The sequence below is a fragment of the Maylandia zebra genome, linkage group LG3, assembly GCF_041146795.1.
Source record: "Maylandia zebra isolate NMK-2024a linkage group LG3, Mzebra_GT3a, whole genome shotgun sequence".
NCBI lineage: Eukaryota > Metazoa > Chordata > Actinopteri > Cichliformes > Cichlidae > Maylandia > Maylandia zebra.
The window spans coordinates 13068435-13190330 of NC_135169.1; the positions used below are offsets into that span (position 1 = coordinate 13068435).

Consider the following 121896-nt stretch of genomic DNA (forward strand, 5'->3'; position numbering starts at 1 on the left):
GAAGATATCTACCTATTCGGAACCATGGTAACAGGCGTTCTGGCTGATCAGAGCTGGCTTGGCCCTGACTTATCGAAGATTTAAGAAACCCCCACAAGGCTGCCCGCTGGGATTGAAACGATGGGAGAGGCGTGAGTTTCTCAAAATGGGCTCATTGAGTGCAGCATGGATAAGATCTTGGAAAAGCTACGGCTGCTGCGAATATTCATAATAAGATCTCTGAGTGCAGACTGGATTACACCTTGGGGAGGCTCACTGTGGTCGTGAGTTCTCAGAATCGGCTCTTTGAGCACAAGAATGACAACATCACAGAACTCAAGTATGGCGAAGCTCACGGCTCTCCAACGGGAGATTGAGAGACCAGTGTTGGACTGTAGAACTGCTTTAAAATTCATATGAGTTGTTCGCACTAAAGTAAAAAGCACCATCACTTCATGCAGATACCCTTTCGGTGCCAGCTGCGGTTGCAAGGCTGGAGCCGAACAAAAAACACCCTGATAACGACTGTGTTTAGACTGTTCCTTCCCATTCCATGCAAGGCCACCTGGGTTGGCTGGCAGACTGTTTACTTAGCCTAGCAGGGCGAAGGACAGTGTCTCAGCTGAACTCTGGACACGCGCACACATACATATACACTGATATGCACACACTCATCCCCCCTCCCTTTCCAAGCGCCTTCGATGCTTGTTCCTTCCTGGGAACACGGCGGGTCTGAGCCCGCGGTGGAATGGTAGCGCTGGGCAGGATGGCTGCTGTGTTTGGGTCGGATTACTCTTCACCCCCCACCCGACCCTGTGGCTTGTCACGTGTTCCATACTGTTGTGCTCTGGACATTTATGTGCTTTTTTGTGCAGAGGAGTTTTTTTGTTTCCTGTTCTCATGCTATCCTCCCAGGAGCCCAACAAGAGTAGAGGTCTCTTTTTTTCCTCTTGTACTTTCCCATTGTAGTGTATATTTCAGCGTTTGTTTTCTGTAACGCTACCGATCTCCGACCTGTATCCCCATGTGATGTCTGTGTTGTGTGTGTAAGGTCCAGGGGGGTGTGTGTCCTATTTCACTGCAGGAAGGTTGGAGATTGGCCTATAATTAGCTAAGACTGCTGGGTCTAGAGATGGCTTTTTGAGTAAAGGTTTAACTACAGCCACCTTGAAGGCCTGTGGTACATAGCCGATTATTAGAGATAGGTTGATCATATTTAAGATCGAAGAATTAATTAATGGCAGGACTTCTTTTAGCAGTTTTGTAGGAATGGGGTCTAAAAGACACGTTGATGGCTTGGAGGAAGTAATTATTGAAGTTAACTCAGAAAGATCAATTGGAGAAAAAGAGTCTAACTTAACATCAATGGTACTAAGAGTAGCTGTCACGGACCCGGCTCTGGAGGACTCGGGGGTCCTTGAGCAGTTTTGAATGTTGTTGTTGTTATTATTATTATTATTAGTAGAGATGGACCGATCCGATATTACGTATCGGTATCGGTCCGATACTGACCTAAATTACTGGATCGGATATCGGAGAAAAATAAAAAATGTAATCCGATCCATTAAATATCACGAAAGCACCTCACAAAACTTGCAACACGCCGTAACTCACCTCAGAACGTTAGCAGTCGGAGCAGTATGCATCACGTGATAGAGCGGCTGTGGCATGCGGGACCTGTTGGTGGTCTGGATAGCATTTGGAGCTTCGCTAGCAACCTGGCATTTCATCTACGACAAAGTTATCCCCGAGAGAAGTAAAGCAAGTGTGTAAGTCCATCTCTGAATGTTCATATATGCCCGCCGAAGGTTAGTGTTGACGGCTCCTTCTATGGTTTCCCTGCAGGAGGAAGAGTGGTCCAGAAAGGCAGCACGCACGGGGTGTGCAGAAACACAACAGCGGGGAGCACGAGCACAGACGTCGGGGGGAAGCACGCACACAGGGTTCAAGGGAGCAACGGGGAGTTATTGTGTTTACAGCTTTTCACTGTAAATAAAGAGCACTGTTTGCATCGCAGAGTCTGCGTTTTGGGTCCTCCTTTCCCCACATCCCCACGGTCCACCAGCCAGACCATGACAGTAGCTGTAGACAATATTACATCTGTGGGATGATTGTTGGTATTATTTTCTCTAATGATAAAAATTTTAGTTGTGAAAAAGTTCATGAAGTCATTACTAGTTAACGTTAAAGGGATTGTTGGCTCAAAAGAGCTCTGACTTTTTGTCAGCCTGGCTACAGTGCTGAAGAGAAACCTGGGGTTGTTCTTTTTTTTTTTTTCAATCAGTGACGAATAGTAAGATGTTCTGGCTTTGTGGAGGGCTTTCTTATAAAGCAGCAAACTATTTCTCCAGGCTAAATGATGATCCTCTAGATTTGTGACACGCCATTTCCTCTCCAGCTTACGAGTCATCTGCTTTAGGCTATGTGTTTGAGAATTATACCACGGAGTCAGGTACTTCTGATTAGAGACCTTAGTTTTCACAGGAGCTACAGTATCCAGAGTCGTACGTAGTGGTAAATGGCCTGTATTTATATAGCGCTTTACTATTCCCTAAGGACCCCAAAGCGCTTTACATATCCAGTCATCCACCCATTCACACACTGGTGATGGCAAGCTACATTGTAGCCACAGCCACCCTGGGGCGCACTGACAGAGGCGAGGCTGCTGGACACTGGCGCCACCGGGCCCTCTGACCACCACCAGTAGGCAACGGGTGAAGTGTCTTGCCCAAGGACACAACAACTGAGACTATCCAAGCCGGGGCTCGGATACCTTCCGATTACAAGGCGAACGCCCAACTCTTGAGCCACGATCGCCAGTGAGGAGGTAAAATTATTAACAAGATAATTGACCTCTGTTGGGGTAGCGTTCAGATAGCTGCTCTGCTCTATGTTGGTACAGGGCATTGAAGATGATAACAGTGGGTGGATTATATTCTTAAACTTAGTTACAGCACTTTCAGAAAGACATCTACTGTGATAAAGTCTACTCTCCACTGCTGTGTAATCAATTATTGTAAATGTTATCAGGAAATGATCAGACAGGAGAGGGTTTTCAGGAAACACTGTTAGATGTTCAGTTTCTATGCCATATGTTAAAACAAGATCTAGAGTGTGATTAAAGTGGTGGGTGGGTTCTTTTACATTTCGAGAGAAACCAATTGAGTCGAATAACAGATTAAATGCCATGTTGAGGCTGTCACTTTTAGCATCTACATGGATGTTAAAATCACCCACAATAATTATTTTATCTGAGCTGAGAACTAAATCAGATAAAAAGTCTGAGAAATCAGGCAGAAACTCTGTGTAAGGCCCAGGTGGACAATAGATGATAACAAAAAAAAAAGTTGTGTCGCGCTGTTGGGGAGATTTGCGTAATTTTCTAAGTTGTGGCAGGATGCTAGATCATGGCTTTCAATGTCGTTTTGAGCACTAAAGGCTCTTCGTAGGGCAGCTGCTACTTTCACTTCACTGTCTGCCTTTAACTGATAGTGTTTAGTTTTCTCCTCCTCCAACCTTGCTTTTGTTTCCAATTCCTTTAATTTCCACTCAATTTCCATTTGTCTGATCTTGGTTTCTTGTGCCAGTATTTCTTCTGTGGCTTTTGGCTGCAAGTTCAGCTTCTGCTTCCACCTCATGACTGCCAGTAGAATCTGCCTTTGAGTATGCAACCGAACCATCTGGGAATGATGTTTCAGTTTCGGTATTACCAAACACAGAACCATATTCCCCTTTGTTTAACATCACTTGTACTCTTTCCCTTTCAATATTTTCCTGTCGTTTAGCAATGACTTCACAAATGTTAGTTGTAAGCACTTCACAAGCATCTGTTCGTTTAACAATGTCTGGAATCATGGATTGGCTGCTAGAATGGGTTCATAATGCCGTTGTACTACAGCGTGCTTATGTCTTATGTCATGACTGCCATTATTTAGCTCTTCAGGTGAGCCAAAATTTTTAACTTTGTTCTGATTTCTTTAGCTGCCTTCTTCCAAGTGTCATAAGTCATAATAATGCCTTCTCATTTTTCCCAGGAAAAGTACAGTTTAAAACATGTACCTTAATTTTGTCTTGTATCACGCTGCTTCACGCTTCATTGAGAGCTGCATTGTGGCACATGTGAGCCACAAAATTGGGTCTGAGCTGGAAGTGCAGCTTGTGGCTAACTACGTGACAGGTCCCTCTGCTGGACACTACCCATAGCTATGCAGGCTTATATCAAGAAACAAAAACTGACCTTTACAAAAATTATGTTGCTGTTTAAATTCTCCTAAATATTACAAAAATACTTTGTTATAAATAAATAATACATAAGCTATAAATTATTAATTCAAAACATCATTTACAACTTTTTAAAATGTTTATTTATTTATTTTTTGTGTAGATGCCTCACTCTGCAAACCTGATCTTCCTCTCGCATTATAGTTTTTTTTAGCACAAGTTTTAAAGTATCCATGAACACAGACTGACAGGCATTTTCAAAAGACCGGAAAATATAAAACAGCAGTGTTATCGCATATTCACTCCTGCAGCTTAAAGCCTAACAGTTGCAAACACACTTGCGGAATGAACTGGTTTCCTGTTCCAGACCCTGCTCAGACTCACCTGCAGAGACCAGCAAGACGCAGGCAGACAGCAAACCGCAGCAGAGTGACGCAGATGTACCAGCAGACATCTCTCCTCCTTCAGCCTTGAAAAACTTTTAACTTCCTTGATGACAGACGATTTAACCTTCGAGGGGGCGTGTCCACTGATAGAATCTAGAAACAGTGCATGAGGAGGAACAGATGTTTTACATTGATCGGTTGTTTAATTTCTTTAAGATGTTCAAACTTTGTGCCCTTCACTGTTTCTCTGCGTGATTAAAAACCTCTGATATCTGTCACCCTCTATGTTGCTGTCTTGAGCCATATGTCATCTCTATATATTTTGCCTCCAAGCAGCCAGACTCTATTGTGATGTTTTAAAGTGGCCTTGAGGAATAGTTCTTCAATCATTCTTCCTCACCATTTTCAGCTGTTGTTGCTTGTTAAGCCACTTAAGACTGACCCTTCACTAGCACGCTGTCGCCAAAACACATTTTTTTTCGCAGCTGCTTAAAACAGATGCCATGATGTTTGCTTAATTGTCTAAGTACTGATGATAATGCAAGATTTTCTTGATTGGTGCTTGCGTTTCAGTAAAACCATGAAAAAAAACAACAACCTGAAATCAGCATGAAAACACTATTTAAAAAATAGCTTTGTCATTTCTGATTATTACAAAAAATAGTTTTGTTGTCCTGTTTTATTCATTTGGGCTGTTTGCACTTTCTTAGCAAACACTGCAGCTGGTGCAGAGGAACCTGCATTCAGGTTTGATGTGCAGCAGTAGAGTGAAGTGCAGGCCTGCAGGTAACATGTAAAAACATATTTGCAGTGTAGTGTAATGCTGCGGTGTCACCAGACTTCTGTAGAAATAAAAAGTGGAATGTGTACATGTTATCAGTGGACTCATTGTTCTGCTCCTTGAGATCAAGTCGTGTCTGAACTTGAGCTGCATTTTTCCACTATGGTTTTAAAGTGACTTTTCACACAAAGTCACTTTAAAAGGAAGCTGGCCCAGGCTCATAAAGGACCAGTGGAAGCACGGTTGGCTCCATCCTGTTGGCTAGTTGATCCCCAAAGCCCAGCAGTAAAGCTCAGTCTGGTGTTCTGAGGGGACCATACAAAAGTATAGCCACCAGGACTCCAACAGGAGCAGAAGAGACAGCTGCCAGTTGGCTGTGGGTTACAAGTGGTGGTGATTGGGTAAAGCTGCTGGGACAGGGCTGGATCATCTAGGTAAGGACGTGTAATGTTGAGAGGCCCGAAACACCCATAGAACCCAGGAAACATCACTTATGATGTGTACCAGTATGACCACTAGATGCGCCTTTCAACAGATCAAAGCTCACTGGTGTCAAGTTTGTCAGTGTGGCAGGCAAGGGTAGGACCCGAACACATAGGAGGAAGTAAAGAACTTAAGCAACAGCTCTATTTGCTGTGAAACGGAACTAAAAAATAAAGTACAAAGAAACACTAAAAGAAGCAAACAAAAGATAAACTAGAAACAAGGACTCTTGTAAGCAAGGAACTCATGACTTGGCATAAACAAGAGAACATGAAAAATGCCTCAACAAGCAGAGGGAGACTGAGGACTTAAATATACACACAATAACGACAGGATGGGAAAAGTGGAAACACAAATGTGGAGACACAAATCAGACATAACGACAAAGGGGAAGCGAACCTGAACAAAGTGCATACAGGACAAGAGACAATCAAAATAAGACTGGAAACACACTGACAGAGACTCTGACACACAAGCTGGACAAAGAAACCGGGGAGACAAGAGTAAACACGGGGACAAGACTGACTAAATATAGGAGAAGATTAGACAACTAAGGTCACTAAGAACAGAAGGCTAACAGAAACACACTTTAAACGTGGCAAATGAATAACCAGGAACCTAAGAATTATAATAATTTTTTAAAACGAACAGCACAATGTCCAGAACTAGAAAATACTGAGAAAATACAATATGTGTGGACAGATGTGAAATCTTTTTTCTTTTCTTTACTGAACATAATGTTTTTTGTTTTTCCTCCCACATGTGATTAATATCAGTTATGACATGAAAATAAACTATAAGCTATTTTTTATCGCTTATTTTCATGTGAATGTTTAGGTTTGATTTTTAAAGTTGTCAACATCAGAAAACCATTCATTTGTTTTTTATTTGGTAGAGAGCAAACAGCACTAAATATGACCTCTTTCTATTCTCCCAAATAGTATCATAATAACTTTAAATGGAGGCTCTGAGGTGCAAAACAGAACCTCTTTTTTAAAATTGGACCTCCTGCAGCATCTGAACCGCTCCAGTGAATCCAGCCTGCAGCTTTAATGTTGGTTTAAACAGTCACTGCTGTGAGTGCGAATCAGAGGCTGACTGAACTGACTGTGGATGAAAAGGTTGGATAAATACAGCCAGCAGGGGGCAGCACTCTGACTTTGTTTACGTTTATCCTTGGCAAACATAAATAGAAGAATAATCTATTTAATCTATTCATGCTGACTGTATAACACATTTCTTCTATGTGTGTTGCATCTGTACTTCTTGCACTTGTTATATGCATGCTGTGTCTTCCTGCACATTCTGGACACACACACTGCAGCTCTTCTTCATGTTGCTGCTGGATCTAGAACACACTTCTCCTGATCCGGATGAATTTTTCGGTGGAATCTGTGATTAAGAGTTTAATGTCCTGCATATGTTGCCTGCACATGAGTAACCATCATTTGTGTTGGCCCTGCATGCAAAACATTGGCAGTCATGCAGGGTGGATCATTCCTTGAAAACCATCCAGTTTCACCATTTGATTTTTTTTGTTCTTTCCTCGATGGGCTTGAAATCTAAACAGGGACTATCACTTTTCTTTAATATTTGTTTAAGTGATGTCTTGAAGCACAGAACATTATATGCACATTTATATACCCAAATATTATCAGTTCTTTGATCTAAGTGTTCTTTCAGAGCGCTGCTTAATTATTGAAAGTGTCAAAAACAAAACAGAGTAAAAAAGTTTAGCATCATTTCTTCACTCACAGCAGGCAACAGCTGACCCCAGGCCTGCGTCTGAGTGCAATGAGTGAAAGAGGTGTTCCTAATAAACTGGCTCCTCCCTCACAGCTGTTTGCAGACTAAAAGTGAGCTCTGGGTGTTTTGTAAATACAGTCTAAGCCCGATTTACTCAGTCCTCCTCTATCGTGCAGACACTGATCACAACCTCAGCAGCAGCTCAGCACTGAAATGTGGATCGTCTCCTGCGTCCTCATTGGCTCTCTGGCCTTTTCTTTGCCAGGTGAGTTCCATGTGTGTTCATACTGCCCGCTTCATCATTTTAAAACTTGAAACATGATATGTATTTTTTTATTTTGAAAATGAAGTGTTTATTTAACCTACTGACAGAATTTAAAATAAAAAAAATCTATATTAATTTGCACATTTTAATTTTTATTATATTTGCTAACGTCTGACATTTTTTAATTGTCATTGTTCAGGACACTCAGCAATTATTTTATCAATAAATATCTTTAATAATATTAAGTAAAGAACAAATTCAGGAGACAGAGTCTCCAATAAAACAAGTTAGGAAGCCAGGAGCTCCTTTGCATTGTTTTCTAACCAGGTTTAGGATTTAAGCCATAAGATTTTAAAAATGCTGGAATAAAGTTGTTTCTTGCTCGATTTCTTGCTTCCTTGCCCAACAATGTACAATGAAGACCATTTGTGTCCATGTGGTCTGTGGAATCTTACAGATCTGGTTTCTGAAGTACTGATTGATCAGTGAGGGTTTGGACCTATTTATCACTGACAAGAAGATTAGGTCTGCAGCATTTGTTGTCATGGTGAAAGTAGTTTAAAATGCTGAAAAACACTCAAAAAAAGAAGATTTTCTGCTTCAAACAGAAAAAAAAATTTAATCGAAGACTGAGACCAACTGAAAACCACATAATTCTGTAAAGGTCGATAACAATGAAAGAAAAGACACCCTGGCTTCATGCTTCACTACTTTAACATGTGGACTGCTTTGTGGATGTGACTCATATTCAGTGCTTCCTGTAGCCTCCATAAAGCCGCAGCGGTTTCTGGTGATGGATCTTTTTTTTTTATCTATGCCTTTATTTTACATTTAATTTCTTTATTACTTGTAAGTGTTGCTCATTCAGAAAGAATTTTTTTTTTTTTGATGTTCTGTTTGAACTTTTTAGTAAACATGAGGAGGAAACTGTGTCAGGTTTATCTCACAGGATGTCTGTTTCTGGTTTGGTGGATGGATGCACATGAGCGATTTTCTCAGACCCTGTAATTTCTCCAGGAACACGAGATGCTGCAGCATTTTGTGAAAGTCGCATGACTTTGATAGAAGTGTCATATGTAATCGATCTAGTCTACTTTTCAAGTAGGTATATGCACTGTCACCTCAGTTCTTTTCCCCTTTCCTCATTTTTCTTAGTTATTTGCAAATTTGTCACACTTGAATGTTTCATTTTATCAAACAATTTTAATTTTAGTCAAAGATAACAAATACAAAATGCTTGTGGAGGAATTTTGGTCCACTCGTGTTTGCAGAATTGCTTGAATTCAGACACATTGGAGTGGTTTTGAGAATGAAGAGCCTGTTTGAGGTCGTGCCACAGCATCTCATTTGGATTTGAATCCAGTCCTTTAGTGACTGTGTTTGCTTTATTTTAGACAATCACACCACCACACCTCCACCTACATCTGCCTCCATCACTCCTTCTCCATCACTCATTCCTGTGTTGTCATCTATGGGATCAGTGTGTGCTGTGGTTTTGCTTATGTTAGTGGTTCTGGTGGTGAAACGATGGGTATGTGGAAAACCCAAAGGTAAGATTATTACATTTTTTAAAATAATAATTTTCAAACATTTTATAGATTTATTTTGAAACTTGTAATAACAAACATGTCCAACACTTTTATGTCCAAGCAGTAAAATACATTGCTGTTCATTTTCTTCATTTCAGAGGATGCAGAAGAAGTTAGAGAAAATGTCATCACAGATGGCGTCATATACAGTGAAATCATAACCTCAAATTATCAACAGCAGCCAGCCAGACAGAGCCCAGGTAGTGTTTTATATGCTGAGGGTCCATGTTGCTATCTTTATGGAGTCCAGTGTCACTTTAAATAAGTTACAGGGAAAGTTAAAGAAAAGAGGAAAGGGAAAACTTGATTTAAACATTAAAAAAATTCTCCCCAGAACTCCAGAGAAACTCAGATTCTCACCAAAACTCTCTGAACATTATAACCAAACCCCATCAAACAGCCAGTTCATTATTTCAGATCATATATTTTCTACATTCTTGTGTGTCTTCCTGCAATGTTTGAAAGCTCATTTCAGCTCTCGCCTGTTCTAGCTGCAGTGATGTCCACTGTGTGTATTTATTGTGCAGAGAGCGATCCAGCTGCAGTCTACTCCACAGTGAGGAGGGACGACGTCACTTATGGACGAATCATCATCAAAGACAAGAAAAAACAGTCAAAGAGGAGAGGTGAGGTACAACCACTCTGCTTTGTCACTGCAGACCCCCACAGCTCACAGTGGGGCTTTATCGTGAATCCAGCCTTAGACGCTCTTGGTCTTAAGCTAAAGATTGTTTATTTTAAGCTGAATCTCTTTAAGTTTCTAACTTGCTGTTCTACATTGAAATTCTGCTGCTGTATTTTAAATGGTATCAGGGCAGCTAGAGTCATGTTCACCACATGACCAAAATGACCTGATCTGCACATTTCTTCTCTAACAGCATCAGAGCTATACAAAGTTGCCGATATAGAATCACCACACTGCTGATACTCTTCTCTTCTTTGACAAGTCTTTGTTTTTGGATGGAATTAGACCGATTACTATCGGGTTAAGGCCACACCAAATGAGAAATATCATAAAAATGGTATATTACCCAACATTTTTATTGATCTTCTTCAAACTTCACAACATTATACTGGGCCCTGGGTCACATGAGTCATGATTTCAATACAACGTCACAATGAAGCAGTAAAGTTTCCTAAAATCCCAGTCTGCATGAACACATGTTAAAATCCTCAAGTTTATACAGCTTATAGATTTCTGCTAGTTGTGCTCCAATCATATGGGTAAAGATAATAAAATACACAGTTTTCGTATATAATTCTTCAAGATCTTAGGTCAAAGGTTAGGGTCAGATGAATTAGGAAAAAGCTTTAGTTTCCATTCGGTTATCAGTTTTGTTCTCTGTTATGTTACATTTCATTGTAAGAATTGAACAAAAAGGCTGCCAGTATGACCTGTAAAAACCTGCAGCCTTTTTTAAAAATTGCTTCATTGTGCAGAGAGTGATCCAGCTATAATCTACTCAGAAGTGTGAACTAGTTATGAACAAATTGGCTTCAGAGCAAACAGACCTGCAGGTACAGTTATTCTTCACTATAAGATGATTAGGATTTTTTTTTCTAAAAGGTTGAAATGATCCTTTAAAGTGACCAGGAAGTGTATCTGTAGCATAAACACAGAGCAGGTCCTGATCTGCGGTTTCTGGGTGAGTAACTATAAGATAAAGTTTGGGTGACAGAAACACAGTCAGCACTCTGCTGAGGCTCATTGTTTCTTTTCCATGAACTACTAAACCTAAGCATTTCCTGCTGGCTTTCTTTCAAATTAAAAGCTAATTTATGACAGAAAGGCTGAAAAACTTTTAATGTGAAAATGCTGGAGGAAGTACTGAGCTTCATTCATGGTGTTTTGACATTGATAAGGACAATGAGTTTTCGAAAGATGAACACTCTGCCCTAAAAATAACATTTATATTATTTAAACTGTCTGAGCTTTGATCAATAATGTTTCATTTTGATGACACTCAACAGTTCTTTTGTTGTTTTGTTGCGATTTAACTGCATATAGGTTTGGTTTTGTACAGAGCTGTGGGTTGAGCTGTGCATGTTTGTGTGCTCAGATTTCCTGGAGCCAGAGGTCATTTACTCCAATCTCCAAAGTAGTCGACCAGTCCAGCCAGTGGAGTCCAGCTGCTCTTCTCGTGTTGTCCTGTGGGTTTCATGAAGATGACTGATGGAAAATTTGAATGGACTGATAAAACATCTGTCTTCAGTTCAGATAGGAAACAAACAAATTAACTGCAACCACAGACTATAAACAGCATGAGCATTGCTGCATTGTGTGAGTTACAAGCAGCAATTCATATGACAGTTTTCAGAAACCCAATGAACTGTTTCATTATTAAATTAAAAGCATTCTGTGCTTTCAAACTCAAAATCGTGAAATTTGGTTTGATGAAAAAGAAAACATTTCATCATGTTTAGTCAGTTTAATTGAATTAATTGTTTGATTGAAATAATTCAACTCAGTCAATTCAGTTCCATTTGTATGGCAAATAAAAAGATCACAGCAACAGTCGCCCCGAGGTGCTCAAAGTGGACAGCTCCCCTGATCCAGTCCAAAAAATTATAGAACCACAGTTAATCATGCTTCCATCAGATAGCATGTATTTTAAATGTGAAACATAGAGACAACGAACACAAAGAAGAACATAGACATGACGTTAGTTTTGTGGTTTATAAAGGCCTTCAGAGTCTGCTGCCATCTACTGCTAATACTGGGTATTAGCAAATGAAAAACTACTTAATGTCTATATGTTGTGATATGTTTATAGTTAGTTATTCAGAGTGAAAATGTTTTCATTGTTGATGAAGGATTACCAGACTGAAAATACATCATATAAACACACATTTTTCTGTATCTCTCCCACATGTGATGAATACCTGTTACTGCAGCGGTCCCCAACCTTTTTTGCGCCACGGACCGGTTTATGCACGACAATATTTTCACGGACCGGCCTTTAAGGTGTCGCGGATAAATACAACAAAATAAAACTAGTACCGGTACCGAAAAAAAGAAGATTTATTCATAACACACGTGAAAAGACCCAGGAAAACCGAGTTAACGATCAAAACAGTAACAAAATAATGCTGAAAACCGATACCTGGTACCAAACGACTCATGGACCGGGACCAGTCCGAGGCCCGGGAGTTGGGGACCGCTGTGTTACTGGATGAATCTGAACATTCTTTGTTTAAATGTGACTCTTTGTTGGGGCAAAATAAACAAAAGGAACTGAACTGTTATCAAATGTTGTTCCACATTTTGCTTTAAGATAAGTTTCTGGATGACGTCCTACTGCCTGCTGAGGGTAAGTATAGGTGGGTTGGACATTCTTTCTTTTATTCCCAGTTCTAGGAATGTTTGAAATCTGGGAATGAAAACTAAAATAACTGGAACAGCAGCAGGAGACTGAGCTGGAGGCTGCTGTGAATCCTAAATCTGTTGTTTTTTATGTTTTATTTTTGTTTGACGAACAGCAAGGAGGCCACTATCAATCCAGCAGATCCCTTTAACTCCCCTCCAATATTAACCTGTTTTAATAGGCAGTGTTGGGGATTAACGGAATACATGTACCAGTGTTATGTATTTAAAACACAAAATATGAGTAACTGTATTCCGTTCCATTACCATTTAAATAGGTGATATTCAGAATACAGTTACTTTGTTGAACTAAATAGAATACACGGTGGTCACTTCCTGTTCCATATGTTAGGCTATCCCCTCTCTATGCCTTCTCCAATTTTGGTTTTTTGTTTGTTTTTTTTGTTTTTTTCCCCTTCCCGTTTGGAAAGATGCCCAACGGATTTACTTTACTTTAACCCAGGAGATGTTACCCTTTCCCCTGAGGTGGAGACAAGCAGATCGCCCCCGGCTCAGTAGTAGCAGAGAGGCTCGCATCCCAGAACCCAACCGGACGGCCAACACCTCCGCCTAGCCCTGATGGCTAACAGAGAACGGGGGGGTGTGAAGACCCCAAACCTCCCTCCACCTGCTCGTATGTAGTGTTGCTGCGTGCTGTTCTAAATTTAAAACACGGGAGAGCAGCAGGTGTCAGCACAGCCCCTCCTGGAAACCCTCAATGTCTACATGGATTTAAAATTGAGAAATGGGCACCAGCGCCAGAGGTGATTTTCAATACACAGACTGTCCTCTGTGCCCACCCAAAAGGCCCTATATGTATGTGTTATGAGAGTGTGAGTAATGTGGATGTCTAAGTTGTGGAATAAAATTGAGGCACAGGCGGCCAGAAGGGGACAGAGGGAGGATGCCTCCCCTGCACCCTGGTGACACACCTGCACCCCAAGGCCCTGCATGTGTGGGTGGGTGTGGTGGCGCGGGAAGAGGGAGTCAGTTCTCCCTTCTCCAATTTTGGCGATTAAATGCAGTTTAATGCAGGCACAGGTTTAGCTCAGTTGGCTGAGCATGTATGTAGTCATATATCGCAGGGCTGAGAGCGGCCAGCCCATGTTCAAGTACAACCCAGGACTCTTTCTTTTTTTTAAAAAGAAATTATTTTTAAACTCAATTTCAGTTTGGGATTAATACAGTTTCTCTGATTCTGATTACTGTAAATCCAAACAAAACGAGCAATAAAGGCTGTAATGTAAGTGTCCTGTTAATGTTGGTGGCATCAGTCACACAATGGACCCAGAGCCAGCAGTGCACAGGCAGGAATCTATTTCCGACACCATTTCAGAAGAAGAATGGGATGGGCGAAACTTCAGTATCTTCGATGTATTATTGTTGTGTGATTTTTATTACTATTAATGATGAATGCTCATCACCGAGCTAACATTGTTAGCTGGGTTTGGTGAGGTTAGTTCATAGACTGCAGACTGTTAGGCTGTTTCTCAATACTCATGTACAAGAGTCCGTACTCACCTTTTCACTATTCCAGACTTCGTAAGTTGACACAGGAGTCCCGACTTCCCAAGAATGCAGAGCAACTCTTCTACAATTGGAACGGGAGTGTACTTACTGACATCACAGCTAATTTTAGTTATTTAGTTTAGTTTTTTTTATTTCACTGCTTTGGAAGTGAAGACCTTAAATGTTTCAAATGAAATGAAATCAACAACAATCAAAATAAGACAACACAAAGTTATTGCTGAGATTCAGTAATACAGAAAATGTTTTCTGTCAACTCTGTGTGACCTTTAAGCAGGAAGCTTCTACCAGGCTGATGAAGATGAAATTAGGCCCAACATTTAAACAATGATCCCAAACACACAACCAAGGGAAGTGTCAACTGGGAAGTGTTCAGCTGGATTTCAGTGAGATTACAGCTGTAACAACATGTATAGTAAACATTTAAAGGGTTCACAGAAAGTCTGTTAGCTAACAAAAGTGATCAAACTGCAGCTCACTTCTGCCAAATACAAAAAGCCACAAACACCCCAAGTTTCAGTTATTTATTTGTAAAAAAAAATGTTTGGAATCATGTATGATTTTCGTTCCACTTCTCACGTGTGCACCACTTTGTGTTGGTCTTTCACGTGGAATTCCAATAAAATTGATTCGTGGCTGTAATGTGACAAAATGTGAAAAAGTTCAAGGGGGGCGAATACTTTTGCAAGCCACTGTACAAACTGTTTGGAGTTCTGAGCAGGAACATGCAGTGTAGTCATAGAAGTTATATATATAGAAGTATTCATGTTATGTTAAAGTTATGTTCATGTAAACCAGTGTTTCCCAACCTGTTGGAGCCACGGCACATAAGTCACAAAAAACTGCGTGATGGAGTTCAATGTTGTGCATCCACACAGTTTCTGACCACATGTTAGTGGTTGAAACAGAGAGAAGTCGACAGGAACAAAACCACCTCCAGCTCACTTCCTGCTGTCAACTACAAGAAGACAAAACTTGTTTCTTTAAATCTGTAACACAATTGATAAACTCAGTCCTTTCAGTAACATAGTCATAGTCATTTATTTTACTCTGTCAAAAAGAGCACATGCCTGAGGTTTGGACAGACAGTGAAGTCATTACACAGGTGCTGATGTTTGCTTTTGTGCATTTCTAGAGGAAACCACAACACTGACAGCCAGTCTACATACAAGAATGTGAAAAAGGACGGTTTTGCTTGATGTGACTGTGAGCTGATCTCAGTGTTGGTCTGATATAATTGAGCAGCAGGATGGAGGAAACGTCTCTGCTGTGTCTGCTCTGTAAGCTCACTCTGTGTTTTTCATGCCTCTGCTGTCTTGTTGAATGTGAAACTCTGAACTAACCTGAGTTTAATTTCTCTTTATGAATGGAAAGCATGTCTCAGTAGCAGCACTCCACTTACTCTGATTTGGAACAAAAATCATACATGATTTTTCACTTCACTGTTGGTGGGCTGGTTCAGGTCTGTGAGCCTCATATTTCACACCACTGGTTTACACTGTAATTGCAGATGTTGTTTGGGTTTTCAGCCACACATTTCTTCGCAGACATGTTCATTTTCTCAGGATAGAGCCAATCAAATGTGGGCCACTGTCAGTATGATGGAAGGTTTCTCCTACATCAAGGTCATAGTCAGAGGAGAGCCACCTAAATCTGAGCTTGACTCCTGTTTATTCTATTAAACAGCTTCTATGGTGATCTTAATGTGACTGATGGTAGATTAGTAATCAGTTTTGTTGTTGATCAGCTCTGAATCCAAACCTTTAATTCAGTGAAATGAGCCCCTTTGTGTTTATGACGTGTTATGTCCCCACCCTCAGTCTGTTTTCTTCCTCAAAAGACAAGCAGCCCTGTCACTGAACACAAACGCATCTGTTTTCACCCTAAATAACGTTCAGCTTTAATGAAAAACTCCTCTTTAAACTCGCCGTCAGGATTAAATTTGGATGTTCTGTTCTCGGTAGATCTCAGTATCCTCTGGATATATAGCAAACTTTGAAGAGTCGGATCATCAGGCGGAAATAGCTGCTGGAGCGTCTCAGCTGGACTCACCGTCTGTGTCTGCAGGTGAGTTTGAACTAACATAAGAGGTTTGTTCGTATTTGTTAGATTTGTAAACTTGTTAGATTTGTAAACTTGCGTGTAAGTAAACCACGTGACCTGTCCGCGCTCTCTGTAGATTAACAGTTTAGGAAACCATCATTTCTGCTCAGATTCTGGAGCGCGTTAACAAAACATTTTATTTTTATTTGCTGGCTCCAGAAACCAAAACATTCAGTCAGAGACGGTGTGAGGAGCGGACGTTAAAAACCTTCCGCGCAGACTTTGTGGTTCTCTCTGTGCGCGCTCACATAAAAGCAGGCGTTTTGTTTTTGTGTTGTGCGCGTGAACGACCGTTTGACCGCCGCACACGTCACTGAGAGACAGGATCACAGAGAGCTACAAATTAAAGCCTTTAAATATACGAGGAAACTGTTGCACTGGTGGTGCAAATAAGATGTGTGAGCAGTGCTGGGCATTAACGAGCAGCCTAATAAGGCTATTTATTCTAACTGCGCACACACTGGAAGCGAGAAAGCGATGTCCGTCACTTTGAACTGTAGCGTGTGAGTAAGGCTACGTTCACACTGCAGGTCTTAATGCTCAATTCAGATTTTTTGATCAAATCCGATTTTTTTGTCTGCTCGTTCACACTACAAATAAAATGCGACAGCAAACGCTCTCTAGTGTGAACGCTCAAAGCGGCCCGCATGCGCAAAAGAAGACGTCACACACAACGCGCTCTGTTTAGACCCAGAGCAAACAGTATTGTTTGACTGATGGCCGTTAATATAAAGACTTCGGTCTTCACGTTTCCCAATTTTTGCTTTAAGTTATTTTGTTATTTACATAATAATGTAAATAACCTAATAATGATCCTTATTGCTGTTTAAGAGAGGAGCGGTGCTTCAAATGATAGCTGCAGATTTCTGTCAGAATCTGCAGATTATACAGAACAAATAAAATGTTTACGTTGTCTTCCCAACAGTTTCACTGACATCTACACTGGATGGCCAGGAAGCGTTCGCGATGTCTTCTCGGGCGCTGATAATTGGCTTCAGTCTTGTGTCGGTGACGTAAAAGGCGGATTTAATGCGACTTGACCGTTCAAACAGCAGTCGCTTTCTAAAACATCGGATATGTATCGGATTCAGTACCACATACGAAAGTGACCCAGATCGGATTTGAAAATATCGGATTTGCGCCGTTCACACTGTCATACCATGATCGGATATGAGTCGCATAGGGTCAAAAAAATCGGATTTGATGCGCTTTCGCCTGCAGTGTGAACGTAGCCTAAGACACGGCGCAGCAGGCTTTAAGCTGCAGAGCGATATATGACGGATTGCACTCATCGAACAGATGGAAGATCAAAAGGGCACTTATGTTCAGCTGCTGAGATGAATAAAAGTCAAGCTTTCTCAAGCTGTCAACAAGCTCCAGACTGCGCACCCGGAAGGATTCGTTATTGTGGCCCGGCGACTTCAACCAAGCAATTCTCACGACAGTCACTCCAAATTCCAAATCCGCCTGAATTAAGTTTACAGCAGCTGTACGCCTGCTAATCGGCTCATCTGATCACGCCACTGTGATGCTGCTGCCCGCGAATACATAACTGCTGAAACGCACAAGGTCTGCCAAAAAACTATCAGAGTCTGGCCGAGTGGGACTGTCTCAGCGCTTGGACAATTTTTACCTTCAAGAAATCTCATGCTTACAAGCTGCTAGACTGGTCACTTTAAACCACTCTAAACTGTAAATTGTAGTTTCTCTTGATCATTTAGACTTAAGCGTAGGGGAGACCGGGGATAGTTGTAACATTTTTGACATTTCTGTCTGTAAAGTGAAGCTCTTTTAAGGTAGTGGATTCAAAATGTAATCCAAAGTATTTACATGTCTCTGCTATTAAATAGTGCAGCTATTTTCTCTGCAGCACAATTACCCATTGCATGGTATGGCCTCAAACACGAAGAGTGAAATGTTACAATTAACCCCATAGTCTGGGTTAGTTGTAACATATCCTGGGGTGAAATGTAACACAATGAAATAAGGGTACTAACAAAACATTAACATGTAATCTTTGTTTATTCAACACATGAATGCACTTAGAGCCATTTATGTAGCTGTGTGTGTGTGTGTGTGACAGAATGCAGAAATCTATCTTTTGAACATATTCCAACCCCCCAAAAAGACAAATTATGGAATTTTCTGCAACTGAATATTTCATTAATTTTGGTTGGTCTTCCTTGAGTTTGGCCTCATTGGCTCAGTGGACATTATAACCTACAATTCTTGCACCAATTTTGAACATAACAATGAAGCTGAAAAAATGTAGTTGTTCACCAGCATCGCAATTCCATTACTTTTTATCATGGCTTACCTTGGTGTGGTTTGCAAAGTGCTTCAGAAAGATGAGGAAATCTGTTTCTTGCACCCATCCTGACTTATTTCCACTACCAGTACTTCCTACTGGTCCATCTCTGACACAGTGGGCTGCATAATGTATGTGTGGGAACACAAACAGTGGAGGAATTGTGTCGTTAATGGCATTAACCGCATATACAAATGTGACCAGTGAACCTCTCTCTGCTGATGTCGTTGCCCCAACTTGTTTAATATAAGTTAAAGTAATAGTGTGGTAAGTTGTAACATCTGCATTATTGTTACAACTAACCCAGACTGTTGCTGTTACAACTGACCCAGACTCCTATAGCCATGAACTAGCTAACATTACAACCAACGGCTAAAACATTAGCACTAAAGACCTACACAGAATATATCCCCATAGACATACAAATAACATAATTTAGGTTTGATGAGTTTAACTGCAAAGCAGATAATGCTATTAGAAATTGAAATAAAGTAGAAAAACTTACTTTTTGGCATACAAATTACTTTTTTCCATGTTAAATTATCTGTGTTTGACAAAATGTGCTGATTTTTCACATGTGATAGCAGAACTGAATTGGGCATGCACAGGATGAGTCACATCATTTGAAACTTAGCCCTGATTGGAGAAATTGGAAGTGTTACAACTGACCCACGTTACAACTATCCCTGGTCTCCCTATATTTATTTTCTTACTCCTCTTATATATATTTATTTGGTTTTCTTGCACTGATGTAACCAGAGCCTTGTCGTCTTGTCTCTCTGCTGCACTGGGTATAGCAGAGATGACAATAAAGTTTATTTGACTTTGACTATAAAGTTCTATGAGTCGCCACTTCTGTGGCTTTTCTTCGCTTTCTTGATTAAATGTGATCTACATTTTTTTGTGTATAAACTTCTTAAGTAAGTAATTCTATGAGCCAACCAACATCCATTTACCTGTTTGATCTCAGATCTTATATTTACATTTTCATTTCTATAGATGTTCTGTTATTTATACTTTGAATAGGGACACCCTTCAGATCAGACAGGATTACTGCCTCCTCAAGGACAACAAACAGATCAATGATATCTTCTTCTTTTACCATCACAGTGCCAACTTTCATCCCCTTGATCAATGTGTCTTCACGGGATATAGATGAGTTCAAAAATAAAATGCATTTATCATCATTTAAGGTGTAAACTTTCAACAAAAAGATTTTAATTCAAAATATTCTTAGTTGTGATTTTTTTAAATGGTCTCCTGCTTTTAGTTTTAGGTTTTTACCCTCATCTAAAAAGGCTGATTGGGTATTTTTTCCACACTGTCAGGCAGATTGGGGGGGGGGGAAGTAGGGCTGGGTATCGTCACTGATTTCTATAATCAATTCACAGGATCCCGATTTAATTCAATCCATGATTCAATTCGATTCAATTTGAATAAAAATATTATAATTCTGATCACTTATCAGTACATATCCATATTTATATATCCATAAAAAGAAAGCTGACACTTGTGAGACTTTATCAAAGGTGTAAATATCACATCAGTTGCCTTTGTAGCAAATTAGATAAAATACAGAAAAATATGAAGGAGATTTTTCTGGCCTGGCTTTTTATAGGAGATAACCTTAAACATATTCTGCAATAGAACAAAAATGGAAGGAAGAAAACAATGAATCAACATATGAGCATTACCTGATGCTGCTGAAGTAAAGAAGAGTAATGTTACAGAGGTTTAATTAGAGACACAGCTAAGTGTTTGGTAATTCACAAAACATAATTTAAAAAGTTTTAACTTCTTCAGTATTTAACAGCAGACGTGAGAGTTTCTTTTCAGAAGCAATTTGAATACAAAAAAAAAAAAAAAAACAGTGGCCGCCAGCGCTGAACACAAAGGCAGACTGGTAAACAGCGGTTAAAATATCAACACTACAGTCTAAATATCAGGAGAGAAAATCAATAAGCGTTCAGATGTGTGGCTACATGTTGGTGGAAAACAGAGATTTGAGTAGGGCTGGGACAACGCGTCGACGTAAAAAAATCTGCGTCGATGCGTCATCACTTTAAAAAAAAAAGACATGGCGGCAGCGAGTAGCGGAATCATGAGTGAGGCAGTTGCAGTGAACTTAAATCACTCCACCCGGACACGCAGTTCTACAGTATGGGGATATTTTAACAGAAAAGGAAGTGATTCAGTCGTTTGCCGGCTTTGTGAGGTGGAAATGGCCTATCATAAAAGCACGACCTATGCACCAGCACCTCAAACGACGCCATCCAGGAGCAGCTTCTGCAAAGGACAAACCACCGTAAGTTTTCAACTTTTTTACTAACGCTAGTTTTTACCTGTTAATTCATCCAGACCCCCCCACGTAGACGTACACTCACTCATAGACACAGATAAACACCCAACCTCCGTAAATGCAAAACTCATTTAAGCTGCTTAGCAGTAACATATAGCAGCTGCTGTTTAGTTGTTGTTGTTGTTTTGTTTGTGGCCTATGCTGGCAAAATGAGTCGGAATGCGCGCAGGCTGATTATCAGAATCGGCGAAAGACAAAAAATGTGAGACAGCGAATTGGCCGCAGGAGAAATGTTAACAAGGATAATGCACCACCTGCTAAACGTAGCCGTCGTGGACACTATTACAACATTGTTAAAGTGCTTGCAAAAGCAAAATGACAATGAACTCTTGATTTGTCAAATTTAATGTGTTTCATCCTATTTGAACGCTGTTTTTATACATAATGCTTCTCCAGCTTGATCTTATAGGTCAAAGTTATGCCATCTAATGACTAGAAAGCAGTGCACCAGTAAAAGTGCCATCAGCTATGGCTGTTTAAACGTTATCTTTTCCAGCCATCATGATTACTGCATATCATATGTTCAACATTGGGGATTATTATTAACCTCTTACTGTTATGCTATGAAAGCACATGGCATAACAGTATGTGTGTGTCTATCTATCTATCTATCTATCTATCTCAACCAGATCCTTATCAAATTATTTTGATATTATGCTTTCCATATAATTATTTTGTAATTATTCGAATTCATCTGTGTGCTGTGTGTGATTTATGATTTCAGGAATAAACAGAAAAGTCTGGAGGACTACTGTCAGAGAAGAAGTACACCATGCACCCCCCAGGAGGTGGCTGTACTTACTGAGAGCGTCTTATCTATGATTTTAAAAGACAAGAGACCACTTGCTGTGGGTGAGGGATTCAAAGAAATGCTGACCACTTTCCAACCAGGTTACACTCTGCCGTCTAAGCGTCATTTTACAAGCATGATGGAGAGAAAGTATGAAACTTCAGTGGAGAAACTAAGGAAAGAACTAAAAAAGGCCACATCCAAAATCTCCCTTACCACTGATGCTTGGACAAGTCTGGTCACAGAGTCCTACTTAGGGGTAACTTGTCATTTCATTATTTGTTCAAAGACGCCATTGCTGCTGTTTGTATATTATTAATTTTTTGCTATGATTTCCTTTGTTATATTTGTTTTGCAAAACATTTAATTTTTTGTTAAAAACAGAAGATTGTAGTACAATGTTATTGTGGATTTTGTTTTGTGAATGAAGAGCACTTTTTGGCAGAAAGCAAAGTGAATGTTACATTTTGTTTGTTTAAAGACACCATTGTTGCTATTTATTTGAAATGTTTTGTTAACTTTTCCTTAATTTTATATATGTTTGCACATTTCATTTCTTGTTAAATGCTATCTCTATTGTATTGATTGTACGACCTCTACAACTTTATTTTGCAATTTTTTTTTTATTAAAAGGTCTTCAAATGAATAAATTTGTGTTTTTCATTTATATACATGAATTAGTAAATGTGAAATTGCTATACAAGTCAAATAATGGGGAAAAAAATCGTTAATCGAATCAAATCAAAATTGAATCGGATCGAAAAATGAATCGTTAGATTAATCGATGCATCGGAAAATTAATCTCTACATTCATCGATTAGGAAAATAATCGTTTTGCCCAGCCTTAGATTTGAGAAACTGTTCGTGAAGTACATACAGAGAGAGAGATGTGCATGAAGTGTTATTTTATCGTGATATCAGTGATGAGGCCAACTACTGCAGAGTCTTCAGAGAACTTATGCAAAAATACATTGTAAGCTATAAAAACGTAGTTTCTGTCTGAGTTTCTTGCTGCTGTATTATGAAGTGCTGGCTCTCCACAAGGCTGTGTACTGAGTCCCCTACTGTACACTCTGTACACACATGACTGTGTTAGTTCCCACCCAGACAACACAGTCATCAAGTTTGCAGATGATACCACCGTGGTGGGGCTCATCTCAGGGGGAGATGAGACAGTGTACAGAGCTGAAGTTCAGAGGCTGTCAGATTGGTGTGCAGATAACAACCTGGACCTCAATACCACCAAAACAAAAGAACTGGTAGTTGACTTCAGAAGGAGGAAGTCCGAGCTGCAGCCTGTCAGCATCAACGGGGAGTGCGTGGAAAGGGTCTCCAGTTTCAAGTTTCTGGGTGTGCACATAGACACAGACCTCCAATGGAGCTCTAACACCTCTGCGGTCTTAAAGAAGGCCCAACAGCGTCTCCACTTTCTGAGAATCCTCAGAAAAATGGACCTGAAGAAGGAGCTGCTGACCGTCTTCTACCGCTGCTCCATTGAAAGTGTGCTGACATATTGCATCGGTGTGTGGTTCTCCAGCTGCACCACAGCACACAGAGAGGCACTCCAGAGGGTCATCAACATGGCCCAAAAAATCATTGGACATCCTCTTCCCTCTCTGAAGGACCTGTACAGCACTCGCTGTCTCAAGAGGGCACGCAGCATCCTACGGGACTGCACACACCCAGGACACCGGGTGTTTAAGCTGCTGCCGTCTGGCAGGAGGTTCAGGCTGCTGAGGTCCCGAACAAATAGACTCAAGGACAGCTTTTACAACAGGGCAATAGCCCTGATCAATGCAAACAGCTGACCTGACTGGATACCTCCCTGGACTTTTTAGGGGGGAGGTAACAATGTTTAAAACAATAACAATAATATTTATATTTATAACAAGGTGCAATAACAATTAATGTGCAATAATAACAGTGTGCAATACACATACACTTATTCTTCTTTTTTATACCAAGTTAATATACTGTGTTGTGTTGTTTGTTGCGTTGTGATGTGTCATATCGTGTCGTGTCGTGTTATTTGTAGTGCCGACGTAGGACAGTTTTTCCAATTTCATTGTACTACTGTACTTTGTATGACTGTGCAATAACAATAAAGAGTTATCTTATCTTATCTTATCTTTGAAGACAGCAGTTACTATTCTCTTCATTTATTCTTAAAACAGAACACGACGAGGTTGAAAGCACCTAAATGCAGCTTGCAGTTTATCTCAGTTATGTCTCGCTTTGATCAAGCAGCATGTGCTAAATCTATCAGCTGACCTATTTTCATGCAAGCTCTTGCTTAGATAAGATGCGTTGTTACCGCATCTGACATGACTGGTACTCGTTTAGTGCTATTTTTCACCATGTACGACACTCTAACAGAGATCAATAGCAGCCCGTCAGTGTCTGAAATCAACACCAGAGATACAGACTAAATGTTGCTTGTGGTAACCCAGGAGATGTCAGAAAAGATTCTACCAAATATGAGGAGTTTGCCTTTTAAAGTGTGTTTAACATGGTAAACTGTGTTTTTTAACCATAACTGTGATTTTTCAGCTGGACAAGCTAAACAGGCCTAATAAGATGGGGAGTTTTTTAGGGTTTCTGAGGAAATATCATCTGTCCTATCACTGTAATTCCCACTGGTATTGATAGATAGGGGATTTTACTATGCAACGATGAGTTGATGTGAGAGTGATTCATGATAATATGTGGGATTTTCACAGTTATGGTGATCAAAATAATTAAAAAATCTTACTCTAAGATGATAAAACATGTTTTTTCTTAAATTATCATATCAACATTAGTAGTTGTGTTCATGTCTAAAATGTGATCCCTGTGTCTAAACGTGATAAGAGAATACCTAAAAATGAAAAATATCTCACAGAAGAATAAAAAGCATTTTCTCAAAGGTTTAAACGGTAAATGCTGCTGTCAGTTCAGCTCAGGATATCACTGACTGTGTGTGAAATGAAAATCATTGACATCAGTCTGACATCAGTCACTGTCTTTTGTGCAACTGTCTTTTGAACTCAGTGATCAGCTGATAAGATGCTTGAACACAGACAAAAGCTGAGGTTAAGCCTGGCAGGCAGCTAGCAGGCCCAGGATTTTCAAACTGATAGCATAGGTGCATCACCTGAAAGTCTCTTAAAAATGTCAGATAAGGTTGAATGACAGTAAGCTTGAGGTCAGAGGTCATGTTTCACGTGACATTTGCGACACTGTGGAATTGTCTATAACTATTCATCTCTTTGTTAAGACTTGGAAAGAAAAGCGTCTGGACTTCTCTAAGTTGCTTGAAGACGTTTCACCTCTCATCTGAGAAGCTTCTTCAGTTCTGGAGTCAAACAGCGGAGAGTCCCAGATTTAAACCCAGTGGGAGTTTCCCCCCAAAGAGGGACAAAAGACCCCCTGATGATCCTTGTTACGACCCCCTCTGCTAGGCGTAAGGGAAGGAGTAAGGCCTCCAAGGCCTCTGGCCGTAACAATCCTCTACCTAATCACATGAGCCAAGGTGTGAAAACAGGTGTGGGTCACAATCAGCCAGGGTTTCAGGTGAGATGAATGCAGCTCTCAAATGAGAGCTGCTCCATCCAAAGTGGGACGGATGCCATCTCTCCTAACAAGACCAGGTTTCCTCCAGAAGGTTTGCCAATTATCTATGAAGCCCACATCGTTTCTGGGACACCACTCAGACAGGGACAAAAGGACCCCCTGATGATCCTCTAATCACCTGAGCCAAGGTGTGAAATTGGGTGTGGGGCCCAATCAGCCAGAGTTTCGGGTGGGTTCATTGTGAAACCTGGCCCCACCTTATCATGCAAATTCCTGAGGTCAGATGGCCCAGGATGTGAGTGGGCGTTAAGGCGTCTGGGAAGGGATCTCAAAACTGGATTATAGATGGCAGAGAGTTGGTGTCGTAAACCCCCGCCTCTGTTCAAAGATGGTCGCTCACAGTGGACATAGATGGCTTCTTTCACTCCTCTTTCAAACCATCTGTCCTCTCTGTCCAAAATGTGAACATTGCCATCCTCGAAAGAGTGTCCTTTATCCTTAAGATGCACATGGACAGCTGAGTCTTGTCCTGTGGAGGTGGCTCTTCTATGTTGTGCAATACGCTTGTGAAGTGGCTGTTTGGTCTCTCCAATGTAGAGGTCTGGGCATTCCTCGCTACACTGTACAGCATACACCACATTGTTAAGTCTGTGTTTTGGCGTTTTGTCTTTCGGGTGAACCAGTTTTTGTCTGAGCATGTTGCTGGGTCTGAAATGCACCGGGATGTCATGCTTGGAGAAAACTCTCCTGAGTTTTTCTGATACAACAGATACATAGGGGATGACAGTGTTGTTGCGTCTGTCTGTCCTATCCTGGTGTCAGATCTTTTTTTCTGTGCCTTATTGCTGACTTTATAAACACCCAATTAGGATAACTTATTTGCTGTTGTCTGTCTGTCCACCTACAGGTACAAAGAAAACATATTCACTCTAAATAGGCTATTTATGCATTTAATCATTCAGTTATTCATTACCATCTTTACTTGTATGAGACAGGTGGAGTGAGACAAGATGAAAATATAAAACAAATATTTTGTGTCTCCGTCTTAGGAAGCAGCCTTACTATGATGTGGATAGCTAACAAATAGAAAGCATCTAGTTCTGCCTTTGGGCCTCATGGAAAAAATATAATTGTTACTTATATAAAAAATATGTGTTCAGATTACCCAATGCAATAGTCCTGTTGTTCTAAGACTGTTCTAATTAAAATATGAGCTCGAATTTGTTGAAGGTGATCCAGCTGAAAAACTTTTCCTGAAAACATTTAAAAGCAGGGATACAGTGGCAAGATGTATTTAAAATCTAATGAAATACAGGATTCGGTTGTTGAACACAAGATTTGAGTAACTAATCTCATATATTTAATTGAAAAAAGAGACTAGTTATTGTTTTTGACTATGAAGATGAAGAATGCTTTTTTAAAATTTGCGAACTCTATTCAGAGCAGACTTGCAAACTTGCACAACACCACAGCTGTTTTACTTTGAAAGAATGTGGGAAACAACACAAACAACTGTGTTGAAACATGAAGAATATTAGTCTATAAAATTGGTTTTAGTAAATTGTGTCATTCAAGGTCCCAGTTGGTTATTTCTTTGTAATGTTTGTCAAGAAAGTCTATAAAAAAAACTGTATTTGTTTTGAATCAAATTCATTATTAAAAAGTTGGTTTCAGGAGAAGCAACCAAAACACTACAGATATACATAACACTTTGTCAAAGGCCTGTAAATTAGATTTTGGTCTAAAATTGTTTTAAAATGATGCCAAGGATAATTCAATAATCTTAATTCAGCTCAGCACTGAAAGATGATGATGATGGAAACTATTTCAGACGTGTTATCAATAACAATCTGAGTTTCTCAGACAGCTACAACAAAACGAAAATATGAAACCCGCATGGACTGTTCTTGTACTTTGGCATGTAACAGCAAGACTAAGGTTTGATAAAGAACTTGAAAAGAAGCCATATGAATACTGTAATCAAGAGAGATTTGCTTAGCTTCAGTAGGTTCCAGCATATTTGGTATTAACTCCTCCAGATATTGAATCTAGGAGGTGGCAGCGAGTTTATAACTAGCTGCCTGAATACAACAAGCGCACTGTAGTATACCAAAATAAATACTGACGACTGCCAGTAACTTCCAGTTTTGAGTAGGTGGGGTTAAGAGGGAAATTCTAGTATGGCTTCAATCAACAGGACACCGTGAAAAATCACTAAAGTTTCTAAAAAAAAAGAAAAAGAGAACTATAATGTGAATTGTGTGACTTGAACACACATTCACATGTTAGCAGGTAGCTCACCTGTGTGTTAACGTCTGGGCGGTGCTTCTCTGCTATATAACAGATGGTTTTGTCTTTCTTTTTCATTCACTCCTTTGTCTGAAGCAACAAGCTTTCAGAGCATTTTAAGCTGGTTTTCAATCGAGATTTCAAAAAAACTAAAAGGTAAGCTGCTTGTCTTGTTCTGCTCATACACAGTGATGACTTTATTACATTTGTTGGTACTTTTGTGGGTGGTTTGATTGGCTGTTTTCAGCTCATATCAGACAGCACATGTGCCCTGCTTCAAGCTGCAGTTGTGATAAAGCATTGCTTTATTTTTTAGGTAGGCTGCCTCTGACTGTGCTTCACTGAGTTTGTCATATTTGGTGAAAACAAAATTCCAGGTTTGTACCTGCCTTGGACTTTTGTGCTACACCCATTCAAGCAGAGGCGCGTCTAAAGTGTGGGCTGAGAATCCTGTATTTCCTTAAAGTGAATTCAAAAACTGACAATAAAAGACAAAACCTGAAATGCAAAGGAAGAAACACTTTTACAGTCACAGTTTTAAACTGTGATGATTTGACCCATAGATTTCTAAAGCTAAGTCTGCAACATCTCACTTTATGACACTTATTGTCTGTAGTGTGTACGTGTTTCTATGTGTCGCTATTCACTACTCTAACAATTTTCACAAGATCCCCAATTCTACTAGCTAACATGTGATCCAAGATTATGACAGGGTTATTCCTATTTCACTCACTTCAACGTAGAAATGTTAAGTTTTCTACAATTTTTATTTATTTCACAAGTGGGCTTATTAAAGTATTAGGAACAATATCTTGGTCCAGCTCAGGATATTATGCTATTACAACTTGTCCAAGTCTCCATTTCTTCAATTTTAATTTTGAAAAAAATGAATCAATACAAACAACAGCGTGGACAGGACGTAACAGGGGTGACAACACAACAGGGAAAGTTTGCTCCTTCAACCACACATTCATCTCCCAATTGTTAGTAAAATACTAGCAAACTTTAGACAGACGTGTAATGAAATGGCACATTATGAAAATAAAGAAAATCATGAGCAGGAATAGTTCCAGATAAATATAACATGGGCAATCGTGGCTCAAGAGTTGGGAGTTCGCCTTGAAATCGGAAGGTTGCCGGTTCAAGCCCCTGCTTGGACAGTCTTGGTCGTTGTGTCCTTGGGCAAGACACTTCACCCGTTACCTACTGGTGGTGGTCCCCATAAGGAGAATCATGTGCTATCGGCTGTTTAAATGACTCGGGTAAAGTTTGTAGCATGCATGCTTGTTGTTTTTGTCTGCTTCCACTTGTCTTTGCACTAGGATGATGTCGGCGTAAATGTGCAGTCATATTCGTTGTGTTCCCACCAGTGCTGTCAGCTTTAAACTCGTTAAAATGACATTAACGCCATAACGCGGCAAATCTCTGTTAACGAGTTACCGCGGATCGCCCCGTGCGTGGGGCTGGACGGCGTTAACAAGCTAACTGCGCTAACGCACTAGTTCCCACAAATTGAGCATTGCGTGGCACATCCGACATACTGTTTTACTTTTGTCCATGACGTGCTTACCATCAGGGTCATACTCCACATGAAAACCAAGATAGTTCCAAACGCCAGATCTGAATTAGGGTGGGGGAGGTTCAATTTCAGGTAGCGTTGAGGCAGTTGCCATGTTGCAATGAGCTTAGCTTCTGTCTTGCTAGCTTGTGCTGCGTTCAGTGGATCTGCGCTCAACAGTGCAGCCTAGGCGGAGTAGTCGAATGCAGATCCACTGAGCTCTCAACACAGACAGCATCATCAGAAGAAAAGTTGATAAAATAAATAAAACATTTTGTATTGTTCGATACATATGCGTACCGAACCGAAAGCACTGTATCGAACGGTTCAATACCGATACGAGTATCGTTGCACCCCTAATATGTGTATATATATATATATATATATATATATATATATATATATATATATATACATATGTATATTTGGTTTGGGGTATTTTTGATGTAATGTTGTTATTCTTAACAGGGTATAATTATCCCATTACTTTATAATTCTTTGGCTGAGTGCATTAATAGAGTAACTTCTGTATGATTTGCATAGATTATGTATACCTTTCTCCAAAATAGCTTTCATCAGTGTATAACTTCTCTTTCTTCTGCATTATTTATGCAAAGTAGGAAACCTCGAGATAAGCTTTGTATCAGAAAGCAGCAGTGATGGACATGAGCATGAGACACACTTTGCTGGGGTTATTTTGTAAGTATTTTCTACGAATGGCAATAATTAAAAGAAATGTTTTTCTACTGTGAGAGATGAAGTGCAGAAGTGCTGTTTAAGTGCTGTGTGTGTGTGTGTGTGTGTGTGTGTGTGTGTGAGAGAGAGAGAGAGAGAGAGAGAGAGAGAGAGAGAGAGAGAGAATGCGGATTATGATTTTCAGTTTCATAATGTCTCAATTTAATCTTTGCTCTAGTGCTCGCATCACTTTTCTCTGGCAATGCTCAAGGTAAGAAACTGCTTTCTTTTATTTCAGTCTGAGTAACACTCAAATTAACATTTTCTTTGTATTTATATTTTACACATAAAACTATTAATTCTATGTTTCTGTACTATATTTTAAGTTCACATGTTGTTGGTCACATGAGAAAATATTGCACTCAGCCATGAGGTTTGGTGCAGAGGTTTTAGGTTATCCAGCAGAAACCACTGGTGGAGAAACAAGTGCAACCACAGACACATACTATATTCCTAATTGTAGTGATTATCTCACAAATTTAGATTAGGCCTACTGGTATTTCTACAGGGTTCATTTTTGAATAAGAAATACTTCTAACACTGGCTAAAGTGTGCTATTATGACAATGAGACCATACAGTAAGCCTCAGGAAAGATTTCTTCCTGACAGGTAAAGGCTAATACTTGGGCAAAGTAAATATGACATGAAATAAAAAGAAAATAAGAACTATCACAAAATAAAGACTATAAATTTAAGTTGCTTTCATAATAGTTTGTGAATGTGTTGTTGTGTTACAGTTTGTCCTTGACCCAACTAGCCTTCTTACATTTACTTTATTCATACGTTATAAAGATCAGATTTTTTTTTTTATCTCCTAAATGGATGTTTTAATGTGAACAGTTCATATTGAGTTTATTGTTGTCTTTGAGCCTGGCTAGGCTCAGAAACGATGAGGTGAAACGTCCAATGAACACAGGATATTCAGTGTTCATCTGATGTTGCATTGGTTGGATTGCATAATTTTTAAAATGTTTATTCAAGTTATTAGTTTCAGCTCAATGAGTTGAACATTGTGTTTTGTGCTGCTCAGTGTTACTAGCTATTTTTGTTCAAAAACAAAATATCTGAAACAGCTTTTAAAGTACAATAACACATCCCAAACATATCAGATTAACTTCCTATTAGTATTAAACTCAAAATGCGGCATGCTGTACATGTGTAGTATTATTGTAAGAAACATTATGATACACGTTTGTCATGTATTTTTTTTCTCCTAATCTATGAGCACATGTGCATGGTTAATTAGTGTGGCAATGCATTTTCTGTAGTTTAATTGTCTTAGTATTTATATTATATTTTCTATATTATTTATATTTTATTATATTTTTTATAGTGTTTAAAAAGAGGTTTCAGATTTGTGAAATTGTTTTCATCAGTAAATAAAACTCACTCAGAAACAAAAAATAATGCGTTATATTATATATTACAATAATATAATATTATAATAATACCACGTTAATGTTCTCTCTCTCTCTCTCTCTCTCTCTCTCTCTCTCTCTCTCTCTCTCTCTTGCCCTTTTCTCTAAATACTACTGGAAAAGTGAAGTACCTTTTTGAAACACCCACTGCCATACTGAGACCAACAAGGTATCAGTTACCAATAGGGGGCAGCGTGACACTGAGCTGCTCTGTGGAGGGCTCTGGCAACTGGACGATTTTGTGGTACAGTGCTGCTTCATTTGGTTCTAAAGAAGAGCCTATGACAGAATATGAAGGGAAGAAAGCTATTATTGTATCACAAAGAGGTCTCTACTCCTGCAGAGGAAGAAGTGATTCAGGTCGCCACACATACAACAGTGATAAGGCCATCATTAAAGACACTCGTGAGTTTAGCTATTTATATCGTTGTTATGAAAGTTAAATTCTCTGTCCTTCTTTTTGTCTTTCTGTCAGTAATATTACATTAGTGAAGTATGACATGGAAATAACAATGATGACTTGTGCTTGACTTTGCTATTTAAATTTTTCACTTGTTTCACAGAGTTTGTTTGTAAATTGAAAGATAGAAATTTAAGTACTGTACTGTATGTTCCTGATACATCGGGCTTTCAAGCAGAAGAAATTAAACCACAGCTAACAGATCATCTGCAGAGGAATGGCTTATTTGAAGAGTTTCAGTCAGGTTTCAGAGCTCAGCACAGCACAGAAACAGCTTTAGTGAAGGTTACAAATGATCTTCTTATGGCCTCTGACAGTGGACTCATCTCTGTGCTTGTCCTGCTAGACCTTAGTGCAGCGTTTGATACTGTCAAACATAATATCCTAATAGAGCGATTAGAACATGCTGTAGGTATTACAGGTATTGCGCTGAAGTGGTTTGTATCATATCTATCTAATAGACTCCAATTCCCATGATGCATTGAGTTTTTCCTTTCAAGTCAACTTTCTCACTCAGTATGTATTAATAGACCTCTCTGCATTGAATCATATCTGTTATCAACCTCTGTCTCTCTTCCACAGCATGTCTTTTAGCCTGTCTTCCTTCTCTCACCCCAACCGGTCACAGCAGATGGCCGCCCCTCCCTGAGCCTGGTTCTGCTGAAGGTTTCTTCCTGTTAAAAGGGAGTTTTTCCTTCCCACTGTCGCCAAAGTGCTGCTCATAGGGGGTCATATGATTGTTGGGTTTTTTTCTGTATCTATTATTGTTGGTCTACCTTATAATATAAAGCACCTTGAGGCGACTTTTGTTGTGATTTGGCACTTTGGCGATTCTTTAGTGCCTCCTTTATTGCCTACTTCAGTGGAGTTAAGATGCTGACACGCATTTAGACTAGCATGACACTTCACCTGAAACTCAAAGATCAGGCTGGTTATTTATCCCCACAGGAGAGGATGTTCACTTTTGGATGTATTAGTGAGTCTAGGACTTTTTTTGAAGTGAAGAGATTTGGGTTTCATATATCACCTCATAATATAAAGTGCGTTGAGGAAATTGCTGTCATGATTTGGCATCAAGTAAATTAAATTTATTGAATGATGCTTCTGTCTCTTAATTTAATATTTTCTGTGAACAGTTCCTATTACGGCCATTTTGACTATACAGCCCAACTGGACTAGGATATACATGAGTGAAGCATTCACTGTCAGATGTGAGATCCCAGGAGGAGAAGGGACTTACTGGAGCTATGACTGGAGACCAGAAAGGTTCACCACATATTACACAACCAATGAAAGAACATTCTACAATGTTGGTTGGGAAGACAATGGAAATTATCAATGCAGGGGCAACATGGGGCTTTCCTTGACAGAATGGAGTAATGTCATTCCAGTCACTATATCATGTAAGTTGGACAGACATGTCTTACCCATATAAACTGTTTCATCCAAATGATCCTGTCCTGTTTTTACAGTCTGTTGTCCTGTGAGCATGTTGAGTTCTTCTTCACTCGTCTCATTAGTCTGATCTTGTTCACTTGTGTTCTCCAGTGTGTTCATTTTCCCTGCTTAGCTCATGTGTGCCACACACAGGGTACTGTGACATGCTGTGGTTCAAATAACATCAATAAATTTAGTCTTATGTATAACAATGGCAGTTTCTAATTTTGTAGCAATTTACTTCCATCCATCCATCCATCTTCATCCGCTTTATCCGAGGCCGGGTCGCGGGGGCAGCAGCCTAAGCAAAGAGGTCCAGACCTCCCTCTCCCCAGCCACCTCCTCCAGCTTGTCCGGGGGAATACCAAGGCGTTCCCAGGCCAGCCGAGAGATATAATCTCTCCAGCGTGTCCTGGGTCTGCCCCGGGGCCTCCTCCCGGTGGGACATGCTTGGAACACCTCACCCAGGAGGCGCCCAGGGGGCATCCTTGCCAGATGCCCGAACCACCTCAGCTGGCTCCTTTCGATGTGGAGCAGCAGCTGCTCTACTCTAAGCCCCTCCCGGATGGCCGAACTTCTCACCCTATCTCTAAGGGAGAGGCCAGCCACCCTTCGGAGGAAGCTCATTTCCGCCGCTTGTATCCGCGATCTCGTTCTTTCGGTCACTACCCACAGCTCGTGGCCATAGGTGAGGGTAGGGACGTAGATCGACCGGTAAATTGAGAGCTTCGCTTTCACACTCAGCTCCCTCTTCACCACGACGGACCGGTGCAGCATCCGCATTACTGCAGCTGCAGCCCCAATCCGTCTGTCGATCTCCGGCTCCCTTCTCCCATCACTCGCGAACAAGACCCCGAGATACTTGAACTCCTCCACTTGGGGCAGGAACTCATCCCCGACCCGGAGTGGGCACTCCACCCTTTTCCGGCTGAGAACCATGGCCTCAGATTTGGAGGTGCTGATCCTCATTCCTGCTGCTTCACACTCGGCTGCGAACCGTTCCAGTGCGAGCTGGAGGCCCTCACCCGATGAAGCCAACAGAACCACATCATCCGCAAAAATCAAAGATGAGATTCTGAGGCCACCAAAGCGAAAGCCCTCCGCCACTTGGCTGCGCCTAGAAATCCTGTCCATAAAAATTATGAACAGAACCGGAGACAAAGGGCAGCCCTGGGGTCCTTAGGGACTAGTAAAAGTGCTATACAAATACAGGCCATTTACCATTTATGTTCAAAAGTGAACACAGGCCAAACCAGAGTGATGATAAGCTGGCTGTTCACCTGATTTGTGAACCCATCACTTAGCAATGTTATTATAAAAAATAAAAAAATAAAAATAAAAACCTGATTTAAAAAAACCTCCTTCAACAGTTAAACTGCAACCTGTCCTCACCGTGTCCCCTTCATGGCTGAGTCCCGGAGCCTCAGTAACTCTGAGCTGTGAGATTGAATATCCTTCGGAGGGATGGAGCTTTTACTGGTATAAAGCTATTCCTGATTTGGACATAAAAGAAGAGGCCTACAAGTACGAGCTGCTACCAGATGGCAGCGAGACTGCTCAGACTTTGTACATCATTACTGGACAAACACACACAGCAGCATATGTGTGCAGAGCGCAAAGAGGAAGGAACTACTACTACACCTATTACAGTAAACCAAAGTTTGTCTGGTCTGCAGGTCAGTTTGTTTCTGTCTCTTTTTGATAAGCTGTATTTAATGTCATTAATTATTTATATAACCATAAGATCAATTTGCATTTGTGCTCCCTGCATACAAGGACTAAATGTAACATTTTCCCTTCTCTCTATGATCAAGTAAGAATTTCCTTCTTTGGTTCTTTTAACAGATCCATGTGCTTTTACTTGCATTTAAGCTCATGTCAATGCTTGATACTTAGTTTTTATGTGTTGTGCCTGTGCTTTCACTCTTCTATCCGTGTTGTTTTTCAGATCTTTATTCAGCAGCATCTCTCACAGTCGGCCCTGTAGAGCAAAGATTAAGCTTTGACTTTGTCAGACTGACCTGCAAGGGAAACTCTACTTGGTGGAGAGTGAGGAAGTTCCCTGAGAATAGCGTGCCGTATTGCAGTAATGTTTGGAATCTAGGAGAATCCGTATGCACACTCTACACAAAAGCTTCATATTCAGATGATGGAGTTTACTGGTGCGAGTCTATGTCAAAACAGTTCAGCAATGCAGTCAACATCACTTTACAGGGTATGTAGAATATTTTTTGTATCTTATAATGTTTCTTAAATATTTCTCTCAATATTCTGTATTTTAAACATTTTTTTGTGAAAAAACAGGCAAAAATGTAAAGGTTATGTTATCTGTGACACCAAAGTAATATTCCTGAAGATTATCATGTAAAAGCTGCAAAAAGGACCATCTGCAGTAAAAGTATTCACAGCACTTGCTCCACATTTCGTTATGTTACTCTTATAAACTTTCCAAAAGAACAACCAAGCAAAAATGTCGGGCCCGATGTCGAGCATTGTGTCTGGAAGAAACCAGGCACCACTCATCACCTGACTATTACCATCCTTACAGTGAAGCATGGTGGTGGCAGCATCTGTGGTGAGGATGTTTTCACCACCAAGAACTGAGAGACTAGTCAGTGTTGAGGGAAAAATGAATGCAGCCACGTACAGAGACACCCTTGATGATAATCTCCTCCACAGTGCCACATCTTCCAACAGGCCGACGATCCTAAGCACACAGAGTTGGATTCAGGACAACTCTGTGAATGTCCTTGACCTCGACAGTTCAAAGGGCTCTGTGAGCTAAAAGAAAGCATGATTAGTTATGCCTCACTTACTGTTTTGTCCAATTTAGAGCAATGCTGGTGTTATTTTATTAGACATATTCAATAACATCTGTATCATTATTTTCTCTTGACGTTTTAGTACTGAGTATGGCTACTAATATATTTTTTTATGTTTTTCATATTTTACTCTGGGCTTGTAATTAGGAAAAGAATGTTTTGGAATTTAAAACAGTGTTGTTTCCAAAAAGGCAGCTGGTTACAGGCTGAATCAGGCGAAATGTAAAAAAAAATTCCCTGGAGCTTAGAGGTTCGGTTTTTATATCATTAGACACAATTGGCCAGAGGGGCCGATGGCGCGATATGGCAGCCTCGCTTCTGTCAGTCTGCCCCAGGGCAGCTGTGGCTACAACTGTAGCTGCCTTCACCAGTGTATGAATGTGAGAGTGAATTAATAGTGGTATTGTAAAGCGCTTTGAGGGGTCCCGAAAAGCGCTGTATAAATGCAATCCATTATTATTTCATTATTATTATTATTTAAAAGCTCTATATAGTTCATAAACCTGCTGTTTATTTGGAAATTATTATTTTTATAGAATAGTTATTAAATAAGCCAGGTCACATATCACATCTTCATGCTACAAGACATTTATGAAATCTATTATTATTATTGCAAATAAGCGTTTTTTGTTTTTGTTTTTTTTTCTGAAAGCCGGCACCAGCTGATCCAGTTGAAACAATATATTCTGACTGTTTTTCAGATTTTTATTCAGGTCCTCTCATGGTGATCCCTGATGATCCTGTGAAAAAGGGAACTTTCGTTAGTCTTAGCTGCAACTTGAGAATAAAAAAAAACTTCCCCAGTGTGGCTTTTTACCACAATAACAAACTTATCCAAAATGATTCCCGAGAGGAGCTGAACTTCTTGGCAGTGTCAAAATCTGATGAAGGTTCCTACAAGTGTCAGTACTCAGGAAAAGAGTCGCCATCACGTTACATGTCGGTTAAGTGTGAGTAGCATTGCAACGTTATTTAAACATGACTTTTTTAAAAACCATCTTAATGTTTGAGAAGGAACTCAGTCCTCATGTATTGCGTTAGCAAATATGTATAGCAGATAGAAATGTGTGCCTGTTTAAGTAAAGTAAACTTACTCTGTTTTATAGTTTATTAAATTATATTTTGTAAAAATGTCTCATATAACATCTTTCAATTCTGTTTGTTATCACACTAGCTGCTGTCGGACCTGAAAGCTCTTCATTTCCTGTCAGAATGAAAGTCATGAATGCAGTCGCCTTCATCCTGGTCAGTACTGAAACCAGTTATTATTACCATTTTAATGTGAACTGAGATGGAGTTAAAAGCCAAAAGTAAAAGTACAGAGAATGTCAGGAGTCCTTGTGGATCTAAATAAAGCATTTGAGAGGGTGCCAAAAGAGGAACTGCGGTACTGCATTTTCTTTGCATGAGGAGGTCAAGACTGATAGAGTGGTATGTGAGAGTGGTGGAGGACTTGTATGAAGACAATGAGCGAGGTGAGCAGTAGTAACAAATGGGTTTAACAATGAGGTGGAATTACATCAGGGATCAGTTCTATTGTTTGAAGTGGTGATGGACAGGCTGACTGATGAGGTCAGGCTGGACTCTCTGTAAACTATGTGTGGAGTGAATAAGGCACCACGGCACCACTGATTGTAATTATGAGCCATTTATTTGCATTGGCTGACAATCCCAAACTGCCAGCCGCACATCACACCACAACACACAACAACCCCTTGTGTAGGTCGGTGGGCGTAATTGCCGCGCAGGTGCGTGGGCCCTCCCTGCACGGCACCCCAGACCACGCCCTACCATATACCCCCTTCGCCCGATTGGGCTGGAGAGCCATCTGGCTGAACCTACTCCCCCTGTGACACCGTGATCTGCAGTGAGAGTTGGGAGCAGTTGGAATAGAGGAGAGGTAGAGGTATGGTTTGGAGAGAAAAGGAGTGAATGTCACTAGAAGCAAGACATAGTAACTGTGTCAAACAGCCAACTGACAAATAGATCAAAGTTAAACAAAATTGTAAAGACTTTAAATAATCCAAATGTTAGTGTTTCACTTCATATCAACAGCATGCAGACTCACAGTACGAAAATATTGCATAATTCTGGTTTTAGTTATATAGTTTCCAAATACTTGGTCTTTGCAGTGTATGACAATGTGATATTTATTGAGTCCAATAACATTAAATTAATTGTTGCTGGATGTTTCTTTTATGTAGGTAATGATGCTGTCTATGAATCAGTAACACAAATGGAAGAAACTGGAGAAGGTACTGTATATTTTTTCGAATATTAAAGAGCAATACAAGATGTGAAAGCTTTTTGATTGAAGGATATCAGATTTTGGAGGATTTGGCTCATCATGACAACTTTAAACTTTCTGTCTTTATGTGGATGTTTTACAGGTCAGTGAGGAGAGCTGTAGCCACAAAGCAAAAAAAGAAGCATTTTATGAATCACTGTTGCTCCTCTGCTACACAAATATCAGACACATATCAAACACATGCATATTTTCTACAGTTCGTTTGTTTGAAGATAATACAACTAAATACAGACTTCATAGTTTGTTTCAGCACAAATAACACCATAAATACATTATTCAGGCTCTATAATCATTTGTTTTTTACAATTAAAAAGTATAAATATAATCATTTGTAGTAAGAAAAATCTGAAATATGTGATCTTCAGTGACTGATAATGCATCTGAATAATCTCTGTATAGATTGTGTATAGAGGGTAGTAGCATGCAGTATGAAAAATCTCCTGTGTCTGTCCTTATGACAGCAGAGGTGAAAGTGTACAGTAAGTGGTACTGAGGCCAATCAGGATTATCCATGATGATTACAGTTTTTTTTACTAATGGTCCATATTTGATTTTCTACATTTCTGTACCAAATAAATGTTTAAAGAAATTCAGTGGGCACATTCATTTGTTTGTTTATTAATATTGTCTTAAATTTCGCATAGATTAACATGGATTTTAGATTTTAGATTAAAGCCAGTTAAAACTGCCAACAACAACAAACGGAGAGGGAAGAGAGTAAACATTCAAAACAAATTTGCAACCACATTATGAGGAAAGTTTAAACAGAAAGCGTCGTGTAATAAGCAGAGCTGTATTTCAATTTCAGTGATGAAATTGCCATAGCAACTGTTAAGGAGGAGGAGGCTCAGAGGAAGTTGGAGCTTGTTACCATTATGGGCTCATCTGGTCAGAATGTGAATGAAGAGTTATCAATTACTTACAGGCTTCTCGTTTTATTCGAATAAACAGTATTAAAGGACACACATGGACTGCCAACTCTGAAAAGAAACAAAATGTGATTTAAGTCACTCATTAACTTAAAATAATGCGTGAACTCAGGAGACCCAAACAAAAACTCACCTCAGTTGCCGCCCCATGTGGGAGTGAAGAAGCAGTGAGCTCTAGGTGGGTGCAGTCCTTTTATAACATGTGACAGGTGAGTGCAATTAAGGACAAGCACCACACCCGGTCAAAGGTGAGAAAAGGAAACAAGGCAAACCTCCTTCTCCTACTACAGATTAAGGAGCAAACAAAGACCACTGAGCTGTATCATATGATATATATCATCTTGTATTCATTCATTCATTTGTTATCGTGTGTTGCATTTAAATCTCAATCCTGTTCATAGGATTTACTCTCTCTTCAAAGCACATGGTAACCATGTAGGTATCACAGTTGTTATAATGTATTTAATAATAGAAAACAAAGACAAAGATATTGTGAGCAAAGTGGTAACAACTTGATTACAATAGTCTTAGAAGTATATAAATATAGCACTGCATATGTCATATGTGTTTATAAAACAAACTTTTGTGTTTGGAGTATAGACTGCTAAATTTATGAAGTGAACCTAAAGGCACCAAGAATTGCGTCCACATATTGAAGCACAAATCAGGGAATTTAGTATTTTGCACTTTGCCCTCTTTCTGAAGCTGGTACAGTGTCAGAATATGTGAAGAAATAAAAGAGGTCGAACATGTCGATATGTTGAATATGAACTCAACCCAGAATGCAAATCTGCTAATCAGGCTCCACAAAAAGTATATTGGCGTGTGTTTATTGAATGAGCTGTACCTGCCTGATTTCTCCTTAACCTTAAACACATGCATGCAAAATCAGCGTGAAAAGCATCATTATTGCGGTGCTGTTATTATGTGCATTTCACTTACTGAACAAACAGGTAAAAATCAGCAAAGTCCAGCAGAGCAGCACAGGTACAGACAGCAGTTATCTCTCTTCCTCCAAGTCTGCTAATCACAAACTTTGATTGTTACAAAGTCCTTTGATTCTAGTTTGCAAGAAGCTGGGCTGAGCACAGATCAAGATCCAAAGTGAAATAATTCTTGGAAACAGAAATCACCTGTTTTAGAGAAAACAGGTGATTTTCTCCCTGTAGAGTGTGACTGTTAGATAAGTCGTTTTAAGAAGTGGGTTTGAGTGGGTTAAAGGAAAAGTGGAGGATAGAGAATAAACAATGCTGCCACCTACAGACCAGTTCAAATAAAAACCAGCAATCAAACACTGATTCAGTTTGTGTTGTTGTAGCTTCTGTACAAAAAGTTATTTAATACATTTGCTCTATGATTGGTTATGACTGGAATCAAGAAAATATCAAAGCTGACTCTGTATTTCACTCGGCTCCTGCTGCTCTAGAAAACAGTGATGGAGCCCTGAATACATGTAAGAAACAGATGTGAATGTTTCCTCTCTCAAAAGTCAGCCTGAGCTTTAGACACTCATCCAAGTACATTCGATCAGACTGATTTATAAATAAAGACAAATAAAGTTTCTCAGAGTTTCAGCCTTTAAAGGGAATTGCAGTAGTCTAGCCGTGAAGTAATAAAAGCATGGACCACTCTTTCTAGATCGTTCCTGCATATGTATGTTTATGCACTAATTGAAACAACGTACCAAAAATTGGTTTTGATGGTTTCATGTATGAGATTTGCATCCAATTCTTGTCCTCCTGTTTGGACAAAGTATACCATATTTCATGGACAGGACTTGTCTTTGTTCGCTCCCTTTGGCTTCACACACACACAGATCATTTGTTCCAATGATCTATAACTCTACATACTTAAGGTGGTGGTTTGTCTTCAGTCTGGGTTGTTGAACTACAACAGTTAATGAAGCCTGGCTCACCTGCTGATGTTGCCCTGCTTGTTCCTGAGAAAGCTATGTTGTTGTTTTCCCCCCTGCAAAACAAAGGCATGCTGAGAGAGACTTCTTGCAAATGCTTCTCTTTACCTGTTACCTTGTGATTAAAACTATTGTTCCACTTGTCTGGAAGCAGCTGCAGAGTAAAGCAGACAGGCTTGCAACTAACACGTAAACAAATATTTCAAGTAGAATGAAAAGCTGCTGTGTCACATGACTTCTGTTCAAACAAAAGGTGGAATGTATACATGTTACCTATGAATTCAGCTTTCTAATGGCTCCTTTAGATACAGTCATGTCTGAACTCGAGCTGAATTTTTCCACAATGATATAGACACACAATATGTTTGGTGTTTTGAATAAAAGTGATAAACTTTTTTGTGGGCTGATTAAAAGCTGCTGTGTGGACAAAATTCTACATGACAAGAATCTAACCCATATGGAAAAGTTAGATTACCGTTACTTTCCCGTAGGAACGCTGCGTTAGTTACTGCGTTACTAAAACCGTGATTTTTTTTGCGAGAATGTCTCACGACAGTGACGTAAGCGAGTGAGCCATTAGTGACAACAGCTGTGTGCAGATCAACAATGGATCACATATCGATTGTGGGAGAGGGTATGAGCGTGCAGCGTTTAAAGCGTGGAAGTACTGACCTTACTTTGAGTTTGATTCCATAAAAAGTGACAAAAACATTAGCGTCCATCAGTAATTAGTTACTGATTACTTTTTTCAAGTAACTTGACCAACACTGCTCATGAAAGTGGCCACTTTCTCATTACTTTCATATATTGTTTTAGTAAGTATCCAAAACATACAAGTTTCATTATATAATTTTTGTAGGGATCTTATATCTGTTTTCACTCTTGTATGCTTTTCATACAAGTTTCACACAAGACAGATACAAACTTTATAAGATTTTTATATTTATATTTATATATATATATATATATATATATATATATCTTTTCCATATGGGAATTCAAAGGAAACGTGTATAAGCTTTATTTTTTTTAGATTCTCATTTACATTTATTGTAGCACTGTTGCCTTGTAGCAAGAAGGTCTTGAGTTCAATTCCACCATCAGGCCCAGGTCTTTCTATGAGGAGTTTGCATGGTCTCCCCGGGTACTCTTCCTCCCACAGTCCAAAGACATGCAGTTAGTGGGGATAGGTTAATTGGAAACAATAAATTGCCAATAGGTGTGAATGCGAGAGTTAATGTGAGTGCGATTGGCTGTCTCCTGTCTATGTGTTAGCCATGTGACAGACTGGCAATCTGTCCAGGATGTACCCCGCATCTCGCCCTAAGGCAGCTGGGATAGGCTCCAGTGCCCCCCACGACCCTGAAAAGGATAAGCGGAAGAGGATGGATTTTTGTAACACAGTGAATGAATAAGAATAAGGATCTGTAATGCCTGGATTATTGGTCTTGACTGTATTAAAAAATGCTTAGAAAATGCTTTGAGCTACTTGATTTACACATGTGTCCATATCCTTTCAGTCTGATCCACAAACAGTCAGTCAGTACAGATGTGTTTATTTATTTGTTAAGCTGTGTTATAATATTACTTTTATAATTAAACGGAATGTTAGAAAATGTAAAAACAATTAAATAATGTAGTGGAGGACACACACACACTTTTGTGGTATCTTTCTCTTACCACAGTGTAATTCTGTAACTGCTTAGCATATTGTTTTGTTTTGGCAAAAACATGCCCAACAAGAGACAAGGAGGGCAGGTTACCACCATGATATAGCAGATGAATTGGCAGTAAGTAGAGGACTGAGCTGGCGTAAGTATCACCTCAGTGATTGCCTCCAATGGATTGCAGCTGGGGAAAACAAACGAGGGCCTTTGGCTCCACCCACAGGGGCGGGCACAGGAAAGCACAGGTGCTAGGCGGAAAAACACCAGACACTTACCCAGGTCATGAAAAAAGCTGAATTTAACACCATTGCTGGAGCGAGTTCAAATGTACAACATGTTTTAACATATCACAGCATTCTTCTGTGTTTAAATATAGACTCAAACTGGTTACCATTTGTAATGGAGCTGTAAACCATACTTGCCAACCTTGAGACCTCGGAATTAGGGAGACATTCAAAAGGGCTGTTCGTTATATGGGTCGTTATATACATATACACACAAAAAAAACTTGAATTTGACAGTGTTTATTTATCAGACAAAATAATTTAAATTATATAGCTGTCCAGTACCTGTGCAACAGATGGTAGTCATGGTTCAATATTTGGAGGCAGCATTTCCCTTCGAGATGTCCTGGACGAAATCAAATTCTTTTCCCCAATCATTTCAGAACTTGCACACATATTTCCTTCTCTTATTGGTCATTGCAATTTCTCTTCTGCTTCCTCTTCCTTTGTTCTGATTCCCGCGCTTGACTTTGAGGTCTTACCGTTATTATTGTCCAGCCGGAAACAGGAGCCCAGTTAATGATATTTTTGTTCCCAAATTTGGACATCCAGCCACTAAAATTACTTTTTCTGTTCGTGAATGCAAGTTAACAACTGTAATTTGGCATCAAGGATTAGTTTGCTTTGTTGTAAAAATAAAATGATTTTAAGGCATCTGTGACATAAACCTTACACAGGGTGTTAGCCTGCTAAATTTGTGTGTATAAGAAAGGTCGCCATTAACACTCAGCCACGCAGGCGGGCGGTGTGGACACCCAACACTGTGAACACGATAACTTGAGAATGTGGTGATGTAGGATTTTCAAACTGATAGCATAGGTGCATCACCTGAAAGTCTCCTAAAAATGTCAGATACGTTTGAATGACAGTGACCTCGAGGTCAGAGGTCATGTTTTCTGAAAATTTTGGGGGTTTTTTGTGACGCTGTTCTCTATAACTATTTATCTCCCTGTTAAGTTTGATTATGCCTATCTGTTGTCTGTCTGACCAAATCTACCACTCTGAACCTGAATTAATCCCCCAAACACATATTCACTCTATATAGGCTATTTATGCATTTGATCACTCAATTATTAATTACTATCTTTACCCGTATGATATAGGTGGAGTGAGACAAGATGAAAATATAAAACAAATGTTAGGAAGCAGCCTCGCTATGACACATGTTACAGCTGATGAATAGAAAGTATCTAGTTCTGCCTTTGGGGCTGATGGAAATAATATAATTGTTTATTTAATTTGTATTAAAAAAAACTTTTCAGCTCATCCAGTGCAACATATTGCCCTCAATCACCTAATTAGTCAAAAGTCCTGTTCTAAAAATATTCTGATTAAAATGTGACACTGAATGTGTGGAAGGTGATTCAGCTGAAAATCTTTTCCTGTAATGTTTAACAACTGGATTCAATGGGGATACTGTAGCAATACATATTTAAAATCTAATGAAATACAGGATTCAGTTGATGAACACAAGATTTAGTCGAAAAAAAAAGAAACTAGTTATTGTTTGCGACTATGAAGAGTTAGATGCTTTTTTTAAATGTGTGCAAGGTGTGCAAGTCTGCTCAAAGTAGACTTGCACACCTGCACAACACCAAAGCTGTTTTACTTTGAAGCAAACAACTGTGCTGAAACGTGAAGAATAAAAATGTATAAAATTGATTTGGGTAATTTGTGTCATTCAAAGACGCAGTTGATTATTTCTTTGTAATATTTTGTTACTTCCCTCTGCAGCCCCTAATCTCTTCAGTGGGTTCAGCTGTTGCTAATTGACCTAATCAGGTGTGGATAAAAGGTGACCTGAGGCAGGCTTTCAGGGAAGCTCACTAGTCTTTGCCTTGGAGGGAGCCATTTTAGCCAACCTGCTATGCCTTTTTAAGATAAAACCTCTTCTCACTAACATTCTGGTATTCATCTCCTTTTTTATGTGGTGGCTTTTGAGCCGGGTCGTAATATATTTGTCAAGCAAGTCTATAAAAAACTATTTTGTTTTTAATCAATTTGAATATTAAAAAGTTAGTTTCAGTAGAAGCAACCAAAACACTACAGACATAAAGCAGATACATAACACTTTGCCAGAGGTCTGTAAATTAGATTTTCATGCATGTCTGTATTACTGTTTTCAAATTCTATATTTGCACTCTCTCCATAAAAACACAAGGTATGCTATCCAGTGAGTCATAGATCTACTAATTGGAGCCTTTGTCTTAAAACAATGCCAAGGATAATGCAATAACCTTAAAAGTCAGCTCTGCTCTGAAAAATGGAGGTAAACTATTTCAGACAGCAAAGATGTTATCAATAACAATCTGAGTTTATCAGACAGCTATACAAAAAGAAAATATGAAACCCACATGGACTCTGCTTGTTCTTTGTCATGAAACAGAAAGAATAAACTTTAATAAAGAACTTGAAAAGAAGCCATATGAATACTGGGACCAAGATAGATTTGTTTTGCTTCAATATGCCCGGCGTATTTGGTATTAATTCCTGATATGGAATCAAGGAGGTGGCAGCGAGTTTATACCTAGCTGCCAGAATACAACAAGTGCACTGTAATTACAAGTATACCAGAATAAATACCGACGACTGCCAGTAACTTCCAGTTTTGAGAAGTCAGATGAAAAAAGAGAAATTCTAGTATGGTATCAATCAATTTGTTGTTACACTATCTCTTACCGTACATTACTAAATCTCCATTTGCACTATTTGCCTATTTGCACTACTCTGCCTGGTTTACACCCAATGCCATTTACCCATTATATTGTATATTGTATAGCTTTCTTGTTATATGTAAAATTGTATTGTATTTATTTAAATTTTTAATTTTTAATTATTTTACTTGCATTTTTAATCACTCTTATATTTAAATGTTTATTTGCTATTTTATCTAGGGATTGAGAGTAACATAGTTTCTATTCTCTGTATGTCCTGTACATGTGGCAGAATTGACAATAAAGTTGACTTTGACTTTGACTTTGATCAACAGGACACCGTGAAAAATCACAAAAGTTCCTAAAAAGACAAGGAAACAGAGAACTAAAATGTGAATGTGTGTGACTTGAATACAACACTTTTATAAATACAAAGAGATAACAATAAAGAAGAAGTAGCGCTGTTGGCAGGTAGCTCACCTGCGGTGCTTCTCTGCCATATAATCAGGTGGTTTCTCTTTTCTTTTTTTGCATTCACTCCTTTGTCTCTCTGGGATCTGGTGTCCTTGTTAGTGACAAACTTTCAGTGCATTTTAAGCTGGTTTTCAGTCGTGATTTCAAAGAAACTAAAAGGTAAGCTGCATGTCTTCTCTCCTCAAATCCTGCTCATACACAGTGATGACTTTATTATATTTGTTGGTACTTTTGTGTGCAGTTTGATTGGCTGTTTTCAGCTCATATCAGACAGCACATGTGCCCTGCTTCAAGCTGCAGTTGTGATAAAGCATCTCTTTATTTTTTAGATAGGCTGCCTTTGACTGTGCTTCACTGAGTTTGTTAAATTTGGTTAAAACAAAATTCCAGGTTGGTACCTGCCTCTGACTTGCTGCATCCATTCAAGCAGGGGCGCGTCTAAAGTGTGGGCTGAGAAATCTGTATTTCCTTAAAGTGAACTCAAAAACTGAAAATAAAAGACAAACCCTGAAATTCATAGGCAGAAACACTTACATTCACAGGTTTAAACTGTGATGATTTGACCCATAGATTTCTAAAGCTAAGTCTGCAACATCTCACTTTATGACACTTATTGTCTGTAGTGTGTACGTGTTTCTATGTATCGCTATTGACTACTCTAACAATTTTCACAAGATCCCCAATTCTACTAGCTAACATGTGATCCAAGATTATGACAGGGTTATTCCTTTTTTTTTTTTTAATTTAGGTAATGTTGCCTAATGCTGTCTGTGAATCAGTAACACAAATGGAAGACACTGGAGAAGGTACCATATATATTTTGAATATCAAAGAGCAATTCGAGATGTGAAGGCTTTTTGTCTAAAGGATTTCAGGTTTTGGAGGTTTGCTCTTCATGACATCCTTAAACTTTGTATGTCTTTATGTGGATGTTTTACAGGTCAGTGAGGAGAGCAAAAAAGAAGCATTTTGTGAACCCACTGTTGCTCCTCTGCTACACAAATATCAGACATGCTTCCTATCTTCAACATTTAGTTTGTTTGAAGATAATACAACAAAATACAGACTTCCTAGTCTGTTTCAGCACAAATAAAACAAGAAATAAATTATTCAGGCTCTAAAATCACTTGTCATTTACATTCAAATGTTATATAATCTGTATGCATCTTTTATTCATTAATTTGTTATTGTGTGTTGCATTTAAATCTTAGATCTGTTCACAGGTTTTACTCCCTCTTCAAAGGATTCATGTACTTTTATTTTTAATCTCTATGCCTTAACTAAAAGCGCTTCGGGGCAACCATGTTGTTTTATGTCAAATTAAATTTTGTAATTTTAACTGCTTCATTGTAAATAACTCGTCAGCCAAACATGTAGGTATCACAGTCGTCATCATGTACCTAAAAATAAATTAAAAAGAGGTTGATTTAACTATTTTTCTTTCACATAAAGATATTTTGTGCAATGTGGTAATAACTCAGTTATAATAGTCTTAGAAGTGTATACAAATAGAATGCTGAATGCTGCCAAATATGGCGAGTGCAGTTACAGCCAGATTGGCATTTCAGAAAAGGTTTTGTGATTAACTCTAAGTCAAATAGATTTTTCTTGAAACAAAAGACAAACCAACAAAGAGGAGAATATGGCAAAGGTGAGGATTTGAAGGAGATTTGAAGGAGATTAAGCTGTCGCTCAACTCGTTGTTAACAGACGTCGAGAGAGTAGTAAAGCAACAAGCAATGTTAACGACTTTAATGGACCAAATCAAAGAATTAAAAAGCTTGATTAAGGAAAAAGATAAAACAATCGAGGTCTTAGAAAGGAGAGGGACGATTTAGAACTGCATGCAGGACTGGAGGACGTGATTATTACCAGTTTGGAAACCAAACACTGGAGCTACTGACACTGAGAATGGTGTGAAGTCTGGCGGGGATGAGCCCCTGGTGGAGGGGCAACAAACACTAGAGCGTCAGGTAGTGGAGGCTTTTTGCGAGCAAAAAACTTCCCCTGCATAGCAACAACGTCGCAGCGTGTTATACCCTTCCCATAAAGAAAGCCAGGGCACCTCCAGCAATAGTAGTAAAATTTGTGAATCAAAAACACAAAATTGAGCTACTGAGGCAGTCTAGACAACCGAAGGGAAGTGGAGTATATGTGAATAAACATCTCACAAAAAAGAAAAGAAAATCCAAGCAACATGGACGAGAAATTGCAAAGTGACGATAAAGCTCAATTGAACACCAGAAGAAGCCAAGGTCGTAATGATCAGGCATCTTCATGATTTGGACAATTACTGGGGACGAAGGTCTGTTATGATGTGTTTGCTAACAACTAGCCAAACTTATTCAATGAAAGACACCATTTCCAAATGTCAAGGGGGAAAATGGCAAGGTATGATACAGTAGACTGGAAGAGTAGTAGTGTGAAGCTGCAAGTCGGATATGGAACTGGGATGCTACTCCAGCAGTGTCACCATTATGCACAGAGATGAGATATAGATCAGTTGTGTATGGATCAGAAAGAACTGTATAGGTATGAGTGTTTATTCTTCTTCCTGCTCCTTTTCATGAAACAGTGTTGCTTTAAATGAAAGGAAGGTTTGTGTATAGGACATGAATTACTGCTGTACAATGTGTGAAACAAAAAGAATGAATGAATATGCCTGTATACCACTACATATTTAAGTTGTGCGTGTGTCATTGTAATTTTTATAAAACAAACCAAGAAAAATGTTTGTGTTTCAGAGTATAGATCACTTCAGTAAATAATGACTGTGATTTTTTTTCAACTTGTTTTTATTGCACAGAATTAATTAAATTGTAATCAACATTTTGACATACAAAATATTTAAGTGTTTCCTCTGATAGCCTGAGAGTGAGCTTCTCTTAAGGAATGTGCAGATGCTGAATCCAGTTGTTCTTCAGCCTGTAGAAACGATTTCAATCTCCTGTCTTCCTAATTAACAAGCAATGTTCCCACAACATTTTTAAATGTTTCCTAAATGTTTAGTCAGTTTTTATTAATAAAAATCATTCAATAAACATTAAATAGACCAACAAACAATGGAAGCACCAAAATAAGAAAAAGTTTATCCTGCAACAAATTTAACAAAGGTCTCAAACTATTCTAAAGTTATAGGTTCTATTAATTAAAAAAAAAGTTGCAAAGGTGTACAGATTTATCTGCACTACACCATAAACTGCAAAATGTCCAAAATGTCACATGACAGCACTGAAGATATATCTTCTGTGTAACATAATGACTTATTTTTAGTATGTTACACTGAAAACCTGCCTGTCCACTTTGTTTTTGAATGCACAATAGGAGCCTATGACTCACTGGGTTTGTGCGTCAGCACTGACAAATGTATAGATGCTATTCTTTGACGTCTCCACACATCAGTCAAACATTTCTGTACAAAGTCCCTGCTGCTCTAAAAGACACTAACACAGCCCTGAACACATGTTAGAAACACATGTGAATGTGAAAGATTTACTTCAGACCTCAGAGTACCAGCCTTTAAAATTCTGTGTCACAAACAACAAGTGAACCTGTTTGATTTGTTTATGCTGAGTTTATCTCTGCACACATTCAGAACCCTGAAAACACAGCAGAAAATAAAACCACAGAGAGAGAAGAGATCTGATGAGAAGACATGATTGCCTTTAAAGGCTGACTAAAATCTCAGTGGACCAAACTGTATATGGAAAGACCGAATATAAGTATAAACTTGTACTTGTTACATAGTCACTTTGTAATGGAGCTTTAAACCACTCATAGTACTTCATAAACACATCACAGTCACAGCGCTTATGTTTACAGCAACTGTTTGTAGAAGGAAGCTCCTTTTGGTGAGTTTCAGTTATTGTGCTTCAGTAAAGTTAATAGTCTATTTTCAGCTCCTTTTCTTCTTCCAGGAGGTTCATAAATACACAAAAGTGAACACATGTAGTGTATGCACAAAAGTGAACACATGTAATGTATGCACAAATGTGAACACATGTAGTGTATGCACAAAAGTAAACACATGTAATGTATGCACAAAAGTGAACACATGTAATGTATGCACAAAAGTGAACACATGTAGTGTATGCACAAAAGTGAACACATGTAGTGTATGCACAAAAGTGAACACATGTAGGGTATGCACAAAAGTGAACACATGTAGTGTATGCACAAATGTGAAAACATGTATTGTATGCACAAAAGTGAACACATGTAGTGTATGCACAAATGTGAAAACATGTATTGTTTGCACAAAAGTGAACACATGTAATGTATGCACAAATGTGAACACATGTAGGGTATGCACAGAAGTGAACACATGTAGCGTATGCACAAATGTGAACACATGTAGGGTATGCACAAATGTGAACACATGTAATGTATGTACAAAAGTGAACACATGTAAGGTATGCATAAATGTGAACACATGTAACGTATGCACAAAAGTGAACACATGTAAGGTATGCATAAATGTGAACACATGTAACGTATGCACAAAAGTGAACACATGTAAGGTATGCATAAATGTGAACACATGTAACGTATGCACAAAAGTGAACACATGTAGCGTATGCATAAATGTGAACACATGTAGTGTATGCACAAACGTGAACACATGTAGGGTATGCATAAATGTGAACACATGTAGTGTATGCACAAAAGTAAACACATGTAATGTATGCACAAAAGTGAACACATGTAATGTATGCACAAATGTGAACACATGTAGTGTATGCACAAAAGTGAACACATGTAATGTATGCACAAATGTGAACACATGTAGTGTATGCACAAAAGTGAACACATGTAGGGTATGCATAAATGTGAACACATGTAGTGTATGCACAAAAGTGAACACATGTAGGGTATGCAAAATGTGAACACATGTAGGGTATGCACAAAAGTGAACACATGTAGTGTATGCATAAATGTGAACACATGTAGTGTATGCACAAAAGTGAACACATGTAGGGTATGCATAAATGTCAACACATGTAGTGTATGCACAAAAGTGAACACATGTAGGGTATGCAAAATGTGAACACATGTAGGGTATGCACAAAAGTGAACACATGTAGTGTATGCACAAAAGTGAACACATGTAGGGTATGCACAAAAGTGAACACATGTAGGGTATGCATAAATGTGAACACATGTAGTGTATGCACAAAAGTGAACACATGTAGGGTATGCACAAATGTGAACACATGTACGGTATGCACAAAAGTGAACACATGTACGGTATGCACAAAAGTGAACACATGTAGTGTATGTACAAATGTGAACACATGTAGGGTATGCATAAATGTGAACACATGTAGTGTATGCACAAAAGTGAACACATGTAGTGTATGTACAAATGTGAACACATGTACGGTATGCACAAAAGTGAACACATGTAGTGTATGTACAAATGTGAACACATGTAGGGTATGCATAAATGTGAACACATGTAGTGTATGTACACATGTGCTAAGAGTGTAGTGAAGATACACCCATGCCAATGGTATAGTGCAGATCCACCTGTGTTTACAGTCTGGTGTACTGTAAGGTCACAGTGTAATGTAATGTAAGCTTAGAATACTACGGGCTTACACTATAGTATATTGTAGACACATCTGTGTTTACAGTATAGTATACTGTAGTTACACTTATTGTCTTACTATTGTTTACACTAGTGTTTAGAGGGTAATGCCCTATATTTACACTGGGCACATTGTTTTTGCACAGCAAATGCAACAACAACAACAACAACAACAACAACAACCACCACAGCAAAAGCTGTCAGACCACCTATCAGTTCAGTCTTTCCTTCATCTTTCGCTTGTCTTGGTGGCCCTGCAGGTGAGAAACAGGTGTGAGGTGTCAGCTGTCAGGTAGGTGATGAGTGAAGAACAGAACAGAATCCATTTCCTCTTCAAACTGCTGTCAGACATTATCTACTGCACTCTGATCACATCACTCAGACCAGCTGCTTTCTACAAAGTCTCATCAACAACATCTTTAGAAACAAACATCAACAAGCAGGAAGCAGCTTCACCTCTGATCACACACACACTCAACTCTACTCACTCACCTGGAGGATCAACAACACTCAGGCTGAAGGTGCAGATGGGATCACTGTCCAGATATGCTCTCTTCCTGCGTTTTCTGCTTATGCGAACCTCATATATACCAGCATCAGCAGTCGTAACATTCTTCAGAATCAAAGACACATTTCCATCTGTCATCTGATTGTCCGGCAGATCCACCCGGTTCTTAAAAGACTGATGCTGTTTGGTAGGATCAGGTTGATTGTCCCGGTACAGAAGGACATATTTTTTCCCCAGGTCAGGTCTACTCCACTCTAGACCTATTATGGTTTTATTACCATTTAAAGCTTGACATGGCAGAGTTGTGTTTTTGCCAAACACAGCAGTCACATTTATCCGGTCTGAATGAGAGAAAAAAGAGAAAGGCAATATTGACTTCTAACCCAGCCAACCACAGTGTGAAAACCTAGAGTGAGAAAGCCATGAGTACCCAAACCCCCTGCTGAATGGAAATAGTGAGTTTACATTTGACACCATTACATCAGTTTATCTTAAAACAATTTGTAAAAATATGGCAAATTTCACTGTTTTGGGTGATATACTCAAAGTCCAGCATGCTGCAGGCATGTCCCCATTTTTACAAACACAAAAGCTATGAAGTTTCAACAAGGGGATTGTAAGAGCCAATTAAAGGTTAATTTTATTTGTACTGGTAAAATGATTAGAGGAGAAATATATATGTTTGATGTTAAGAATATAATTCTAGTTGATTTTAAAATACTATTTGTTAAATGTATAGAATATAGAAGTGCAACATTCTAATGCGCTTTTTAGTATTTTGGGCTTCCGGCGCACTGTAGTTACGTAGTTGAGGAGTTGGATAAGCTGGAAGCAACACAGTTTTTTGACCGAGTCTTGCCATGTAAACTAAAAGTGTCAATAAACATATTGTTTAGAAGAAGGATGCTTGGACTAGCTCGCGTTTCAATGCATGTTGCCGGACTGACTCCTAACGGCGGTACAGAAGAGTGAAATAGAGACGGAGTGCCGCCACTACAGGGATTAAAAACCCAAGCAAAAGTCATTTGATACATTTCCACATCTTCAGCTGATATCCATCCACAACATTATTAAAAAAAACAAACCCTGCCATTACTTAGTTTGAGTTCTTTTTTCACCCAACACAGACTTGATGTGTTTACTGTAGGTGTGCAGGCGCCACTTATAGCCTCATTTTGAGCAAGCAAACCCTGACTGGGACTCTGAATAGGAGTTAGTTTACCATTGGGGAACAGTTTGTTTTAATAGATTACGAAATAAGTAATCCTTCTTATAATCCTACTGCTAGTTCGAGACAACTGAACCCAATAAAATCAACTATCATTGTGTTAAAGTGTATTGAATTATTATAAGTGTCTCCACATAGATGTTTTTTCATCAAGCAAGAAGTCTTCTGGAGATAAAAAAAAAGGCCTACACAAGCTGCCTACAGCTCAGCTTCAAACCAGATTCTTACAGGACACTTCACTGGTTTGAACGATGGAGGGATGCCTCAATTGTTTTGCATTTTGCATTTAGATTTTACAGCTCAAAGTGAAAAAAGAAAAACAAAAGTAAAAGTAGTATTCGTACTATGTTTATTTTACCAGTGGTGTATTAGAAATAATGAACGCCAAAGCAGCTAAATGCACCCTTTAAATGAATTGACTCAATTTTATGAGCAATTAAATTCCCAAATAAAACGAATGTTTTTACCAGGAAAATAATACATGTGTGGAATATGTGATACAAGTAGCGGAGGTCATGGCTTTTTCCTTTGAAATACTGTATCACACACAAAATTCAAGACTCACATATAATTATATTATACAGATACACATAAATTTTTAGGACTTTAGCCCAAAACTCCTGAAAATGTACTTTTGTGTTGGCTAGGAGGAAGGCACGACTCGTTGGTGTTTTGAAAGCACATATTCTACTTTTTACAATTAACATAAAAATAAATATTTTAGTATGAAAGCTCAGATTCTAAATATCTTGAATCATCATGTTGACGTATGTAGAAATATCCTCAGGGGTTATTTATTCCTCCATAACTATGATCATATTAATCATTAATAATCATTAGTAAACTCCAGACATGGACACCAGAATTCCAATGAATTTCATTTCACCTCTGCAAAGAAATCAGTCGTGAATTCAATGAGTTGCGATTTTTTTTTTCTGGATGTGTGTGTTCAATGAGGCCTTTGAACAATACAGCGGCTGGTGGCGCAATTCCAAAGAACTTCTTTTTAAAAAGTTTGTTGCTGTGTGATACTGCTGCTGCCTATCTTGCCCAGGTCTCCCTTGAAAAGGAAATTTTTAATCTCAATAGAATAAAAAAAAGGTTCGGGCTAGGCCCAAAGTCATTTTCCATATCAGAAAATAGTTTAACTCACCGCCGGAGGAAGAAGGGATGAAAATGGCCAGTAAAATCAACCGGAGCCAGAATGAAGACGTTGCATCAGACATTTCAGCTGTTCGAAAAACTAAACGGAATAAAATATTAATGATTAAATTGAATCTACCGAGTCAAATTAGTTCAAACTTAAACGTAAAAATGTTCAAAGTTTTTGGTCATCTCCTTTCATTTAAATACAGTTTTTCCAAAGAAACACCTGAAGAAACAACAGCTCGCACCGTATGACATTAACATAAAGTATACGGCATGCAGGAAGCATGAGGTAAACATCGATACGTAAAATTACTGACACAGAGTTTCTCATCATCCTGTGAAGTCAAATTAAAGCTGTCATTAAAGCAAGAACAAACCTGGAGTCGACATGTAATCGAGATTGTAAAATTCCACAGTAACACAACGCGTTACTTCCGCGAACACTTAGGTGCGCTCAGCCTCTTTACCTTTAGGGATCACGTGATTTCTTGTAGCTGTGACAACCACTGCTACCAGGTAGACACGTAAACGCATTTTTTTTTTTTTTTTTGTTTTGCTGTTGTTGTTTAATCTTACAATAAAAATCAATGTATCTCCAGTTTGAGGTCAATCATATTTTTTTTAATGAAAAACAAACTTGTGTTTCACAATCTAATCATTCCACCTGTAGTGCGTATACACCTGTAGCGCTATACTCTAAACCAGCGGTCCCCAACCCCCGGGCCTCGGACCGGTACCGGTCCCGGTCCGTGAGTCGTTTGGTACCGGGCCGCGAGAGTTGAGTCTCAGGTATGAAATGTATGGTTTTCGGGGTTTTTATCGGTTTTCAGCGTTATTTTGTTATCGTTTTTATTGTTAACTCGGTTTTCCTGGGTCTTTTCACGTGTGTTATGAATAAATCTTCTTTTTTTCGGTACCGGTACTAGTTTTATTTTGTTATCCGCGACACCTTAAAGGCCGGTCCGTGAAAATATTGTCGGGCATAAACCGGTCCGTGGCGCAAAAAAGGTTGGGGACCGCTGATCTAAACCAATCAGAAACCACATTTAACTTGATGTTTGGCAGTGAAATTCGTTCAAAAGTGAAGATAAAAAAATAATTGTAAAAAAAATAGTTGTCGTGTCATCCAGGGAAGGACGGATGTTGTTTTGCTTTGCTGTGTTTTAATGTGAAGTGCTTATCTATTTTTTATATTGCATGTTTTGGTTATACCGTCAATCTGTTCTGGAGAGACTCCGCCATTTTCCCGTTTTACTAATTGGACACACCTGAGAGGAAAGGAGGGAGTGGTAATTTACACAGTGTGCTCAGTGACACATAACGCTGGTGGAGCTTGGCGTTAAGGGGGGAGGAAGATACAGCGCCAGCGACCAAGGACGCAGAGCGAGCGGTCCGACTGCTGCAGCAACAGGAGGCCAGATTACGCGTCTGCGGGAAATTAGAGACGGCGGGCCGGGCCGGTACCGATTGGCGGTTACAAAGAAACGGTGGGCAGAGTTGAGAGCTCTGCCCACCCGGGGTAAGTCTTTTGACTTGTCCCCTTTAATGAATCGTAGCTGCCTAAAAGAGTAGTGACTGCCGCTGCCTTTCTTTCTTTAGCGCACCGGGGCGCAGAACGCGGAGAGGAAGGCGAAGACGCCGCCGGGTTTCCCTTCTGCACCGCTTCACTGGATTTTTAATTCTTAGTGACTTTTATACCGTGGCGGACGCCACTGGACTTTCAATGTTGTGTTTTATTGATTTTTATTGTGTTGTCCCCTGGCCAGGGCTGGTTTAATTCATTTTACATTTTTAGCTGTTTAAATATAATAAATTATATTATAATTATACAGTCTTTAATTCGTGTACTTTCCCTTGGCGGCTCCACTGCTCTGTCCGTTTGGAGGAAGGTTTCCCTCCTTTAAAAACACTGTGGAATAACATCACCTTCGCTCCGTTACAGTCGAAAAAAGTATGTTCTCACAAAAGTTAAACATAAAACAATCATACAAAATATACCAATAAAGTAAAAAATACATTATGATTAGACAGAGAGGAGATGGCTAATAAACATCTTAGACTCTTTAAACATCTTGATTAAAGAAACTCACTTCAGCGACTTCAGTTTAATAAGGTTAAACTCATTCAGTCAATAATGTATTCACGGTTCACTTAAAATAAATAAAATCTGCATTTATAGTACTGAGCAAATTTGTTAGGCCACTTTTTAAAAAAAAAAAAAATCAAAGATAATTTAGAAGTGAAAGAAAAATTATTTTCAATTCAAGTTCATAATATACTTAATTATAAATCACAATCTGAATTGTCGTTTTATATTTAGATTTACTGTTCAAGAATGCAAATACATGTATACAGTGTAATTCGTCATCTTCATCAAAAATAAATAATAATAATGATATAATTTTTTTACTATTTTTTTTCTGCTTCCTTTTTAAAACGGTAAATTTGAAAATTCTTAAATAACAACAGCAAATATATTTTCACATTAAATATATCACTGATCAAAGGCCTTGTGCACACTGGTGGCTTAACCTTTGCAGAAACATAACTGTTACAAAGTCCTTGCCCGGTCATGCATTCACTGCATTGGAGGAGCAATGACTGTAACTTTATACAGTCATTGGGGAGGAGCATGATTCCCACAGGGGACATTAGCCAATCAGAGTGCGCAGAGTTGCATTTTTCTATGGCAATTGAGAGCGTAGTTGTAGAGTAGCGCTGCTGAGGGTAATTTATGGACTTGAACTGAATTGGACTAATGCTGGCAAGTGTGCGTTCATAGAACCAGTAACATTGGGAACATTTTTTTTCTGTTGCAGTTAATGTACCAATGTAGACACCTGTTACTTGTGTGTCAGTAGATATGCTGTAAAGTAGGTAGTAGTGTGGCTTCACAGGATATCCCTCGTTTCTAAGTTGTTTCAATTGTTGTGGAGCAGGGGCGATTCTAGGATCAGAGTTTTGGGGGTGCTGAGCAGGTGCATTTCAACCACTGTGATGATGATGATGATAATAATAATAATAATAATAATAATAATAATAATAATAATAATAATAATAGTAACATTAGGAGGGCAAGAGAGTTCTAAAGCATTCTCAAATATATTATTATGATATATGGATGCAATTACAATAACCTAAATAAAATATAAGCAAAGCTTCCTCTTGTTTTTGGTGGAAGATGATGTCTCAGGCGTTTCCAGTTACTGAGGCAGGAATGCATAGCAATGCACTTACAACATACTAGGTCATTCAAACCTGTTGATCCTGTTTCTGGAATCTCAGAATATCTAAAGCTTTCCTTCTTTTGTTCTCTCTCATACCTGTAAAACATTCACATGCATTCACTGACACTTTGTCTATGGGGAGAAATGGCACAGAAAGGATTTAAGATTGCTGGTGACAAACTCTCCTGCGCAATCTGTTTGGATCTACTGAAGGATCCTGTGACTATTCCCTGTGGACACAACTACTGCAGGGACTGTATTAAAATTCACTGGGATGGACAGGATCAGAAGCACATCCACAGCTGTCCTCAGTGTAGACAGACCTTCATACCGAGGCCTGCTCTGGTGAAAAACACCATGTTAGCAGAGTTGGTGGAGGAAGTGAAGCAGACTGGACTGTATGCTGCTCCTGCTGATCACTGCTATGCTGGACCTGAAGATGTAGCCTGTGATGTTTGTCATGGGAGAAAGCTGAAAGCCTTCAAGTCGTGTCTGCACTGTGTGGTCTCTTATTGTAAACACCATCTCCAGCCTCATAGTGATGTAGATGGATTAAAGAAACACAAACTGGTCAACCCATTCAAGAAGCTTCAGGAGAACATGTGCCCTCACCACAGTGAGGTAATGAAGATTTTCTGTAGCACTGATCAGCAGTGTATCTGTTATTTGTGCTCCATGGGTGAACATAAAGGCCACGACACAGTCCCAGCTTCAACAGAAAGAACTGAAAAGCAGAAAGAGCTGAAGCCGTGTCGTGAAAAAATTCAACAGAGAAGAACATGTTAAGGTGTTTCTGCAGGAAATGGAAGCCATTAATGAGTCTGCTGATAAAGCTGTGAGGGACACTAACAAGACACTTCAACAACTATTCCTTCTCATCAAGGAAAACATTTCTGATATCCAGCAACAGATCAGATCCCAACAGAGAACTGAAGTAAATCGAGCCAAAGAGGTTCTGGAAAAACTGCAGGAAGAGCTCAGGGAACTGAAAAGGAAAGAGGCTGAACTGGAACAGCTCTCTCACACAGAGGATAACACTCAGTTTCTACACATGTTCCCTTTGTTCTCAAATTTTACTGAATGTACAGAGGTATCCTGCACTAAACGTCATCCTCTGCTGTACTTTGATGATGTGCCGGCTGCTGTATTAGAGGTGAAAAATAAACTACAGGACGATCTTCAGGAAGGATGGCAAAAAGTTTCCCGCACAGTGACTGATGTAGACGTGTTGCTACCTCAGCCAGAGCCACAAACCAGAGCGGAATTCTTGAAGTTTTCAACTCAGCTCACACTGGATCCAGACACTGTAAACATGCGGCTGTTATTATCTGAAGAGAACAGAAGGGCAACATTTGTGAGTAAAAAACAGGCATATCCAGGTCACCCTGAAAGATTCATGAACAGGTCTCAGGTCCTGAGCAGAGAAAGTCTGACTGGACGTCACTACTGGGAGGTACTGTGGAGCGGGTTTGGTATTTACATAGCAGTCGCATGCAAAAGCATAAGCAGAACTGGAGATGAAAGTGAATTTGGAAATAATGATAAGTCCTGGGCGTTAAGGTGTTCTTCTATTGAGTATGAATTAAGTCATAAAAGAGTATTGGAATTTTTTCAGGTCCTCAGTCCTCCATAATTGGAGTGTACCTGGATCACAGAGCAGGTATTCTGTCCTTCTACAGTGTCTCTGACACCATGACTCTCATTCACAGAGTCCAGACAACATTCACTCAGCCGCTCTATGTTGGACTGAGGGCTTATCATTTCTTAGGATCAGACTCCTCTGCTGTGTTTGTTTGAGTTTGAGTATGCAGAATGAAGTAATTACTTTTTGTGCTTTTCTTGTGCGTTTTTTGAAATTAACCCTTGGTTGGTTGCACCCTTGAATGTTAAAGAGGACATGGTAAAAATGGTAAATGGCCTGTATTTGTATAGCACTTTACTTAGTCCCTATTGACCCCAAAGCGCTTTACTTTGTGAATGACTACGTTCAGTCACTATTGATGGCAGCTACATTATAGCCACAGCCACCCTGGGGCGCACTGACAGAGGCGAGGCTGCCAGGCACTGGCACCACCGGGCCCTCTGACCACCACCAGTAGGCAACGGGTGAAGTGTCTTGCCAAAGAACACAATGACGGAGACTGTAGGAGCCGGGGCTCGAACCGGCAACCTTCAAGACGACTTGCCAACGCTTGAGCCACGATCACTCCATGGAGAAAACACATTTGCATGCATAAATAAATGTAATAAAATAATTAACAAAAATGTCATGCTTTGACCAGAGATTGTAAATTGAAAAATTTACATTTTATTTTCTGTATCTTTTGAAAAATATTTTGCTCATCATTATAGTTTGTCATAGATGAAATGCATTTCATTTTATTTTGTTAAATTTTTAACTCATAAATATTTTCATAAAATGCTGTAGTAATGTATCCACAAGTTGATCACCAGTTATCAAATAAATTTGCTTTAAAAATGTATGTTTATTAAATGAAGTATCTGTGTCTGTTTATTTATAAACATGAGTATTTTGTTCCATGTTTTGAATAACCAGTGGAGTTTTGTTGTTTCATTTTCTTAATTCATGCTTTTAGTTGCTCCATAGCGTAGTGGTTTTTCTTGTTTGGCGAATGCATAGAAATGCAATGGAGCCTAAACTTTTCTTAAATGCTCATTTCTGATTCTTGGCTGAAATCCCTTTGCTGGCAATAACAGTCTTAAATTCATGAGCATCACCAGATGCTGGATTTCCTCCATTTTAATGCTCTGCCAGGCCTTTACTGCAGTGGCGTTCAGCTTTCTGTCTATAACAAGTGAAATGCATGCTCAGCTGGGTAAAGATCAGCTGACTGACTTGGCCATTTAACAATATTCCACTGCATCCGCATCTCCTCTGGTGTGCCACCACAGACCACGCTCTGCCACAGGGATAGTTTTTGTGCCTATGCATATGTCTTTCACTTTGGTTCGGCCCAGGCGGGTCCAGTAAAGACACATTCTTCTTCATTCACAGCTGGGTGCAGGTTTCTCCAAACTTAAAAACAATATCTTTGCACAATGACTTAAACTAGCACCATTGGAGAATAAACTCCTGGGTTGCTTTGACTGTATGTTTTGGGCCATTGTCCATCTGTGTTTCAAACAGTTTTTATAACTTCCCACCAATATTTGACATCTGCATGAGCTAAATAGTCTCAATAAAGAAATGAATTGATTTGTCCACCTATTTTTAATCCTGGCATAAATCGCAAATCATTATTTGAGAATTTAATTCCCCCCCAAAGAGGGTAGCATTCCACATTGTTGCCTTTCATCAGAAATAGTACTTAGAGCTCTGCCCAAATACTTCATACCAAATACAAAGAGATGACATTGACCCATGCTCTCATTTCTTTTAAATGCTGTTTGACAAACTTGAAGGCCTGATTGGTTCCTCTTTTTTTGACTCGTGGACTTCTGAGGCTCTGTTAGAGTGTGACTGTCTGCTTGATGGTGATTTCCCTAATCAATGAGCTATTTGCCCTTTTTGTTCTTTTTCACAAATGAACTTTACAGGTTTTTTATACCGTGGTCGTTGTCTCAGTTTTACCATTATGGCCTTTTCTGGATTGTAAAAGACCCGGCGACATGTTGATGCTTTTCAGCATCTTTAAAAAGTGTATTAACCACAGTTGCTATTACAAACACACAAACAGTTGTAGCTCTACATCCAGCCGCACACATCACCACCAACCATAACAAACACAGACAGACAGCACAGCTTTTTATGTCGGTGAGGCGTCTGAACCTATACTGAAGTGTTTTTATATATGAGAATCACCATATTAAGCATGTAACTTATGTAGTTATAAGATTAAGTTATAAGATTGTGCCACTTGCTGCGTAAAATTTAATAATTAGGATTAGTGCGATATTTAACCATGTCATGACCTATTGTGATAAGCCAAAGGGTAGCCGGTGTCCTGACTGGCCTCTGGCCAGGACCTTGGCCACTACCTGACCCTGCAGCTGTGTTTGGTCAACACGTTCTCACTCCCAACTCGTCAAACGTGTGACGCATGGTCAGGCTCCCTCTGCTGCACTTATGGACGCGCAGGGTACCCCCTCGCGTCGGGAATTGACGTGAAGGGTCCTCCGATTGAAGAGATTGCCGCGGAAGAGCCTTTTGTCCGTATATTTATATATTTCCGAAATCACATTGTAGTGACGTATACTGAACACAATAAATTATATAATGTAAACAACTACCTGAGAAACAGGCAGAACGATACTTTTGTATGGTTTATTGCATTTACGGAGGGAGTGATGTATGCTGGGTAATGGCACAGCTAGCTACTGGGTGACTTTATTCACCCGCTTCGGCTGTTATCAGTCCATACAATGGGCGTTATTAGCACAAATCTGTCCCATAGATATGGGCCATCTCCTGCTAGATTGTTCAGAAGGTTGTTCTCATCCATCCAGATGGAGGATCACTAACAGGAGCGTGGGAAGACTCCAGAATCCACTCTGGCTGGAATCCGGTGGATATGCAGTGTGTACAGGTAAGACCATTTAAACGGACAGCATTTATAGAATGACTATTAAAAGTCAGCGAGTGTCAGTAATGTTAATGTGGTTATGTTAGTAATACACCGAGTGCTAATATAACAGCTTTAAGATGCATTTGTAGATGTTATTACGTGTTTTACCGTCTTTATGGTGCTAGCTTAAAGTTACGGTGTAAACGTTAGCTTATATTGTTGTAAAGCTGTTACTGGTTAAACGATGTTAGCACAGAAATATTAGCTTCTGTCATGACTGATGAAGTTACCAGTTAATAAAGTTTTCAGTAAAGTGTTTAATCGCAGCCACAGACTGACAGCAAATATCTCGATTAGCTTCAGTGCATCTGTAATAAATATGTGCAAGTTTCAGTGCTTCGTTTAAACTGTATGATACTTATACTGACCCAGGGTCAGTGTAAACTACAATCCTAGCTGTGTGAACAAAGCCTGGCTGCTTTAATCCTGCATGACAAACCTCAGGATGCAGGTTATTATTACTCTTTCCTGCTGGCACACCTGTCACACCTGAGAGTCACTAGAAACTTACAGTGACGTGGACATCATGCAAAGACTGCCAGACTCTGTAATACTGTGAATGATCAGTGACTCAGGTTAACACTAAACTTTAAACGGCACCTCTGTGTCTTTGTGTGCTGCATATGCTTAGTTGTGACACTGTTACTGTTCAGTGAATGTTTCTAAAACTAGATGAACTTACTTTGGATTGTGTGGTAATAATATTAGAGCCTGCAATCTTTCTTACTGAATCTATGAGTCATGTTACCTGAGATTAATTCTATGTTTACCTGTCAGCCTGGACGAATGTGCTGTGTGAAGGAAATTAAATTAAATCAGATCTGAACTGCGTACATTTAAGGAACCTGTTCATATTTAATATGAACCAGTGATTTTTTGATTGCTGATTCCAAGAGAGTCTTTGTGGAAATCCTGTTTGGCTTTTTGTTATTTTAATTCTCTTCTCTGTTTTCCAGAACAGTTCTCCACAGTCGCTGTCCACATCGGTCAGTGGCGCCAAGAAGCACTGTGCTAATGTGGGACTCTGACCAGCAACATCCAGACCCAGACAGCGTTTTCTATCTCCCAGCTGGAGGTTTTGTTTGTCTGTGACTGGAGAGTCAGATTTTTGTTGAGCTTCACACTTGCAGACCTAAGTCAGTTTGCAGAGATCCCTCCCACCCTGGCTTTTATGTGCTTGATTTCTTATCTGAAACAGTAATATTTCAGTGACTGCTGCTTGTACCACAGGTTAATACACTCTACTGATCCCTGATGGGAGAATCATCAATTTTGGCAACAAAGAAGCCTGGTGGATGTTTGTTTACAGTCTGATGGTGGGACATCATGCTCTGCATCTTCAAAGTTTGCCTCCTCATTATTTTTCATACCCAGTAATGTGAAGTATGCTTATATCTACTATAACTGAACCAACCTGGTGCTCTTCATTTATGGAGGCTGTTGAGTCTGAATGTTGGATGTTGTGTATCTCGTGTTCTCTGGGCTTTGTTGTTCTCAGTCTTTTTGCAGGACCAGAAAACAAAACCAGGAGGCGCGTAAATGTTTCTTCTCCATGATGTTTCTTCAAATGTTTCTTCTGGATGATGATAAGACTGTGACACGGGATGCCACCTTTGGTCTTGTGATGAAGCAAAGTTCAGGAAGAAGTGGGATTAAATGGTACCCACATGTGTGCTGCTGAGAAGGATGTACAGGGGCACCTGCAGCCAAATCCAAGCCTCAGGTTAGTTGTAGTTGCAGAACGCTATAGACTGAGACAGCTGAGGCATCAAATGTTTGATTAAACGGATGAAAAAGAGAAGTTTCTTCCCTATAATTATCACTTCTTAAAATCTGTAGCAACTTCAAGTCTTTCAGCGTGCTGAGCATGCTCAGAATGTGACAATATATTTGTTCAATATTTAATTTCTTTCAGTTGCAATTGTTAAATAAAAAAAAATAAAAATATATTCTTATAATTTAGCAAACTAATTTATCAAAAAAATACATATATCTGTATTAGTTTTAATAAATTAATTTGACACCTGTATTGAAAATACCATATTGTATTCATACAGAATCAGTTTGGTATCATTGTTTGTCTGTTCACTGATTACTGAAACTAAGAGCTGCTTTGATCTGTTTGATCTAAAGTATCCAAAGTTGAGCTCTGATGTTTCTTCACCCCTGTGTGTGTGATATGTGATTCCTACATGCTGGCAGAGCAGCAGTTTGTGCTCACAGATGGTGACGGTGTGGAGAGACGGTGGTGTTTCCTCAGAAGAACCAGCAGAGTCACAAAGGACACCAGTCCATCTCACCACCGTGACTCGCTGACTGATGCTCGTCTGCACTGCACAGAGGAAATCAGCTGACCGAGGTTTGTCCAGTGACGTGTTATGAATGTATATTTGTTTTATGCTTACAGATGTGTTTTTCTTGACAGAGGCTCTGCAGAGGTTAGACAAAGCGGAGAAAACATGTGCTTTACATTTTACTGTGATTTATTGAGATATTTGTTGCCTGATGTTCAGCAGGAATGGAGAAATAGAATCAAAGGGAGATGTTTTTGATGTTTTTGTAATGATGTAAGTAAATCTTCAATATTATTTATTTGCTTGGTTATATTAGGAGTGTTTCTGAGTGAGGGGGGAGGAGTCATCATCCAGGTAAAGTGACGTAGATCAGTGGATACACTTGTCTCCCCTTTAAAGGAGACGATCCAAGTCATCCTTAAATGTTAGTGCTTTCAAATACACAAACATTTTTAAAGGACAGAAATGAACATCCAACTTTGACTGTAACACAAAATAAATCTTTGCATGTGTGTTTTCAAACTCTCAGATGGGCAGCATATCAGTCTTGGACTGTGTAACCTGCCGGAGCAGCACTGAATGACCACCACACATGAGCATGTTCCTGCAACATTCAGCATCTGATCCTTCATCTGTGTGCTTCTGCTTTTGGTAAGTAGAGTTACCCAACTCCAGTAACTCTAAACACATGCCATCCATTTCTAACGGCCTGGTTACTTCCTGTCAGTTACTTTAGAAACCATGTGGTCACCTGACCTAACACTGTTTCTTCTTCTTCCCCTTAATGTTCAACTGTCACATGTCAAACAGCTGGAGAGGAAACTACACCAGTGTACTGGGATGTTTCACCAACACGTGCCAGATGCTGTTCCTTCATGGTGACATCACCAGAGACAGCCCCGCCCACCTCAGGACCTCGCCATTGATCATGATGATTATAATGATGACAGCGAGCGGAACTAAGACTGTAAAAATCCACAACCAGAATTTTTCTTTCTAATTATTAATGAATACTGAGAGCCTCTTTCTGTGTTTTGTCTGTTTTGGGGTTGTTTTTTTTACCTCATTTGTTTCTAACAAAGTTCACAAACTCACACAGTTTACATTCTGTATGTTTCCATCTTTACCAGCCACACTCTAACTGCATTTAAGAAAATAATCCTTAGAAATCGTCCTTTTTCTCTTTTGTAATTGATGATAATTCAGTGAATATACTGCGCTGCTTCCTTCTATTGCGTCGCACATTGCTTTAAGTTTTTCAGTGTCCAGTTATTTTTACTGCTGTTTGAATTCTCTGTATGTTTGACCCTGTAGACCATAGGTGTCAAACTCTGGCCCGCGGGCCAAATTTGGCCCGCAGCCTAATTACATTTGGCCCGCGAAGCCATACCAAATTACTATCAGAGCTGGCCTACTGGTATTATACAGCTAATATATATATATTGTTTAGTATTCGGCTTTGCTTGTTCCATATTCAGTTTTTCAGCAAAACTTGTTTGAGTCCATAACAAAAGATTCATTCTTATATCTGGAGGAAGATTTCTTTTCAATAAATATTAACGTTAGCCCGCGACTTTGTTCCAGTTTTGAATTTTGGCCCACTGTGTATTTGAGTTTGACACCCCTGCTGTAGACTGTTTGATGGACTGCTTGTCTTCCTGTTTGTAACCGCCGCCTGTTTTTTAATAAAGATTTGGATTTCTGACTTCAACACAGCCTCTGCGTGTCCTCCCTTTGTGTCCTCTTCCTCTGTGAATGTGTTGCATGTGTCACAGATTCCTTTTATTAACAGCTTTCCCACAGTGAGTTGCATCAGCATTCATTCACAGCACATTTCAGAAGGATTCAGATTAATACAGTGATCTTACAGTCAGAATGATCCTGACAGAGTGCCACTGTAAACTATCTTTCATCAGGTAAATTTTAAAGTTCAGTATTTCAAAGCAGGAGTTATGAAGACTCATACTGGCATTAGGACTAATGATATGTACTTACAAAGTCAAAGTTTTTTAATTATGCTAGAATATTGGAAGATAATCAACTTTTAGTGTTTTCCGCATATTAATTATTCTGAAATAGAGACGGTGACCCTAACTGTACAGAAGCACTAAACAGCTGACAATCTAACAGACATCATTGGCCTGAGCTGTCATGCACAGTGAGTCTGATCCTTTGCTGTGAGAGTCTGACAAGCATGTTTCTGGTCAGTTTGGAAGAAATAATATCACAATGTTGATCTTTCTTTCAATATTCCTTCTCTTTTACAACATAAACTGTGATCAAAGGTACTTATGTTCACAGCATGTAATAATACTGACAGTCCAGGGCATTGTGGTCTGTTGAGCTAGGGTTAGGGTTAGGGTTAGCAATTCAGACATATGTAATCAATATTAAACGTCTCTGACGTGGGCCCCTGTCCACAGTGTTGGGAAATCCATACCAGGCTGGAACGAGTCAAGGTAGGTGAACATCCACGAGAAGACACAGCAGATGCATCCTACTAATACTGACAGGACCAGGAGACTCCAGAAACCGAGCATCTTCTCTTCAGTGCCATCCTCTCCTGTCACCCTCTCTGCCCGCAGCTCTTTGAGTATGGGGTAGATAAGGGCGCAGAGAAACCCTTATTACTAATTTGTATTATAATTCAATTTTCATGAAATATTCATATTCAGTATCGGTCCTTTTATATTAATAACCACCTATCCACCCAGGCTCATGGTGGGGCAGGGCTCTGGATGCTTGAGTACAAGGTAACGTACACCCTGACCAGGTATCCAGTCTGTCAGAATTGTTTTCAATATTTGGTTCAAAAACATGAGTGACAACAAAAATCCAACTAGGATTCTTGCATATGATGAATGAAGTCTGTCTTTGACTGTATTGTCCAGCTGATCCATCAAACCCCCAGCAGGTGAACCTTATTCATGACATAACACGGCAACAATGTAAAAAATGAAACAGCAACAGTCTAAATGTAAAGTGCATTCTAAAGTCCTCTTCAATAAATCATATGCAAAGAGTCATTCAGGACTGTAAAACGTGAACTACAGAACCCAGAGTCTTCATCATTAAATCTCTGGTTGCTTCATTTTTCTATCCTATATCAGATACTTTAAGGTTAGGTTAGGTAAACTTGCATTCTCATGGTGAGGCAAAGTGCTTTATGTGTGTGTCATGAACGGCTATAAAGGGCCTATAATTAAAGAACAAAGCAGGGTTTGAGTTCGAGTTGCGGCAGACTGTCACTACTTGTAAATGGAACGCAGCCTTCCTGCGGCGGACAGCTAATAACAGGAATCGGACGCGGTCCACCCAAGTCCACAGCAACCACCATAGCAACCGCCTAGCATGACCTTAAAAACATATTCTGTCTTCATAACTATCAAAAACATGAAATGATTTGCAAAGTGTGAAAGTGTTACAGCTGCAGAGAGCTATGGCGGCATCTTTGGAAGCTGTTTACATAGCTAATAATATACGATGTAACCATGGAGACAGTCAGTCACGTGAGCTAGCGGTGCACGTTTACTACAGTGAATAAGGTGATTGTGTGCACAGCGTCCACACGCTGCAGAGGGTAAAGACATTACTTTAATATTGTTTTATATTGATGTATATTTGCCTTCTGTTGACCATCACCTCAGGTTCACCATCACAGTTTCAGCAGACAGATGCACACTGTCTAAATATGAACACATTCAAAAACTCATGTCTCAGAAATAAGCACAGCTGTTCATGTTTGTCATTATAGTTTTATTTGTAAGAAAATTATGAACTTCATATTGTGTATCAAATAAAAGAACATTTCACAACTCTGAGTCAACAGAAACAGGTAACAGAAATGTCTCTAATGCAGACATGTACAGTGTAGTGTAAGCATTAAAAGATCATAAAAGGAAACACTAACATTCATGTGAAACTAATTGTAATAAAAAATGAGCAGGTGCTTTATAGATGTAAAAGAAAGAATCTGAAAACAACACTTTTTTGGTCTAAGTGATCAAAGTAGAAAACAGAACTGATGTTCAAGAACAAACCGTAGCTGCACTAATATTACACATCTCCATTGTTGTGGTGAACAGACATGTTGCTTTTAAAACCACAGTGTGTGACCGTGACTGTTCACTGAGACCATGAACGCCACTTCGCTGAAGCCTTCGCCTTCTTCTTCTTCTTCTTCTTCTTCTAAATTGGAAGCAGAAGGAGCACGAGCTGCTTTGATCTACTGAAAGGAAAAAGCAGAACATCTGAGCTGAAACCATTAAGACAGGAACAATCATTCAATGCAGTGTCTCGGGTGGCTTAGCCTGTTACAACTGTTGATACAAGCTAAATACGGTTAACACACAGTGTCAGGGAGCTCCAGTGTGGGAACTAGTGGCTTTAGGTTTGTAGTCATTTAACTTTCATCCATCCATTCATTTAATTCAGGAGGAAGAAATGCCAGGTTGATGCAGGCTGGTTACATGCATTTGGTCCCATGCTGTCTTTAATTAAATGACTTGGTTCATTTTATGGCTGGGCTGTATGTGGGGTTATATCATGTTATTTGGGCAGGAGTACCTGTCCTCTGTTAGACTTAGAAAGTTTCTCCATAAGTAGAGTTTCTAACTCTTCTAGCACATCTGTGGCTGACAGCTTTTTGGTGGCTCTTTTTACCCCACACTGGTTGTGAGTGTGTAAATAGCCCCACTAGTTCTTTTGGGTTGCAGTTAACTGGGGAGGAAGAGGTGGGTCTGCCATGACTGGATGAATAACAATTATCTGGGATACATAAATTTCATAATGCATGCATCTCTATAAACCTGCCTGAGGGCTGCCATTTTTACATTCAGTTATTTCTTTGTTGAATCTAAATAATGAATGTGTTACAGTTAAACTGACACTGGTCAGTGTAAATGGCTCATTGGGACACAGAAACCTTTAAATTAAAACCCATCACCTGATATTGAGTGTCAAACAATATCAAAGCTGTAAAAGCTGTTTACAGTCAGAATTTATAAAACTATGATTGTAAATAAATTCAAACAAGTGAGCTTTTCTCTTTGTGCTGAATATCAACACTGTGATTTCTTAGACTGTAAGCTGTACTTTAGTGCAACCAGTTGTAGAAGCCGTCACTCCAAATGTCTTTTGATAACAAGAAAAAAATACCATTTCAGTCCACGGCCTGAAGTTCTTCTCCGACATCTTCTGCAATCAGCTTTGTCTGCTGGTTTGAAGACAATAAACCACAAAAAAGATGATTTAGTCACTTTGTCTGCGTCATGCAGCTCGAATGTGTCGTGTAACGACGTTGAATAGCCGTCGTTATCCCTCTGCTGTGTCACTAGGATTGTACTGTACAGCATCTCATTGATATGTGAGGAATGCTAATGTAAACAGACTTACATCATTAAAACATAAAGGACAGGAGATATTTAGATATTCTTATATTTATATTACATTTTATAGCTGACGGATATTACTAAATAGATAGAATTTACTAAATAGCTGGATGAACATGAAAAATATGTCTATAATAACAAATGACCATGAGACACTCGAAAGACGTCCTTAAATGCTCTTTAAGTGGCAGAACAGACAAACAAACAGTTAATTGCTTACTTGAGAAGAAATCTGCTCAGCTACTTTGAAAACAGCTAAGTGGTTCCTCCTTTAACAGGATGACGGCTCAGGGGTAAGGCCATCATGCAGTCCAGCAACCTTTATGGTTCTGCTTTGATTCACCAGGAACTATTAGGGAAACCTTCCAGCGCCTCCTGTGAAAGACACAGGCATAAACACACAAACATTTATTAACATGTTCCACAGTGTTCCAGTTTGATTTTCTCATCCTGTGGACAACAACGTACAGAGATGCAGGTTTATTGTTAACTTTTGTAAGGTTTATTTAGTGAACATATCCAGCTGCAGCTCCACTGTGATCCTGAACTGGATAAGCACTTAAGAAAATGTGTCAATAAATGGACAAACATCAACTTACTATATTTATCCAAACAGACGGGACCAATAATGCTTCACTGAGTTAGAGACTTTAACAGTCTCTTCTATGTAAGAATGTCTCGTGCTGATAGACCTGCAAACTTGACAACAAAGGTTTTTCAGACTGCATGTAGCTGTCCTCTATGTCAGCTCACACATTTACATTTATGTCACACTTATTTCTGCTTTCCCATTTTATAATTATTACTTACATTTTGATTATAAACCTTGAGTTTGTAAATGATCAGATTACATAATTGGAATACAATGTATCCAATTCAGGGTCGCGGGAGGATGAAGCCTATCCCAGCTGATACAGGACAAAGACAGGCTGCCAGTTTATTGCAGGGCTAACACGATATGTGTAACAGAAAATCCACTGTTTGATATTTCTTATAATAATCATAATTATGACTATTATTTAAAGGTTTCTTTATAAATACATTTTGATTTTTTTATAACCTCTAAAATATAAACCTGAGCTGTTTCAGATTCTGACCTCTGACCTCACTGCAGCTCCCTCTTGGAAGTACGTCTGCTTCTTGTCTTCCCCCAGTGTTGACCGCCTGCCCTTGATATCACGTACTGTACCTGAGGAACAAAACAGGACAAACACTTGCCTTCATTTAAGAAGTACATTCATACAGAGGTAATCTATGGAAACACACTAGTTCAACCTTTGGGAGGAATCAGTTCCTGTGAAACATTTCTGTAAATGAACATCATGTGGAGAATGAATGAAATGAGTTCTTCAGGTGACTCAGCAGTCCCACACTGACAAATGAAATCTAGTTAAACTACTAAGCATATTTGCTCTTCTGAAATCTGTGTTAAACAACAACAAACATAAATTAGTAACAAAAATACAGCTGAGTAGAGGCTTTACAAACCACCAGCAGCCATAATGCTAAATTTTAATCTTCAAATGTTTCTGAGCCGTCTTCAACCTGCTTTTAACACATTAAAGTCCCACAGTCAATGCAGCCTGACTCAATCCTAGATGTTCAGCACACAGAGACACAGAGGTACTGTTTAAAGTTTAGTGATAACCTGAGTCACTGATCATTTGCAGTGTTACAGAGTCTGGCAGTCTTTGCATGATGTCCACGTCACTGTGAGTTTCTAGCTGACTCTCAGGTGTGACAGGTGTGCCAGCAGGAAAGAGTAATAATAACCTGCATCCTGAGGTTTGTCATGCAGGATTAAAGGAGCCAGGCTTTGTTCACACAGCTAGGATTGTATTTTACACTGACCCTGGGTCAGTATAAGTATCATACAGTTTAAACGAAGCACTGAAACTTGCACATATTTATTATAGATGCACTGAAGCTTAAATGTGTTCAGTATTGAACAGCAGAAATGAGGCTTTCTTTTCGGAAGTACGTAAAAAAAACAAAAAAACAAAAACAGCGGCTGACACCGTAGACTGTTGGGTAATAAGTAGGGATGGGTTTTGATTATCGAATATAGAGAGAGCGAGAGCGAGAAAGAGCTCTACATGAAGTGTGATTTTATCATGGTGGAAGCAAAACAGCAAAAGTCAGAGGAAATTCGTGACGATGTTTATGTGAAGCGTAGTTTGGATCGTCTTTTACTGCTGGTTCAGTCAATATTGCTTGGAGAGAGAAAACCTGCAGCTTCAGAATCAGCGCAAAAAGGACGTAAACACAAAGCACCTGTCGAAGCTTCAAAATCAGTGAGCTGTCAGCTCTCAACCCCCACAGCGTGTCCGCGTACGTGCCATCGAGTGAGAAAGGCGACATCTCACTGATTCGGATCAGTCGGCGGGTCCGCATTTTGTGTTTACGTCTTTGTGCGCAATCCCTGTACCTGCTCTCATTTACTGTTTTAGCTGTTTGGTGGTGGTTGAAATTTTGTGAGGTTAACCTGAGATTCTGGCGTTTTGGGCAAAATAAATTTATATTAAAAAATCAATTCAGGATTTTACTGAATCGATATCACGTTATCCAAGCTAGAATTGATTTTAGTCGATAAATCAATAATCAAAACCCACCCCTACTGGTGTCCTTGATCCAACACAGCTGATTTAAATGGTGTGTTAACCCAGGGTGAGATCTAAAACCCTTTAGGGCTGGAGTTCCCACCCCTGAAGTAAACATGAATATGTTTAAGGAATACTTTCAAATAAAGTGAAAAATTGAATTTTTTTTTCTGTTCTTAGCCAGGCAGAGTTATCCAGGTATTGCAGTATAGTATGCTGCAGCATATTTATGCATGGAGTCAAGTTAGTGCTCTGTGTGTGGGTTATTTAGTGATTCAAATAAACAACAACACACCATTAAACTTTGATGCACTGATGACTCTTGTTGATTCCTTGAGGCATAAAGGTGAGGCATCCTCCCTCCTGTGGCATCAGCTGGTCTGCAGAAAGAGCAGGAGAACACATATCTTTACCAAGACTGAGCATTTGCATTTAGGTAAAACTAATAAAGGTACATGCTGCCTTACTGTTTTTGGAAGAACATGTCATGTAACCCCTCCTTACACAGCTATGGATGCTTTAATACAATTATAAAGTCTTACCCTGTCTCTTGCCTGCTAAATGATTCTTTAAATTTGCTGCTAGGTGGCTCTAGGCGGTGTACCTGCTCTCCAGGCTGACTTGGGGCATTTGATGTCATTGTATGCAAAGAAACCCACATGCTCAGGAAACCTGTTTCATTACTTTAGCCCTGTTGAGGTTCTAGGATTGAACTACATACAAACTTCACTGTCATGATTTCATGTTCTAGATGTCGTCATATCTGAAAGAGATTGGAAAACAATTAAAAACAAGTCGTTTCCTTTGTTGTTGTTTTTCAAACATTGTTTACCAGCAAGCATAAGCCACTGTAAATCCTGCAAGACAATTTTACCGATTTTAGTGCAAATCAAAGAGACTACGGGTGCACTGGAAAGGCAACAAGAATATTGCCCTGAAGGTAATTGTTTGTTTTTTTTTTTTTTTTAAATGACATCAGAAACAGCAGTATGCGACATCACGTGATGGCAGAGCTTCAGTTCATCCTTTGTCATTTTTTTTTTTTTTTTTTTTTTTTTTTTTTTTAATAAATAGGACAGGGGGAATGAATGAGAGAAAGAGGGGGAGAGAAAGAAAGAAAACCAAAGGGGAGAAGAGACGGTGAGAAGGGGGGGAAGAGAGAGAAAAAAAAAAAAAAGAACTCCTGGGTCACCTGTATGGAGAAAAAAAACAAACAAACAAAAAAAACAAACAGAGGAGACAGCAAACAACAAAGAGCTACATAATAATAGAGAAAACAAAGCACCATCACAATAAACTAGCTAGTCATAGATATCAATATTTACTAAATAATAAACGATATTGTGCAGCACGCAAGATAGACAGCGCACAGTGTGCTTTGAGGCAGCAGCCAAGAAAGCTTTAGTCCGCGTCTGTGAATACCCATGTGTGCATACCTGTGTGGATCAGCATGCTTGCATTCCAAAGGTTTCTCCATGTAATGATCTGCTAGGGAGTGTGGGGGGGCCACAGCCCCGTCCTCCAGGGTGTGAAGCGGGTATGGAGGAGATCAAAACTCCAGACATCCAGAGGCCCCCAGGAAACCTGTTTCATTACTTTAGCCCTGTTGAGGTTCTAGGATTGAACTACATACAAACTTCACTGTCATGATTTCATGTTCTAGATGTCGTCATATCTGAAAGAGATTGGAAAACAATTAAAAACAAGTCGTTTCCTTTGTTGTTGTTTTTCAAACATTGTTTACCAGCAAGCATAAGCCACTGTAAATCCTGCAAGACAATTTTACCGATTTTAGTGCAAATCAAAGAGACTGGAAAGGCAACAAGAATATTGCCCTGAAGGTAATGCATACACTATTGGTCTTAGAGCCACAAATCGACCACGCCCAAAAAAGTGCTATAAAAAATGTATATATTAATATTTTTTTCCACTTTAAATTAGCCAATCTTTTAGACCTACTTCTCCTTGAAATATTCATGTCAAGTTTTAATTACATTTCGCGGATTTTAACCCTTTATATCCCGGTTTCGTCACATGAGCGCACTGCTTTTTTTGCCCCAAAAAACAAAAAACTTGAATATTTTCCAAAAAAAACATTTGAGGTAATATTCAATTGTTATTATAATTAGGCCTTTAGATGGACTAAAGATTGGCACCAAGAGTCATTTCGATCGCCTTTTATTTTTTTTCCAGGAGCGCATTTCATAAAATGCACACTATCGACCACGCCCAAAAAGTGCAATAAAAATATTAAATATTAATTTTTTTTTTCACTTTAAATTGGTCAGTCTTTTAAAACTACTTCTCCCTGAAATATTCATGTCAAGTTTTAATTACATTTCGCGGATTTTAACCCTTTATATCCCGGTTTCGTCACATGAGCGCACTGCTTTTTTTGCCCCAAAAACATAAAACATAAAACATAAAATATTTTCCAAAAAAAACATTTGAAGTAATATTTTATTGTTATTATAATTAGGCCTTTAGATGGACAAAAGATTGGCACGAACATTAATTTCGATCCGGTTTTAATTTTTTTTTCCAGAAGCCAAAAATGTCCCCAGGCGGCGCTGCTGCTCCTGCTCCCCCGGGGAGGAGTGCCTCTGCCGCGGGTGTGTTTCGCGCAGCGCCGGAGCATATGGTTCGGTTCCCGTGTCTGCAGCACACACTTCCGCTACCACGTGAAAACAAATACGTCATTTCCTGTTGATTTAAAAAAAAAAAAAAAAATCAAACGAACCTAAGGGCAGAAAATGGTCCGGAACGAGCAGCGGGGCAGGCTGCTGTGGTACGCGGGAAATTAGTGTGCCTTTTCCGGGTATCTGTCTCGAGCAGGCCGCTGGAGAACATGTGTATGTTCCAGCAGGCGTCACATGTGGAGCAAGGGCGCCACCCGGTGGACAAATAAAAAAATTACAACTCCAAGGCCTGTAGTCCAAAACGAAACCTAAGCTGGAGACCTGATGATCGATTTGACCGTATTTCTTTTGCCGTGAAAAATAGCGTTTATAATGGGTTTCAATGGGGCACAAATCGACCCTAGGATCAATAGCGTAAGTTTATCGCTAGCTTAGCCACTGAAGCTAATTTCCGGAAGTCATACTGAAATTTTAACAGTAAATGTGACCAAACTTTTTTTTGCAGACTTTCGCTATATTCCATTCAACACTGTGCAAATGGCAGGTAATCAAAATTTGAAAATAGCCACAAATCGACCCAAGACTCTCCAGGGGTTTTAAGCAGGTGGTGCAGACAGTTGCTGTATCCTTATCTCTATTGACTGCTGAGCCAACTGGTGTGAAGAATTGTGACATAACTTTTAGCACATAGACGATGGGCTATTTAAGCAAACGCTCATGAAAATGCTTACATAACCAAATCTGTGGAAATTTGTAAGTTTTTCTCGATATCCCTAAATGCATTGCAGACAGTCGTAGCAGGTAGCAGCATAAAACCCACTCCAGCTACATATTCTTTTGTTAAGATACTGATTCGCAATCCTGACATTTCACCATGCTCGTGCAACGACAGATAAATTGACTACACAAGACATTTTTAAAAGTATTTATTTATTTTTTATAATTTGTTAATCGCCGATGTTAGACGCCGGAGGGTATTTCACGGCTCCCTTCCGCGTTCGCTGATGTTAGACGCCGGAGGGTATTTCACGGCTCCCTTCCGCGTTCGCTGATGTTAGACGCCGGAGGGTATTTCACGGCTCCCTTCCGCGTTCGCTGATGTTAGATGCCGGAGTGTATTTCACGGCTCCCTTCCGCGTTCGCTGATGTTAGATGCCGGAGTGTATTTCACGGCTCCCTTCCGCGTTCGCTGATGTTAGATGCCGGAGTGTATTTCACGGCTCCCTTCCGCGTTCGCTGATGTTAGACGCCGGAGTGTATTTCACGGCTCCCTTCCGCGTTCGCTGATGTTAGACGCCGGAGTGTATTTCACTGCTGGGGGTGGGGGGGGGCGTATCTCGCTGCTCAACTCCCTAAACAACTCCATCCCTTTATTCACCAGAGCCAGGAACTCCATAAACAACCATATCCCTCTAAACAACACCTCAAAAAACGTCATCCGTCCATCTACCACTGCCGGCAACTCCCTAAACAACTCCATCCCTTTACTCACCAGAGCCAGGAACTCCATAAACAACCCTATCCCTCTAAACAACACCTCAAAAAACGTCATCCCTCTAGGCACCAACGACTCCATCTCTTCAACTTCCTTCCCTCCATCCTCTGTGTGTCCTCCTGTCTGAGCTGCAGGTGAGAAACAGGTGTGAGGTGTCAGCGGTCAGGTAGGTGATGAGTGAAGAACAGAACAGAATCCATTTCCTCTTCAAACTGCTGTCAGACATTATCTACTGCACTCTGATCACATCACTCAGACCAGCTGCTTTCTACAAAGTCTCATCAACAACATCTTTAGAAACAAACATCAACAACCAGGAAGCAGCTTCACCTCTGATCACACACACACTCAACTCTACTCACTCACCTGGAGGATCAACAGTCAGTGTGATGATGCAGATGGGATCACCGCCCAGATATGCTCTCTTCCTGCGCTTTGTTTCTGGAATCTTACGGACTGCGTATATTCCAGCATCAGCAGTCATCACATTCTTCAGAATCAAAGACACGTTTCCATCCTTCATCTGTCTGTCCTGCAGATCCACCCGGTCCTTAAAGGATGGATGCTGCTTGAATAAGTCCAAGTGTCCATCCCGGTACAACAGGACATATTCTGTCTCCAGCTCAGGTTTGCTCCACTCTAGGCCATTGATGGTTTTGTTACCATCCAAAACTCGACATGGCAAAATGGCATTTTCACCGAGCACAGCAGTAATATTTATCTGTCCTGAAAGGGAGACAAAAAAGGAGCAAAGGAAACCCCTGAGCTCAGCTGAACGGGACCAGAGTGTCCATTTGATACACTTATAATAACCCCAGTTTATATTAAATAAAATACATAATACAAGTAAATTTCAGGTGTAATTGAGGTATATAACACATTTTCACTACAAACTTCAGTGTTTCAGGTGATGTACATTAAGCCCAGCATCCTGCAGGCCCCTAAAACCTCCTGTAATCATTAGTAAGTGTCTATTGGTGACATTTTTAAAAACAAAAATCATGAAAACCTTTTAGGAATGGAAATAAAGACCTAAGCAAATGTCACTTAATACATTTCAACATGTTGAGCTAATATCCATCCATAAAATAATATGTATATACTGTAAACCACCGATTGCTGCCTAGTTTGAGCTTTCTTTTTTTTAAACATGTTTTTGTCAGTGAGATTGAACTTGCTGAAGTCTAAACATGCTTTACTTATATAAGACGAACAGACAGCACTGAGTCACTGTCTTTGCTTTAGCTATGTACTCACACCCTAATGGCTTATTTTAAGTAGGAAAAAACCTCCGTCCTACAGATAATAAGTTATTTCATCATTAGAGTCAAACATAGGCTTAGTGACAGTGTTAAATTATAGTAAAATTGGCTCATAAATATAAAATTAAATATTTCAAACTCTCACTTCAAACTGAAGCGCTCAGGCCGAGGCATTACATAACAGTGAGGTGACGTCGACGCAATAGGGAATAAGGAAGTGGTTTTCAACTATTAAATAAGAACTACTATAACACACGTACACTGACATTTACCGAACTAACCTAAAAAGTGGGTCCACAATCATTTCATATATCAGGAAACAGCTGAACTCACCAGCCGAGGAAGACTTGATGAAGATGGCGAACACCAAAATCAACCAGAGCCAAAAGGAAGACATCTCAGCTGTTCTAAAAACTGAACAGAAAAAAAGAAGAGATCAAACCTAAAACATAAAACGATCCGTTTTCGTTTATTTCCAGTCACTTTACTGTCTTTTTAAAAGAATCATCTAGAAAAACGTCACACAACAGGTGTCACGTTGACATAAGGTGTAAAAACGCCACAAGTGACACAGAGGTTTTCACCATGCGTCAAGTCAAATTAAAACTGTCAGTAAACCAAGAACAAACCTTTCATCCAATCCATAAATGCCACAATGACTGAACGAAGTCTTCCTTAGTTTTTATTCGCTCACACTTGGCCGTGCTCGTGATTTTCTTGTAGGCGGGACCTACCGCTGTCCTCAGGTAGCGATCCCGTAGCGTCCTTACCTGAATGTTCTGGAATCTTCCAGGTGAACGGTGAACCAGCAGCCGCAACTAGGCAGACAAACTGACTTTTATCTTTTGTTTAATAATTGTACTATAAACTAAACATGTTTCCACTATAGCAGCCTATAATCAATTACTACTTAAAAATGTATAAATGAAAACTGTAAGACAAACAGAAAGTAAACAAAGCTCAATAAATGACTACCAAAGTAAAACAGGAACAGATAATCAGAGTATTTTATTGATCCCCAGCATGAACTTTTGCATAAGTATTTCCTAGTTTGGTCAAATTTGCCTGATGATGGACATATTCATTGAAACTTTAGGTATCTAAATACTGGGAACCAAGTGCTTTGAACAAGTTCTGTGTTTTTATAAGATAAGATAAGACTTTATTGACCCCACAGCAGGAAAATTTGTGCATTACCTCAGCTCAGGTACAGATATCAGAAGAAAATAGAAATAAAATACAAACAAATACAAAATATTAAGATAATACAGTATATACAACGATAGCATAAATATGATTATGGACAGAAGTTTGTGGAAATGCAAGAAATAAATTTAACCTTTCTTCTTCCTCTCTTCTTCAACTACTATTATTATGTAAGTAATAGATATCTATAAGTATCTATAAGTATATACATGTACATGCACACACTAATATACATATGTATACATATACATATACCTGCTCAGGCAACACGTCCATACATATAATAGGTGCATTATGCATGGAGAGATGACCGTGGATGTCCACAAAGTCCAGTGACTCATAACATCGTGATTGAGGAGTTAAAGAGTCTAACTGCTGTCGAGATGAATGATCTGCAAAAGCGCTCCGTCCTGCAGCGAGGGTGTTTCAGTCTCTGACTAAAGGAGCTGCTCAGCACACTCACACTCACAGATTCATGCAGAGGGGGATGTGGGTTATTCATGATGGATGTCAGCTTTACTAACTTCCTCCTCTCACCAACAGCCTCCACAGACAGAGGACAGCTTAGCATGGAGCTAGACCTCTGCACCAGTTTATCAGTATCGCTCCTGTCCCTGTCCACGCATCCACTCCCACAGCAAGTCACTGGATAGAAAAAGGCAGATACTACCACAGTGTCACAGAATGTCCTTAACAGACTCTTGCAGACTCCAAAGGACTGCAAGAGTCCCACCACTGAGGACAGTGGGTAGTGTCGACTCTGCCCCTTCTTATACAGGACGTCTGTATAAGAACTCTTGAGCCACGATGACCCAACAAGTTTCAAGAGGAGTTTCTTTTGGTATCTCGGGGGGGAAAAAAGCCCCTTTGGATTTCTCTTTGACCCACTGTCTTATTTGTAGAAATTTGAAGAAACTTTGTCCGGGAAGTTTGAATTTTTCCTTTAGTTGTTGAAAGTCAATAAATGTGTCATTATTGTATTAATCAGCGGCAGTTCGAATATTTCTGTCCTTCCATCTCCCCAATATTGGGTCGGCAATGTGATGAGAGAGATCAGGGTTGCCCCATAGGGGTGTCCTTCTAAGAAAATAGATATTTAATTTCAGAAGCGAGTGAGATTCCTGCCAGGCGCTGAAGGTGTTAAATATTATCAAATTGTTTGTAAACTTGGATAGACATTTTTTTGTACCTAAAATGGAACATATTTTAATAGTATGGGGTTCACCTCATGTTGTTCTATTGGAACCCATCTAACCTCACTCCTCTCTGCATGTAGCCAGATCCAAACTGATCGGTACTGGGAGGCAAGATAAGTTCCTAAAGTTTGGTAAATTAAGTTCTCTCCTTGAATATGGGGCCTGCAGAGAGGTGAGTATAACTCTTGGATTTTTCTTTTGCGATATAAAAGAAGTTATATGTTTATTAAGCTGTTTGAAGAAACTTTTGGGAACATTTGTAGGGAGACATTGAAATAAGTAAATGAACATATTGGAGAGTTTCAGTCAGGTTTCAGAGCTCATCACAGGACAGAAACAGCTTTAGTGAACGTTACAAATAGTGATGTGTCCTGTGTGTCGAAGCGTCGAATCGTGTGTCGGGTAATCTCGGGGGCGTTTTTGTGAAGCGCGTATCGAGGCTCGCTTTGATTACGTATGCAGTGACGTTCGAGGCCTCGCGGGCAGTCCGTACCACGTGACTGATTCAGGGACTGGTTCACTGGTTCGCGCCAGATTCTAAATAAAATGGGCAGAAAAACACAGCTGATTTCCCATCACACTGTGTTGTGGAATTGGATTACGTACGTGTTACATAGTTACTTGAGCATTTCTCTCGCCAGGACGGAACTCATGGTGGGTTCACGCCCTTGGCCCACGCCCCTCTGAAGAGGAAACACCTGGGCCTCATCAGCGCAGCCAGCATTTAAGCCAGGGAGTGGCTTCTACTCATCGCTGGATCGTTGTGTGTGACTCGCGTCAGTGCAGCCCGACTCTGAGCAAGTTCTCTTTTGCTTCCCTGTGCAAAACGTCTAACGTTTGTTTCCTTCTGTACATAGATCCCCTGGACCCGACCCTGCATTCCCCGAGTGGATTCCCTTTTGTGTGAGTGTTTGGTGAGAGAGCCAGAAGAGGAGCAAGTGTCTTTTCCCTGCCTGGATTTCCCCGGAGCTCTTTCCCTGTCACCGCTTTGTATATAGCACTATCCCCTGCACTGTTTGTATATACACCTTGTGGAACTGTAATAAATACTGACTGTGCCTCTGAGTCCTGCGTGTGAGTCCTCAAGCGAACCGTGACAGTTATGCATAAGACCTCCGTTGTTTACAGCGCTGTCAGGCGCTGTTTTTTCCTTTTTAAATACTTCCGAAAAGAAAACCTAATTTCTGCCGTTCAATAGGCTACTAAAATAATTTAAACTTTTTAACATTATGCAAAATTGCAAAACGCTAAGGTGTGTCTCTAATAAAACCTCTGTAATTTGCTCTGCTTCAATTCAGCAGCATCAGGTAATGTTCATTTGTTGATTAATGGTTCGTTCTTTCGTTTTTTTGATCTACTGCAGAATATTTTTATAAAAACATTTTTCTGTTTTATTTTACTTTGACACAAAGGCATCTGCAGTGATGCTTACACCTTTTATAAAGTCTCGCAAGTGTCAGCTTTCTTTTTATAGATATAAAAATATGAAAATGTACTGATCCATGATCTGAATTATAATATTTCTGACTGTGTGAGGCAAAATTTCCCCGGATCGAATTGAATTGGAATCGAATCGATTCTAGAAATCAGTGACGATACCCAGCCCTGGCAACGGTAACAGTTACACAATCATACCAAAACTGTCCTGATAGTTTCCACTTTCTCTTTTGTATCAGACATACTGAGACAATATTCGGGATAAATAACCATGAAAACAATTTATTTATTCAGTTTACACATAATGTTATAATCATTTAGCCTGTTTCACTTGAATCGTCCACTTGATGGCGCAGTAGAGCAAATGACCATCACAATGCTTCGAACCATGAGTCAACCAGTTGGATAGAAAGCTTTAGTTCATCACGAGGCTTCATCTCACCATCACTAATTTCCATTTAATTTATTAAGACAAATTAACATAACTGTACAAAGACATACTTAAATTTAGAATACTTTCCATATCATTTATGTGAATAAATTACACAGTTTTTACAATGTGCAATGATGAAGCCTTATTTTTTGTCACTTGCAGTTGCCTGCAGCGAAAAATTAGACCTCCAATCATACATATATTACACAAACATCACATTGGGGAAACCGGTCAGAACAGGTAACGTAGAGAAAAACAATGAAATGTATAGCACAATAGGGGGTGGAGGAGAAAAAAAGAGAACTCTACTCAGACTGAGCTCCTGGTAGGAGATCAGTATGAGAACATGAAACAAAAAAAACTCCTCGCCACAAAAAGCACATGACTTCACACCATAACATGAAATGATAACAGCAACAGGGGTGGGTAAATGGGGTGAGAGTTTGGTGATGTAGACAGCAGCATCCGGTCCTGCAGCATGACTCTGCGCTGGTCCAGTCGACCCATGAGCCCTTCCCTCTATAGCGGCTTGCCTTGTGGGGTTTTGAACAGCTGTAACCACTTTCTTTAATCTTCGATATGCCAGGGCCAAGCCAGCTCCGATCGGCAAAAACCCTGTTATCATTCTTCCAAATAGGTATAAATCTTCTAGGTCCTCAATAGACAGTCCCTCCAGGCACACGATGTGCCAATGCTGCCACCCAACCATCATGCATCTGAAAGGTAACGTCCCTTGAACATGGTTGAACTCTCCTGAACATGATTTTCTGTGTCCCTGCTCCAAATCAGGGCATCCGATGTAAATGTTGCAGTCGGGAAAACAAATTCAAAATTATTACTATTTCTTGAGCTTATCAGAAGTCGAAAGCTGCAGACAAGTCAGCTCTCAGGATCCTTTGCACTCACAAAAAAAGACTTCAAGGAGGGAGCTGAATGATTAGTACAGACATGTGGACCAGACTCTATGAACTCTGAGCAGATTCAACAGTTTTTGACCAGTTTTTTCCTTATGTGATTCATAAAGCTGACTCACACAGACAGACGTCTGTACTGCTGCTGTTGTTTTATAGTGTTCACAGAAGAGGATGCTGCTGCAGGAAACTCTGGTTTGGTTGTTTGAGATTATCTGTTGGTCAGCTGCATCATCAGCATGTGAGTTAAAATGGGAAAAGTTCTGAGGTCTTTCAAACTGGCTGAAGTTCAATTGGAGGCTCGTATGAACCCTGCTTCTGCTGTGCTTTACATTTTCTGTAGATAAGAAAAAAGCCAACAGCGAAAAGCACAGCAACAACTGACAGTCCAGCTATTAGTAAATACAATTTTTCCTCCTTCCCTCCTGCCTCCTTCTCTTCAACTTCCTTCCCTCCATCCTCTGTGTGTCCTCCTGTCTGACCTGCAGGTGAGAAACAGGTGTGAGGTGTCAGCTGTCAGGTAGGTGATGAGTGAAGAACAGAACAGAATCCATTTCCTCTTCAAACTGCTGTCAGACATTATCTACTGCACTCTGATCACATCACTCAGACCAGCTGCTTTCTACAAAGTCTCATCAACAACATCTTTAGAAACAAACATCAACAAGCAGGAAGCAGCTTCACCTCTGATCACACACACACTCAACTCTACTCACTCACCTGGAGGATCAACAGTCAGTGTGATGGTGTTGCTGAGCCTCATTTCTTTTCCGACTAACACCTTACACTCGTATGTTCCAGCATCGGCAGTCGTAACATTCTTTAGAATCAGAGACACGTCTCCATCCTTCATCTGTCTGTCCTGCAGATCCACCCGGTTCTGAAAAGATTGATGCTGGTTTCCTGGAACAAACACATCATCCCGGTACAAAAGGACATATTCTTCCCCCAGGTCAGTTCTGCTCCACTTTACATGGATGGCTTTGTTGTTTGGAGCTTGGCACGGGAAAGGGACGTCCTGTCCAGAATGAGCTGTGATGCTTTTCTGGCCTGAAAGAGGAAATAACACAGAGCAGAGAGGTTAATGTAAAACTACACTAAGGATCAGAAACCAGTTAGGTCTGTTGAGCTGAAAAAGGAAGAGAATATTATATGAGACTCTGTGTGTGCTGTTCAACCAGGACAAAAGTGGTTTTAAATAAATTATTTAAAACTAAAATTTGTAAATAAATTCAGTTCTGTGGTTTCTGACGTGAACTTTTTTCCTACACATTTCAGTGTTTTTGCCAGTACATAAAACCCCACAGCCCTGCAGGGCCCATGTGTTTCACACGAAAAATATACAGAGGGCAATAAAGAACCAGACAGAAGTCAACCCTTCGAACAATTTGGCATGTTCAGCTGACATCCATCCACTCTGGAAGAAGATGAGCTCAGTTATTTATGTGTGGAGGAGGCTAGCTGTGTGAACTTCAAGCTCTGCTGATGGTTTATTAATTTACCAACATTTCCCTGGTAAATGCTGGTAAATTTAAGGAGCTTTAACTCCTCAGTCAGAGAAGTTAAAGCTCCTCTGACTGAGCTTTAACTATTAAACTGGGCTGATGTGCTACAGCTTCTCCCAGAAAGACTGAATCTATTGTTTGTTGATCAAATCTAAAACAATTCCCAGATGCAGACTTCTTGAAAGAGGATGCCGAGTAGACGACAACAGATTGAAGCACAGAAACAAAGCATCATGGTAGTAAGACGCGTATTTGCTGCCGCCATATTGCTGAAGGCATTTAAACACCCGACCTGTTCCTGTAAAATGCAGTTTCCATCATTTTACATGTGTTTTTCATTTTCAGGGAAATAAAAAACAAAAAAATCTAAAAAGAAACTGAGAAAAACGTCCAACAATTAGGAAGCTGCTTGATGATATTTTAATACTATTAGTTTTTAATCAAATGTACAGAATTTAATCTGACTGAAGTTACATAACTGAGTTGGTTGATTGGTTGTGTTCAATAGACTTACATTAGTTCATGTTAGCTAACTAGTAACAGAACCAATAACACAGAGGAAAATAAGGACACTAAAACAAAAAATCAGTCAACAGGGGGTCACTTTTGTGCTGCTCCTGGCTGTAAGTTTAAGTCTAAGTTAAGAAACCGAGGATATACTTTCTCTCTCTTAACAGTAAGTGGTGCTTTCTAGTTTGACAAGCTGCACTGACACAAGAAAATCCAGCTGTTAGTTGTAATGTTGGGTTTGTAGAGCACTTTATGAATGTGAATTGTGTGGAGGAGAGTCTGATCCGTCGGCAAAAAATGCACTTTCTAGTGTTCATTAATGTTGATTAATGGTTTTCTTTTGTTTTTGATCTACTGCATAACATTTTTTTTTATAAAATCCCAGGCCAGGAAAATCACCTTTATGTTTTTCTGTGTCCTATCCTACTATCCTACAAAGCTGCTGTGATGCTTACACGTTTTATAAAGTCTCGTAAGTGTCAGCTTTCTTTTTAGAGATATAGAAATATGGAAATGTACTGATGCATGATCAAAATTATAATATTTCTGTCTGTCTGAGGCAAAATTTCCCCAATTCAAATTGAGTCGGAATCGAATCGATTGTAGAAATAAGTGACGATACCCAGCCATAATCGGCACTGTTTTATGCAATTAAACAATTTACAACATAACAGCCCACTAACCACTACACACATATCACCCCATCAGCACATCTGTAGGAAAAACAAGTCAAGGTAGATTCCAATTCATTTCCTACGGTGGTCACTTTTGACTGGAAAGACCACAGATGTAACAAAGTTGATTAAAACACACAAAATTTAATGAAAGAGGTGCTCATCACTTTAATATATTCAAGTACATAGTGTGGAGGATGTCATAAGGCCTCGAGGCATTTGGATGTAAAACACAGCTTCACAGACAGGGTTTCATCCATGTATATTACAGGTACTGCGCTGCAGTGGTTTGTATATCTAAGAGAGTCTAATTTGTTCATGTAAATGGAGAGTCCTCTTCACACACTAAAGTTAATTAAGTTTTCATCAGAAGATATAGCATTCATTTTCATGATTTTGTGATTTACTTTCCTGGATGATTGAGAATGCATCAAGAAATTACTTGAAAAGTAACTATTGCGTTACTTAAAAAAACTGTTTAACCCTCTGGGGTCCAGGGTATAATTGGCCATTTTTCACTACTTTTGATTTTCCCTCCACATTTCACCTTTAAAAATTATTTACTTTGCCTTCTTTGGTATCATCATTTTCAGCACAACCTGACGTGTCTGAATTTACAGTTATGTTTTCATTTTGACATACTGTATTAACACAATTGATCCAAAATCAGACAAAAACCATAAAATCAGAGTAGAAAAAGTTATATTTTTTTACTGTAACAACCACAAACATTTTATTGAATCATATTTCATAACTTTGACAATTAATATTTGCATCTAATTTTAAAATTTTAAAAAGTTTTGCAAACAACAAAGTTATTTGAATCCATTTACCTTTTACCATTTTTTAAAACAACCGTTTCAAACTATTTACAGAACAATCAGCTGTTCTGCCTTCAATAAGATGCCTCACAAATTATTTGTGCCACTCCAAAAATATAATTTCTGTCCACTATGAAGGAGAACATCACAGCCTGATACCTGCAGGTCTGAGCAGCAGGTGTATCACGCCTGTTTCTACCTGGAGACAGCAGTCGCCTCATTGTTCTGATACACAACACAAAACTATCCACAACACTACACGTGAACTACACAAGACGACACATTAACTACACACTCCAAACACGCTAAACGTCACAAATCTCTCACATCTCAAAACTCACTCTCTCTCTCGCTGTCACTCCTAAAACTTCCCCTAGTTTTGTTTGGTTTTTAGCTCATAAGCAGAGAGTGCTTGCTAGCGCTAATGTGGTGAAACTATTGAGGAAAAATATTGTTTATCATGACTCTGGTTTCAATTGGCCTATCAATTTAAAAACTGGTATATCTCACCTTGTTGCTTTGTCTTTAAGTGGTCATGTGACTGACTTACCACGACTACTTTATTCTTCCTCAGTCAAACAGCAGCTCTCATGCGATTGTTTTGCCCATGAGCTCCAGGTGTTGTGCTAGACAGTGATGTGATTACCGTCCGCGGGAGCGCGCAGCTGCTTAAAGCTGTAGCGTCCAGATTACTTACAGCTACTTCCTGCAGCTGATATAAGATGTGGTAAACTGAACACAGCTTCAACCGTCTGTTTGTTGAAAAATAGTAACAGACTGCATTTTCTTGTTAGTAACTATAATGGCGTTGTAACGATAGGAATAGTAATTAGTTAGATTACTCGTTACTGAAAAAAGTAACGCCATTAGTAACGCCGTTATTCCCATCACTGAACACACCAATTAGTTAAACTGCAGGAATGTCTTAAAGACATAAAGACCTGGATGGCCGCTAACATTCTGCTCCTTAATTCAGATAAAACTGAGGTTATTGTACTCGGCCCTGAAAAGCTTAGAAATATGGTATCTAACCAGATTCTTACTCTGGATGGCATTACCTTGGCCTCCAGTAACGCTGTGAGGAACCTTGGAGTCATTTTTGACCAGGACATGTCCTTCAACGCACATATTAAACAAATATGTAAGACTGCTTTCTTCCATTTGCGCAACATCTCTAAAATTAGAAATATCCTGTCTCAGAGTGATGCTGAAAAACTAGTTCATGCATTTATTACTTCCAGGCTGGACGACGGTAATTCATTATTATCAGGACTCTCTGAAAAGCCTTCAACTGATCCAAAATGCTGCAGCAAGAGTACTGACAGGGACTAGAAAGAGAGAGCATATTTCTCCTTTTTTGGCTTCCCTTCAAATCCAGAATTGAATTCAAAATCCTGCTCCTCACATATAAAGGTCTTAAATAATCAGGCCCACTTTGCTCTCGCTCTGCAGGGCCTACTTGTTGTTCCCAGAGTATTTAAAAGTAGAATGGGAGGGAGAGCCTTCAGTTTTCAGGCCCCTCTTCTGTGGAACCAGCTTCCAGTTTGGATTCGGGAGACAGACACTATATCTCTACTTTCAAGATTAGACTTAGAACTTTCCTTTTTTCCAAAGCATAGTGCTTGCTCATTGGCGGTCTTATGATTGTTGGATTTTTCTCTGTATGTATTGGTGTAGGGTCTACCTTACAATATAAAGCACCTTGAGGCGACTACTGTTATGATTTGGTGCTATATAAATAAAACTGAATTTAATCCATGCCAGTTTTTGTGAGCAGGGCTCCATGATGTAAATTAGCTAATTACCTTTATACATGTAGCGTTTTGTGTATTCCAGTCGTGCCTTTGGTTATCAATAAAGTAGCAGGTGTTTTAAATAATGCAGTTAGCATTCAGACCACGGGTATGCAACATTTAATGTCAAGAAATGTTTTGAGCAAGTTTTGGCCAAAATTTATCTTAATGGAGCCATAAAACATTTCAGTCGTACGTTTTCACAGCCTGTTAAGTCTAAATCACTCCTGCATCCCAAAAACAGTAGTATAAGAGTTGCTTTTTTGGAAATTTAGTTTTAAAAAAGAAAGGTAATTAATTACATATTTTCATATTTAGTGAACATTGCAATTTCCCACTTGTGCTTCTGCAGTGCCTACTGATTTCTTTTGTGTGTGTGTGTATTTTTTTTTCCAACATTTTAGTTACACCCTCTACCTGTAAGGAGTCTAACACCTGAATTTTAATCACCTGGTGGTGAATGTCGCTGAACCTCAGTACTTGTGGTTAACATGAATGTAAACACAAATGTCTAGTTTTTCGTGTTTCTATGGGGTCCAGATCCATATAAGAAGAGTGTAACAATATCTATTCAGATTTATTTGCTTTCACCACCAACACTGATTACTGTATGCTTCATCTGCTTCTGCAATTCAGTCAAAATGACTGAATGAATTGGCCCTTTTTTAAGCAAATATGTTTAGACTGCCCACCCATCCATCTTTGGCTACTAATTCTAATTCGGATCACAGCAGCAGTCTACGCAGATTAGCCCAGACCTCTCTCTGCAGAGCCACCTCCTCAATCTCTTCAGGGGGGACACTGAGGTATCCCCAAAGCAGCCAAAAGATGCGATCTTCTCCAGTGTATCCTGGGCTGCTGGGGGCCTCAACCCAATGGGACATGTCCAAAACATTGCTTTCGTAGAGTACCTTACATTTGCCTGAGCTCCTCACCACCACCCCTCCCACCCCTTTTTTAATACAATGCAGCTACTTTTGACTCTTTTGCACAAACACAGGTAGTAATCAAAATGGTCTATCAAAGTAAGCTTAAATAAATATCCACAGTAATATTTTTTTCTATTTAATTCAATCACTGTTTTGTTGGCTTCAAAAGAAAATTCTCTAATTTCATAAATGACAAAAAGGAAAAATCACAATAAAAAGGCAAATTTAAAGTATCAACTAATCACAAAAACCTGCTGCAAAGTCACATGATGCGATTATGATTAACCATTTCAGAATATGAACAGGCTCAACAGGCTGTGAAAACTATGTTACAAATATGAGTTATGATCTTAAACAGATTTGGTCAAACACTGCTTAGAAATTACTCTTGATAGCAAATTTGCCAACCCTAGCTCTAGGTCACCCTGGCAGGCAAAACAAGTTCATTTGTTTGGATTTTTTCTCCTCTTTTATATGAACTTGTATGGAGCTAAATGAGGGTTTAAAAGTTTTACGTGATTTGAAACTGAAATTCTTAGTTTTGATATATTTTTTAAAAAACTCAAATGAATTATTTTGTTTTGAATAAATTTATAAAAAAAAATGTTTTTCCATACAAATCTTTCTTGGATTTTTTTTTTTTTTTTTTTACATTTTTTTCCAGCTTTACACCCTTTTTATTTTTAGTATTGCCTTGTGGGCCTGTATCAATGAAGAGCAGTGGGGCTTTGACTAATGACTGAGTACTAAGTTAATCATTAAGCTAATGTTACAAACATTCACCCAGCGATATAGTCCATCAGGACAATCAGAAACAGTGTTTCCTACCTGTTGGCTGGTGTCTGCAGTAAACTGTGACGGAGCGGTGGCCACCTTTAACTAAAATGTTTATTTTTAATTTGTAACAAATTGTCAACTGTCAATCATTAGTCCGCACTCTGCCCCACGATTCATTCCCAAAATACAAAATCGGGATCTGAACATCTGATCTGAAGTCTGAAACTCATCAAAATACCTGGATTATTGAGCATGCACCAAGATATCAAAACTTAGAATTTCAGTTTCCTATTAAATTAAGAAAACCTTTAGCTTCAATTGTGCTCCATAGGCTCACTTCTACTGTTGAAGTTGACTTAGATCAGACACCTGTCATGTAGCCATAGTAGGTTTATGGATGGATGAAGTCTTCTTTATGTAAAGTGCAGGGTTACTATAGTGAACTAAAAATAAAATTCAGATATTTAAAAAAAAGACTTCAGGGTAAAAAAGGGTATGAAAATAACAAACAGAAACCACTGTCACTTGAAAATCTGCTCTGTGGGCCCACAAGAAAACCAACTGAATTACTTTATTTAAATCTGTTAGATTTACCTTTTCTATCAGATCACAAATATGAGAAGAAAAGCTCCTACAGCTGGCTAGAAAGTGACGAGTTTGCAGAAAAAGACAGAACATGTCTTTGTGTGCATTAACATCCAGAATGTTAACATTACTTTTGTAAGTTTATTTAGACTGACTAATGCACAGCATGTGGGCAATTTATCTTTTTCTTGTCCTTTTTAATTAAATATTTAAAAAAAGTAAAGGGGAAAAAATAAATAAAAATCAGGCATACTACAGCTTATTGTGGTGTGAAGTGCCTTCTCTTGCTCCAAGAATTAGCTGCCCAGGTCACTCTGCTTAAGGACATTTATAACCATTTTACACAGAGAAATGTAGAAATTCCCACAGTAGGTCACTGCTGTCAAATTAGTACATGCACAAACAGGTAATGCAACTTAAAAATCAAGGTTAAAAGAGGCACAATTGAAACCGATAAAGAACTTTTGAAAGCTGTCTGAATTTTTTTTAAATATGTTTTTTCTTTAATATCATCTTAGAGCAGGGGTGTCTATCTCCAGTCCTTGAAAGCCAGCATCCTGCTTGTTTTTGAGATATCCCTGCCCTACCTGCCGTTGATTACCTGGATCAGGTGTGCTTTGCCAATAAGAAGCTACAATGGCAGGTTAGTTGGAAAACAAACAGGACAGCGGCCCTTGAGGCCTGGTTCGACACCTGCGATTTAGAGCATAACCATGCAGACCAGTCAAGAGCGGCTGATAGTTCTGAGATAAGGGGGGGAAAAAAAAAAGAAACAATCACATTGACACTTTTCATCATAACACCATCTGACTATCTATTTGCTTTGTTTAAACAAGTATATGCTTTATTCACAGTAAACAACCTGTTGCAAAAGTAACTTTAACAACATTATTTTGGAACTATGTGTTCCCAAATCTTTATGGAAGTATTTGAGCAGATGGATGACTAAGGTGCAGTGTGAAACAGATCATTTGCTGCCCTCTGCTGTGAGATTTCCATACATGTAGAGCATACAAACTCTTAACAGAGTGGTAGTAAATGTGGCTCACCCCTGACAGCTCTTTTCCATTAGTAGTACCTACTCAGATCAGTGCAACTTGAGTTGTTTTCTATTATATTCAAATACCACCTAATGTGCATGGGATCACTATAGCCATGCGGCTGAAAGTCCCATGACATCATTTGTATGCAACAAGAATGTCACAAGGAGGATGTTGAGGCGATGGTATACCTGCTCCTCTATCAGTAGCTTTTTGTCAGACTCGGGGACCATAGATGTGTTTTTTGTGTAGCCATTTCCCTCACTGCCAGGTTTCAAAAATATGTGCTCTATATGTCCCTCTTCACTATGATGTACTCATTTCTAATCCTGTCCTTTGTGGTCATGGTGAGCTCTGCCTTCCATCTTTCTTTGCTTTTAAAAGTATCCACAAGGGGGGTTAATGAAGACTCTTTGTTAGGAATTTAATGTGAAAAGGCCCACAAGTGAGTGTCCATTTCTTCACAGATGAATGAGTCAGCTGTAAACAAGTTACTAACACAAACTTCTTCTACTCACCCCAGGCCATTGGATATGTAGAACACAGCTCATAAACTAATTAATCACCAATCACTACCTACTTGATGAGGAATCAAATGTATTTGACAGTTAGGACAGCTATGCGACCGCTGCCAATAAGCAATGCCTTTCTATTGTAACTGTACCAGTCTGAACTTTAAAATACCCTCCATATCACTGTTTAAAAAAGAAAAAAAAAGAAAAACACTCAATACAAAAAAATAAAGTAGAATGAACAGCTTAAAATTAATTTAAAATGTACTACAAAATACCTACATATCGCATTTGCTTTAAACAATATAAATGACCACATGTTGTGCTTTGTGTACTTTACTGTGCAGGTAAATCAGGTCCTTGCTCTGTTTGGGATGACTGGGGGGGGTGACACGACTTTGTCAGAGGACATTCAGAAGCTTCAAACGATAATCCATCCACATACAAGAATAGTCATTAATTTACTGCTACGTGGGCTGGGCCGTAGATACATGGTAAGGTTTTAAAAACTGAGCTTTACAACGTGCTGCCGATGAAGTGGTAATAAAAACCGAGAGATGTCAACAGTGATCACTCGATCACTAACTTTCTCTTTTAAATAGTAGGTTGTTGAGATTAAACAGAACAAGACACCAGAGCATTAAAACATGTTACAAACACAACAGCCTTAATAAACTCAGAGTATTCCCCAAAGCAGGGTTCACACGTAATCACTTAACCGGAGAATAGAAATTAACTTTAAAAGAAAGGAGAAAGAACTGTTTGCTGAAATGAGCAAAATCTATTTTATAAATGGGCTTCAGGCAGAGACCGGTGCAACCATGTTCTGCATCATACACTATCACCACCTGTAACGAGTTGGGTTATCATTCACCAAGTTAGTACATGAATAAAAACAGTCCTAACCTCATTAACTACCTTTGCCTGTATACAATATGGCGGCCGCAATGACGCATCATTTAATAAATCGCTGCTACCAGAGCGCCGTATTGACGTACCGGCACAAATTTGATTTGTGGGCTACTTTTAACCAACACAAGACACCGATGTTTTCAGAGCAGAAATGGAAAGATTTTTTACGGGATTCATTCATTTCGATTAATGAAGCTTATTTTAACCTCACAGCGAAATCTCACCGGGCACGACAGCCGAGGGAACGACGACGACAACGAATAGCGAAATCCAGGTAGTCAGCGAGCACGCAGCCATTGTTGTTTAACTGAAAACTGCAGACAGTAGGGGAAAACCGATCGTCAGAATAACATTAATCGAACACAGTCAACTTAAACTTGGAGTAAAAGTTTCCGTTCACTTACTGTTTTTACACCGCGACAGGAACCTGAACCGATACGTCGCAGATCGTAACGTAGATCAATTTTATACTTAGACGTTTACAACATCCAGCTTATTTAGACGGGAAATCATCCGGTATATAGCGGAGATGAGTTGTCGCTCGATTAAGAACAGTTTAATCGTTTCCGTTACTCACGAGCTGGCGGGCGCCGACGTGCACAGTGTGAACGCTACTCGTAAATGAACACAGTGATCCGTTACGGGAGCTTACGTAGCTTCCTTACTTTTCCAGAATGTTCTGGAATCTTCCAGGTGAACGGTGAACCAGCGGCTGCAACTAGGTAGACTAACTGACTTTTATATTTTATTTAATTATTGTACTATAAACTAAACATGTTTCCACTTGTTAGCAGCCTACAATAACTACTTAACAAAATAAAAATAAATAAAAACATTAAAACATACAGGAAATACCTGTTCAAACAGGAAGTAAACAAGGCTCAAGAATTTTTTTATTCTCTATAAGCTTTATTTAGAACAATGACAATCTCAAACAGACAAGCGACACACACACACACACACACACACACACACACACACACACATACATACATATATATATATATATATATATATATATATATATATATATTTATTTAAAAAATCCCTTCAAGCTCAGGTCCTCTACCACAGGCCTGGGAGCTTGAGGGTCCTGCGCAGTATCTTAGCTGTTCCTAGGACTGCGCTCTTCTGGACAGAGATCTCCGATGTTGTTCCTGGGATATGCTGAAGCTACTCGCTTAGCTTGGGAGTCACCGCACCTAGTGCTCCAACTACCACTGGGACCACCGTTACCTTCACCCTCCACAACGTCTCGAGCTATATATATATATATATATACACATTTCCAAACCAATCCACACGTGCAAAGAAAACCATAGATGTCCATTGTCCATAAATGAAGTGTAATAATTAGAAATAACACAGGGAAAACTTTTTGAGCACATGAAGAGAAGCAGGTGGAAAAAGTCGTGGAAAGTTATGACACCAGTTGAAATCTATCAGTAATTAGTAATTTGCCACTTGGTGGAAATTGATATAAGCTGATTCTTTCCCAACTGATCGTCTATAAAAAGGTAACTTTTTAGCAACTTTTCACACAACACACATCTCATGATGATTTTTTCAAAGAAAACAATAAGCAATGCACTCATCCGCCATGGCCCATACGCATGCTCACCATGCAACACTCCATTGCTGAAACAAAAGCCTGTTGAAGCACGTTCCAAGCTCACTGAACAACATTCAGAGAAACCTTTGAAATACTGGAATTACATAGTCTGGCAAGATAAGACCAAAACTGAACTTTTTGGACGCCATAATACACACCATGTTTGGTCAAAAGGCACTGCATATCATCCAGAAAACACCAAATCAGCAGTGAAGTTGGTATAGTGTTGCTACCAGCCTGACGAAGATGAAATGAGGGCCAACATTTAAACAAGACAATGATCCCAAACACACAACCAAGAGAAATGTGAACTGGAACGTGTTCAGCTGGATTTCAGTGAGATAAGAGGTGTAACGACATGTATGGTTAAAGGGTTTACAAAAAGTCTGTTAGCTGATAGAAGTGATCAAACGTCAGCTCACCTCTGCCAAATACCTTTAAAATCTTTAACCACAGCCTGATGCAGTTTGATGTCGTGCATCCACACAGTTTCTGACCACATGTTAGTGGTTGGAACAGAGAGAAGTCAACAGGAACAAAACCACCTCCAGGTCACTTCCTGCTGTCAGCTACAGGAAGACAAAACTTGTTTCTTTCAATCTGTAACACAATTGATAAAATCAATCCTTTCAGTAACATAGTCAGTAATTTTACTCTGTGTCAGCTAGAGCTATAACACATCCCTGTGGTTTGTTCGGACTGGCAGTGAAGGCATTACACAGGTGCTGATGTTCACTTTAGTGCATTTCTGGAGGAAACCACAACACTGAAAGCCAGTCAACGAGAAAGAGGAGGGTTTTGCTTGAAGTGACTGTGAGCTGATGTCGGTGTTGGTCTGATATAATTGAGCAGCAGGATGGAGGAAACGTCTCTGCTGTGTCTGCTCTGTAAGCTCACTCTGTGTTTTTCATGCCTCTGCTGTCTTGTTGAATGTGAAACTTTGAAATAACCTGAGTTTAATTTCTCTTTAGTTCTGATCTCACTGCTGAGCTGCACCACAAACCAAGGTCAGTAACCTTCTTCTGTCACACTGTAAACCTGACTCACTCTCTTGGGACACATTAATTAAGAACATGGTGCCAAACTTCAGTCAAATCAATGTTATCTTACTCCTGTCAGTCTACATAATTTCATGTTGAATTACAATTAAACAGATGTCTTACACTCAAATACATCTGCACCTTAACAACGACTCTTATGTAAGAAATAATATCTGATTTATTATCATCCAGTAACAATTGATAGTGAATGAAAACAAGGAATATGGGACTAGAAGTTAAGATATGAAATGTAATATGGGCCTGGTCTAAATATCCTCTACTACTCTATTACTCACAGCTCGTCTGACTGTGAGTCCCAGCAGCTCTCAGTTCTTTGAAACAGACTTTGTGTCTCTGAGCTGTGAGGAGGACGACAGCTCTGCTGGATGGACTCTGAGGAGAAACACAAGCAAACAACAGAGGACTCAGTGTGGGGCTGACTGGGGGAAATCAGCTGGTTCTTTCTGTAACATCAGCTACACGTACAAATGGGAGAGTGGAGTTTACTGGTGTGAGTCTAATCAGAGTACCATCAGTAACATGGTTAACCTGACAGTCACTGGTAAGCTGAGTGTGTGGAGTTAGTGTTGATGAAGCTGTGTGTAAATGGATGAAATGCTGTAGTTTGTCTCTGTGTTGAGGTGGATCAGTGATCCTGCAGAGTCCTGTCCTCCCTGTGATGGAGGGAGATGACGTCACTCTGCTCTGTAAAACAAAGACCACTCCCTCCAACCTCCCAGCTGCTTTCTATAAAGATGGCTCCCTCATCAGGAAGCAGCCTACAGGTCACATGACCATCCAGCATGTTTCCAGGTCTGATGAAGGCCTCTACAAGTGTAACATCAGCGGTCATGGAGAGTCTCCATCCAGCTGGATCACTGTCACAGGTGAGGAGCTTCACTCTTATGTTACCTTTTATTTCATCCATATATTCACCTGAACAGGTGGGATTCTCTCTGCAGAAAACCCTACAGCCACAGTGAAGCCCATCACCTCTGCTCTTCCCTCTTCCACAACACTGGCCTCTCACTCCTCCACCCTCCACCTTGCTATCAGAGTGGTCCTCCACCTGGTGGTGTTCTGTCCATATTTCATTTCCACTCTCTTCATGGTGTCTTTATATCGACACAGAGCTAAAGGTAAAACTGAATCATTTCCTCACTTAGTGTGCTGATGATGAACTCCTTTTGTTCTGAAATCTTCATTGTCTCACATCTGATACTTTTTCATATTTTTTGTTTGTGCAGGGAACAAACTTTCCGTCTCAATCCCTCCCACTCATCCTGAGCAGGGATTAGAGGATAAACATGAGGATGTAATTATTGATGTCACCACAGAGCATCGCTTCTGAAACAAACTTCTGTTGTGTCTCTGTGGGTCTCACTAACTTTGTCCTCTTCACCTCTGACGTCATTGCAGTAAATGGACTCTGACGTTCATCTCTGGATATTTTCATGCAGATAAACAACAAATATTCATCCTAAGATGAGGATTTCCATGATGTACTGTGTATGTTACTGCAGCTCTGTACCTAAGGTATTTTTCACCAAGTATTCAGGTTATTTCTGAATCAAACCTGCAGATGTTTTCAGATCTGATATTGGAGGAAAACCTAAAAACTGTTACATAGATAATGTTCATGTTTTATGTCCCTGTCCTGCATAATTAAGTAGCTGGACTGTTCATGGGCCGAGGTCTTTTCCCCAGCATGTTTTAACTTGAAATTTAATTTATTTATATTATTCTGTCTTGTGCTTGGTATCTTCTTTTTTTTAATTCTTCTCATGTTCTGTTTTGTATTCTACCTTAACTCTCCTTGCTTGTTTGTTTACCACTGCAACTCTGTAACTACTCTATTGTACGAAGCATTCAACTCATTTCTAAATGAAACCTACAACTGTTTTCAGATTAGGTTTTAGAGGAAGATGCTATTCTACATCCTGTTTTATTTTGGTAATTCTTGTTTTCATCTCCTTTCTGATGAGGATATTACACTCCTGATGTTTGACTGGAATTATAACTACCAGGCGGTGACTCCATCTGAACCTTTTCCCCTGAAACTACCTGGACTTTGGTTCGCTGCTTTTTGAAAATGTAACTTTTGGAGTTAGTTGAATCATTCCAACTTCATCCTCAATAAAGATTAACTTTTGTTAATTTAGTCTGCCTTCGAGTCTGTATCTGATTCTTGATTTACATTGTATGTCAGAGCACTTGCCCAAGAAATGAACCCAGGACTAATGGACTCCTGACTTGGCTAAAGGATTTTGTTGTTGTTACACTTCATGTCCCTTCACCTCCTTTGCTGTGTTTCTTACCAGCTACTTCCCTGTGCTCACCTTCTCTTTCAAAAGGAAACTGGACACTGCAGCTGCCTGAAAATTCCTCTACCAGGGTGATTCCAGACCTAAACGCATCCTCCCTTTGAGGACAATGGTCACTAGACCTCCACAGTGATCTAACAAACCAGCAGACGACTCCAACAAGGTCATCTGCTGGTCGACCTTCTGAACTGTTTTCACCTTCAGACCATTCCCCTTCTGAACTGCTCCCTACAGCACTTGTCCCACTGACATTTCTACAACTCATTAACAGAGTTAAAGGAGATCAACATCCATGTTTTCTATCAGCTCTGTATGATCCTTAGGCAGGATGTCCTTTATAAGTCTTCAAATCACTGATTTATGATCATTTGCATTTCATATATAAAGAGACCTACACACTTTTTTCCTCTGAATATCATAAGGAGATGAAGGCCGATTCTGCCTGTGTTTTCACTGCAGTTATATTAACACAGCTCTTTGTGTCTGATGTGCTTTTCAGACATGTAAAAACATGTAGAATCAAGACTAAAGGAACAAGGATTTTCAAAATGTGAAGGCAGAAAGAAGTAGGCACACAGTTTATTTCCTCTCTCTCTGACCAAAAATCAGTGGTTGAAGCAGGGAGACGTTGCCTTGTCCAAACCACATCTATCTCACTTATTGTAGATGAGTGAGATAGATGTGTAGTTATGTTGCCTTAAGTTTCTACTGTTAGTTTGTTGTCTTTATTTTATGTTCTGGTTTATTTTGGTCAAACAAAGAAACTCCTCTCATGATATACAGTGGGGATGAAGTTACAAAACTGACAGACAAAGAAAGAGGAAGAGGGTTGTAGTTGAAGTGAACTATGAGCTGATGTCAGTGTTGGTCTGATACCATTGAAGAGCAGGATGGAGGAAACGTCTCTGCTGTGTCTGCTCTGTAAGCTCACTCTGTGTTTTTCATGCCTCTGCTGTCTTGTTGAATGTGAAACTCTGAATTAACCTGAGATTTCTCTTTAGCTCTGATCTCACTGCTGAGCTGCACCACAAACCAAGGTCAGTAACCTTCTTCTGTCACACTGTAAACCTGACTCACTCTCTCGGGACACTGTGGGACACATTAATTAAGAACATGGTGCAGCTAACTGCAGACAGACCTCTTTTTTGTTGAATTTGTTTTTACTAGTTACACACACATGCATTTTTCCTGTTAGTGTGTAAGTTGTTATTTGAGTTCATAGTTGCATTAGTTTTGTTCCTCTTTCAGTTCCTTCCTTTGTCTTGTATGCTTTGATTTACTTCAATTGTTTAGTTGTCTCATTCTCTCAAGTTTCCTTTTCTTTACGTATACTCTTTGTCAAAGTGTCTGTTCTCCCAGTTATAATATGTCCAGCCTTAGCACAGGTTCCAGTTTTTAATTGTAATGCTTTCGGTTTCAATAAGTTAATATTTTTTAAACGGCTTGCTTTCAGTTAAACTTAGCCTGCCTCGAGGCCTCTGCATTTGGGTCCTCACTCCTCACACTCAACCCCATGACAGTAACTGACCACTTTGGACCCAGCAGATGCAGATGTCGTTTTTATGGAGGAGAACAATGTGGAGTGTCACGGTTCAATTCTATTCTATTTATATAGCGCCAAATCACAACAACAGTCGCCTCAAGGCGCTTTATATTGTACAGTAGAGATCTGCTGTACTATAAGTATGTACAGGCTGTAGTGAGTGTACAAGCTATGTACAGGGTATTAACAGGATATAAATATGAAAACTATACAGAAATATGAAATATGAGCTATGCAAGTTATAAACAGTTGTAAACAGTTGTAGAATTATAATTATCCTATTGTACATAATGATTGTGTCTACAGCATTTACAGTAGTGCAGTTTAGATCAGTGAAATATGTAGATAATTCCTACAGAGGCTATATAAAGTGCTAGTGGTTTTGAGTGGTGGTTTAGTCCATGTTATTATTGTGTGTATGAGGGTACAGTTGTCCATTTGTTAGTTTTTTTCCTAAGGTCTTGTTTAGACTCCTGTGGGAAATCTGTGTTGTAACCTATGAAGTAACCGGAAAGTCTATTTTAACCTCAGTGTCCTAACTTTCCAACTAGCCCGATGGACACCTCCAGAGAACTGTGACTTCAAGTCGGGTCAATGCAGCTCACGACTATTGTAATTGGCCAGTTTAGCACAGTCGATTTGTCCTGTGTTTTTCTGGCTACTTTTTTTCCTACAATTTTTGAATTTATCAAAATTATCAGAATTAGACTAGGAATACTAAAAATGTTGCAGATGAAACAAACCAAAGGTCAGCAGAAATTATCTTCCATTTGTACGAGGTTAAGGGTTGTAAAAGATAGCGAGGCTTTGAGAAATACTGAAACCAACTAGCTAAAATTATACTGATCTTTCGAAACAACCTGAAACCGATGTCTGTACAAACGGAGAAATCCCTGTACAACAAGGAAAGAAACATTGAGACTGTTAAAGTAAACAAGCTGACAAAAACAGTGTACTTCAGCAAATACTATTTTCCCCTGTGTTAACATATGTGAGGCTGTTTCAGTTGCTTAGTAATCCAGTACAATGCACAATAAACAAATGTATGAATATAGTGAGAAAAGATGGGCATGTCTGGATGACTGGTTCTCAGTCATCCAGGTCATCGTAGTCTGAGGAGCTTGGAAAGAAAAGCGTCTGTATGTTTCACCTCTCATCCAAGAAGCTTTTTTACATCATGACAGATTCAGATTGTGGCCTACAACTGTTTTCACACCTTGGCTCGTGTGAATAGGTAGAGGATGATGAGGGGTCCATGACCCTCTTGTGGGACACACCCACAGAGCTTAAATCTGGGACTGTCCACCCTTTGACCTTAGAACTGAAGAAGCTTCTCAGATAAGAGGTGAAGTGTCTTCAAGCAACTTAAAGAAGTCCAGATGCTTTTCTTTGCAAGCTCCTTAGGAAAGATGAGCATTTTTATTTTAATAACCACAAACGTTTTTAGCTGTTTTGGTGCTGAATCATTTGCCTGCCCAGTCTTTGGTGTCAAAGTGTGTTTTTGTTTGGTCTTTCAACTTTCTGGTAGTTAATGTCATCGGGTTTGTTGTACACACAGTCAAACAAAGCTAGAAGCTCCTGTAGCTTTGTGCATGGACCTAGGCGCCAGAATCCAAACACTTAAGCAATGGGCCGATCAACTTTCTCAAGTTTAATTTTGAAAATAATATTTTTTTAAAAATAAAAATAGTTTTCCTTCGACAAGAAAGGACATATTTTACAAAAGCTATCACTGGCTAATTCTGGGAAACTGTAATAACTGTAATAGTCCATTTCAAACTGATAAATACCTATTTTCTTTAAATCGGAAGAAACAGAACTTTTTCAGCAAAGAATGAAGAAACTTTCCTAAAACTTTATTTGATATGCATGCTGCTATGGATAGATGACATATGCATTATTTTTCATTTAGTCTGAGTTTGACGTTTTGGTTAAATAAATCTGCATGACTTTCTCGGTTTTTGAGATATTTTCTGTCAGTGGGAAAAGGAAAAACGAAAACAGATGAAAGTTAGAGCTGGAAATTGTTCTGTCTGATTTTCTGATATAATTTAATACAATCACAGCACAGAGCCGATCTCTCTCTCCTGTAACTCTTTGGAGCTCATCCAAGAGTCTCTTTCTTTCCCTCTATATATCAGTAAATGTTTGATTAAAGCAACTTTTATGAACACTTTTGATCTCAGTGTTTAAGTAAATGACAAGCGTATATTGCTCTTCACAGCAAAAATAACAATGAATCAGATATTATCCTCTTTATTTGTCCAAGTGTATATGCTTCCACAGAAACCATCGATTCGAAGGAGCTGTTCACCATAGTGTCAGAATTATTGAAAAATGGCTATAATATATTATATATCATCTCCTGTTCCTCACAGCTCGTCTGACTGTGAGTCCCAGCAGCTCTCAGTTCTTTGAAACAGACTTTGTGTCTCTGAGCTGTGAGGAGGACGACAGCTCTGCTGGATGGACTCTGAGGAGAAACACAAGCACAGAAACCAGGACTCAGTGTGGAGCTGTGTGGGGAGAAGGACCAGGATATTTCTGTAGCATGAAAGTTATTCCTGAATGGGACACTGGAGTTTACTGGTGTGAGTCCAGAGAGGGTGCCGTCAGCAACATGATTAACCTCACAGTCACTGGTAAGCTGAGTGTGTGGAGTTTGTGTTGATGATGATTATGATGATGACAAAGCTTTTATTTGTCACTTGCAGTTGCCTGTAGCAAGATTGGACCTCCTCCAACCATACATATATTACACAAAAATCACATTGGCGAGACAGGTCAGAACAGGTAGTGGAAAGAAAACAAATGAAATGTAGGACACAAGAGGGCAGTGGAGGAGAGAAAAAGAGAACTCTACTCAGACTGAGCTCCTGGTAGAAGATCAGTATGAGAACAGAAAACAAAAACCCCTCAGCACAAAAAGCACATGAATCTTCACAACATGACACGAAAACACATCACATCATCAGGAAGCTAAAGGGGTGGGTAAATGGGGTGAGAGTTCGCCGGTGTAGACAGCAGCATACGGTCCTGCGGCATGATGCTGCACCCTTCCCATCGCTCAATGAAGTATACATTATTATTATTATTCCAACCATAAACTTATCCCTAACTTTAACAACAACCTTAATCGTGTTTGATAGACTTTTCCAAAACTATTCATGAAGAGAAAGTAAAATAAATATACATGTGTTGATTCAGTCCAAACAGTTCTCATGTTTCCTCCTGTTTCTGAACGTGTAGCATAGAGATGTGTTGTCACATAGCGTAATATGTTACGTTTTGGGATCGGGCACTAATGAACCCAGTTACCAGATGATCAAATCCATCTTCTTTAGGTTTTAGAGAACAAGACTGAAAGACTCTCTGAGGGTTAAAGTTACACGAGACGAGACAAGGCCATCAGAAGCCAGGCATTAAAGTGTTGATGAAGCTGTGTGTAAATGGATGAAATGCTGTAGTTTGTCTCTGTGTTGAGGTGGATCAGTGATCCTGCAGAGTCCTGTCCTCCCTGTGATGGAGGGAGATGACGTCACTCTGCTCTGTAAAACAGAGACCACTCCCTCCAACCTCCCAGCTGCTTTCTATAAAGATGGCTCCCTCATCAGGAAGCAGCCTACAGGTCACATGACCATCCAGCATGTTTCCAGGTCTGATGAAGGCCTCTACAAGTGTGACATCAGCGGTCATGGAGAGTCTCCATCCAGCTGGATCACTGTCACAGGTGAGGAGCTTCACTCTTATGTTACCTCTTTTTTCATTATATATTCACATGTGGTTGAAATAACCATATATTCTCTCTGCAGAAAAACATATAACCACACCTCTGCCCCTTGACTCGTCCTTACTCCACTTTGTGATTAGACTGCTCTTCCACCTGGTGGTGTTCTGTCCATACGTCATCTCCACTCTCCTCATGGTGTCTTTGTATCGAAAGAGAGCTAAAGGTAACACTGAATCATTCATTAATTAATCAATATGCTGAAATCTCTATAAATTAATGGCTGAAACACTTCATACATTTTTACAGGAAAAATCCTCCGTGTCCCGATCCTGCCCACTCAGCCTGAGCAGCGACTGGACGATGAGCATTATGATGTCATCTCTGATGTCACCACAGAGTATCACTTCTGAATCAGAGCTTTGGTGCTTCTCTTTAGGTCTCACTAATGTTGTCCTCTCCACCTCTGTTGTGAATCTTATATGAATAAAAGGACTCTGATGTTCATCTCTGGATATTTTTATGTAGATAAGCAGCAAATGTTCCCAAGAAAATCTACTGGAGCTCTCAATAGAAATTATGATTTTATGCCCTACACTCAGTCACTACAATCAATTTTAGAGTTTCTCCACCTACTGAACCCACTTTAACCTCTGACTGTGCACATTTTACTGTTTACAGGCAAAGTCACCCTCTACAATGTAGGTGACTGAAAATAGAGCTAATTTCTACTTTCTTACTTTGAGTACATTTCAGAGCCTGCACTTTTCTACTTATACTTGAGTAAGGAACTTGAATCAGTACTTCAACTTTTACTGGAGTATTTTTTTACAGTAGTGTTTGTATTTGTACTTAATGTCTGAACTTTTGCCAACTCTGCTTGCTCTGCCTCCTTCGCGATCATCAGTTTGAACTACCTGGCGTCCTATTGTTGACGTTTCTGACTGAATTCCAACGGCAGGTTGTTGCTGCTGCTCACTCACAGATACTGACAGAGTGTAAAAGTGTTGAAATTGACTCTTTCTTATTGGTGCTTTTGCTATTAAAATGATATCTTGTGAAACTCTTTAAACTGTTCCTCTCGTTCGTGTACCTACAGCTCATTTGGTTTTAGCTGTGATACCCCCTGCACTTTTTCTCCATCTGTTTTTGTCATAGCCTCGTATGACAGGTTGTGAGAGGTCCCAGGTCTGAATCCCACACAAGCCTTACATTGTCACAGCCTGGCTCATAAGACCCACAGTCAGTATGAAAGATTAGTTGGTGTTGGATCATGCAATTTGTCGCTAGATACAGATAGAGATACCTGCAAAATAGTGAAAAGTATTATGTTAGCTTCTTCATCTACAGAGGATGCTACTTGGGCATTATATGGTCATGATAATAACAAAAATGAGAAATTAATCAAACTGAAATACATTCAATAAAAATTAATTGGAGTCTAGAAAACAGCAGAATTGAAATCATATTTATCATTCATGACTGTCAGACATTTCTAAGACTCAGTAACAGAGTTAAAGTAGGTCCATGTTTTCTATCAGCACTGTGCTTTAGTGCTGATAGGTAGGATGTTCTTTAAAAGCCATCAGTTTGTGACGTGCAGTCTGATGTTGAGCAGCCAAACAGTGAACTCACTGCCTTTCTGACCACAAGTCAGAGGTTGAAACAGAGAGAAGCTAAAGCCCACCTCCAACTCAAAAACCTCGCAGCTAAACTACAATCAGCCACAGGAAGACACAGCAGGTTTGTAACAATCTGCAACATGACTGATAAAATCATTATTGTCAATAAAACACTTAAGAATTTATTTTAATTTAATTGTGAAAATGTATTTCAAACAGTGCTTGATGCATTTATTTCACAAGTAAAGGTCAGAGAGTCAGTGAAGGCATCACACAACTGCTAATGTTGCCTTCAGGTGCAGTTGTAGATTTTGTTGCTGTTGATCTTTACTTCATGTTCTGGTTCAATTTTTTTCATTTAAAATTTTGTATTTCTGCTTTATTTCCACCAAATAATTTAACTTTTGCATGAAGTTCAGAGAGGAAACCACAACACTGGCACCGAGTCACAGCTGAGGAGGAAGAGGAGGGTTTTACTCTGTATGAGAGTGACCTGAACTCAGTCTTTGTCTGATATCAGCGAGCAGCACGAGGAAACGTTTCAGAACTCTGAACTAACCTGAGTTTAATTTCACTTTAGTTCTGATCTCACTGCTGATCTGCACCACAAACCAAGGTCAGTAACCTTCTTCTGTCACACTGTAAACCTGACTCACTCTTCCAGGAGACTGTGGGACACATTTATTTAAAAAAGAAAAAATCCTTTCCCTGTTGCATCACCAAACCTGATTTTCTGACAGTCTAGATGATGTCACCTGTTTTTCTAAATTAAACATCCACACATAAGGAAATATATCTGTGCAATAGAATATTTTTATTCAACACCCAATTGCAGTTAAAACTGAATTTATAGAAAAGAAATGTGTCATTTACACTTCAGGTATAAACATCAGCTCATGTTCTACTGTGTAGTTCTTCAGTGTTTGAGCCAGCTGGAGCAGTCAATAAGAATAAAGCTGATTTTCTGTCAGTGTTTATTAGGACCACATGTTTGTGTTTGTGGGGTTAACTCTCATATAAAATTGCTTCCTGGTGGAGAAACGCACACTGACCCTGTGACATAATGAAGAAGAAGAAGCAGAGAGACGCGTTTACTGGCTGTCAAACTGCAGCTGATCTCAGTTACTTCTTAGGATTGATGTCAGGGAGCAGACACCATTTATAGATCTGAGATCATCTGAACATTATTGTTACGTTAGGACTCAGACTGCACATGTTAAAGTAGATGTGATAATTGGTTCATTGCTTCTTGTTTTAGGCTCGTGCAGGTTTTAGTTGCACTGAAGCCAGTTTATGACGCTTGAGCTGAACTAAAGTCAGTGTGTTGTTGGTGATGCAGGGTGCAGTCGCAGCCACACAGTTTATGTCTCTCTGACATCAGAACAGAAAAGCAGCAACAAGTCTCAGCTGACCTGCTGTCACTAACAAGAAGATCAAACTTTGTGTTTAACATCGTCCTCGTCTCTGACAGCTTCAAAGAAAACTCCTCCATCGTCCTGAAGAAAAGGATCAACTTCATCTAACAGAAAGTTTGAGGATTTAAATGGAGGAAACATCTCTGTTGTGGCTGCTCTGTAAGTTCACTCTGTGTATTTCTGGAAGATTCAGATGATGAAATCTTTAAAAAGCTCATAAAACACTCTGTAGTTTGTTTTCAGTGATGTTTGTCTGTAATATGAATCTTCTTCACGTGTTTGAATCCAACAGTCTTCCTCCTTCCTGCTCTGATTTTGTTTCAGTCTTTCCTTACAATCAGCTCACAGAGATGTTGTGTCTGCTCTGCTCTCTGATCACTTCATTAAACACCACAAACTCTGAACTAACCTGAGACTCGTTTCTCTTTAGTTGTGATCTCACTGCTGAGCCTCAACACAAACCAAGGTCAGTAAGTTCATTATATGGCACTGTCACGCAGTTTAAAGTCATTAACATTGTTAGTTGTTACTGCAGCCAATGATGAATCAGGACCACAATGTGTTTGAATTTAGTCCTCGACTACTTCATGCATCTGTAATCTGACAGTTATGAAATATTAATACAATGAGGGTCACATTTTTCTCTCATGTCTGTATTTATTCATCCATTTTTACAGATAAAAAAGACGAACTAACCTGACAGATCATTAATTTTATGAACATTTCACGAAGGCTGTGAGACTAACAGTTCATTATTTAAAAAGCCTATTTACTGCCTTTAAAAAGTAACTAATTACACACAGAGATATGTTGTGTTGCAACTGTCAGCATAAAATCATGATGAAAAAACATAGATGATGACATGTTAGTGCAGACTTATGCAGACTTGGAGATCACGCTGTGATTTTTGTTGTGACTTTTGATAAGCTGAGGTGAAGTTAAATAAATGTGATGCTTAAAAAAACCCTGAAATATTCCTGTGATTGTTATCTAGATGGTGTTGGTTGTTTGCAGTAGTGTTCTTAAGAATAATAATTCATTAAATTACTAATTAGATACAAATGCAACGTAATTACCTTAATGTATGCTTATGGTAATGTCTTCCTGTCATCCATTAATGAATTGTAAAAGTCAGCAGGTCAATTAATTTTAGTAAAAATACACTAAATTCCTCACAGCTCGTCTGACTGTGAGTCCCAGCAGCTCTCAGTTCTTTAAAGGAGACTTTGTGTCTCTGAGCTGTGAGGAGGACGACAGCTCTGCTGGATGGACTCTGAGGAGAAACACAAGCAAACAACAGAGGACTCAGTGTGGAGATGGGTGGGGAAAACCAGCTGGTTCTTCCTGTAACATCAGCTACATCCACCCATTGGACAGTGGAGTTTACTGGTGTGAGTCCAGAGAGGGTCCCATCAGTAACATGGTTAACCTGACAGTCACTGGTAAGCTGAGTGTGTGGAGTTAGTGTTGATGAAGCTGTGTGTAAATGGATGAAATGCTGTAGTTTGTCTCTGTGTTGAGGTGGATCAGTGATCCTGCAGAGTCCTGTCCTCCCTGTGATGGAGGGAGATGACGTCACTCTGCTCTGTAAAACAAAGACCACTCCCTCCAACCTCCCAGCTGCTTTCTATAAAGATGGCTCCCTCATCAGGAAGCAGCCTACAGGTCACATGACCATCCAGCATGTTTCCAGGTCTGATGAAGGCCTCTACAAGTGTGACATCAGCGGTCATGGAGAGTCTCCATCCAGCTGGATCACTGTCACAGGTGAGGAGCTTCACTCTTATGTTACCTCCTATTTCATCCACATATTCACCAGAACAGGTGGGATTCTTTCTGCAGACCAACATACAACCCCACCTCCACCCACCACCTCAGCACTACCCCCTGACTGCAGCTCTCTCCAGCTTGCATTCAGAGTGGTCCTCCACCTGCTTGTATTCTGTCCATACGTCATCTCCACTCTCCTCATGATGTCTTTACATCGACACAGAGCCAAAGGTAACACTCTGAATCAATCCCCTAATATGCTGATGATTATATTCTTTTCATCTGAACTCTTCATTGGTTCACATCTGATACTTTTTCATATTTTGTATATGCAGGGAACAAACTTTGCATCTTGAACCTGCCCACTCATCCTGAGCAGGGATTCGATGATGAACATGAGGATGTAATTACTGATGTCACCACAGAGCATAGTTTCTGAAACAAACTTCTGTTGTGTCTCTGTGGGTCTCAATAAATTTGTCCTCTTCACCACTGGCATAGAGATCATCTGAATAAATGGGCTCTGATGTTCATCTCGGGATATTTTCATCTAGCTAAACAAATAAATTGATCCTTTTTTTTTTTTTTTTTTTGCCTGTCCTGTTTGGCTCTTTTGACATCAGAATTGTTGTCTAAGGGCAAAGAAAGATGCCCAACAGATTTACTTTACCAAATGGACCATCCCAACCTTGCCATAATGGTCTATTTGGTTCACCTTTTATTGTTTATTTTATTCTATTTTCACTTGCTAAATACGGGACAGACTTGACTGGGAAAGGAAAAGGGAGAAAGAAACAGCGGGAAAGAGGAACTGTCATAGAGGGCAAAAAACATAAACCAACAAAACAAACAGACAAAAAATCCATCTATCGATCACCTGGATCACCTGTTGAGAAAAAAAAAAGAGAAAACAGGCAAAAAAGAGAGCAATATAATAAACAACATCATCACAATGATATATGGGAATATAACAGTAAATACAAAATATTAAACATTATTGTGCAGCACGTAAGATCGACAGAACACAGTGTGCTTTGAGGTAGGAGCCAAAAAGGGTGTAGTTTGTGGGTGTGATCACCAGTGTGTACACCTGTGAGCATGGACGCACTTGTTTTTAAAAGGTTCCTTCATGTAATGATCTGCTAGAGGGTGTGGGGGGGCCACAGCCCCGTCCTCCAGGGCATGAAGCAGGTATGGAGGAGATCCAGGCTCCAGACATCCAGAGGCCCCCAGAACACAGGAGACCAAGGAAGACCAACAGAGGGGCAGCCGCGCCACTGTCCCAGAAAGAGCTGAGGAGAGTCCCAGATGGGGGCTCACTCAGCAGCCGCGGAGCAGAAGCCAGGGGGAGTTGCAGTGACGCGCCCGTCTGGCAAAGTTGGGTTGCAGCCAGCTGTGCCAGAGTGACCGAGCCCCAGGCCGAGAGGGCGAGGGCACCCCACCCCTGAAGTGGCCCGAGTGAGCCCCAGGCTCCAGGCCCCGACAAGCAGCTACCAGGAGTGAGCCGGTGTGTACCTGGACGCCCACCCCCAGACACAAAGAACCACGAACGCAGCGATGTCTGAGGGCGTCTGCCACTGGCAGGGGAAGATCAAATAAATTGATCCTAAGAGGCGGATTTTCATCATATACTGTGTGTGTTACTGGAGCTCTGTAACTAAGGGATTCTTCAAAGCATTCAGATTATTTCTAAAAATTCAAACCTGCAGATGCTTTCAGATCTGATGTTGGAGAAAAAACACCAAACATCTGCTATATAGATAATGTTTCCTCTGGCTATTTCCTCAGTCCCTCTCCTTCCTTCTCAGGTCCATGGACTGTTCTCAGGCCTGGGTCTTTGCTCCAGTACTTTTTAACTTGAAATTTAAGTCATATTTATTATCCTGCTTTATGCCTAGTTTGTTCTTTTTTTTAATTCTTGTCATATTTTGTTTTGTATTCTAGCTTAAATCTCCTGGTTTGTTTGTGTGTTTACCACTGCAGCTCTGTAACTACTGTTTTGTACAAATAATCCAACTTATTTCTAAATGAAACCTGCAGATGTTTTCAGATCAGGTGTTAAAGGAACATGTTTTGGTACATTTTGTTTTATTTTGGTATTTCCTGTTTTGTCCTCTTTTCTGATGAGCTGATTAGACTCCTGGTGTTTCCTGAAACTACCTGGACTTTGGTTTGCTGATTCTTTTTTTTATTTAACCTTTGGAGTTAGTTGGATCTTTGCAACGTAACCCTTAGTAAACATTCACTATTTGTTAATTCACTCTACCTTGGAGTCTTTATTTGAATCATAATGTACAGCACAGTGTTTTGAACAAGAAATGGACCCTGAGGACTCGTGTAGAGGATGACAGAGAGGACATGATTTACACCACTCTGGTGTTCACTTACTGCTTTCTGGCATAGCTCAGCTAATGGACTCGTTACTAAACAATCTTTATACCTTGATCCTATCTGCTCGCTCTGAGCAGGGATTGAATGATACGCATGATGATGTTGGCGTCTCACTAACTTTGTCCTCTCCATCTCTGTTGTGGAGATTATTAGAATAAATTGAGTCTGATGTTCATCTTTGGATCATTTTATCTAAATTAAAAACCAAATATTCTTTCATAAAGGAAGATTTCTATCATCATTATGTGTACGACAGCAACTCTGTAACTAATTATTGACAGTAGCATCCAGTTTATCTCTAAATGAAACCTGCAGTGATATTTGAGGAACACATAAAAGAGTTATTGATAAGGACTGTTTTATTATAGCATTTCCTGTGTTGTTATTGAAATCAATGGACAATCTGGTTGCTCAGATGAGGATATGCATCATTCACTTTCACTCACAGATACTGACATGTTACTTTAAATAGTGTCCAGTAGATGGTAAAAATAACATCATGTGACTGGGAGTGGATTCATTAATCGCTTCTTGTCTTCCTGACTGAGCACAAACCTCTGAGAACATTGAGGATTAAAATACAATTTTAAAAAGCTAATGTTAAAATGTACAATTTGCTAATGCTGACAACTTACAGCTTTCTCCGTAATTCGCACATGGAGCTTTCCTTACATTGTCCAACTCATGTGAAAGAGGATTCTATGTGGATATTGTTGCAGCAAATGCATGTGTGTAAATGTCATTTTGTGTGTGCACCTAAATCCATGTCTGTACTTGGATTGCTAAATGTGTAGAGGATTTCACAAACGTGTGACTCAAAGTAAGTAAATGTCCGTGTTTTTTACTGTCTCTATTTTTTGTTTTTAGGCAGAAAGTCAACAAATCACCGAGTTGTTAAAAATCTTTATTTTCAGATATAGACACTGACAGTATGCTGATGATGATCCTCTACATCTGTGCTTTACATCTGATATCTGTAGAGGAATCCACAAATGTGTAAGTTTACGTCAGGTAGTGTCCGTGTTTTCTGTTACCTCTGTGTTTTTTAGGTATTGTCCTTTGAATGTCAACAAATCAGTGAATTTTTAGCCCTTTTCGTTCATGTCACAGCGTCTCCTATAAACATTATTGGTAGATAATGTTTGACTCTGTGTTTTCACTGCAGGTACATGAACACAACTATCTGTATCCAACACATGTCTGCTTTACACCTTTCTAAATGTTAACTAGAGCATGATGTGTAGTCTGATGTTTTGCAGCCACTCAATGTGTTTACTCTTTTTGACCACAAGTCAGTGGTTGGAACAGAGAGATGCACAAACCAACTAAAGCTTTCTACCTCAGAGTCAGTGTGCAGTCAGCTACAGGAGGACACAGTTTGTTTGGCTCAATCTGCGATATTATTAATTAAATCAATAATTACATTAGCATAGTCGATACATTTAAAATGTAATTGTCAAGAAAGAGCTGCGCAACTTTCCCTCCAAGGAGGTGAGATACTCAGTGAAGACCTCACACAGGTACTGGTGTTGCATTCAGGGTCAAATGCCAGTTGTAGATTTTGTTGCTTTTTATCTTTACTTTGTGTTTTAAAACTATGGCTTCAGAGTAGCAGACAAATAAACACAAAGTCTTTTCACACAAGGTTTTTTATAACCACAAGTCTGAAACCCAGAGTCAGAGAAAAGGGAAGAACAGAAAGAGGAAGAGGAGGGTTTTACTCAGTGTAACCATGAACTGATCTCAGAGCTGGTGTGATGTCATTGAGCAGCAGGATGGAGGAAACGTCTCTGCTGTGTCTGCTCTGTAAGCTCACTCTGTGTTTTTCATGCCTCTGCTGTCTTGTTGAATGTGAAACTCTGAACTAACCTGAGTTTAATTTCTCTTTAGTTCTGATCTCACTGCTGAGCTGCACCACAAACCAAGGTCAGTAACCTTCTTCTGTCACTCTGTAAACCTGACTCACTCTCTCAGGAGACTGTGGGACACATTTATTAAGAACATGGTGCAGCTAACTGCAGACAGACTCCTCCTCAGTCATTGTCGGTGTATCTAATCATGTTATTATATCAGTCTAAATGATTAGATGTCATATAAATGTGAGGTGCAAGAACGAAAGTGATAATTTCCCATCACTGAAAGTCAGCAGAAAACAACTCACAATGTGAATTCAGTCAGTGTAAAATATGTCTGATAACAATGTAATGTATGTGTCTCCTCTTCTTCCACACAGCTCGTCTGACTGTGAGTCCCAGCAGCTCTCAGTTCTTTGAATATGACTTTGTGACTCTGAGCTGTGAGGAGGACGACAGCTCTGCTGGATGGACTCTGAGGAGAAACACAAGCAAACGACAGAGGACTCAGTGTGGAGATGGGTGGGGAGAAGGTGCTGGTTCTTCCTGTAACATCACTGTGTTCCCTCATGACAGTGGAGTTTACTGGTGTGAGTCCAGAGAGGGTCCCATCAGTAACATGGTTAAGCTGACAGTCACTGGTAAGCTGAGTGTGTGGAGTTAGTGTTGATGAAGCTGTGTGTAAATGGATGAAATGCTGTAGTTTGTCTCTGTGTTGAGGTGGATCAGTGATCCTGCAGAGTCCTGTCCTCCCTGTGATGGAGGGAGATGACGTCACTCTGCTCTGTAAAACAAAGACCACTCCCTCCAACCTCCCAGCTGCTTTCTATAAAGATGGCTCCCTCATCAGGAAGCAGCCTACAGGTCACATGACCATCCAGCATGTTTCCAGGTCTGATGAAGGCCTCTACAAGTGTGACATCAGCGGTCATGGAGAGTCTCCATCCAGCTGGATCACTGTCACAGGTGAGGAGCTTCACTCTGATTTCACCTCTTATTTCATCCACATATTCACCTGAACAGGTGGGATTCTCTCTGCAGGAAAACCTGCAACCACAGCTCCACCCACCACTACAACTATTCCCACCGCTCCAGATCTGACTGCTGACTCCTCTCTACAGCTTGCATTCAGAATAGTCCTCCACCTGGTGGTTTTCTCTCCATATATCATCTCCACTCTCATCATGATGTCTTTATATCAATGCAGAGCCAGAGGTAACACTGAATCATTCACTGACAAATGAATGTGCTGATGATTAAATCCTGTCTCTTCAAGAATAAACAGCCGATAGATATTCTACATTTGTTTTGTTTTTTTCAGGAATTGGCATCAGTGATTCAACCAAGCCCACTCTTCCTGACCAGGGATTGGATAACGAGCATGATGATGTAATCACTGATGTCACCACAGAGTATCACTTCTGAATCAGAGCTCTGTTGTGTCTCTGTGAGTCTCACTAACTTTGTCCTTTCCATCTCTGATGTTGAGATTATTTGGATAAATTGACTCTGATGATCATCTCTGGATATTTTTATGTAGATAAACAGTAAATATTCCTGCTCACAGGAGGAGACCATCATGTACTGTGTGTGTGTGACGTTTTCAGCTTATTTTTACATGAAAGACATTTTCAGGTCAAATATCAGAGAAAAAGACAAAGTCACGCTACTTCCTATTCGATTTTTGTATTTCATGTTTCCACATCCTACCTGATCACCTCACTGGAGTAGCAGGTGTCCTGATGGTTCTGACCAGAATTAAATCTACCCGTCACACACAGATGCTGTCATAGCGTTTTGGTGCCTGACTGTAAACACATGATCACATGACTCAGACTGGACTAATGCAGTTTTTGTCTTTTCACCTCTTCCTGGATCAACACAAACTGTGAATTTTTCAGTGAGCCTTGAAATTGACTCTTTCTTGTTGGTGCTTTTTTGTTATTAAAGCCACATCCTGTGAAACATTTCACACTGCTCCAGTTGTCCGTGTCACTCTTTAGTATCTGTACGTACAGCTCATGTGGTTTGTGCTGTGATGGCCCCCTGCTCTCTTTGTCCCAACTCTTTTTGTCATAGCCTCATATGAAATGAGAGGTCCTGGGTCTGAATCCCAGGTGAGCCCGCACATTGTCACAGCCTGGCTCATAAGACCCACAGACAGTATGAAAGATCGACTGATTTTGGATCATTTAGTTTGTAGCTTCAATTATTTCACAGCAGTGTTTCTTGTTGTTGTTGTCATAAGTGATCAAATGTGTGCAACAGGGTGGAGCACGCATTAGCTGCAACATGCTACATCCATAGAAATATGAGTGAAAGTACAAATCAAATCGAAGCAGGACTGAAATCCTAATTTTACTGTTCATGACTGTCAGACATTTCTAAGTAGGTCAAGGTCAATGTTTCAGGACCACCACATGTAAATCACATTTGATTTGATAACAAATAATTTGTTACACCACAGCACTTTACAGGAAGGGCCAGAGTCGTCTCTATTTTTTGAGGCGACTCTGGTCCTTCAACATCTGCCAGAAAATGCTGAGGATTTTCTATGAGTCTGTTGTGGCCAGTGTGATCCTCTATGCTGTTGCATGCTGGGGGAGCAGGCTGAGGGTCGCAGATGCCAACAGACTCAATAAACTAATCCGTTAGGCCAGTAATGTTGTGGGGATGGAGCTGGACTCCCTCAAGGTGGTGTCGGAGAGGCGGATGCTGTCCAAGATAAAGACAATGTTGGATAACACCTCCCACCCACTCCATGACATGCTGGTCAGTCACAGGAGCACGTTCAGTGAGAGACTGAGATTACCGAAAAGCACCACTGAACGACACAGGAAATCATTCCTGCCTGTGGCCATCTCCCTGTACAACGCATCCACTTAACACACTGTAAACACTGCAATAGTTACACCCTTTTTGCACATGCTCTCTCTCTCTCTATATATATATATATATATATTTTTTTTTTTTTTTTTTTTTTTTTTTTTACTTCTTGTATTGTCTGTTTTTGTTACAAGCACTTTGAATCACCTTGTTGTTGAATTGTGCTATACAAATAAATTTGCCTTGCCTACTGTTTGTACTGAAGCACTGTAACCCACAACATTTCCCCTACAAGGATCAATAAAGTACTCTGATTCACATCTTTAGTGTTTCTTTCAGTCTGATGTTGTGCAGCCAAACATTTATTTACTATCTTTCTGACCACAAGTCAGTGGTTGAAACAGAGAGAAGCTAAAGCCCACCTCCAACTCAGACCTCACAGTTGACCTACATTCAGCTACAGGAAGACACAGCTGGTATCTAACAATCTGCAAAAGGTCTGAAAAAAATCATTGAATGTACTATCAATAATATATTAAATAGTTGAATTTTATTTTCTTTGTGTAAAAAGAGCTTCAAACACTCCTTACAGGAGGTCGGAGGGTCAATGAAAGCATCACACAGACGCTCATGTTGCCTTCAGGTCCTGATATCAGTTGTTAATCGTTACTGTTTCAGTTTGAATCTTTAACACTTTATTTTTCCACTTTTTTCAGTCAATTAATGAAAGTTGCTCATAATGCTTGAGGGAGAGAAAGCCACAACACAGTCAGTCACAGACTGGAGGAGGAAGGTTTTACTAGATGTGACTGTGAACTTATCTCAGTGTTGGTTTGATTATCAGGAAGCAGCAGGTCGGAGGAAACATGATCTTTAGTTCTAGGAGACTGAGACACATTTATTATGGTTACAAAGCCATTTCTAATGTTTTGAGATTCAGGTGAAGGACTTCACACATTAAAGTGTTATTTTTTCAGCGTTTGTGTCAGCTTTTCACCCAGTGTTTAGTTGGGTCACATGTTTGTGGGTTTAACACTTGTATCCTCAGAGAAAAGCACACTGATGCACTCATATGTAACAGTGCAGAAAGAGGAAGAAAGACTCTTATCACATATTAGCCTTCAGGGCTGCTGCTGCACTGTCAACAGTCATACCAGCAACAACCAGTAACGACTCATCACAGTCACAGGAGGCTGTGACTCTGAGAAGAAGTGGAGGAGGAGGGAAAGCAGTCACAATAAGGCTACGTCCACTCTAATCCGATTTTGTTTGAAAATGCATCCTTTTCTCTCCATTTTGGCCTTCGTCCGTCCACACTGAGACGACGTTTTTGGTCAAGGAAATGTGAGCTTTTTGAAAACGCAGATAAATTCGAAAACAGCGTTTTCACGTCGCAGTGCGGACTGGAAAAACCGAGGCTTTCGAAAATGATGACACATCTTAGTCATATGATGCAGTCATGTGACCAATTCAACTAAGATGGCAGATGGCATTGTACAGCAATAGGCTGTATCCCAATTCAGGGTCTGCAGCCTTAAAGGCCGCATTTTAAGCCCGATTATGTCACAGCGACGCGACGAAGGCTGTCCCAATTCGAAGGCTGCTCGAAATGCGGCCCTCAAATGCGTCCTTCATTTCCCTGAATTTTAAGGATGTGGCGGTGTAGACTTCATTGCCCAACATATCCCAGAATGCATAGCGCGGCGGTGGGTGTGGATAATTTTGCCGGAAAAAAAATGGCGGATGAGGGGCGCCCGAAGAGTACACTTTTAAAAGTAAGTACTGAATATTATGTCACTTATTTGCGTGCAAATGTTTAATAACGAAGAACATTAAAACATTACTGTTGGCCACATATCGGCAAAGTTATGTGACATTAGTGACGTTTGTACTTATTTGGTTTTAAAGCCTTTACTTTAAAATATACGCCGTTCAATAGCTGAGCTTAATCCTACAGAGAATGATCAAAGCTCATGTAGAAACAAACAAACAAATGAACAAAAGATTCTCTCCTTCTTGTCTGTCAAACAAAGCTGTATGAAACGTTTCCAGCTGTTAGTATTATGGTTGTTAGGCAACCTGGGCAGCCCAGCGGAGACTAGACATAAAATCAGCCCTGGCTAAAATAAGCCAGGGCTGATTTTATGCCCCAGTCATGTCTGTAGTTTGATTTCACTGATGTTTGTCTGTAACATGAATCTTCTTCATATCTTTGAATTCAACAATGTCCCTACTTCCTGCTCTGGCTTTGCTTCATTATTTTCTTACAATCAGCTCACGGAGATGTTCCTGGCTCTGCTCTCTGACCACTTCATTAAACACCACAAACTCTAAACTAATCTGACACTCATTTCTCTTTAGTTCTGATCTCACTGCTGAGCTGCAACACAAACCAAAGTCAGTAACGTCATCATGTGACAGTCTGAAGTCATTACTACTGCAGACAATGAGGAAGCAGGACCAGAATGTGTTCAAATTTATCGCTCAGATACTTCATGCATCTCTAATCTGACAGTTATGAAATATCAGTATGATAAGGATCATCTTCTTTCAGTTAATTCTGCACATATTTGTTTGTTTGTACAGCTTTAAAAGACCAACCAAAGCTTGACAGATCACTAACTTTATGATGAACCTTCAGCAAAGACAGTATGAGTAGCAGTGTTAGTATAAAGGATTACTTTACTTATTTACTGTAGAACTAATTACACACAGAGATGTGTTGTGTTGTAACTGTCATCAAATAACACACTGAAAAATCCTTCATATGAACACAAACTGGAATCATAATCCTGATGCTCTGGTCTGTGATTTTGGGTTTCCTTCTAGATGAGCTGAGATCACGTGAGCGCTGCAGCAAAGCACATTTAATGTTGTCTGACCTTTGTGCTGATAACTGAAAAACTATATTGTATCCCACGTAACATAAATGTTTTGATGATTAAATATAGAGTGATGACTGAATGTAGGAATAATAATGTATTAACTTAACTGACAGATAGATTCTGAGGAGAAACACAAGATTTGTGATCTGTGTTGTCACTGCAGGTACATGAACAAAGATCACTGTATGCAGCACACGTCTCCTTCAGACCTTCACAAACATTAACCAGGGCGTGACGTGTAGTCTGATGTTGTGCAGCCATTCAAGTTATTTAGTCTTTCGGACCACAAGTCAGTGGTTGGAACAGAGAGAAGCACAAAAGCAACTAAAGTTTGCACAGTTAATGTGCAGTCAACTACAGGAAGTTTGTTTGGCTCAATCTGCGATATTATTAATTAAATCAATAATTACTTTAATGCAGTCAATATAATTATTTCAAAGAGCTGAGAAAACATCCATTAAAAGAGGTCGGACAGTCAGTGAAGACATCATACAGGTACTGGTGTTGCATTCAAGGTCAACTGTCAGTCGTAGATATTGTTGCTTTTAATTCTTATTCAATATTCAGTTGAAACGTGTAAAACTTTGGTTTCAAGGAAGCAGAGAAATAAACACACAAAGCTTTTTCACACAAGGTTTTTTCTAACCACAAGTCTAAGACCCAGAGACAGAGAAAGAGGAAGAGGAGGGTTTTACTCAGTGTAACCATGAACTGATCTCAGAGCTGGTGTGATGTCATTGAGCAGCAGGATGGAGGAAACGTCTCTGCTGTGTCTGCTCTGTAAGCTCACTCTGTGTTTTTCATGCCTCTGCTGTCTTGTTGAATGTGAAACTCTGAACTAACCTGAGTTTAATTTCTCTTTAGTTCTGATCTCACTGCTGAGCTGCACCACAAACCAAGGTCAGTAACCTTCTTCTGTCACACTGTAAACCTGACTCACTCTCTCAGGAGACTGTGGGACACATTTATTAAGAACATGTCAGAGTTACTCTTGTTCAGTCTAAATGTTGTCATGTCTTATTTAGATCAAACACACCAAAAATTGCTTGTTGGCAATTAGTCTAATGCAAGAAACAACTGATTTATTGACCATACAATGACATCTGGTATGAGGACTTAAGTGGTTGTATAAGACTGCACTGACACTGTAGTTCTATATGTTTTCAGCTGGTCTGACTGTGAGTCCCAGCAGCTCTCAGTTCTTTAAAGGAGCCTTTGTGTCTCTGAGCTGTGAGGAGGACGACAGCTCTGCTGGATGGACTCTGAGGAGAAACACAAGCAAACAACACAGGACTCAGTGTGGAGATGGGTGGGGAGAAGGTGCTGGTTCTTCTTGTAACAACAATGTTTTCCTGTCAGACAGTGGAGTTTACTGGTGTGAGTCCAGAGAGGGTCCCATCAGTAACATGGTTAACCTGACAGTCACTGGTAAGCTGAGTGTGTGGAGTTAGTGTTGATGAAGCTGTGTGTAAATGGATGAAATGCTGTAGTTTGTCTCTGTGTTGAGGTGGATCAGTGATCCTGCAGAGTCCTGTCCTCTCTGTGATGGAGGGAGATGACGTCACTCTGCTCTGTAAAACAAAGACCACTCCCTCCAACCTCCCAGCTGCTTTCTATAAAGATGGCTCCCTCATCAGGAAGCAGCCTACAGGTCACATGACCATCCAGCATGTTTCCAGGTCTGATGAAGGCCTCTACAAGTGTGACATCAGCGGTCATGGAGAGTCTCCATCCAGCTGGATCACTGTCACAGGTGAGGAGCTTCACTCTGATTTCACCTCTTATTCCATCCACATATTCACCTGAACAGGTGGGATTCTGTCTGCAGATAAACCTACTACCACACCACCACCCACCTCTACACCACCTCCCACTCCATCAACTCTGCATCCTGACTTATTTTCACCTGAGCTTGTAGTTTTCCACCTGGTGGTGTTCTGTCCATACTTTATCTCCACTCTCCTTGTCGTGTCTTTATGTCGACAGAGAACTAAAGGTAACACTTTGAATCGTTCTCTGATTAATCAATATGCAGAATTCTCTATAAATTAACAGCTGAAACATTTCTTACATTTTTGCAGGAAATAACATTCGTGTCTCAATCCTGCCAGCTCACCCTGATCAGGGACTGGATGATCATCATGATGTCATCACCGATGTCACTACAGAGTATCACTTCTGAATCAGAGCTCTGTTGTGTCTCTGTGAGTCTCACTAACTTTGTCCTCTCCATCTCTGATGTGGAGATTATTTGAATAAATGGACTCTGATGTTCATCTCTCAAATTTTTTTCTGTAGATAACCAGTAAATATTCCTGCTCAGAGGAAAAGATCCATCATGTACTGTGTGCACCACTGCAGCTCTGTCACTAATTATTGTACAAACCATTACATTTATTTCTGTTTCCGACCTGTCTTCCCAATGTGATGTTTGTGCAATATATGTATGGTCGGTCAAATTTTCAACGCAGGTATGTGTAACATTGCATGTGACAAATAAAGGCCTGTCTGATTGATTCACTAATTGATATAATGTCCCATAATGGAGATTTCTTTTCACTGTTGTCGTGTCCACTGTGGGGACGTTTTATGAAATAACATTTTACAGAAACATTACTTCAAACTTCCTTCTTTGAGAGCATCACTAGAACTTGTTGTGGAAATGTTCCCTGGAAGCAGGATTGTTGGATGATCAGTGTGGATCATGGATTCTGTCAGGTACTCCGACAGCCCAGACACATGCATGTCAGGTTATTCTGCTCATTCTCAAACCACCTTAAACCACACTATGGAAACCTGAAACCTGAAAAAGATTTCACGGAAATCTTTCCAGAGCTCATCCTGTTTTTCTGGGAATAACATAAAAACCTTCTAATAAAGTTGTAGAGAAAACATTTTCTAGCAGACTCAGATAATTATCTTTATTCAAAGTTGACCCACCATTGCATCTCCTGATTATTTACTATCCGGCCTTTCTCAGCAAACAGTGAGCCAGGTGTTAATCCAGTGGGACAGAAAGTATGTAAAGCATAAAGACCACCGGCAGGCAGAAATATACTGCTGCCTCCATGCACAGGCCTGAGCTGAATTCTCCTGTGATGACATCCAAGGAAGATGCATAAAAAATGTTCTGCACACCTATACTCCAGAGAATTAAATAAATAGGGAACTATGTCAATAATCAGTTTTGCTGGTTTCCATATTTATTTATATGAATAATTAAATGATAAATGTAAAATAAATAACTTGATGCATGCTCAATCATTCAGGTAAGTAAAT

General features: G+C 39.6%; 8 protein-coding genes and 1 long non-coding RNA gene across 18 annotated transcripts in view; 6 read left to right on the forward strand and 3 right to left on the reverse strand.

The window, feature by feature from the left end:
- Positions 1–4722, reverse strand: part of LOC101477845 (butyrophilin-like protein 2) — a 7834-nt gene extending 3112 nt beyond the window's left edge. The window contains exon 1 of one of the 2 annotated variants that reach the window (XR_013097214.1): positions 1594–1729. Coding sequence is in view for 1 of the 2 variants with exons in the window: in XM_004575236.2 (XP_004575293.2) it covers positions 4585–4654 (70 nt within the window). In the remaining variant the exon portion in view is untranslated. Of the gene's footprint in view, positions 1–1593; positions 1730–4584 lie in introns of those variants that run through there. The other variant, XM_004575236.2, reaches the window with a different exon arrangement.
- Positions 4723–16240: 11518 nt separating this feature from the next.
- LOC101477560 (vascular cell adhesion protein 1) lies at positions 16241–39038 on the forward strand. Of its 2 annotated transcripts, XM_076882618.1 has the most exons (11): positions 16241–16408; positions 29921–29999; positions 30214–30246; positions 31577–31858; positions 33050–33316; positions 34721–35026; positions 35299–35565; positions 36874–37122; positions 37347–37417; positions 38377–38427; positions 38563–39038. In XM_076882618.1, the coding sequence occupies exons 2-10, from the start codon at positions 29960–29962 to the stop codon at positions 38401–38403; spliced, it is 1542 nt and encodes a 513-aa protein (XP_076738733.1). In that variant the 5' UTR covers positions 16241–16408; positions 29921–29959; the 3' UTR covers positions 38404–38427; positions 38563–39038. The 2 variants fall into 2 exon arrangements, with proteins under 2 accessions (XP_076738733.1, XP_004575292.2); XM_004575235.2 differs by lacking the exon at positions 16241–16408 and having other exon boundaries at positions 29809–29999.
- Positions 39039–62256: 23218 nt separating this feature from the next.
- LOC112430864 (uncharacterized) lies at positions 62257–65766 on the forward strand. The gene is made up of 5 exons (XR_013095481.1): positions 62257–62649; positions 63645–64411; positions 64891–65047; positions 65299–65406; positions 65512–65766. It is a non-coding gene; the product is annotated as an uncharacterized LOC112430864 (long non-coding RNA).
- An 8232-nt stretch (positions 65767–73998) lies between these two features.
- Positions 73999–79131, reverse strand: LOC112432781 (myelin-oligodendrocyte glycoprotein). Of its 5 annotated transcripts, none has more exons than XR_013095482.1 (5): positions 78998–79128; positions 78702–78782; positions 77473–77832; positions 74409–77234; positions 73999–74164 (listed from the first exon to the last, which is right to left on the reverse strand). XR_013095482.1 is itself a non-coding variant. In XM_024801242.2 (5 exons), the coding sequence occupies exons 1-5, from the start codon at positions 79011–79013 to the stop codon at positions 74642–74644; spliced, it is 594 nt and encodes a 197-aa protein (XP_024657010.2). In that variant the 5' UTR covers positions 79014–79131; the 3' UTR covers positions 73999–74641. The 5 variants fall into 5 exon arrangements, 4 of the variants coding, with proteins under 4 accessions (XP_024657010.2, XP_024657008.2, XP_024657001.2 ...); XM_024801242.2 differs by having other exon boundaries at positions 73999–74647; positions 77104–77234; positions 78998–79131; XM_024801240.2 differs by having other exon boundaries at positions 73999–74647; positions 76990–77234; positions 78998–79130.
- Positions 79132–82468: 3337 nt separating this feature from the next.
- LOC143414811 (butyrophilin-like protein 2) lies at positions 82469–94214 on the reverse strand. Of its 3 annotated transcripts, XM_076879735.1 has the most exons (4): positions 94014–94214; positions 93834–93923; positions 84272–84601; positions 82469–84033 (listed from the first exon to the last, which is right to left on the reverse strand). In XM_076879735.1, the coding sequence occupies exons 2-4, from the start codon at positions 93904–93906 to the stop codon at positions 83825–83827; spliced, it is 612 nt and encodes a 203-aa protein (XP_076735850.1). In that variant the 5' UTR covers positions 93907–93923; positions 94014–94214; the 3' UTR covers positions 82469–83824. The 3 variants fall into 3 exon arrangements, 2 of the variants coding, with proteins under 2 accessions (XP_076735850.1, XP_076735847.1); XR_013095493.1 differs by lacking the exon at positions 93834–93923; XM_076879732.1 differs by having other exon boundaries at positions 93834–94214.
- Positions 94215–95801: 1587 nt separating this feature from the next.
- On the forward strand, positions 95802–98378 carry LOC105940570 (Fc receptor-like protein 5). The gene is made up of 6 exons (XM_076879727.1): positions 95802–96108; positions 96193–96228; positions 96560–96823; positions 96903–97148; positions 97224–97400; positions 97509–98378. The coding sequence occupies exons 1-6, from the start codon at positions 96078–96080 to the stop codon at positions 97610–97612; spliced, it is 858 nt and encodes a 285-aa protein (XP_076735842.1). The 5' UTR covers positions 95802–96077; the 3' UTR covers positions 97613–98378.
- A 1077-nt stretch (positions 98379–99455) lies between these two features.
- Positions 99456–104845, forward strand: LOC143416969 (putative high affinity immunoglobulin gamma Fc receptor IB). Its single transcript, XM_076882619.1, has 6 exons — positions 99456–99506; positions 99587–99622; positions 102507–102770; positions 103613–103858; positions 103941–104081; positions 104165–104845. The coding sequence occupies exons 1-6, from the start codon at positions 99476–99478 to the stop codon at positions 104266–104268; spliced, it is 822 nt and encodes a 273-aa protein (XP_076738734.1). The 5' UTR covers positions 99456–99475; the 3' UTR covers positions 104269–104845.
- A 7886-nt stretch (positions 104846–112731) lies between these two features.
- Positions 112732–114862, forward strand: LOC143416970 (low affinity immunoglobulin gamma Fc region receptor III-like). The gene is made up of 6 exons (XM_076882620.1): positions 112732–112859; positions 112944–112979; positions 113287–113547; positions 113627–113872; positions 113948–114121; positions 114228–114862. Exons 1-6 carry the CDS (start codon positions 112811–112813, stop codon positions 114329–114331), a joined length of 870 nt encoding a protein of 289 aa, XP_076738735.1. The 5' UTR covers positions 112732–112810; the 3' UTR covers positions 114332–114862.
- A 4449-nt stretch (positions 114863–119311) lies between these two features.
- On the forward strand, positions 119312–121104 carry LOC143416971 (Fc receptor-like protein 4). Of its 2 annotated transcripts, XM_076882621.1 has the most exons (7): positions 119312–119397; positions 119482–119517; positions 119785–120045; positions 120125–120370; positions 120446–120613; positions 120699–120821; positions 120916–121104. In XM_076882621.1, exons 1-6 carry the CDS (start codon positions 119349–119351, stop codon positions 120797–120799), a joined length of 861 nt encoding a protein of 286 aa, XP_076738736.1. In that variant the 5' UTR covers positions 119312–119348; the 3' UTR covers positions 120800–120821; positions 120916–121104. The 2 variants fall into 2 exon arrangements, with proteins under 2 accessions (XP_076738736.1, XP_076738737.1); XM_076882622.1 differs by lacking the exon at positions 120446–120613 and having other exon boundaries at positions 120699–121104.
- The last annotated feature ends 792 nt before the right edge of the window (positions 121105–121896 follow it).

What these genes read in the sequence shown, in the direction of transcription:
- LOC101477560 (XM_076882618.1), top strand. Translation starts at nt 29,960, where the DNA reads ATGGACATGAGCATGAGACACACTTTGCTGGGGTTATTTT. An exon ending in TTTCTCTGGCAATGCTCAAG is followed by an intron (nt 30,247 to 31,576) that starts GTAAGAAACTGC and finishes CTACTGGAAAAG; the next exon opens with TGAAGTACCTTTTTGAAACA. An exon ending in ATGCAGTCGCCTTCATCCTG is followed by an intron (nt 37,418 to 38,376) that starts GTCAGTACTGAA and finishes TCTTTTATGTAG; the next exon opens with GTAATGATGCTGTCTATGAA.
- LOC112432781 (XM_024801233.2), bottom strand. An exon ending in CATCAAGTCTTCCTCGGCTG is followed by an intron (nt 77,833 to 78,701) that starts GTGAGTTCAGCT and finishes TCTCCCTTTCAG; the next exon opens with GACAGATAAATATTACTGCT. An exon ending in ACTGACTGTTGATCCTCCAG is followed by an intron (nt 77,235 to 77,472) that starts GTGAGTGAGTAG and finishes TCTCACCTGCAG; the next exon opens with CTCAGACAGGAGGACACACA.
- LOC143414811 (XM_076879735.1), bottom strand. Translation starts at nt 93,906, where the DNA reads ATGGCTGCGTGCTCGCTGACTACCTGGATTTCGCTATTCGTTGTCGTC. An exon ending in TCCCTCGGCTGTCGTGCCCG is followed by an intron (nt 84,602 to 93,833) that starts GTGAGATTTCGC and finishes TTCCTCTTTCAG; the next exon opens with GCCAGAAAAGCATCACAGCT. An exon ending in ACTGACTGTTGATCCTCCAG is followed by an intron (nt 84,034 to 84,271) that starts GTGAGTGAGTAG and finishes TCTCACCTGCAG; the next exon opens with GTCAGACAGGAGGACACACA.
- LOC105940570 (XM_076879727.1), top strand. Translation starts at nt 96,078, where the DNA reads ATGGAGGAAACGTCTCTGCTGTGTCTGCTCT. An exon ending in GAGCTGCACCACAAACCAAG is followed by an intron (nt 96,229 to 96,559) that starts GTCAGTAACCTT and finishes TATTACTCACAG; the next exon opens with CTCGTCTGACTGTGAGTCCC. An exon ending in CAGCTGGATCACTGTCACAG is followed by an intron (nt 97,149 to 97,223) that starts GTGAGGAGCTTC and finishes TTCTCTCTGCAG; the next exon opens with AAAACCCTACAGCCACAGTG.
- LOC143416969 (XM_076882619.1), top strand. Translation starts at nt 99,476, where the DNA reads ATGGAGGAAACGTCTCTGCTGTGTCTGCTCT. An exon ending in GTCTCTGCTGTGTCTGCTCT is followed by an intron (nt 99,507 to 99,586) that starts GTAAGCTCACTC and finishes ATTTCTCTTTAG; the next exon opens with CTCTGATCTCACTGCTGAGC. An exon ending in GAGCTGCACCACAAACCAAG is followed by an intron (nt 99,623 to 102,506) that starts GTCAGTAACCTT and finishes TGTTCCTCACAG; the next exon opens with CTCGTCTGACTGTGAGTCCC.
- LOC143416970 (XM_076882620.1), top strand. Translation starts at nt 112,811, where the DNA reads ATGTCATTGAGCAGCAGGATGGAGGAAACGTCTCTGCTGTGTCTGCTC. An exon ending in GGTTAAGCTGACAGTCACTG is followed by an intron (nt 113,548 to 113,626) that starts GTAAGCTGAGTG and finishes CTCTGTGTTGAG; the next exon opens with GTGGATCAGTGATCCTGCAG. An exon ending in ATATCAATGCAGAGCCAGAG is followed by an intron (nt 114,122 to 114,227) that starts GTAACACTGAAT and finishes TGTTTTTTTCAG; the next exon opens with GAATTGGCATCAGTGATTCA.
- LOC143416971 (XM_076882621.1), top strand. Translation starts at nt 119,349, where the DNA reads ATGTCATTGAGCAGCAGGATGGAGGAAACGTCTCTGCTGTGTCTGCTC. An exon ending in GTCTCTGCTGTGTCTGCTCT is followed by an intron (nt 119,398 to 119,481) that starts GTAAGCTCACTC and finishes ATTTCTCTTTAG; the next exon opens with TTCTGATCTCACTGCTGAGC. An exon ending in GAGCTGCACCACAAACCAAG is followed by an intron (nt 119,518 to 119,784) that starts GTCAGTAACCTT and finishes ATATGTTTTCAG; the next exon opens with CTGGTCTGACTGTGAGTCCC.